The following is a 114783-nucleotide window of genomic DNA, read 5'->3' on the forward strand; positions in this document are numbered from 1 at the left end:
TTCTGGAAAGAATCTTACCCTGCCTTTAAAACATGTAAAGTTTCAGAACTTAAATAATGTAAATATAATAATATAATAATAAAGGTGTAAACACTGGTCCAGAGGTACTTCAGGTTTCATTTTTATGTTTCAAATCTTACAAACATAATTACTGTAAATCTTTAAAATATTAGTTACCACTCTTACAAAATTTCCTATCAATTGACACCTTACCACTGCACATCCACAAGGTCAGGTCAAATAACCCCTTAGGCTAAGAGCTTATAGATACATCATCTCCTTATGTTAGGCCATGGGGTGTTCAAGAATCAGCCTGAACCACATATCCTTAGATGAGCCCTAAACTTAACCTCAACCTACCCATTAACCCTCCACCAATCTTGACCTCAACCCTGTATCTGTCAGCTTTAAAGCCAGGTCAAGCTGCCATCATGAGCCATGCCATAAAGGGACAATTACTGGCCAAAAGCTGCTCTGTGAAAAAGTTCATTGTGGTAGTTACTAGCAAGTTACAAACTGTTATAAATAGCACATTGGTTATTATTCAGGTTTTCTATGAAATTATTGTTGCTTCTAGGAGAAAATGTGGCTTGCATGTGCATACTCATCCCTTGATGGGGTCAGCTATGGGATAACACTGTGTGTTTTCACAAACGCTGCACTGCAGTTTATCGTTGAGCTAGGAAAGACGATCGGGCCTTAATGCAAATGCTCTGATGAGTCAGAATAAAGTCACGAAAGTACATCTCTCCCAGGTGCTGCCAGATGCTCTACATTTGCTTCTGCAAATGTCGGATGGCATTATGTACAACAGGGTTTTATGTTTCATCTCGAAGTATTGATTCACTATGTAGTCCAGTATTCTTAATACAGGAACATCTGCCTCTGACAAAAGATGTGCACAATGCACAATATATACAAAGTGATATAGGCTACTTCTAAACGTATCATTTTCACATGGCTTTTAAAAATCTCGTGCAGTACAGTGGCATACACAGAGGGTAGCCTAGATGGGATGCCTCATACTGTAAATTACAGTAGCTTGTGGTGCAGGTGGCAAATATCAACCATTAAAATCTTGACATACTGTCAGTCTTAGCTGATGACTCACCGTCGAGTAAAGGTTTTGGTTAGACCGCACGCACTTGCGGTCTAAGTATGGATCAGATATTTGTGGCTGACATTTACTGACCTTCACTGTAAACTCGAGAGGAGTTTGAAAACATCCTTGTAACATTTCAATGTCATTTTTTTGTTGACATACAATATTAGTGCAGGCACTATTAGGTAGGCTATTGATAATAATTCTACCTGGGAGCTTGGAATCTGTAGGTAAAATTCTGTAACTAAATATTTTCCGAAACTGTATTTAGATCGTCTTAGTAACAGCCTTTGAAATGAGCAGTTTAACTAGATTCCAGAGGTGTCTATTTCAAAGAACTGCATATTCTTTGTCAATGACCTGAAAAACTTTCCTTCATTTTAGCAAAAAAATCTTTCTCTTGTTTCATTCAAAGCAAAGCTAAAACGAAAGCCCCTGGGGATGACCATTTGAGCTGTTAGTTTTAGGGGATCTCCTTTGTTCCTAGACACAAATAAGAGTGGTGTTTCTATCATCTTCTGAGTCAGTTGGTATGTGCATTCCAACATTTAACACACACGCACGCACACGCACAGACATAAACTTGCAAATATATTCTTTATATTTATCCTTCACATACTGTAGACACTAACTGTGTAAAATGAAACTGCTAGTATCCATTGTTCAAAGTTAGAGTAATCTCTATGAACAATAAATAACTGTTCACGATTGAATACTGTGGAGATGTTCTGTTCCAGATCTCAGTGAATTACGTAATATGTGATGCTAATTTTTGGTTTGGACAAAAACCATGTTGACTTGGAATAAGAAAAGCTATTTCACACTATGAGTTGGTTTTTCTTCTCAAATGTCTCACTTTCCGTACAAGTTACATCAGCTACGTTCAGTAGTCTTTCAAAATGTTTGAAATTTTGATGTCTGGGTAGGGTACATTCAATTTCTTGCTCTCCTTGTATAATGTTTCTAAAATCTTGAAGGAGCATTGCAGCATCTGTCAGCATAACACGAATGCTTCACTATTCAAGGTCCATTCCAGGGGACCTTGAACCAACTCTTCAAATCTATCAAAATAAGAATAAGAATAGGACCAGAGATACATGCAATGAATGAAATGTGCTCACAAATGTGCTAAGTAATGAAGTGCCCTTTGTTGACCCAAAGGTATCACACACCACCCATTTGCAATGCTGTGGGTGCAGACTTTGGCCATAGGCAGAACTTGTCAAAGGAGCTTTTTGCTCAAGCTGCCATCCAGGCATCTGTTGCACTTAATGAAATTAAATCTTTGTTAATAAGAGCAAAGGCCTTCTTTTTAACTAAGCAGGAGCCTGTCTGAGCCATAAGGTCCTTGTAGTTAGACAACAAGGCCAACACATCTACTCCCTGTTTCAATCCTCTCTCTGTTTCAACACACAGCACCCCCCACCCAGACCCTTCTTTCATTAGAGCAGTGTGTCAGTGTCACTGGAAATAGTGAAAATGATTAATCTGATCACTGAGACCTCTCTTTTACTTACTCAAGACATATTGGAAACATATAGGGAGGGACTGGGCTAGTTGTCACGTTGTGCAAATGTCAGCAAGACTTCTATCTATCAATGAATAAGCACCTAATAAACACTGATATACATCAAGGAAGAGCTCTGCATGTAAATAACAACACAATGCTTAGCATAAATTAAAAAATATTTAAATTAAAAAATGCAAAACAAAATGCAAAAATAAATAAATAATCATTTTTATGACATAAATCTAAATGTTCATGCATTAAACTAATAAATGTATATCATTTATGAATAATAACATTTGTTTTTCAAAACCATGCCTTGATATTTCCTTAAATATTTTTGTTACTTCAAATGTTTTAGCACTTCAACTGCAATTTAACAGCAATAAAAGTGGTTTGAATTTTATGCAGCTGCTCCACGTGATTTGAATTATTGTGGAAAATGTGTCTATGTGCAGAAGTAGCCTTCGCCAGATGCTTTATAATTGACTTGCACTACACAAATAACATGACCACACTGTAAAAAAATCTTGTAAATAGAACCAAATTACCGGTACATTTTCCTTTATTTTATGGACATTTCGGTTAATGCTAAAATATAATGTAATACAGTGCAAAATGTAAAATACTGGTAAAACAACTGTGAAAAATGTATACGGAAAACTCCTTCAAATTTATACAGTATGTTGTGCCCTATTTTTGCAGTCTCCCTGGAGGAACATGTAAGTGCTCGGTGACATATAACCTGCTACACTGCCTTTGTATTAGCAGCCTAGATCTTATACCGTTACGTTACCCTGTCCTCAGCCTGACCTGTGGCACGTCCTGCCAAGATGGCAGATTCTTTCCTTTGTTTTTCCTGATCTGTGCATTTTACTGCTGAGCACTGTGCTGTTAGTCATATGAACAGCAACATATCAGTGTTTTATATCAGCGGTTTGTGCTCATGCATTGAAAGTAGTTCAGCTGACATTTGTGTATGTCAGCATCAAGGTTGTGAAATGAGACAGCTTCAGATGAGTGGCGACTGAACTTCGAATCACGGGCTTCCCCTCCAAGGCCATATAAACCACAGCACCGCCCCAGCACATCTGAATCTACACCATGCAGAACTTCCTCTCAAATGAGAAAAGTGCAGACAGCACTGCAAAACTAACAGGCAATGGGAATATTCTTACTCTTGCTACTGCATAGTAAGGTTAATTTTAACAGACGATCTTAAAATGAAGATGTGTAAAAGTTAAACCCTCAACACAGGAAGTGTGTAAGTAATGTGTTTCTTTCTCCTAGAAGCAGAGGAAACATTTTCCTGAGGGCGGCTTATGAACACCGTCCATATGGTTGCTTCTCACTTTCATGCTAAAATAAACAACCTGGTGTGTATACTTGGGAGGTGAACAAATATTTCAGGCTGGAACGTTACTGCATTTGGAAAGTGAATGAACTAAAGATAGAAATCTCAGCCAACAACTTTCTAAAAATAGTCCACTTTGTTCCTTAAACAGATATAATGATACTTAAATAGACTTTTATCTCATTACACTTAACCTGGTAGTTACCCAGCGTACTGAGAACATTCCTTTAATCCTCATGTGCCTTTTAACTGGGCCATTCTTAAAGAACACTAGAAACATTATCAGATCAAAATTTCCAATTTTTTTAACCGGTACTTTCTTTTTTTAGAGCGGAGAATTCATTTTCAGTTAAAAATGTATTAAAGCGGATGCAACACACACAGTTTCTTCCAAATTCATATTAATTTTGAGTACCTATAGAGTAGTATTGCATACTTCGTAACTTCAGAGAGTTTTTAGTTTGATCTCATTTATTAAAGACGGATACATACAGCTCTATGATTATTTCCGAAAACATTTGTCCTCCTGAACGCTTATACCTGCATAACTTTTGATTCCCTATAGGTTCATGTGTTGTACCTTATGCACGTACGCACCGATTGCCAACAAAGCACAGACATTTGACTCAGTTTCACTTACCTGGTGCGGTTCATGTGGCATCTTTTACCACTCTATCTAACAGTTTCAAACGATGTGCAAATCCAGCGTTATATCCACCATTTATATAGCATTCCACACTCAAATGCAGTGAACAAAGAAAACACAGCTGAACTTTGCGAACGAAGGAACACATTGATGGGCTTGATCTTTCTCCATGGTTGAGGCGTGGGCATGCTTTTCATCTCGCTCTCCCGGCGTGATGCGTGGGTATGCTTTTCCGGGAGAATTGTCAAAAATTGTTACGAAACCCAATATAATGCTCGAAAAAAAGTTTCCGAAACATAAACGAGTAATACTACACAAAAATACTACATCATGCGTCCAACTTGTTTTTTGACAAGTTGACCATGTCATGCGAGAAGACAGCACATTAAACATTGTGAAGAAGTCAGAATGCATGAAACAATGTGGCAACCCCCCTTTAAGGGATAGTTTTCCTTATTCACTCACCCTTATGCACCCCAGATATTTTGAGAAATAGGGACAAATGTTGTTTGGTTACTAACATTCATTTTTGTTGTGAACTGTGTCTTTTTGTGCCTGTGGGGATCAGAGAAAATACAATGCTAACATTTTTTAAATTACATTCTGCTTGGCCTAGTTCTAGATTTTTAGTTTGTAGTCCTGTTTTGTTCCTGTTATGTTCTTTTTTTAACTTGAATGTGTTTTTTAATTTGCCTATTCTGGGCTTTTTGTCATTAGACCTGCATTGATGAGTAAAAGACTCCCAAAATGTTTATTTCGGATAAACTATACTTTTAATATGTACAGATGATTTTTCTTACATGTTAAAGTTCTACCCTAAGTTCATTGCTTGACAAATTGCAAAAACGCAAGCTTGTGTTCGACTGTAGCACATCCATTGATGAATTACACCAAATGTTTTGCTTACAAGTCCTCCAACCAATGAGAAGTCATAAACCACCAAGCATTCCAAGTATTTGTGGAACGTTTTAAACTGCGTGCAGCATCTGCACAGCTGTGCTGAAAAAATAATGGCGTTCACAAATGTCTTCCACTGATTTTATCAGGAGAGGACAGAGACAGCTGTGTTCATTAAAGAGTCATCTTTAGAATAATGCCCCAGAATTCCCCTTGTGTGAGTAAGTGTGCCTTCTGAGCACTTTAATCCTTTGAAATCGTAGAGGTTTGATTTCATCATCTTGACAGGCAGCAGAAGTGTGTTTCTGTGGTCTGGGCAGTTGCTGGAGTGAGCGGAGATGAGGCCTACACCTGTTTCCCTGAAAGACTCTCTAGAGGAACTGAGCTTACGTTAGCCAATGCTCCTTCATGCCTGTTGAAACTAACATTAGTTAGTACTGCAACCGTACTGCAGACATCAACCCCCCTTGAAAAGAAAGATTCATGAGGTGACTTTTTTTGTACAGATGAGGCAAAACCATGGAGAATAGAACGGCGATTTCATGCACTAACCTCACTGTACTCTAATGTAAGAGTCATCTCTATACACACTGACAGGCTGAAGTGGGTGTTATGTCCTCAGGGATCAATAAGTTATTGCGGCTCTATTGTATTTATTTGTGAGAATGAATTCAGGTTTAAAGGTGGGACGTTCCAAAAATCTAGTTGCTTGTTATTTGTAACCTGCTATTTTTATTATTAAGAATTTAGTTTGAACCATTCGTCTTTTTTTACAATTAAAGATTTCTAGCTCGCTCTTTATCAGAATCGACCTAGCGCTAGTTCACCCAAACATATTAATTTGGTCATCAGTTTACTCACCATTTTATCATTTCAAAACTGTGTGACTTTATTTCTTCTGCAGAACACACAAAAAAACATATTTATTTCGTATAACGTATAAAAGTTTTTGTTTACATAATACATGTATACTGTGTATAATAATTATGTATATATAAATACACAAATGCATGTATATTTAAGAAATATTTACATGTGTAACATGTTTATATATAAATTGTATTATATATAAATAGGCTATAAATATTATTTTACTTGTTTTATCCTGCAAACGATTAGTCAAGAACAATCGTGAGGCAGTCCTGTTTTGAAGAACGTTGGTAACTGTACAACGGCAGTAACCATTCACTTCTATTGGATAGGCACAAAACCAATTACATGGTTGCTTAATGCAAATACTTGTCTTTCTCATTACCAAAACTGAACAGCAAAAATTTGAAAGCAAATGCGGCCAGCAGAGATGTTACATTGGATGCTTGACCAAACGCACCCGTCAATGTGCAAATAGTTGAAGTTTGTGTGCTTATTTAAACCTGGAGGATGTGAACGCGAAATTCATATCCTGTGTGTCACATCCTTCTCTTTTCTGTTAATCTTAATTCTTCCTTGGTTTTCGCAACATGTGACAGTCACAATCAAGTATCATTTAAACTAGGTCACGTCTTACACAGCATAACGTTAAAGGAGGTCACTCTGGTACCAGGTTATGCACTGCGAGTGCTATGTATTGACCCACTTACACATAACCTTCATGCATTTTTTTGTCCTCTCAGGGGACACAACAAAAATGGGAGCATCTATTCATCGACATGGGCTGTCGCTTTTTCTTTCAGTTTACTTTGATGAGTAAAGCCCTGTTTTAACAATACAATCCCTAACCTGAAATCAGGATGGATAAGGTTACGCTGAGCTTTTTCTACCTGTTTTTTGTGTCAGGTAACATACATTTTTTGAATTCATGTTATGCATTTGTGTTGGTAAGGGGAAATACAGACTACATCTTATATGTATATTTGCAGGAATTTATAGCAAATGCGGTGAAATTAGTGCCCTTAAATCCAGAATCGTTCTGCAAGCTGCATTTGACCTGCTATAAACTTTTCAACTGCGTTACACTGAAGTACTTGTCTGTAGCGATCCTGTGCTGCCAGACTAAAGGAAAGTTCAACCGTCTGTGATATGGCTTTTGTGGTCTCCGGCTCTGAGATGTGTTTGAAAAAAGAGCACAAAGAAATCTGATGTCAGTGTGTGAGTGATTAGCCAATGGATAGATAGAGCACTAAGTTACAACACTGTTCTGAACATCTTTTTTGAGAACAAGATTTACAAATCCATGGTCAGATGCTTTCAGTAATAGCTAAACCAGTTTAATCTCTACTGTGTATTTAGAGAGAGAGAGAGTTAATGTTGAAATATGTTCATGGGCTTTCCAAATCCATTTGCAAGAAACTTTCACCCATTTCGAGTAATGCATTTACAAAGCTGCTCAATTATTCAAAGTCTGACTACATGAACACTCATCAAGCTGCAAATGAGAGACTTGATATTCGTGGTGAGATACTAGTTGGTAATTACTGCAAAATTATTTAAATACAGTTGTATGACTGATAGTCTGACCCCTGATGATGTAAGTGCATGATTCAAATCAAAGACTTTACAAACCATCTATGTAAAGGAAAACAGCTGTCAAGATGTGCTATTCTCTACCAGCATTTCCTTAAATTGGAAATTTTCCATAAGACATAAATTGTTTTTTTCAAGAATTCTATGTGGCAATGTATTTAATATCTGCTGTGTTATGCCACCAAATAAAAAAATATGAGGATCAAAATCACCATGTGTCTTTTTAACGTTTTTAGTAAAGACGCAGTTCCATAAAGACTTTAAACCGATACCGAGTTCTGATTCTTGCCATCGCATTGGCCAATACGGATCCCGATTACGATGCTTCAAGCTTTATGTAACTGATATGTAAGCTCTAAGATCACCGATAGTGTATTTAAAGATAAAGTAATACCATATAGATGTTGCCTTTGTTATATTTTTGTTGTTGTTCTTCAGTAATTGATCTTGAATTTGATTTCTGGAACATATAGGGAAATTTTTCATTGTTTCTCGAATTGTCATAGTAATTCCACACTGGTGATGACATGACTGCAGCACCAAATAATTTACGTCCTCACGCATCATGTATGTCTTCACGTGTTGATGTCATCAAATTGCAATCAGTTTGTGAGATCAACCAAGTTTAGTGAGTACCGATCAAGTCATAAAATGTGGTTTATTAGCCAATACCGATCCGTTGCAAATCGATCGGACCATCCCTAATAAATATCCATTTAACATGTTTATATCAGTAATTCCAATTTTGAACAATATTAATGCTGCACTGTATAACACCATAATAATAAAAAAATTCCCTCTTTGTTGAGACAGTTTTGGAAAGGCCTTTTTTGTTCTGCATTGATTGTGCCCCAGTGGGTATGGGTGATGAGTTTTTGGCACAAAGGTGTTCAGCTGGGTTCAGATCTGTGCTTTATGCATACCGGTCCAGTTTGTTCCACACTGACTGAATTGGTCATTGTCATGTTGGAATAAAAAAGGGCCCTGCCCAAACTCTTGCTATAAAATTCGAAGCAGACAATTCTATAGAATAACACTAAATGCTGTACCATTAAGGTTTGTGCTCATAAACTACTATCGTAGTAAAACTTATTGATGGCAGAGTTCTAATATGTTTGTTTCGTAAAATATTTGTAAACATTTATTTCTTTCCCAGCTATTATGTTTACTTTATACAATACTTATTTGTTTTATAAATAACCTAGCTGCTGCTTCTCATAAACCCTGATGATGTTAAACAACCCATGAAGGAAAGTATTTATTTCATGTTTCACAACAGATTAAAATTCATTCACACCCCACACTTTGAGTTTGAGAAGATTAAAATCTAAATGTAGAAACTTCCCTTTTAAGGCAATGCTGACGTCACCAGTGGATTTGCCACAAAACGCAATGTTTTGGCACAATTTGACTGTGTCAGGGGCATGTGATGCTCAGATGGCTATTTAAAAATAAAACAGAGCAGGCCAAAATAGCCTCTCTGTATAAATACTCAGTCACCTACATTTGCCTGCCTTGGATAATGCAGCTTACATGACAAATTCCCCATTCGTCATCGTGAACGTGCAGATAGCAGCTTGGACTCCCTGGGCTGAAATCCTCACCAAACAATAAACATTCAAACTTTAAGACAATCACAGATTATTTCTCAAATCTTGTCTTTATTTTGGCATTGAAGGCTTCTACTAATTGTTTTTGTTGCTATCAAAATGCTTATCCAGCTACAAGAGCTACAGTACTACTTTCGGGTACTAATGTGTTTTTGGTGTCTATATGCCTAGAGCTCCATTGCAATACTTTACATATTAAATATGTGTTTAATAATTGCTATTTGCGGATGGTGCATGCACCTATTTTCTGTGCATTTCATGCTTTGCAAAGCCCCTCCAGTATGTGACGACTTACTGCAGGACTAACATTTGTAGAAGGTGGGGTTCTTGGTACCAACCATTTACCGTAAAAGCCATTAACCCATTTCTCCGTCTGTGTCTAGGTGGGACTTGTTTGTCTAGATGAGCTTCTCAGTAACTTGTATGCAGCTAGTTCTCTAAATGACAATAAATTAATTCTGGGGCTCATCAGTTAAAATTGCATTGACTTCGCTTAACCTGCACAACATAAGTAGGATGGACATGATTCCATTCTTTTTGTGGTAGTCTGACATGGAACAAGAATCCTCCTCCCTAGATAGTGCATTGACTATCTGTGGCTGTGCTCTCTTCTGTCTTTGGTGGTCTAGTCAAAACCTTAAAGAAATATTGTTCTTTGGTCTATTTAACCACATCAATCAGACCAGGTGATACACACTGTCTGTGTTCAGTCCTTGCAGTTAAATGCATTAACCCCCACATCTACCCTTTCACATATCCTCCCACCCTGTCTCCCATATGGAGCTGAATGGCCCCGAGGCCCCTACACACTGCTTACACAGCAAACACACATCAGACAACAAAGATCCTCCATACAGAAGAGGTCCGGGCTGGATACTGTAGTGGGGTGTGAGATAGAAGGTAGCCAGACAGCTGTATATCAAAGAAAGAGAGAGTGAACAAACCTGCTCGGCTTTTCACAATGTGTTTCCACAGAAGGACATTAAAATCATGATCTTTGCATTTTGTTAACTTATGTGTCTACAGTTTTTTTGGAAATCACAGGTCTCCATAAAGTTTAGATTCTCATTTATTATTTCAGCACCAATTTTGTCTGTTTTATTATTTTGCTTTACATATTGCAGCTTGAAGTACTGAGACAACCAGGTTGACCAAATAATCGTGTGGCAGTTCACAACTATTTTACGAAGAGGCTAATTTGTATGAATTTGCATGATCTCATTTAAAGAGTCTTTCAAACCAGTGACATCAGTTTAAGGAATGGGATTTCCACCTGCTCATAATTATTAATAATTGCATGTTTTTGTATGCTTCATATCACGTTTGAAGTTTATTTGTCATGTGCACAGATGTGGGAGACAATATGTACATTGAAATGCTTGTTGTGAGAGTCTAAAATAAGATAAAAATTAAAATAAAATACAGAGCAAGTAAAAAATAAGACAAAAGAATAAAGAGAAAGAGAGGTGTGCAGTGCAGGTGTTTTTTCAGACTTTTACATCGTACACATTCATACAAGATACTTGTAAAATATTTACAATTTCCTTTGAGATGTGGTTGTGTTGACCATAAGTAATCAAAGAAAGACCATATTTTATTGAAAAAGTCATAATTTTATACACTTATTCTTGCTGTAAGCAACTTTAAGATCTGTTGGAATCATCATAGATTGTTTCATCGTCAACAATGTAAACAAACAATATTTTGCCCAAACTTAACTTCCAGCAGACCTCAGCAAACAACCTATAACTGTTGAGTAGTTTAAATTAAAGTTAATGCCATTAATACACAATTAAATACCAATATAAATTAATATTACTAAAATAAACCTAAAATAAGTTGTTTATACTGTAAAATAAATAAATAAAATCGCTTTGTAAATGATTAAATACTGTGTTGTCAAAGTTGACAAGCACTTTTTAATACTTTTTATTCATTAGATATTTGCAAAACCCAGAGACATAAAGGCTAACTAAAAACAATGATTTCTTGCAAAAAATACATAATTTTGTACATTGAGAAACAATAACGCTACATATTGTTGCACCAAAAGATTTCAGCATATATATTTGCGTTATGCCACTCACGCTTTAAATTAACATATGTAGATAAATTGCTCCAAATATATACTTCTTTGTCAAAATGTAATATTTGGTCCCATACTGAAAGTAGGTCAGTGTGCCACAATAGAGACCACCGGAGTGGCCTTCTGTTCAAAGCTTTACAGATCACCTTATCCGTACAACAGGTGAAAGCACAGCTGCACTCTGCATTTATCCCACTGTATGAGTGCGTGTGTGTGTCTGTGTACGTGTCCTGTAATCACTTATATGTGCTGTGTCTGTAAAATGAGCATGGCTTTTATGGCTCATAACAAAGGGACCATACGCTTGCAAATGTGAGCGTCATAAAACAAATTTCAGCTTGATGTGGACACTGTGTATTCATTCGCTTACTGAAACATTCATTTTGTTTAGAAAGCTTAAACCGTGATAAGAGCCACTACTGTTGCAAGTATTTTTGCTTGCTATTTGTTGTCAAGATTAGCAAACGTGGCTTTATCTGTTTTTGATGTGGTTAACGATGATAATCCCTTGACAATTGTATTTTAGAACAGGATTAAGAACCATATTTAAAACCTCTGTTTCATTTTTTATGTGTGTTGTGTTTAGGTCCACCTGATATGCAAATCCCTTGTAAAGAGGTGGAATTAGTGTTGGGCCAATACCCTTGGAAAAGGAGTTAAGAAGAAATAAATACAGTTACAGTTAACTACTTAGTTCCCTTTCTGTCGGTCTCTCGACGTTGTGTCGAGAACGACAGATGGGGTTCGCCCTTGAGAACCAATCAACTCTGACTACTATAGAAAAGGCCAATGAAATTTGGCGAATGCAATTTGCATGCCGGGCTCCGCCCCCGGAAATCCGGTATAAAAGGAGGCCGGCGTGCAGCATTCACTTACCTTTTGTTCTTCAGAGCCATCGCTCATGAGTACAACTCAGGATTCAATCCTCTACAACTACACGCTGGTGCTACGACGTGTTACAGCGGATCGTCCCTTCCTGCAGCGACCTTCCCCTGGGCGTCTCGGCGGTTCCGGAGGTGTTAGAGATTTTTTCTAAAAGTCCTTTTCAGGACTGACTGAGCATTCTCCAGCGCGGCATGTCCCGCTGTTCTCTTGGGTGCGGCACCCTCATCGAGGAGGGGGATGGACACGATCGCTGCATTAGGTGTCTGGGCGTCCAGCACACTGAAGCAGCGTTCGTTGACACATCTGCCTGCACTGCGGGCAGATTGTCATTCAGAAGTTGCGGTCACGGGTGGCTGTCTTCCTACGGGAACCAGCCACCATTTCGTCTGCTACCCGGGCTGTGACATCTGTGGCTACGGCCCCGATGACCACCCACGTTAGCAGCGTTAGTGATACGGGGAACTCTGCGAACGTAAACCCGCCAGCCAAGTGCTCACGGGCCGATCGCACCCCGATTCGCTCTTCTGAACGTTCCCCAACCGGCGGTGGCATACCGTCCGGATCCTCACGCACACACTCGGAAACGATGTGTGACGTAGATGAGATGTCGCTCGCAGCATCGGAGGGAGACTGGCATCCGACTCTGCCGAATCCAAACTCCACCCCCAGCGGTCGAGTTCAGGAGGAAGCAGAAGTGATGTCATCCGTGCTAACCCGGGGATGCGTGGTTCCCGAGGTCGGTGCGCGGTGCAAACCGCGCCCACCCCGGGTGCCATGTTTTTCCCGGAGGTGCATGAGGAGCTGTGTAAAACTTGGAACGCTCCACTCACGGACCGTTCCAGTGAAACCAGCTCCGGCTCCCTTACTTCCCTCGATGGTGAGGCAGCCAAGGACTGCGTCGAGATCCCCCGGGTGGAACGTCCGCCTGCGGTGCACCTGTGCCGCGGACGGCTACCACCTGGGGGGGGATCGACCACTCCTACCGTCCAAAACACGTAAGACTTCGGCATCACTGGTGTCGAAAGCTTGCGATGTTGCGGGCCAGGCTGCCTCCTCTCTCTATGCCTTGGCCATCCTGCAGGTCCGCCAGGCCAGGGCGTTGAGAGGGCTCCACGAGGGTAAGGCCGACCCGGGTATAATGCAGGATCTCCGTGCCACCGCTGACAGCGCTCTACGGGCGACTAAGGCGGCGGCACGGGCCCTGGGTCGGACGATGTCCACGGTAGTGGTCCAGGAGAGACACCCCCGGCTATACCTTGTGCAGAAGAGTGACAGCAAGGAAGTCCGCTTTCTTGATGCACTCATCTCGCAGGGTGGGTTGTTGGTAACACCGTCGAGGACTGCGCTCAGCAGTTTTTTGACGGCGAAGCAGACAGTGGCAATTAACCACATTTTTTTCACGCCGCGACTCGGCCGCCTACAGGCCTCCGAGATCTCACGTGACGTCTGCTTCCCTGCAACCCAGGACCCTTTCGGCATCGGCTCCGGTTCCTGTGCCCCCACAGGCGGCACCCCGGAAGCAGAGGTCGAGGGGGAAACCTACACCCCGTCAGCAACCTCCTCGCGAGAAGGGACACTGACGGGAAGACCCCAGGGAGAACAACATCGGGCCCGAACCTTCACAGCCACGGCTCTGATCGGTCGGTACGGGACGACTCCTGCCTCGTCACCAAAGCCGGGCCCTTGTTAGGGCTTGGCGCCCACTTACTCACTGAGTTTTCTGTTCTCCCCGGGTTTACTTGCAGCCGATCGCACACTCCACTGGACTGTGCTCGGCGAACCGACCTCACACCCTGGCGAGGCGTGAGGTCGTACACATACGACAGCCGTCACCACTCTCAAACCGACAGTGCGTGCCGTTGTCCCGCCAGGCAGGTAAGCAGGCGGAGCAAAAACCTTCCCTCCGGGGACTCCCCGCGACATGGTTAGCTCCGCCAGCCGACGAACCACCCCCCGTGGGAATGATGAAGCAGACCGTCCCCTTGGTCACCCTGTCACAGTCCCTGGGAGCTCGAGAGCTGCCCACACTGTCTCGCTGGCTAATGAGGGCGGTCCGTCTTGGTTACTCGATCCAGTTCGCCAGAGACTCACCCAAGTTTCGGGGCATCATCTCTCCCTCTGTCAGAGGCAGGGACGCCTCCGTACTTCGGGTAGAGGTCACCACCCTTCTGGCAAAACAGGCATCGAGTTCGTCCCTCAAAACCAAGATGTTCAGTGGGTCACCACCCGCACTTCATCGTTCCCAAGAAAGACGGCGGGTTGCCCCCAAAGGCTGCGTACCCTGAACAGAGCACCTTCACAAGCTGCCATTCAGGGTGCTCACACAGAGGCGCGTCCTGACATCTATGAGGTGTCAGGATTGGTTCGTGGCAATCGACCTGAAGGACGCTTACTTTCATGTCTCGATCCTCCTCGACACCGGCCGTTCCCACGGTTCGCGTGCGAGAGGCGGGCATATCAGTACAGAGTCCTCCCTTTCGGTCTGTCCCTGACCGCCCTTTCTCCCTGAGAGGAGGAAGGCGAGCGGGTACTAAACTATCTCAGCGACTGGCCTATCTTGGCACACTCGCGAGATCTGTTATGTACACAAAGGGACCTGGTGCTCCGGCACCTAGGTCGATTGGGACTCCAGGTCAACCAAGAGAGGGGCAAGCTCTCCCCAGTGCAGAGCGTCCTCTTTCTCGGTATGGAACTCAACTCTGTCACCATGTCGGCACACCTGTCCGCAGTTGTGCCCAACCAGTGTTGAACTGTCTGAAATGAACATTTTAGGCAGACAGCGGTCCCCCTGAAACAATTCAGAGGCTCCTGGGACACATGGCGTCCTCGCGGGCTAATACCCCTCGAGTTGATGCACATGACACCGCTCCAACACTGGTTTCAGAGTCGAGTTCCGAGGAGAGCGTGGCACACCGGCAGCAGGCGCATGGTGATGCCGCCCTGCTGCCGACGCACCATAACCCCTAGTCTTTATGACTTTTTCGACGGACTCAGGTCCCTCTGAGCAGGTTATGAGGCAGGTCGTGGTGACGACTGAAGTCTCCCTGCAGGGGTGCGGTGTAGTGTGCAACGGGCACGCAGGTGGGGTGTTGGACGAACCCCCGCCTGCGCTGGCATATCAATTGCCAAGAGTTGTGGGCTATGCTACTTGCACTGAGCAGGCTACGGCCTCTCGTGCGAGACATACACGTGCTGTTCCGAGGACAGCACTATAGCTGTAGCGAATACAGATCGTCAGGGTGGCGTTCGCACACAGCAGCTAAACACAACTTGCTCGACGCCTCCTCCGGTGGAGTCAACAGGTGACTCGTTCCCTGCAGGCCACACACCCCGGGCAAACTGAACTAGACAGCCGACGTGCTTTCTCGCCAGTTTATGCCTCGTGGAGAGTGGCGACTCCACCCCCGTGCAGTCCAGCTCATTTGGAGGCTGTTCGGGTAGGCCCAGGTAAAACCTGTTCACCTCCCGTAACACCACCATTTGCCCGCTTGATAGTCCCTGCCCTCGGCACGGATATCCTTGCGCACAGCTGGCCGCGGGATGGGCGGAAGCACACCTTCCCCCCCCAGGAGCCTTCTTGTACAGACTCTGTGCAAGGTCAGGGAGCAGGAGCACCAAGTGTTATTGGTTACACCACACCGGTCTAACCGCACTTGGCCTCAGAGCCGATGCTCTGGATAGCGACTCCCCCTGAACCATTCCCCTGACAGAGGACCTGCTCTCTCAGGGGAAGGACACGTTCTGGCATCCCAGATCAGACCTCTGGAACACCCATGTCTGGTCTCTAGACGGGACGAGAAGATCCTAAGATGGCTACTCCCCCTATACGGCTGAGACCATCACCCAGGCTAGGGCCCCATCTACTAGGCGGTTACACGCCTCTAGACGGTGCCTCTTCTCGTCCTGGTGTCTTTCTCAACGAGAAAGACCCACTGAGGTGCTTGATCAGGATTGTGTTCCCCTCCTCACGAGACTGGAGACTAACATCTCCCTTCCACACTGAAAGTGTATGTAGTCGCTATTGCCACTCATCACGACTCAGTCGGTGGAAAGTTTCTAGGGCAACACGACCTGGTCACCAGGTTCCTAAGCAGCGAGAGGGCGGAATCCGCCTCATCTCCGCTCCATACCCTCTTGGGACCCTAAGTGGTCCTGGGGAGCCTCAGGGCCCCCCAAAGAGCCCCTCGGAGGTTCCGATCTTCCTCATAGAGTAAGACGGCCCTCCTGACGGCGCTCACTTCCTTCAAGAGGGTAGGGGACCACCGAGCATCCTCCGTGTCCCTGGATTGCCTTAAACTCGGCCCTGGAAACTCTCACGTTATCTTGAGACCCAGGCCCGGATGCGTGCCCAAGAAGTTCCCACTACTCCCTCCGGGGCCAAGTGGTGAACTTGCAGGCGCTCCCCATAGGGGAGGAAGACCCAACCCGATTAGTGTTGTGTCCAGTACGTACTGGACCGCACGCAGAGCTCTGAAGCTCTGACCAGCTCCGTGTCTGTTGGAGGACAGCAGAAGGGGAAGGCTGTCTCCAAACAGAGGCTGGCGCACTGGGTCGTGGACGCCGTTACGACGGCATTCCGATCTCAGAATCTCCCATGCCCATTGGCAGTGAGGGCTCACTCCACACGGAGTTTAGCCACCTCCTGGACACTGGCAGAAGCGCCTCTCTAGCAGACATCTGTAGAGCTGCGGGTTGGGCTATGCCCAAACACCTTCGCAAGGGTTAACAACCTTCGCGTAAACCCGGTGTCAGCCCACGTCCTGCGTGGCGACATGTAGGACTGGCATCCGGGGGGGCGTATGCCTGCGAAAGCACCTTTCCACCCTCTAACAGGTTGGGTCAGTGTGCTATTTACCTTTTCTTCTTACCCGAACACATCGCTAAGAAACTGGTACCTCACCAGCCTCCCTTCTTACCCAGACACTGGTTAAGAATAGGCATTCCATCCATCACCAAACAAGCACCCCCTGGGGGCTGGCTGGGCAGAGCAGCCTTCCCCCTTAGGCCGGGATACCATGTGAGCTATCACAGATAGCTCTAACCGGACCTAGTGCTACCGGACGTCTGTAACACCCCCTCCGTGGGCTGTTCCGTCTGATGTATCCTCATGAGAATGGTTCCCACTCCTGGTAACCCATGAGCTTCCCCAGGTGGGCCTCCACCTCGCGGTTAACTACTCAGTCCGCACGTTCCATGCGTTCTCCTCCAAGGACGAGACCATACCTATATCCACCATATTCCTCCCCACGGGTAGGAGGTGGCCTCTGTAGCGCTTCTCTGATTAAGAGTCGCGCTTACCCGGTGTAAACTGATCTGGACGGCCTCTCGCCTATAGAGAGCTAAGGCCCCGTCCGTGAAAGTTACCGGTCAGGGCTGTACCCATCTTTCTCCAAGAAAGCTCTGGAACCCCCCGACCACCACACTGGAAGGTTACAGTCTCACGAAAGCTTCGAGATGACACGCCCAGGCTTGTTACCGTCGCTTCGCTAGAGATTGTGACGCGATACAGCGTTGTGGCGTTTTCCATAGGCAACCCCATCTGTCGTTCTCGACACAACGTCGAGAGACCGACAGAAAGGGAACGTCTTGGTTACGTATGTAACCTCAGTTCCCTGATGGAGGGAACGAGACGTTGTGTCCCTTATGCCACGAACACGTATCGTATTCTGCTGCAGTTTGAGAGGTCTCAGGCTCTTCAGAACAAAGGTAAGTGAATGCTGCACGCCGGCCTCCTTTTATACCGGATTTCCGGGGGCGGAGCCCGGCATGCAAATTGCATTCGCCAAATTTCATTGGCCTTTTCTATAGTAGTCAGAGTTGATTGGTTCTCAAGGGCGAACCCCATCTGTCGTTCTCGACACAACGTCTCGTTCCCTCCATCAGGGAACTGAGGTTACATACGTAACCAAGACGTTTTTAGTCCATCCGTACTTTGCAAACAGCCCTTTGCAAGCCATGGAATTATGTGTCATAAATTGAATTGTAAATAAAATCTGTTAATTATTAAAAATGTATAAATTCCAGTTCTCAGCTTGGCAAATGAAGCCTAGGTCTAGTCTCCATATGACACAGGAGATAGCAATAATGCCAATGATGTTGATCATTCTGACAACTGCATGCTAGAATGCAAGTAGGACGAAAGCCCCCGGCTCAGACATCATAGAGCATTCTTCTCATGCCTTCCGTCCGAGCAACACTGAGGCTGGAACTGACCAGGCCAGGGGAATCCCTGTGGGCTTTACCCACCTCTCTCCTGTCACAAACATATACCTTAACCCGTACATAACAAACACAAAAAAGAAACAATAAATGAACTCCACAATCCTTTTTAAAAGCAGAAATCCAATTATTTAATAATTTTATGGTACACTTTAATTTGTTTAGTTCAAGGTATATCCTGCAAACAGAGGCATTTACGTTAGAATTGGGGGCATCATCTTCTGGGGGTGGGGGGATTTACTGCTGCTTTGTTTTGAACACAGGGTTAAAAACATATTCTGAACAGCCTTTGTCCTAACATAAACAGATCTTCTTTGTTCTTGACCTTGAACTTTCAATCGGACTAAGGCTTTTCATGTATGTGGCGTTAACTCTTACTGTTAGATGCAGAATCTATTTTACAAGGAGGGGTTATTGTACAATATTTGTTTTGTTTTGTACATATCTTTCGCCCATGTGATGGTTTGATATATGGAATGGGTACATTCTTGCTTTTATTTAACAGTTGTATGATACACAATTATACATTGTACAATTCTAATCATGCAAATTGTAAATCCCCATCTTGTAAAAAACTTTTCCATGCAATCAGGTGGAATGCAGTGAAACAACAGCTAAACATTAAGTTATTATTTCAATAAAAATTAATCTATAAAATTGGTTGATTTTAATAGTTTAAAAAATAAAGCATGGCATGTCAAAAAATCGTTCTTGATGTAAACTGAATGTCTCATACTGCTTCACCTCAATCTTCATTCAATGTTTTTTGAAGCACCATTAATGTTTTAAAAGATTACTTTTCCTCCATTTTTATTGTCTGGTGTGACAATAAACATGATCTGCATCTAATAAAAGTCATCAAGCATCACTGTGGACCGAACACAGTTTTTCTGAAGGTGAGGTAACGTATTATTATATCACTTAATTACATATTATGTATGAAATTAAAAATTCATTTAGCAACAGATGTTATGTCGGAAACACAAGTTCAAAAGCTAAATTAATGGTCCAGTTAAAACAGCTAAAATAAAAAATAAAAACAGCTGTAAGGACTAGACCTAAATGCTTTTACTTGTTTGTCATACTCTTCCACACAGAATCTAGAAATTAGACATTGTTTTATATAATTTATTCTTTAACAAACGACCATTAATCTCGTTTACATTTTCAATAATGATAATATAGTATTTTGAAATAAAAGTTATTTGTATACAGATGTACGGAAACAATGGAATTTGAATTTGTTTTCTAATTGATTTGCTGGACTGGGAGGGGCAAAAGGAAGGTTTTGACTTTTGTTTTGTTTTGTGCTTGTTTACCTTTATAGATTATAACTCATAATCCGGATGAGAGATAACTGTTGTTGATGCCGTGGTCCGAGTACTAATCTCCACAGCTGGATGCTAATATCTACCTGGATGGGGTGAAGGGGGGTCAAGCTGTTCAAAGAGACAGAGAATCAACAAAGGCAAGTCCTACTTATGTCATTTAATTTATGGCAGCTTGTGATTGCTGGGTTTATAGATAGCTGTCGCTAGGGAGGATAGCATGGGATTATGACAGATTCTCCTCGGCAACAACATTACGGGGTTGCTTTCTATGAATAATCCACATGGAATCCCTGAAGAAGCCGGAGGCCCTCTTATTTATACATAGAGAACTGTCAGAGCAACTGGATGTAAACATGAGGATGTTTCAATGTTTATGTTATATGTGCTATATTTGTTATGCATTGCATGGTGATGGTATGTTGCACAGTGAATAAAATAATTTGTTTTATCTACACTGTTGGCGAAAAATTGGTAGAGCGACAGAAATAAACTGTAAAATATTTTTTTTGTAAATTAAAATGACATGTTTTTCCTGTTATTTTGTAAATTGGCAGTCTATTACTGTATTTTTCATCATATGTCAAAAATACGTGAAAATTTTATAAAACAGTACCATTTTACAATTTACTTATTTGTGATAGGGGGTTCCCAGCTGACCATTGTACGTTTTACTGAAAGGTGGGACTTTATTCGCTAGAGCGACCATATTGAGCGGTGCATTCCCCCCTATTCATTGTAATGTCAATGGTCCATCTTGTTAATATATTATCTTTGGTTAAGTTACTCTTTAGGCTAATCATAAAAAAATGACTATATACAGTAAGAAGTCTGATTAAAAATTGTTATCAAGAATAGCAGCCTATGTGCTTATTTAGATAGCTTAGCGAACATGCGTGTCCGTCCACATGTGTGTAAAGAAAATGTGTATCTGAGAATCAGTAGTTGCCGATGTGAAAATAGTAAAAAGCAGCAACAATACCTGTTGTGCACATTATTGTGTGATTCCCACACAGTGCAACTCGCATAGAGAAAGCAAGTCATTGTGGACTGGTAAACAGTACAGTCAAACAGCTGACGGGTTCCCCTCTCTACATGTGTATGTGTGTAAGCGTGTGTGGGCACATCTCCGTCACTGTTGTCTCTTTTGCGTACATGAGAATGAGGTTATCCAAAAAGCCTCTCATCTCCACGCATAACCAAAATTGCACCCCCTGAATGCGTCCACAGAAGAATACCCAGTGGCGATGAAAAGGTCCACTCAGTGCCCACTCTGCTTCATAAATACTGGCTTTTTTACGTCAAGAAAGCCTGCAGTGCAAACAGTGAGGACTCTGTTTAGACTTCTCAATGAATGAGATACAAGTTTGAAAACTGAAGAAAATTTCTCCAGATTCTTTTCTCTGACATAGATGAGTGTAAATGCATTTTAATACACGCACACAAACACACACACACACACACACACAGGGCCCAAAACTATTTTTTGAGCCTCCTCTCACCCCTTTTTTGCATAATTTTTTATAATTTACTCCTCTGTTTAAATCCCACTGATCCCACAAAGTGCATATAGATCAGCTACAGTACATGAATGTATGTTTTTCTTGTCTTGTCTTCAAATATCGTTGAAGTGATCATAAGCGATGATATCTGATCTCTTTGCTCAGACTGTAGTTAGTAACTGGTGTATCCACAGTGTTACTACAATAAGGATGTAAGTGTCAGGAATGAGCCAGGAGAGGAAAGAAATGTTGAATGTGGGCCTACTCATGCGTAGCATGACCCTCTACAAGATCCATAAGAGAATATAACAAATGCATTACTGTTCTTTAGCACTTTATGCTTTATAATGTGTCTGAAACAGATCAGTTGTTCAATCATTCAATATGTACAACACATATAGTTTGTTATATATAGTGGTTTTAAAAATTGTATTTAAGTTAGCTAAGCAGCTTTATGAGTTAGATATTACAAAAAGCAGACTTTCGCTGTCTGTTCAATCCACTTCTCACATAAAGAAACCACAGTGTCCCTTTTCTGCTGTTGATAGAACATTAAATCGTTACTCAAATGAGAAGTAAATTGGATATTTAAATAAAATCTTGAAAACTCATTTTCCAAGTGTAAATTAAAGGACATTTTGTTTTCTGCACTTACTGCCACCATCATTATGTTTCTCATCAACAAGTTCTGCAGAATAATGAGAGGACAAACCATGAATTTATTCAAATCTTGAAATACACTCTGCAAAAAAGGTGCTTAAAAGGTTCTTCGCAGCAATAACATTGAAGAACCATATCCACAAAGAACCATCTCTTTCTTAAGTTTTTATAACCTAAAGAAATTTTATTCAGATTATTCAGATGTTAAAAGTTCTGTATGGAACCATTTGATTAAAAAAGGTTCTTCTATGGCATCGAACAACCTTTCGAAGCACCTTTATTTTCAAGACTGTAGTTTTCTTCCCACAGCTGTCTTCAGCAATGCTCTTATTTGAATTCCTCATTCTGTTTACTTGTATTGAAACATGACTATAGAAGGGCCAAGGCGATTGAAGAGGAGTTATCAAATGATTCTGGTTTCTCAAACACTACAATTGGTCAACCAAACAGTACAAAAGTGTTAAAGTAAAAGTAAGCACATGCACGTATGCAACCCAGAAAATACAGAGAATATGGAAAATCACAGATGATGCAATATTGTTTGTGTGCTGTATTGGCGTGGGATTGTTTACTCCAATTGATACTCCAAATAAGTTGGTTTGTCATTGATGACTAATGCTGCATTAACACCGTCAGTGACTTTATCGCTGTGTGTCGCCTGCCCTTGCTATGAGGTTTTTAAAAGGGGCTAAACAAAGGAGTACCATCCTCTGCTGTCCACTTTTTGTCCCAAACGCAGGGTTGAAAATAATCCAGCATTTTCAATTGGTAAGAGTAGCCTGTTTTACATCACTACTGTGTCTCATATAAAGAAGACCACTTTATGACCAAAAGTGTAGACACCCAAACTTCATGACTTTTTGGGCATGTAGTGTATATACATGTGGTTATGTTGGATTCATCTTGAATTACATCCTCACTTTCTCCCTTCATCTTTCTCCCTTAAACATACTTGGGACTATTGTCACCATTGTACTCCAGTGTACACAACATGTGATAGATTGATTTACCTGCTTTGCGACAGAGGACACGTTTAGGCACAGGTGCCTGCACCAATTTTATAACCCTGACACAATCCGACCCAGCACAGATTTCATGACATACAAGATGCTATGGGTGGGCTGAAAGGAAAAAAGTCTTTAGGAAACGGTTACATGGTTTCTTTCAACCTATAGTGATATGCTTTGATGTATTGCAACCACTTAGCGAATTATGCGGAGCGTATCCCTTATCTCCATTCAAAAAGCATAACCTAAAATTTCGACCTCCATGCACGTCATCTCAGACTTACATGTTTTATGATCTAGTGTTAGGCCTCTTTCTAGGGAAACACGCAGACCAACCACACACATAACCCTTCAGGTTATGACAGAGTACTGTATATATGAGCAATGAGCTCATGTCGGTTAAATCTTGGTTTATGTGTAAAGTTCAGTGTTCGGCTGCACTGTTAGTAACACCGCTCTTTATGCATTATCTGCACTCCTCTGGCTCTGCCGGTGGTATTGTTTGCTTGGAATGAATAAACCACTGTTTAAAAATTCCTTCTTTTTCCATGTTGCATCTGATAAGATAAGCATCATAACCTTCAACAAATCCATAACAACTGTCAGAGGGGAAAAATCTTTGTCTATTGTTGTTGTGTGTTGCTCCTCTAAATTGAACTGAAACATTTATTTTACACTAGAAATTGTTTTGTCCAATCCCAGCATGCAGCAGTGGCGCTAGGCATTTTAATTGTCTTTCTTAAATGCCCAGAAGAGGGGCGAGTGTGGAGGCCAGCACGTTCATAAACGGCGATAAACCGCATGAAACCAGAGCGCTTTTACAGCAGCTGTCGCGTGCAGCTGGTAACAGGAGAGACCCAAACATGTGGCGCTACCTGTCCAATTCAAATTTCATGCACACAAGGCAGCTGCCAGGGCTCTTAAAACAAAACAAAACAAAAAATACGAGGAAGGGCAGACTGTAAGACTGTAATGATCACCCGCTTTACTAACGGTCCGCTGGGGTGGTTAGCATGTGTCTTATCACGTAAGGCATGCTGAGGACGGACTGAAGAGCTCACACTTACTGTGGCGCTCATTGGTTTGGTAACATGCCATTTTTTTCTTAGTTGCTGGTCAAAACAGTAGAAACACTTTAGTGAATATCATTGTCAAACTTTTTTTTGTTATTTTTAAATCCATATAGTTTATTTGATAGTCAACTGTGGTCATGTGTGATTTTTTTATGGCACGTTTCTGATGATTTATAAAAAAGCTATAGTGTGAAAACATGTAAGACACCCTTACAAAAATGTTTATTAAAGTGTGCTATTTTTAACTAAAAATAAGAAAGCATACTTCCAGTCTCCCTTTTGTGTATTCTTAGAAATCTACTTAAAATTAAACTTAAGAAGGGTATGGACGTGTCGTCACTTTACCAGGTGTACACCACGTGAGCAAGACGGAGCGCTATCCCGTGGGTGGCAAAACACTCAGCAAAATGGCTGTTTAAAATATCAGGAAACGCAATATCCGCACAACATTTCATTGTCCAGGAATACCCTGTAGCTGTAAGGATTCCCGTCAAGTCCAGCTGCTTGTAAATTCAGCAAATAATTGCGTGTCTTAGTCCCGGTTTCTTTGTTTCTCCCATTCTCCTTAGCCATGTTCCTGGGTGTTTTGCCATCCAGGGGAGCGTGTCACAGGGCGTGTCCCGACTTGTTCACGTGGGAAAGTGACGTCAATGCATACCCTCTATACTTGACTTCATAGTATATATGACCTGCACTTGTTTCCAATCTTTAGTAAAGATATAAAGTATATTTGTTTACTCTGTACGCCTAGTAAATGGCAATAAATGTAAAAACTACTAAAATAGTAGCTAGTAGTATACTCCAAAGTGTACTTTCATGCACAATCAAATGTGCTATAAGTATTGAACTAGTAAAATAATCAGTATACCTATAAGTTCACTTGTATTAAAGATGCAGTACAAACGTACATGAAAAACGTAGTTGTAAACTAGTTTAGATGGGGTTAACTTTACTACAGTATAAACTAAAACGTACACCATTTCAAGTAAAATTGAAATAGAACACCACATGGGTACTAGTACATTGATATTAGTATACTTACTAAATAATTTTTACTTAAAATACGCTTGAACTTTATTTAAGGATCGGGTAACACATGCAGTTTCTGCCAATCTCCTTTTAATCTTGAGTACCTATACAGTGGTACTGAATACGTTGTATGTTCGAAGATTTAGCTTGAACAAATTTATAAAAGAGAGAAACAGCTGTACGATTGTTTCCGTTTAAAGACAAGCTGATGGAGGCAGGCAGGGGGACAGAACTTCAGCACGAGTGCACAATACATCATCGCATTAATCCCTTCATGTTTTTTACTTTATGCACGTATGCGACATTTGACTTAGTTTGACTTACTGCGTGCAGTTCATATCCGACATCTTTCACCGATGGGACCGCGCTATCTATCAGTTTCAAATGATCTCCAAATCCAGCGTTACATCCACCGTTTACCGTGAACAAACAAACACACCTCAACTTCTCTCACTATCGAAAGACTAACGAGCTCCAGGCCCACGGCGCAGCCAATCTTGGTAAGTGGGTCTTCCTATCGCTCGTTGGTTGGCGCGCGGGCGGCCTATTTCTATCGCCTTGCCGTTGGTGTGATTTTACGGAAGAATTGCCCAATAAAAGGAATAGGATCCCTGTTAGGAAACAGGGATCCAGACTAATAAAAACTTTCCGAAACAAGTTGGAGTCATGGGGGAGTGTATCAAGCACAGAAAAACTACGTCCAACCATGTTAAGCCAGCACATTTAACAGTGTGAAAAAGTCAGAATGCACGAAATAGTATGTTACCAGATCTTTAAGTATACTTGTCGAAGGTCAGTCTTGACTATTTATAATTCATATTTTCCTGCATATATTTGTGTTATTTCATAATTTTGTTCATTTTCTATAATTTGCAATCATTTCAGGTATATGAAGAAAAAAGTAGTCATATAATGTTTCCAAAAATGTTACCGGAATTTTTTCTGTCTACGCTGATTCATATGTATTAAAAATCCACACCAAAGGGAAAGCTGAAGGGCAAAGGGGAGACGAGTCGGACAACTTCACTTTCATGTGGTATCTGACAAATAATCAGGTAATATGTAAGGTTTATGTGTTTTTCAGAGCATGCATGATCTTCACATGAGTCAAAACTTTGTATTGAGTCATATTACTACCACAGCATTGATCTGTCACTCATGCTCTTGTGAGTTTCAAATGTCCCAAGAGCTTTTTAACAAAGCCCTTGCCATTGACAAGAATTACATTGGATCAGCCATCCCAGCACCTCAATCGTCCCCCTCAAAAGTTTTTCAAAAGTGTGATCAAAGAGATTTCTTTGGATCTCAGCTTTGTCTTTTCTTCTCTGCTAACTTCAAAGTCTGGCATCTTACAACAGTTATGTCTCAAATAAAGGAATGAAGTACACACATTCAGCACTGTGGACAAACACTATAAAGCCTCATTGAAGCTTGATTTCTACTCTTTTTTTAATGCTTTATTATTTACAACCCACTATTTTTCTTTTTTCTTTCTCTCCTTTCATCTCTCCCTTTCTGTTTTTGTGTTATGTTATTACAGTATGTTGAGTCAGCTAGCTTAAAGAGCGTTGGACTTTCCTCGCACTGCAGATACTAGCAGCGCTTCCCGTCAGCCGCCCGTGGTGCATTAACCCTCACCTGCCGTTCACATACGCCGGCAAACTTCCCCCCCCCCCTACTTGGCTCTGCTTCGCAGCTCTGTATGAATTCAGCTCATGCCATGCTGACAGAGAGGTGTGTGGGTTATCAGCTCACCGAGAGGTTATGCCAAACCGTCTTTCACGTGCACTTGTGGAAATAAGGTTGAAGTGCTTCTAAAAATGTTGCATATTCAGGAATGACTTGCTTTGGATTTTTTCACCTGGGAGACTATCTGGATGAGCTAATAAGTGCGTGAGAAAAGTCGAAATTGCTCGAAAGATTAATCACAGGTATACCAAGGAACAAATAGACCATAAATAAAAAATGAGCTCAGAGGCTTTTACAGTAAAATAATTCTTTACCCAAAAATGAAAATTCCTTGCTCACCCTCCTGTCATTTCAAACCTGTATGACTGCAGCATACAAAAGAAGATATTTAGAAAAATGTTGGTAACCAAACAACGGCAATACCCATTTACTTGGCATTGGTTTTGTCCATACGATAGGATTGAACGGGTACCTGTTCGCTTACCAATATTCTTCAAAATATCTTCTTTTGTGTTCTGCGGAAGAAAGTCATAAAGGTTTGAAATGACAAGAGGGTGAGTAAATAAGGACAGAATTTTTATTTTAGTTGAATATTTTATTTTATCCATCTAATTTTGTTACAAACACCATGTTTGAAGTCTATATGATTTTTTATCTAGCAAAATATCTATGAAAAACTACGTTTAGACTTTAAAGGTGACTAACGTTTTCCGTAAAAGTGATCCAAACTAAAGAGCAAATGGAGCAATACAACTGCTTTTTGTGATGAACTGATCAAAATTGAAACCATTATTTATTATAAATCCTGGATTCTTTCCAAAAAAATTGCAGTGGGTTTATTGAACATATTTAGATCAGCAGACTTTATTTTCAGAAATTTCCTTGTATTTGCACTCTTGCATTAAGATTCACATGCAAATCTTCTTGCTGTATTGACTGGAAATAAGTTGTGGAAAGCAACACAATCCACCCTCTTCTGATGTTTATGACACACTTCTAATTCTTCAAGAATGTCTTCCTGATTGCCATCTGAAACAGAAATCCGTTTGGACTGGGTTTTAAGTCAGGGTCGGTACGTGTCGTTCAGTGTATGCACACACAGCACCACATTGTGCTTTCACTGCACTGAATGAAAGCTGTGTAGCCCTGGCGACTTCATCAGATACTACAGGCAGGCAGATACTCGCTCTGATCTCTATCAATCACAGACTCCTGTGTGCTGTTATGAGCGTAAACAGAGCAGATTCGGTGGCCAGACAATAAACACTCGTCTCAACAAATTGTCTTTGTTTGGGATGGCAGAAGTGTGCCCTTTATCCCCAGCATAATGCATCTGCCGTGGGGGGGGGGTGATAAGAATCTACAGCATGTGTCACAGGTAAACAGCAGGTTGCTGCACATGGAGAGCAATGAAACCCCCTCGTGTTTTTGTGACAGGTCACAGTCCAGCTGTAGTTTTACAAAGCTGCCAGCTGCTTGAGGACAAACTGTGCTAATGGAGAATGACTAAGAAAATCCCTGCTTGATAAGACCTGTATATGTCATGCTTTGGATTCTATTAACCAGTACAACTTCCTTGCTTAACCAGTTTGATAAGAAAGACAGCGCTGGTAGACCAACATTTTTTTTGGTATAAATTACATTGGCTATAATGTGAAAAGCAGTATCTACTGTATGGTAAGTTAAAGACCTTTTCCCACATTCCCAAACTATCCTATAAGGAATGATGTAATCATTCACGTTCAGTCTCTCACTCAATGATAAGTAGAAACAGGACCCGCTTATCTTTGACTTGATAGCAGAAAATCCCCAATCATAGTATTTACCAAACAACCGCGATGTTTTACTGCCGTAGCTTGCAAAAAAATTCAAGACCTCAGCGCTTTACACTCAGTTCAGAACTGTTTCCACAGGTGTAGAATGCACATGACTTTTTCTGTTGAAACTTGGCAGTGAAGTCCCTCTTACAGTGCATAACCACAGGCAGCCTGAGCTCTGTGCAACCCCGTGCAGGTGTCTGGGCAAGAAGAAAACACGCTTTCTCTGAAAAACAAGGAAGGAAACTACCTCTTATGTTATTTGATGGCAATCCAAAAACTTGATTAATTCTTACATCAAACGCTATTTAAAAACTCAAAAATGCCTTATCCGTGCTTTGATTTCCTTGCTATGGAACTTGGGAGAGTTCTGCTTATTGACAGTTTGAGGTCATGTCAACATACAGAATTGCTTTTTCAGGGTTTAAGTTTGTATCCGATCTTATCATATCATTCAACTTTTTTATTATAAATCAATTATATAGTAAAGAATAATGTACAGTGAATAGGGGCACACATCTAATATACTGTATATCTATGACTGTCTAAAAAAATGCATAAAAATATATTTAACCTATGTTTCACATCGCAGCAACCTCTCGAACTTGCAGGTATGTGCTCTGCAACATCAGGAAATTCTGGCCATTGCTTTTGGAACATGCCTCTCAGCTGCTTGTCCAAGCTCTGGTCATATCAAGACTGAACTGCTGCAATTCTCTACTGGCCGGCCATCCAACCAATGCAGTCAAGCCCTTGGAAATGATCCAGTATGCAGCTGCACGTGTAGTTTTCAATCTGCCTAAAAGAATCCATGTAACACCTCTCCTGATTTCACTTCACTGGCTGCCAGTTGCCGCCCGCATCAAGTTTAAATCTCTGACACTAGCGTTCAGAACGATAACGGCAAATTTGCCCATCTGCCTTAACTCAGTGCTCCAGGTCTACATCCCCTCCTGTCATCTTAAGTCTGAAGATGAGCGACGCCTGGTTGTTCCATAACACCGGGGCACCAATTCGCTTGCAAAAACCTTCGCTTATTCGGCTTTGGTGGAAAGAACTACCAGCTTCCATCCGAACTGCAGCAACCTTCACAAGTTTAAAAAAACTGCTCAAAACATACCTGTTTCTCATTTATTTGACCAACCAGTAACAAAAAAGATATATTGTTCATTCTCTCTTTTGCTATTCCAGCTTTTATCCTCCTAGAAGCATGGCCTTATAAACTTATGGTACTGTTCAGCGAGTTGAAAAAATGTTAATATGCTCTCCTACTTGTCGCTTTGTATAAAAGCGCCTGCCAAATGAATAATTGTAAATGCACTATAACAAAGTGAAAATTTGACCAGAGTACAGTATTCTTATAAGAGTAAGAGATTCATAAATATTGGTTTTAAAACAGCACAGCATCTAAAGCAAGAACCATCAAAACTTAGAAATTCAACTAATACACTGTTTATCTTCTTTGTTTCTTTACATTTTGTAAGAAACTTTTTCAGTCCAGACTTAACTGTCATTTGAGTTACTGGAGCCTTTTACTGTGGCAGTGACTCATTAATTGTAATGTGGCAGACGGACAGATTGTGTCACTGTGGGTTACAAAGTGATCTAATGATGACTGTGCTTACACCAAGATTTTGCCCTGAAATATCTCAAGAACTTGCTTGATGTTATTCAAGCAAAAAAAACAAGTATTAAATGTTTGTTTGGCATAGGAAATAATGAGAAAAAAAGCTTAAAGAACATGCTCAAAACTACGATGCATATATTTCCATTCAAAACGCCCTGCTTAGTAGTTTTGCCATACACACTTCACTCAGTCTGTTAAGTCACCCATTGAAAACGGCAACACTTTTCATACAAAAGAGTTTATAATACACAACATTTTGCAAGATAAGTGTTCGTTTTCATCCAAATGAATCTATTGTTGAGATGACGGCTGACCCAGTAAAGTGAACAAAGGCTCTATCATTCTGGGTCATGCAAAGCCATCTGCCCCAGCACACGCCCCCACAAAGTGTGTGATTGTAATTTAATCACTGCACGGTCTGACAATGTAAACTCGCCTAATTACTACACAAAGCAGAAAGCAATTGAATGAGTGCTGCCGGGCTGTGTGATGTGTCCGTTAAAGAAGAAATGATGACATTGAATGGATTGTCTTGACTTTATGATGAGTCAGAGCATATTTTGGGGTTGTGTATATACTCTTAAAAATAAAGGTCCTTAAGGGTCTTCACAGCGATACCATAGCATAGATTAACAATTTCTGGTTCCCCATACAACCATTCACTTCTTTAAAAAAACATCTTTTTCTTTCTTTCTTTCTTTGTTAAATCAGAAGAACCTTTTTTCAACTTTTTTTAAATGGAACGGTTCTTGAGATGTTAAAGGTTCTTTATAGAACCAAAAGGTTCTTCCATGGCATTGAAGAAACTTTTGAAACACCTTTTTTTAAAGTGTATACAGTTAATGCATACTGGACACAGTAATTATTTATAGAGACAGGAAAAATTCACATTATAGAACATTTACATATTTTTTTATATACAAACATGCACTAAAATAAAAATCTGGGGTTAGTGTTTCACATATATAATGAAATCCCAATTTGTTTTAAGTAAATTATCCCACATAAATGATGGAGTATATTATACCAAAACACCAAAATAACTACAGTATATGGGCAATATAATAATATATTCATATAAATGGCAATCTAATAATAATTTAGAGCCATAATTGATTTGTTACAGTAAATCAGAACAGCCACATATAAGTCACCCCTTTGTGTAGCGTCAATGGAGCTAAATGTCACATGATTGTTTTTTCCTCAATGGGGGTGAAAGTGTGTCTCGCTCTGTGTTCCAGCTCGTTCTTTTCATTTGCAAAGCAGCTATTTGGGTCAAAGCGTGCCTTTTCTTCTCAGTCAAACCCACGCACGCTTCTCTCCCCATCCCGGACCACTGTATCCACTCGATTCATTTGGCCGGACGTGTGTCTGTGAAAGTAACCAGAGTCAGATTTCCTGCACAGGGACGGCAGCTGCTACTGTGGCACACACCAGAGCTTTCAGCACACTACAGAGGGCTTGAGTCAGAGGATCAGACTGTCTCTCTCTTTGGTCTGCCTGACTGCTGCTGCAGCCTTTTGTCTTTTGCATGATGTATCTCTGGTTGGGTTTCTAGAGCCTACACTGTAAAAATGTTTAGATTTAAGTTCCATTCAATTCTGCATCTTAAAACAAATATTTATGTTTTTATGTTTTTTTGAAAATATAGATGTTATCAAAATCTAATAATCCAATTTTAATTGAATATAATTATTATGATATCATTAAATAACAAAAATTACATAAAATAAATGTTCGTATTTGGGGGGAAATGTTTTGCCTAAGTCGTCATATGCCAACATTATTTTTTTATGCCAGGCCACCTCTCTTTGTTGCAGGACAGAAAAAAGAGCAAGAAAGAGAGAGGAAGAGACGAGATGGAGCTGGGAGGTGCGGATAGTGAAGGGGTCTATGTATTGTTTTTGCTTGGAGCCAATGCACACGTGCTAACATCTCTCTAATCTTTCTGAGCCAAGCCACCAAGGCCTGAGGCAAGGGCAGCTGTCGAGGAAAAGGAGAGGAGAGAGAATAAGAGAGAGAAAAAGAGAGAGAGAGATGGAGAGAAACAAGAGAGAGAGAGAGAGAGCACAGCTGTCAGTTCTCTCAATCTGCCACTCATTAGAAACAATAGAGCTGTAGGGTCAAGAGGCCCCATACTGGACCAAAATTCACTTTAATGTCGACTTTTCAGCAACAGTTTGTGACATGTACCGAACTGATACACGACACCTCTAAAACCATCCATCATGCGTTCAGTGATAGACCCAGCTCCACATACTGTTATGTTACTGTTGAGGTAAAGAACAGTGGAGGGCCTGTGGTATGGAAATTGGTGTATCCATGCTTTTTGGAGAGAAGGCTCTGTGGTGTCATTGAATGATGGATAGCCCATCTGACATACCGTTTGTGACACCAATCATAAGTGCAGAAGATCAGCTTGATACTGATGGTAGAAATACATCACAATTGCAACAATACATCAATAATGATATGTGCATTGTTTCTTTAAAATCACTGATTTGTATTGTCATTGTCTTGAATGTGTGTACTAAAAGCTTACAACACCAAAGGAAATTCCTTGTATATGCAAGAAGAAAGAAAGTAATAAAGAAAGAAAGAAAGAAAGAAAGGAAGAAGGAAAGAAAGAAAGAAAGAAAGAAAGAAAGAGACTCTACATGACTCAACTGTCAAGGAGGTAAAAGTCTTTGAAGATATCTGACTGGATGGATTTCATAGCAAGGTGAGCCAAGCCCTGACATGTGTATGCGCTCGTGTGTGTGTTTGATGACAAAATTATTTCATATCTGACCAAAGCTTCATCAAACTTCAAACAATTCATAAGTAAAGCAAATAATCTTTTTTAAAAACGAATACAGTTTTCCTCTGGGGGGAGGGTTACGTTATGGGTAAGCAGTCATTGTAACTAGCTTTAAACATTAATCTTGCACCTGATAAACCCACTGGACATGAATTTCTGCACACATTTCGAACGTGTGCATGCTTCAGAGGGTATAGACATGTTCTGCTTTGATGTGCCTTGTGCAGATCAAGAAAGCAACGTTATGCATTTCTTTTGAAGAGCCCTGTTCAGTGGGGTCTGTCGGCGGGTCTGAATGGGAGTTCTCTCCCTAGGGCTTTAGACTAACGGTAGAGGAACCGCATTCCCATCGGCTTCTCCTGGGGACCCCTAAATGTCATGAAGGGAGGGAGGGATGAAGGTGAATGAGTGCAAAGGGAGGAGAGTCCTTAAACGAGGATAATGGAGAGAGCATGTGATGCACAGTGCAGCTCATGAGATTTTGGCACAGATATATGCATTCTGAGAATACATTGAAAATCCGGGATTTATTCAATTAAACCAGGATATAAAATATGTTGTAAAATGTTATTTTTTTTACAAATGATAGCTAATTTATAAGGTTCTGCATAATATCACTAATAAGAAAATAAATACATGTTTGATGTTGGTCCTTGAAATCATCTTGAGTCTGAAATTTTCTATTAAGATTTGAATTCCCATTTTATTGATAGTAATAGGCCTACAATTGATAGTAAGCATGTTTGTATCAGCAAAGTGAAACAACTATATTGGTGAGGCTTAAGGTGAATAATGACCAAGAAGAAACAACAGCTGACAGCCTCACAAAATGATAGAGGCTTTGATCTAGACCCACTTACATAAAAAAACTTGTAGGACTGGGCAGGGTTATGTCCCATACCTGTTCCCCTGCCCCACTTTCCTGCCTCTGTTGTTCTAAGAGGAAAAAGCCAGATATTTAAAAATTAAATACAGTCCGAGATTCCGCTCAGCCCACCCCTCCATCACAGTGGCCAGGAAACTCTTTAATTTGCCAGACATTACAGCCTACCGTGGACCCTCAGGCACAAACAAAGCCTTTGTGCTCCTTCCATTAGCTCTGTAGGAAGGTCCTCAGCATCGCATAAAAAGAAGCTGACCCACCCATCTCTGCTTCTCTCCCCCCAACAACAATCTGTGCGCTGTCTTACGGCTCTTTGAGATCATGGGGGTGGATGTGGACTCAATTCTACCTGGTAACCAAAGTGGAGCTGAAACACGTGGCTGATATCTAATAACCACAGTGCAACTTCTACCCCTTTCCGCATCCTCTCATACATTTAACCTATTTCTTTAAGTCTGTATTTACTCTTTTTTTTATTATTGTGAAGTGCTATGTTGCATACTCTCACTAGTGCAGTTTTACCAGCTGCATCCTGTGTGTTAAAAGCCGGGTGCTTTAGCCAGGTTGTTGCTGTTTACACAAGCAGCATGTGTGACCACACATCCCCATTCACACACTCATAGCGGCACCTGCGCCTGCACACAACATCATGCACTAGCACAGCGGTGGAGTGTTTACAGCCCGGTTGTGCAATTTTGACAGATATTAAAAGAACACTCAATTGATTTTTGCTGCTTCTTCTTTGTTATTGTTGTTTTTGGCACTATTGTTATTGTGACAGCCTTTAGTTTACTCAATGTCATATACGTTATCTAAGTGTAAAGAAACTTTTGAATGACTTTCTGCTCATGAACTCGCGACACTTTTTTGGTATGTCTTTCATATTGCGTTTGTAAACCTGGAGAATAAAAACATGCCCTATAAAAACCTTATGAATAATGTGCAGTTCCAGTGTTGTGGATGTGACATTTTCAGCCAAAACTTGAAATATACATTGTCAGAAAATGTATTTTGTACGTGTATATTAAGTCATCTGTTTATATTTTACGAAACCCTAGATGGTAGAGTCCAGACATGACAAAATATCAAACTATGCATGGGTTTTTAATTTTAAAAGAGAGAAAAATAATTATAAAAAAGATTACCCTTCCCACATTCCAATCACTTATAAACTGCCGATCTCTGTTTTTGTTTTTTCTCATAACACTGATGATGATATGTTTACTACAGCATTGCAGGATTTCCGGAGGGCTTCAATTTTGCAACAGTCCTCAACCTCTGATTGGCTAACAGCTTACCTTGTCTCCAATGCAACAGTCTATCTCGGGGCATCCCACATTCAGCCGTTTTCAGTTTGTATTGACTTTTCATACAAAACTGTATGAAATGACCTTGAACTTAAATTGACGGTCAAAAACAAACTGTGTTGAACCCCCACAAGAACGGTTTCCCTGTGCCCCTCCCCTTAGGTGTAACGCGTTACATATTAACATAAGGTAAATATTTTTAAAGTGATTTTTTGTGGACACCTTTGAAGGCTGAAAATCAATACTGAAATCTGAACTGTGGCACACGACCCAGTTTGGCCGGGGATCAAAGAGTGTTGGTCTACTGGGGGATGTAGACCCGACCTCAGGAATGTGAAGATAAATAATAAACACATATGACATCATCAACAGGAGAGTCAACTATGTTCTTTCATTTTGAGCCAAATAAAAAACAAGCTTAATAAAAAAATCAATTTTGATAAAAACAATAATATCTCTGCTGAAAAGTGCCTTCTCTTTGAAACCAAACACGGTTGAGCAATCTTCTAACAACCAATCAGAGCTCTGTTACCACCAGCAACAACCCGTACACCAGAAAGGCAATGGATTCAGGCTTCTGATTGGTCAACATTCCACATGCACTCAACTGGCAGCCCCTCCCTCCTTTCGCTCTCATCCACACAGATTAAGCAACATCATCAAAACAAATAGAGCTTAGTTTTATTTTCCTTCAGTGGCGTGGCTTCACATAACAACAGTGGGAAGTGTTTTGCTGTTTGGTGGAAAGGGGGTCTTGTGAAGGCAACAGGAAAGAAATAGGGTGAATTCTTGTTGCCAGGGCTACAGCATGCCTTGAGGAAACAGGAATGATGATATCGGGTGAAATGTTATATGTGCTAAAGAAGGCACAGTGTTGCATCAGATATATGATTTGACCTACAAAATGAAACTTGCAGTTAACATGTACAGTGCATGTGAAAGTTGTGTGTGATAAATTGCAGCCTACAGTATATATTTGATGGTACAATATATTGAGCAAATGATTTATAACACATTATTAGAATGATCCTTATGCATCATATTTATTGTACGCAGAAACAAATGAGAAATATTTATTTTAATATATTAGGACAATTGATGCAAACAATCTATGAAATAAAGAAACAGATACAAAAAAATATTTTAAATCATTTTTTAACGGTTCTGCTAATAACCTATTTTTTATCATCTAATTGAAATGAATCAATAGTACAATGGTTAAACTAATGTACTCCATATTGCATATTGTAATGTGACACAATTGTACAATATGACTGCATATTTATGTTTATTATATGCATATTGCCTAATAAATGTTTGTATGTTCTTGTTATTCGTTGTAGATCATGTAATGTCTGTGTAATGTGACACATTTGCGGGACATGACGGTAGTCGAGGGCTATAAGCAAACAAGCCAACTGTACTTCAAGGGATGTTGTAGGAGGAACATACATAGATTCCCACTATTTGCTGTTGCATGTTTTGGCATGCCAGAGACATCAATTGGTGACCCTGACCTTTCAGTCAACAACACTTCTTACGTCCATCTTTTGCTGTGTAGCTTTGATCCAAAACATCATTTTCTTTGCACCCTATCTTTGTTTGCTTTGTATTCTGTACATCTGCGCGTGTGTAACTCACCTGTTTGTCTCCTTTTCGTTTCATCTAATCAAGTCTTTTTGTGGATCACACTGCAATGGCTCGGCTGTTAATAGGTTTTTCTGCATTTGTCTCTTTGTTGTGTAGCAAGAGTCTTTGATGACAAGCAGGTGCATTTATGAGACTTTGGAGTTTAGACCATCATGAAGAGCCATGGAGTCAGCGATGCTTCTAGACTGCTTTGATACCCTTGAGTAATCCTGTTAAACTCTAGGGCTTCTTGTACCAGGACAGTTCTTTCTTATCCTTTTGGATTAGCGAACTATCCCTAGTGAATTGGAGAGGCCCTTTAATCTGATTCCCTGGAACAGGCAGACTAGAAATCACTGATACTGTAACATTGTTTACTTCCAAATGTTTCAGGCAGGCCGGGGGCTGTTCCTATGTGTTTTTTTTTAAGCGTGCAACATTTAACGCCTGCGGTGTGCAGTGCTGTATGTTTTAAATGGAGACACTCTACTTCTATAAACTATGTAAATTCTAAGCTGTTAATAACTTGGCCAACCAATGCCATAATTTGAGTTACCATATTGGGAAAAGTGTGCACCGATGTAAAAACATTTGTAATATTGTGTCCAACAGGTCTAAAATTAAATCGACTAGCCACAACTGTATATATAAGCTCAGTGAGAAATTCATCTCATGCTTGTCATTGCAGCCATGTGCATCATCCTAAAAAATCCAGAAGACATTTTGTGCATTTTTGTATAAAAAATATTCAACGGGTTTTTCACATTAAGCTCCATATGTAGCAGGCATTTGGCAGTCATCTACCATACCTGCAGTGGCATCTGCCACAGATATGCCAGGCATGTAAAGAGGCGCATGCTGCCCTTATCAAGACATACCTCCTGCATTTCACGTCTGTGCGGACTGATCCTCCATTTATGTTATTTGTTTCTGATATTTCACAGAGGTTAAATTTGCATGTTAAAATAGCACACAAGCACGCTCACGATGACATATTTAGACTTTGACGTTGTGATCGCGCCAATACCCCGATGACAGCATTGCGCAGACATATGACTGGACTTCAAAAGATAAGTGTGGAAAAATGTGTGGAATGTTAACACTCTCTTCCACCCTGAAGTAATTCCTTAATAGTAGATCAATGGGGAGGAATGCAGAACAATCTGAGCAGCATGTGACCCATGTCAGTGCTGTACTCATTCCACAGAGCTTTGTACTGAATGTAGAGTCTGTACCCTGCCTCTTTAATACTGTTTACCTAATACAGCCTTCATAAAGAGCATGGAATGTGGGAAAAAAGGCTTATGTCTTGCATATGCAACATTTCTGACATTTCTTGGTTAAAATACAGCGTATGTTGCGTTTTTGTTGTGAACAATATTTTCCATGTTGTGCTCTAAAAATGCTGGGTAATTTTCAGAAAATGATTGGTTAAAGGTCAGAAAGGGATGAACCCAGCCGCTGGGTCAAATTAAAAATGTTTATATTTGACCCAACAATGTATTAAAACAAACCCTTCATACAGTAAGTTAAACTCCAACCCAGCATTTTTTAGATGGTGGTCGACCAACAATATCTTTTCCAGCATTCACCAGCGTGCTTGGATGGCCTCAGCAGGGTTGTGTTTGTTAATTTGTTTTATGATACTGCTTATATATTAAATATATATATATCATTTTAAAAGGGAACACTTTATTTTGCATAGCCATGCAAATTGGGCTCAAAACGTCTCCATGAGGTTACACAGTATTAGAAGCCTTTAGACCACTACACAAGATGTAAACACTGGTCTGTAGCGGTCTATAGATAAATGATAAGAACATTTGTTTAACATTTTGATTCGGTTATCATTTTTGTTGTATATTGTTCAAACGTTTGTGTAGTGTTAAAAATTATGGACGTCTTTGTGTAGTGGTCTATACTAGATATGCAAAAAGAAATGTTTAAACTGCATGGCTGTTTGACCTCCTGCACATATACACAAACAATAGCTTATGCACGACATCAGTCTTCCAAAATGAATCAGAATTCTGAATGACAAATAACGTTTGAAACAGCAATTTCTGCAAAACAAAAAGAAATCTACTTTCATATTAGCACATTGTAGTACTGTTCCTGAATCACGAGACAAGAAGAACGCTATGTCTGTGACTGGTGATCAGGTCAGGCAATAGTGCTAACAGATGCCAGTACTACTGTCTGGCTTGAGTCACCATAGCTGCAGGGCTCAGAAAGGAGGGGCACGTGCTGCACAGATAGACACATAGACAGTCAGCCAGCTGCAAAGCTGTTTTGGGGTAAAGTTTTCTTTTCCCTGTGTTTTGAAACCTTGTGCACATGTGGAACAAATAAAAAGACATGAAATGTTTGAATCAGAGGGGAGCAACAAGTCATTGCAGTTTAGACAGTGATCAGTTTCTAATGCTGAAACTTTGAAACACTGCTAACCGCTACATTGTGTGCAGGGAAGTCCGGTGGCCTGTTGACCAACGTTTCCTGAAAAGTTACACCTCACTGAAGCTTTGGTTTTCACAGAAGGTCTCTTGGCCTCTGAGAAAAACCATGTGCTTTGGGCGGAAACCCAGTGAGAAAGTTGTTTCAGATTTACAGCGTGTGAATGCCCGTGATGCGTGATGTCACATGCAGCAATCTCTCTGCTAGGCAGGTGACAAATGTATGTCAGGTCATTCTGTAAATGTGATGCCCCTGCAAGGAACAACCATCCAGACACGGTGTGACGTGAAACATGAAACATTAGGAACAAAACAACAGAAAAGCTGCATTTTCTGAGCATCTCAACACAATGGTTAACCTGATCAACTCTTAAACAGGCACATGCACATTTTCCTGTAACTTCACTTGTAGAATTGTGTTAGCAGTGCAAACGTCGTGGATTTGATTTTTCGGGGGATACAAATAGTGATTTGGACTGCACTGTAAGTCTCTTTGGATAAATATAATGCATCTTTTATATTGCTGCCTTGAGGTAGCAGTCTGATTCTGAGAAAAGTTGTGATGAAAAAGACATCCGTCCATGATCATGTGACTTGATCATTAATAAAAGTCACTCTATTTCGGTCACTGATTAGTTTATAGTTACTCTTTGGTTCATCTATTTAAAAGACAGACTCATAACTCAAAAATGTTTCATATTCCAAAAACAATGCACGTCTGCATACTCGTGCATTGTTGCTTTCTTTGAAAGGTTTGTGGGTAATTGTCACTAGAATGATCTTGCGGCAATCCCCACTATAACCTCACTGTGTAACTCATCCAGTTAATCGACTTCCATGCAATTTTGTCACAATAAATGTTAGTTGAAAGATCAAAAGATCAATTATTATTATCCGTGCGAGGGGAAGAATGTTTTGAGAAATCTCTTTGTTCACTCGCCTGCTGTTCTTTGTTATCACGAGCAGGTGTATATGGCTTTGTGTCTGCATGTGTATGCATGTGTACGCATGCGTTTTGCAGGATGGTTTAGCGCTCTCAACGGTTGACTTTAAAGAGCTCCTTACAAAGACTTTGAGCCACAACCCAAAACGCTCTTTCAAGTTCTGATGCACTTTGCTTCGGGCATTTGTCATCGGTATACAACACCTGGTGCTGATATTTGCTGCGAAATGCATGCAAAACTTCCCAGTGATGTCACTTCAGTAGTATTCTGAAGGTTGAGATCTGATTGGCCAGAGTGACTACATGCGAAAGATCAAACATACCGCATTCGAGTATCTGTCTTACGGGTAATGCGGAAACCATTCTCTGGTAAAACCACAAACTTTAGACAATGAGTTGAAATTGCTTTCATTCAGTGAGTGAGAAGTTCTTTCATTATTGTTAGTATCGAGTAATCTAGATAATAGTACACACACATCTAAATACTATGTTTTCGATATTACTGCACTCCAGATGGTGCAAAATCCAAATCATGTTGTCTTTTTGATTGTTTTGCATGAAGTTGGAATATTAACCTTCATTGCTCATCTTATTGTGTTTGGCAAGTTCAATTAGTCATGTAACAGATCTGTACCCTTCCTCTGCTCCAAATGTAATGTGCAAAACCTGCACGGATCAGAAGTCAGTCTGGATTTGCAAGGGGCCCCCTCAGTTGAGCAAGCCGTTTAAAGAGAGCAGCTGGTGCATGGGTGGTGAAAGGTCAGGCAAGAGCTGGAGACCTGCCAGCATCTCTTGCGCTATATCGCAACATCTTTCTCTCTCTAATGCACACTCGATTATTGAACTGCTGTGACCTAACTAGTCTGATGTAACAGTACCTCAATAGTGCATTTCTAACAGGGCGAAAATAAAACACATTGCATGCTAACCAGCTTTGAAAAGACACAAAGAATCAAGTATTTTTAAGGCATTTATTTAAATTCATTTGTGACTTTATGCATCTTTGCCATGATTTGACATTGTGAACGTTTGACAAAATAAAGTACAACTTTATAATAACATTAAACATGAAAACTCTATTTACATGTTAAAAGTCCAAAAGTTACATTAGCGTCCATATAATGTGGCCATTAGACCACAAACCAATATGCTTTTCAAAATGTCTTTTGTTTCCTCTTTAAAATCCATATCTTCACATTCCAAGAAAGCCGGCTCCAATTGCCTCCAGCAATCTTTATATTTTGCCGTTTCTCTCCCAATCCAAATGTCCTTTCTCTCGCGCTCTCTCTCTCTCGCGCTCTCTCTCTCTCTCGGTCAGTCCTCTAGTCCTTTTTGTCCTCTAGCCTTCATGACACCGTCAACAATAGACCTCAGTGGCACCCTCACTTTTCCATGCTCGTCCATAAAACAAACAAACAAACAAAAGGTTGTGAACCACAGTGGCCAACTTTCCAGGACCTCCAACCGTATCCTGGGACAGTCCACCTTTAACCTCCTGAGTCGCAAGGGTAATCCAGACAATATCTTCTGAACCCTTCAGGATGGACGTCTTCGACTTGTTTCCTGCTTCATACATGTAAACATGTTAAAGCGGTCTCCTCATCAGCGTTCTGGCAGGGTAATAGTAGGCACCCACTCATAGACATTGCGGCTCTCCTCGCAGAACATGCCCAGTCTCTCAAGAGCAGAACCTTTGCATGAGTCACTGTTGGGGCTCTTTGAAATAGAAAGAGAAGCCAAATGAATATCAGGTGCACAATAGATGTCTAGTGTGTAGATAAGGTGTATTGTGACAAAGTCAACTCACCGTTACAAGTATGCAGTGCGCGTCCTTAGGCTCGTCGTCTTGACCGCTGCCCACGATGTCAGCGAGACTTTCAATGTCGTTCACGCGGACGATGTTGATGTCGTTATCGAAGCAGAAGGCTTGAATGAGAGTAAAGTGGATTTGGAGTGCGATGTCACACTCGTACTCTTCATCCGTAGCCAGGACGCAGAAAGCCACACTATCCGGGTCACTGAGAGGAGAGATCGATAAGGAACCGGTTTGACGTTGCATGCGTGCATATAAACAACAAAATAGTGTCATTTGAAATACTAAATAACACTTACACATTCATAACCTGTGCGGACTCGTACACCCCGACGGTGAGACAGTCCTGTTTTTTAGCGGAGACCAGGAGCTCCTCCAGTGCTGTTCCTGCACTCTGCATTCTGAAGAGCAAAACCGGAACATTAGTCAAGGTTCACAAAATTGCATTTAATCATAACACAAAATATTAATCTTACCTATCGCCAGTGGCAGCCGCGTTGTCTTGTCCACTTAATTCTTCAAAAGTCATTGTTTAAGTCCACGTTAAGTCTCGGGATCGTACAAAGTCTTTTCGCTGTGTGAGCTTTATGTCTGTGTGGTGTGATGTGTCAGGCGCTCGCCGTCTTATATAGAGGATCAGCTGAGTTTCTCGGCAGTGGGCGGATATTCCCCTCAAGGCCCTCTCTGATTGGCTACAGGCACGGGTGTATGTAAATCGCTCTGATGAAAGCCCCTTGCCTGTAAACAGCACACGTGGGTGTTTGACTATCATCCCAACCCCATCGACACAAAGCAAAGCTCGTGCTCTTTCTTACCGCACAGCTGGCGTGCTTTTGGATACCAACAGTGTTAGTAGTTCGTTTAATTCTAGTCGTCGAGAAAATAACTTTGCGATCACGTACAAACGAAGACTGTCGAGGCACACGCCGCTGTTTTGCATTTGAATGGGAGTCATCCTAATTGACCTCTTTGTCGTGTGCCTCTTAATGGAAGCCTGCTGAGCACTAAGCACGAATAATAGCCCCGTGTCCCACCTGCCCTTTGGCTTTGTTACGCCTTGCAGAAAATGTGTATGCCAAGACGACCACAAGTCAAAACTTTTGTTCGAATTTGAATTCATTTTAGTGAGTGAGTTTAATGCGTGAATAAATGATTGAACTTTTAGCACCTTTCACATGAAAGGTCTACATAGGTAATCAGTGTTTTTCCAGTACAGTTTAATCCATGACTTAGTTGCATCTCTTATTAAAACCAGTCTAGATGCTGTCGTCATTTTGTATGGACTAAAGTGTGACTTGATCTGTTCGCAACGTTTAGACGCACTTATACTAATATGTAATCGAAACGTGTTTGTTGCGAGTGATGTTCCTGCAGAGTTTAGCTTTAGTTAATCTGAGGCGCCATCTAGCGGATGCGCATATATATTGCGCGACCTTTCATGAGCGATGCGAGGGTGTCTCGATAAATGAGGTCGAGTGAGTCACGCGATACAGGAGAACCATTTTCTCATGTACTCAAATATCAGAGAGGATTATTTGCTTATGTTAAAAAGTAGACACCAAGAATTCAGCCATCTGAAATTCAACCTGCCGGTATGTTACCACCTGTACAGTTGAAGATTGAAATAAATTATTATAAAAGTAGTTTTATTTGTCACCACTCCAACAATGCAGAAAGTTATCTGAAATCCTCTGGCGTCATCTGCTGGTCTAAGATTGAAATTAGAAAAAATCAATCTGTCCATATAAAATGCTTGTTAAAATTTTCAAATTGTAATTTTAATTAAAAAAATGTAATATTTATTTTTTCCTACTTTTTGATATAGTGCTTCGTGCAAGTGTGTCTTGTGTCGACCAAGTATACTGTTGGTAGATTTACATCTCAGCATTGTATTTTGGTCAAAACATTTGCATTAAATTCAGACAGATTAATTCTGCTTACTATGGGTTTCATGCAATTTGTATTGATTTGCATTTCTTTTTAGCAGTCTAGAGAGGACCTGTTGTACATGCTTGGACAAGTAGAATAAATAAACTTGTCCCAGTCTTTTTAGAGCTTCACTGAATAATCTTGTATGCATTTTTTTAAGTAGAGCTGTTATAAGTCTTATCATATTTAAAACCATTAATCGTTAGGTAAAATGCATTTATCCTGAGATATAAAGCAAAGAAAACAAAGATTTATGCCATGTTTCATTTTGCATTCTGCTATGTATTTGTACAATAAATTCAGCATGATGAATGTAAAAAAAAAACAATTGTCTTGAAGGAAACTGATACATTTTAATCAATTTGTCCAATAACATGATCAGGACAGAAAAAAACGTAAATAAAAATGTAATTTGTAGACACATCAGTGCATCATATGTTCACAGACCGACACAAATCAACAGGTAAATAAAAAAGACAATAAAACATTGAAAGACTTTTTAGGTAGATATATACAGACATTAACACTTTCTTTTTTTGTGTGGATATGTGCAACACAAAACCCATCTAGAAAAATTACAATTTAAGCCAAAATGTACAGCAGTGTAATAAAAGGGGTTTTAAGCCACAAACAATGCACAATGAGAGCAGAAAACAAACCTTTACAAAAACCAAGCTTATCCCTTTTCTAGACAGAGCCCTGATCACTGATCTATATTCAGTCGTGGAATCTCTTTAAGCATTTTCCTCCCTAACTACGAGGGGAAATTATATTCTACACAATACCCATTTGCTTATAATGGCTTAGTCATATTTACACATGAATACATTTCCTGAATGTACTACTCAATGTGGACGCAATGCAGAGTTCAAGTCAATCAGACTCCTTCACGTTTCCACTGAAAGAGAGTCATAATGTGTGCAGACGGATCAAATCAACACCATTCTTACAAATGGTTGGGTGTGAAGAAAGTGCTGCAAAAGCATATCAGTAGATTGTTAAACGGAAGAGAAATGCTTCCGCTGCAGGATCTATACAAATGTATAGTGCAATGCAATGTAAGTCGCTTCGGATGAAAGCGTCTGCCAAATGTATAAATGTAAATCTATTCTAAAACAAAAAAGTGTTTTAGATAAATCGCTCCGTTGAGCTCCTACATTTCATCCGAGCGATGTTGCTGTATTATAACTGAAGTGGGTTTATGCTCTATCCAGGGCTCCTTGGTTTTACTCTGGCTTTCGTAGATAACCGAGGATGCTGCCGAGTTCCTGTGGGATTCTGAGAGCACTCCGTCTGATTTGAGATCTGATTGGCCTAGGGTGGGAAAGTCGGCAGATGAGTTGCTGTTGACACCAGTCTCTGAATCGGACTCCTCAACCCGCTGGTAATCGGGTGTGTGGTTCTGATTTCCTGACAGGAGGACCTGGTTGCTCTCTACGGTACCCACTAGAAGGAGCTCCTGATCTGGCACTTCTTTGGCAGGTGTGGATACAACGTCCTCTTTCAGGATGGCTGGATAAGAGCGCAGGGCTCGTGACATCCCTGGATGAGAGCAAAACTATATTAATACTGCGGGTTTCATAATAAAAACATTCATAAATGTTACTGTATTGACCACTGTAGATAGACATTATAAACCGCTTTGAATCATTAGATAAATCATCAAGCATTAGTATCGACCACTAACATTTAGGTTGCGTAACAACTATATTTATCATACAGCACAACAATACATGTTAGCGCAACCAGAAGCACAACATTCTATAACAAAAATGAACAATGACAAGCTGTGTGCTCACCTGTAGATGACGTATATAGATCTTTCTGTCCACTGCTGCTGAAAGGATTGACTGAAGGAAAAATAATCAGACAGAAAGAAAGCAGGAAAACCTAGAAAAGTGAAAATAGATCAGGTCAGAACATGACACATCTTGCATTCCATTAAGAATACTCAGAAAGTTTATCGAAGACTGTATGTACAAGTGAAACACAAATGCATTTATGACCAGTAACAAAATAAAGACCGTAGCAAATGCTCACCATAATGCAAGTGCTGGTTGTGGTGTTTTTCATTGTGGACATTTTCACAATGCTCTGCAGTTTTCTTAGCTGTTCAATAAGGGACCTAAGAACACATCAAATTAACTTATATTATAATAAGTTAATTCTTAAGAAAATGATTAGGTTGTTTTCACTAGATTTTTGAACGTGGCACAACAACATGATCTGAGTAAACGTACAAAATGAAAACTTACATGTTTTGCTTATGTAGCATCTCGACTTTCTTTTGTAATACCTGGTTTTGAGCAGTGCAGACCGCCACCCTACAGAACAAACAATGTTTAAATAAGTACTAAGTCACTGAAGACAATGAAATACAGATCACAGCACCACTAGTCTGAATACCCAGAAGAACTGGGCTAATATAACAGATCTACAGTTTTAAATACAAAGATACATTGCAATATCTGTGATTTTATTAACTGAATTATTCCATTCCTAAATATAAGTGTGTATTGTGAGATAAGAATGAAATGTTATAATTAGATGATTGGTGAGGTGTCAGTTTTCCTTCAGTCTAACCTGCTCTCCAGGCCGTCAACATAAACTTTCTTCTTCTTGCGACTCTCTTGAGCAGACTGCTTGTTTCTGATTTTCCTCCTCACCCTTTTTAGGGTTCGTTCCTCTGCCTAAAGAAATTTTATAAATTTAGCAAGCATATATTTTGTAACAAATACACAACCTTTGAAATAAACAGAACCTCTGCATTTGAGATCGAAGAGAATGCAACGGTGTTTACCTTTGTAAGAGGCATATGAGCTGGAATGGTAGCACCTTCTTTGGCCAGAAGTCTTTTCTCTTCATCGGTCAAAACAATATCTTTAAACTGGAACTGGAGACAGAATATATCACGTTATGTCTCAGACAGATATCACAATAAAAACAAGCTTCATTTAACCTGAATAGTTGTGTCATTACCTGGTTGTCTGTTTTGCTGCTCTGTGTGTAATCTTCGATTGTGAATGAGCAGGGGAGCTCATCTGAGAAATCATCTGTCATGTGAACATCCAAATCATCTGACGGGGGAAATTTAACTTCGATGAAACTTGAATCTACTTGCTTTATTATGCACCCACATTCCTAGAAAACAGTAAAAACCATAATACTCTTCTTACCAACATCAATTAAGACATCTGAGTCCGGATTCTCTGATCGGACGCTCAGCAGGGTCTCTGTGTCCTGTGGTAGGGTGTAGCAGTGGTCTGTCTGCACCACCTGTGCCTCATAGCTCTCTGTCACAAACTCGGGATAAGACAGGGGATCAAAACCTGGACTGGGTGCAGTATCTGTCTCACTGCCGTCATTTGGACTTTGACAGTGTGGGGGAGTGGTGTCCTCTGAAATCCCACTGTCACTGCCAATAGGAGAGTGAGACAGGCAGTTAAGACCATCATCTTCTTCACCCAGCAGAGTGCTCAGAAAGTCCTCTGTATCCATTCCATTCAGCATCTAAAACAATAAAAGCATTTTAAAATTAGCACAAATTATAAATGTCTGTGGGCTTTTTTAATATAGATTATTTTTATTAATATCATCCCCCAAAATAAAGAATAGCGTATGCCGACCTCTTATAAATGGTCCTAATGTTTTTCCTTTTCAAAGTTTTAACATTTTTGTAATTTAGTAATTTGTCAAAGAACAAACATTTAATTTGATGTCCCCTTTTTAATATTAGCAAATTAAAGCAAAATGCATGAAACAGTAAATACAGTTTTTATTGGAGTCATCAATAAATTATTAAAACGTGCTTTTAGTTTTCAGATCACGTGAGGGATACATACGTCTTGCTCTGAAAGCAAATCGTCCAGCAGGCTGTTCGCTTCTGCAAGAAACAGGTCGCTGGACCCCCGTTCTTCATCTCGGAAGATTAATTCAAGCAGGTCTGTATTATCCATATCGTCACTAACCGACATCTGAAAGGAATTTAGATATTTAATTACACACCAAAGGAGTGAACACAACACCCTACAGCCGCAGTGATACTGCGCACTGACAGCTCGAGCTAAAACAGACTCCGCCCACTTATCACGTGACTGGAGTGGGGATTTTCTTAATGCAACAACGGAAAAAACACAATTTCACCACTTTCAAGGACTGACAGTCCATCGTTTATCATACCACATATTCACAATAAAACAACACTGTGTGGGGTATGTTTTTTAAATGAATATTTAATATTAAATTTAACATTACGAGCTCGATCTCATTACGAGCTGTTAGTAACAGCAACAGCATTGTTGCTACATTGCGAATGCAAATTTTTATAATTAAGTATCCTGCTTCATGTTCAACACAGTCGACAAAACTCGTAACACGTACTCTTACTGTTATAATAATCATAATCATAATAATGAATAAATAACAACATTTACAATGGTGGAAGGCTTGAATCAATTTATTATAAACACCACGTTAAAAATATTTACAGTAAAGCATTCGGAAGGCTTTCTGACATTTGACAGCATTCTATAAATGCCTTCTATAAGAAAGCGTGTAAATGTTTAGATTAAGGCAAGAAATCAACCTTGAATAAACATCAGGAAAGGCTGTAAAATAAGCGCTTACCTTTCTTGAACCTATAGTCAAACAAGATACGTGTACATCTACAATCAGAAGGAAGACTCTTCGCTTTGTCTTGAACCTGTCCTGATGAAATCACCCTCCAACGAGGCAAAAATTGCGTCATCACGCAATGCGAGTCAGCAAGGTCACGTCGTCCTCGCAACGCTCATAGGGAGTTGTAGTGAAATATCTCTCCTCGATCAATGTAATATTACAAGTCCGTATAATTTTATAACTTTTTATAAATTCTTAACTTTAATATATTAGAAAGTAAATGCATATTATTAAAATATTATTTTTTAAATAATACGCTAATAGATTCTGAAGGTACTCGACCACTAGGCTAATTCAATTGGCAATAAATCCTTATCTTTACAGAATGTCTTAAGCTTTATCAGTCTTACGACTTCATAAGTAAATTCATGATAACTTGTATAAAATAAAGTGTATTATATTATTAAATGCTAAAATAACATTGTCTGACTGCTCCTCTCTGTTTGCATTGACATAATTTTTCAGGATCAGGAGTTTCCCAATATTTTATAGTGTCCAATAACTAAAGGATCTTTTAGAATATATACTTTGAATCAACCTAATAAGTTAGTATAACCATTTGGCACACAAATAACAAATTTCATAGAGTGTGGTTAATTATGCTTTATTTTATTTTACACATTAAAAGTAAAATATATGTTGAAAACTATTTATGTTTAAAGTTATATATGCCTATATGTGTGTATACTGTACAGCTGCGGAAATAATTAATAGCATTATTTCAGTTTTTCTGAATTTACTGTTTATAGGTAGATGTTTTGATAAAATTATCGTTCTTGTTTAATTCCGTGAACTACTAACAATATTTTTTACAAAATTTAAAAAACGAATATTGTTTCTATTTGCATTATTTGCAGAAAATGAGACCTGGAGAAACATTTTAAAATAACAGACAAGATGCTTTGTATTTTATCAGACATCAAATACTGCAAAGAAACCAAGTTCATTTTCACTTTTAAGCCATATGTAGCTGTACGTAGGTTTATATCGATATATACGTATGTGCATGTATTTGTTTTTCCTTACCATCTCTATTTCATATTACTTTTAAGGTTTTATCTTATTCTGCGTGTGTTCAACATATTTAGTTTGATGCTTTTTTTGTAGCTTATTTCTTAGATTTGATGCATTACAAATTGTAAAAAGCGCAATAAAAAAATACATTTGACTTTGACTTGATTAAAAGGGTAAAATTCCAAACAATGGAGTCAAAAGTACTTTATTAAATATCTGAAATACAACTTTCATGACATCAGGACAAAAGTCTTGCTTCGCTCAAAAACATTCAGGCCAGCTGCTGTCCCACATTCCATTTAAGGCTGAATTCATTTTCAATGAAAAAGATAACAAAAGAGGTATATCAAACATAACTACTAAGTTACCCATCCTTTATACATAATCAAAGGTTTCCATTCTTTTAGCATCATAAAATGATGCAGAGTTTGGACGTATGTCTAAGGCTCCGGTATGCTTTCAGACGGTCCTTTTTAACTTCAGTTGCATTTACTACATGGGTAACTACTGGCATACTCTCCACTGCTTGTCGTTTATGTGCCCGGTGTAATAAAATCCTATACACTCCTGTAATGGAGCTCCTACAGTCTTTGCCCTGGTTGTTACGAATGTGGTCTGCAGTAATACCAAGGTTCTCCAGCGCGTTCTTAATTTCAATCTCATGCTCCTCCAGCTCCCTCGGACCGGACTCAGCCAAGTACAATGGGTCTAGTCTAAATGGCTCCATGGCTTTGGGAAACTCTATCGGCAAAAGCCACTCACAGCCCATCATCTGTTCTACACTGTAGCGGTCAGACGGTTGCGGTTGGAGGATTCCTCTAATCAGCTTCTGACACGGTTCGGGTACCCATGATGGCACCGTGTACGTCCCATCCAGGATACAACGTTTCAGCTTGGCCACCGTTTCGGCACGGAAGGGCATGGTGCCTGTCACCATGAAATACAGCAGGACCCCCAAAGCCCAGATGTCTACGCAAACACCGATGTAATTTTCATCTCTGAAGAGCTCAGGGGCGGCGTAAGGGGGAGAGCCACAGAAGGTGTTGAGGGTTTCATCGCGACGGCTGACGGTGCTGAAGCCAAAATCGCCTACTTTAACACAGGTGCTACAGGTGTAAAACACGTTCTCTGCTTTCAGGTCTCTGTGAATGATGTTGTTGTCATGCTGGACAAGAGAAAGATCAACAATTATTTTATAGTTATTTTCAAACATTATGTTAATAAAGTAACATTTTGAGTTTATTTAATGCATTCACAGGGCTGAAATGTACTTTTATGATGTTATGGCATGGTATTAAGAGTGTTTCATAAAAAAATTGACCACAATGAAATCTAGGATCATGACGATAATTTCCTTGAAATATCAAATAATGTAAAATATTTGTATTTGTACTACTGGCCTTTATTTAAGTTGGACTGAAAACAAGGCAAATGTACCGTGATGACTTTGAAAATCAAATCAGTTTTCATTTGTGCAAATAGTTTAACAGTTTAACAGTTAAGATACATATTTTTGAGCACACTTCTCACAAATCTTCAAAATATAATAATATAGATATCAGATCTAATATAGATATCAGATCAGAAGAAATATTTGCTCCTATCTTGATACTGTATCCTCATCCATTTAACATTAAATTATGATTCTTTTAACAGACATCTTAGGGCAATGTTCAACATTTTTTATTCAACATCTTCTTAAAAACAAAAGGCACTCAAATGAACATGTCCGCGATAATTTTTTTCATAACCCACCATATGTTTCACAGCTGAAAGAACCTGAGAGAAGACAATCTTGCTGTCGATGTCAGAGAGCTTCCCCTCTGTGCTGATCTTTGTGTAGAGTTCCCCTCCGCTTGCGTACTCCATGACCAGGTGCAGACGGGTCAGCGTCTCCACCACCTCATACAGGCGGATGATATTCGGATGGTGCAGCTTTTCCATGCTAGATATCTCACGTGAGAGAAGCCTCTGGGTCTTCTGATCGAGTTTGGTCTTATCCAAGATCTTGATGGCCACTTTGTCTGTTGATGACAGTTTCTTAGAAATTAACATGTATTGTTTTGTACTGTTTATGAATATACAAATCATTCAGTCAAGACATAAACAATAATGCACTGTAATCAAAGAAGGCCTTGGGATAAGATATTGGGTGCCATGCCATATGGATTTCATTCTAAACCCTAACAATCTGTACAAAATGCTCGGTACATGTACTTCATATCGCTTTGTAATGGCACACCACAGGAACCTATCACGCACGCTGATCTTTGATGAGACCTGTATCAAATCCAAAGGTCTCACCTGAAATACAACACTTCAAAACAATCTGATGTCTGGTTTATAGATTTGGGCTCAGCTTGACCTTGACCAAATTCAAAATATTCCAATTTGGGCAATGTAATTGTCATAAAAACAACTTAACACTACAAAACACTGTAACGTTTCAAATAACAGATTTTGTTTATTGTTCAATCTGAGAAAAATAATTTGCTTCTCTAGAGATTTACAAAGTCGCTCTTACGAAAAGGTAAAATAACACATTATTCATCACTCACCTTTCATCAGAGCGTGGATGCCTAGTTTGACGTGGGAGAAGTTTCCGCAGCCGATCTCACCGCGTATCTTATAGAAGCCGATGCGTCGGCCCACAGTGAGCTCTCTTACCATCTTCTCATCTTGGCACATGTCCAGATTGAGTTTTTCCAGTGGGCTGAGGCGACGTAGCTGGGGTCCTTCATCATCCGTGCAGATGTCAGAACTGTCCTGTCGGCTCCATCGTGCATAATGCTGGGGGACCGTGGCCACGGCGGAGACCCCGACGGAGCCCCCCCCAGCCGGGTAGACAGCAGTCATCCTGCCACAGGCCACTGGGGGGCTTAGCTCATGGCAGGAGACCTAACCCTACCACCTGAAGGTGTAACGATACACAATCAAGAGAAAATGTAGAATCATACCATGCCAACTAATTTACAAACAATTGTTAAAAAAGTAAAAAATATGTATTATTTTTATATGAAAAATGTCAATGATACAATGACCCCATGTATTTTGACACTTGTTGATATTTAAATCATACTTAAAATCAACTTTACCCTATCTTGTCTCAAGGTAAAAAAGTACATTTGTGCTTTATTTTAATTAAAAATGAATTTCATTTGGAGTCATTGTATATGAGAAAAAATATAAATTGCTTAAATAAACTAAATCCACCACTTATTCAAATAGATTGGTGCAATTTTTAGATACAACCTTGCTTACCTTCACATGTTGTTTTGTGTGCCTGTGTCAATTTGCAAAATTAGCTTTTCACCGCCTCATCTCGACTCAAAGTGACACGCATATCCAAGCGCAAATGAGCAGATGTTTACAGTCGTCTGTTTCTTCAGCCGAGCGGCCAGGTGCACAGCGACAGCTTTTCCTGCCCCTCAATCCCACATCTCCCCGGCCCTTATCAGATGTTCCTGATGTAATTGGTGCGGTTTCTTAACCAACGATAAAAATAGACAGAAGAGGGCTGTGATTGTTGCCTAGGTGCTATAATGAGGCTCCGTGCTGCTCTCTTTGGTCCTTGTTTCTCGTACGCCGCTTCCTCTCATTCAACATCTTTGGCTGTTTGGTTATTCAAAAATGGGGGCCTCACACGGAAAACAGCCACTCCCTCTCATTTGTTCATCTCTGTGTGCTTTTTCTCTGCTTCCCAAGTGCGTCTTCTTCTCTGGGATTAGTGTGTACATAGATCCTAATCCCTGTCTTTTTTAGTCACACACTTGTAACTGAAGGACGCCTAGACTGAGGACTTTTTACCTGGACATAGAGAGGGATAAGTAGTAAATATGGACCATGATCTTTACCCTGTACTTTCCTCAACTTAATTTAAGGTAAAGGTGGTAAAACATGTGAATGCCTGCGTACTGTGGATCCGTTTATATACATAAACAATCATCTGAAATGAAAACTAATTATTTGAAAAATGTAATTACACATTTAAAATATCTATGAAATATATTGTTGCCCTTCTTCTGAAACCCAAGATGTCTGTACTTTTTATATGACTAAATGATTAAAAATGTTTTGTCAAGGTTGACAAGCACTTTAAGTGGTTAGATATTTCCAAAACCCAGTGACAAACATAATGGATGACTAATAACAACAATGATTTAGGACAAACAATAAAAATCACTGAATATGGAGGAACAAGGTTTCAGAAGGACACCGGTGATATCCTACAAATATAAAAACAATAGATAGACAGATAGATAAATGTGTTTGTTTGTTTGTTTGTGTGTGTGTGTGTGTGTGTGTGTGTGTGTGAGTGAGTGAGTGTGTTTTCAGGATGTAATTTGTGAGTTTGCTGATGGAGGTTCCGTAACAATGTCCCTATAGTGCTGAATGTATGAACACAGAGTGTTCTCACCTTACTCTCTAGAGCCACTCAGCCCCAACACTGAACATGCAATACACACGCATGATGCATGAAGCAAAATCAATTGAATAAAAAAATGAATATTTCATTTTTACGAATTTAAAAAAAAATCTCATCACAAAATGTACAAATCTAGTTGATGACATAAAACATTCAGTCCACAAACGGCTACCAAAGAACCCATACAGAAAACAAAAAACTTGTTAGAAAAACAACACCAACAGTGTTGAACTGCAGAAGTTTCGTCTTGCACCTTCATCACCACTATTAGGTGTAACAATGTGTCTCTTGATGCATGAGATCATAGGTGATGCTGACAGAAGCTGCTGAGCTTAGTTTTGCGACAGGATTAATTGATACAATACAAACAAACTGTTTATTCTTGATGCAAAAACTCCCCAAGTATCAACACAAAACAACCCTAATGTCACAAAAACGTATAAGTCTGTGTGTGTGTGTGTGTGTGTGTTTGTGTGCGAGTGCAGTTCATGTTTGTGTAATTGCCAAAACTGATCAGTGACTGGACAATCTAATAAAAAACCACAGCATGAAACGGCAGGATCTCTTAATCCCTCCTCATTCATTCACTGAGAGTAAGTGTTTAATTCTAAATCGGGAAACCACCGAAGGCCATATAAGCAAGACCTTTCCTATGAAAATATAGAGGTTCTATGCCGAAATGAAGATTATTTGAGGTAGATATTTGACCCATATTAAATATTATTATATTTTATATTTTATTTCCCTATAATTCACAAACTCTATTGAGTACACAAAATCAAAGTGATGCTTCTCATGAATACTCAAGGTCCTCTGGCTTCAAACGTCTTTCTGTATATGTGTGTGCACCACTGCTGAAGATTCAGATGCAAGCAAGAGTCCTAAAACGACCCTTTCAAGTGCATAGATGTACCTGCATAATGATCCTTCTCATTCCCCAGTGCAAGTGAATATAATCCCCAGCCAATTGCATATAAAACCAATTTGTACTTTTTCACAAAAATGATCACGTCTGGTTCATTGAACTCTATTCTGAAAGGTAAGCAAACTGCAGATGAGGCTTAAAACAAGAATTGTGTATTCACTAATTTAGTTTCTATGATTAGATATCAAGCCACACATCTTTATAAATTACTTCAAAGTAGAACAATCAAAAACATTATTATCATGAGCCTCCAGAGTAGTATTTAAGATGTGGTACTTCAACTGAGAATCCCTTCATGCCCCACAGGACCTGAAGCGCTGACTATGTGTGACGCACCATCCGCAGGGGCCTATCTACTGATTTGCCCGTGATCTAAACACTTTTCACAAGGGATGTGAGTGGCCCTAGGGTAAGAAAAAGCCCTGTTTTTATTAAAGGGTTTAACCAGAATCTTCTGAGAAGATTGTTGAGGTAAATGCAGGCGCAGAACAAAAATCATTTTTACTGCTTCTTTATTCAATCACTTTCTTCGCTGTTTCTTCAATTTTCTCACCATGTTCTCACTTCTCAGAACGATTCTTTTTTCCTCCTTCGCTCCCACAATATGTCTCTGTGTACACTCAAACCCATAGCTGACTGCACAAAGCTCTCCTGTGTGTGTTTTGATTGAGACACATGGCCCGGAGGACAAAAAGAACTCAGTGAAAAGACAAGAACAATAGAGTGTCAGTAGCCGGGGCCGTAGGAGCCGATCTTGAATCTTCAAGTGCAAATGTAACTTTGCCTCGGTCCGAACGCAGCTGCCTTGTCGGTCAATGGCCTCAAAGACATTTTATGCTTAAAGGTGCGTCATAAGTAAACTAGTTTGAGCCTATCTTTAAATGTACCATAATGTCTATTGACATTAAATACACTGAAAAAATTGGTATTGTACTTTTACAGTTAAGATTAATAGTCCACAACCACCAAACTCAAATGTTTGCACAAAACTTAATGTTACTATATTCAGTCTTCAAAAATCAACCAGAGGAAACAAAATCAGAAGACAATGAAAATGTTTAATTTGGACAAAACCTACCACAGCATTTTAGCCTTGATACATGTATATATGTAGTTTTTATGGTGCTTGGAATATGTGAATTCAAACTTAAATAATGATAAAAAATAAAATCCTAGTGCTTTTAGCTAATTATTTGGATTAATCTCCTAGTGCAATTGTCTCCAAAACCACTAATCTCCCTGACCAAGATTTAAAGAAAAAGATTAGGATTAACTATGCATATGTGAAATTAACTGTATGCTTTCTATTCAAAATAATATTAATTCTTAGTAATGGCAGTATTAAAATATTGCATAAAACCACAAGCTTCATGCTTTGGAACATATTCAGATTTTGATACATACCATATTAATGAGTCTTTACATAAGGATTATAATTAAGGAGCTCAATTGATGTTTGGACCTTTGAGGAAAAAACATGCAGATTATGTGTCGAAACCACAAAAAGGCAGTTTCCGTTGCATTATTCCCTGGTAATGTATTCGCAACCCATCAAAGCAGCTTTAATCTCAATCCTAAAACCAAAGGCTAAATGTTTCATGTCATCCAACTGAGTCTTCAAAGGAGCCTAAACAAAAGTTGACATCAATCTGTTAGAAACTAGAAAGGATCATTCAATATCATAAATTACAATATTCACACTGAATTAATATTCCTATTCATTGGGCATTTGGGATCAGCTATTCATTCAAAGAACCACACACCTGCACCTTTGTCCAAAGTGATGTGGCCTTACAATATAGACATGAGACTCTTTAGCAAATTCCAATCAACTCATTTAATTAATTTGCTTATTACTGGCATTTGGGTATTTAAACCAGTGTTGAGATGTAAGGATCAATAAAACTAACAAAAATAAACTCTCCCCATTTAGTAGTTTATGTTCTCAAAACAAGCACAAGCGATAACAGACGAGTTGGGATCATGTTTCTGGAGTCTATTATAAGTACAGTATATTATGTTTGTTCAACATAACCATAAAACACGTCTTATAATAACACAGCCTTGTGAAATAATGACGCTCTCATCTACGCCAATGATGAGTTAGTTTTAGGCGTCCATAACAACCATTGATGGGCAAAGTGAGTAAATGAATAGCAATATTTGGTCATTTTAATCCTAACAATTATGATATTTATTTGGATGTTAACGTACGAGAAAGCATGAATAGATTCTGCTATTACGAATTCCTTGCCAATGATCCTGTTATATCAACGGGACCCGGTGTAACCCAACACTCCCAAAATAACACGCTAAATACCTCTTACCTTTCTTAAGGCTCTTCATCTCATTTTAGAGACAATTTGATGTGTTTTTAATCGGTACGTCTCGTCGGCTTCCTCTTTACAGATAATGCGGCTTGATGCGTGAGGACTTCAGGCACAGTCACAACAGGGATGTCAATTGATTGACGTACATTTTAGCCAATCAAAATTGTTTGGGGGTTAAGCTAACGGTAGTCTGAAACCAATCGACTATCTGCATATATATTAAAACATATTTTTAATTACACTAAACTAAATAATAAATATACACATATTTTTGGCGAATGAACAATGTGGTATGAAATAAAAACAACATTACAAAGAACAATTTCTTTAGAAAGCAAACAAGTAACTGTTCGTGTAACTTGGAACTATCCAGGGTCCTGATAGTTTGTGACTGTTTTCCCTTCCTAGAAAAACAACTTTAATACTGCAATGACATTTGGGAGGTGATACTGTAGTCAATTTACACCAGTGTGTATAGTGACATCCATCAAGTACCACCGACATTTTACCACCAATACAATTGTGTAAATTCAGATTCACATTAAACGGCACTACTGAAAAGTCTCAACATGCCTCAACATGATATGTGGGGAGAAACATTTCGTACATGGTTTTATTGCTCTGTACAGCCCAAAAACAAACTCGATTAAAAAAATTAAGTTGTGGACATTTAGTTTTTGCTTATCTGAATGAAAATGTAAAGCTGGCAATTGTAATTTAGCACTAAGAAAAGTTAAAGACAAGCCATAATTGCATTTATAGCATTTCTGAACCAGTTGCGGGCAATCCGTTAATTCTTTTAAGAAAATACGTTTCTTACACACAAACAAACATAACTTAAAAACCACCCGAAACAGTCCTGGCGACATGCATTATTTCTGAAACAAATTGCACTTCTTACAATCGTTCCTATCCACAACATGTTGAAAGCATTACAATCCTTTGATCAAACTCAACGATCATATCAAAAACACAGTTTTCCTGGTGAGCCCTATGAGAAGAGCAATCGCGAAAAATCAGGTTTTTTTCTGTATGACATCACACTTTCCAAGTGCCTTTGCACATTTATTATGACATTAAGGGTGGAAAAAACAGATCTGGTTGAAGCATCAAGGCCTCTCATACATTCACAATCTCAATATTTTCTTTCAAACTGTCCACAGCCTCTTGTTGAATTTCAGAGTCTGCCGTCTCAGCTACAGTCACCTGTTCTATGTGGATTTCCACTGGCTGTTCTCTTAGTCTCTCATCCTCTACTTGTAAAACCACTGCCTCTTCCACCCCTCCCACAGACGGAGAAGCCTGTAGCGTTGTCTCCTCCTCAACCACAAGAGTCTCCTCGACAGCAACAACATCCATCGGTTCCACGGTAATATGTTCCACCCTCATACCATCCTCAGAATAACCCTCCTCCACCTCTGCCATGCTTAAGACTGTTGTTGGGTCTGAAATCATTACTTCCTCCGTGACAATGACCTTTTGCTGTAAGCCGTGGAATTCTAGTAGATGTGTTTGGAGGTCTCGGGGTTGCGTGAACCACTGATCGCAGATTGTGCAGTGGTTGGGTTTATCACCTGTGTGAGTGACCAGATGGTCTTTGAACTGATCCCAACTATTAAAAACACTGCTGCACACCTGAAGAACAAAACAGAAAAACAAATGATGTGGGCTGATTCATAATAAAAGTCCTCTTTGCACACCGGAAGGCTGTCTTTCTAATTAAATATGCTTTTTTATTGGTACATAACACATTCATAGTTGAAAGGTGACCAACCTGACATTCATATAATTTTTTTCGGCCTTTTTTGGCACCAGAGCCATTTTGACAGGCTGACATATGGCACTTCAGTGTACTGTTCCTGGCAAAACGTTCATGGCATTCTGGACACTCGAAGGGTTTCTCACCTAATACATGAGAAAAACATTACCTTAACTCTCGACATAAAAAGTAAACTTCTTTGTAAAAATAAACAGTCACACATACCAGTGTGCTTCCTTAAATGCTCTTTGAAGTGTCCAAAATGGTCAAATTGCTTTTCGCAATATTCACAAACATGCACTTTCTTTTTCTGCCGTCGGGACTGTTCCTCTGCCTCGTAATGGTAATTATTTAGGTGCTGCTTAAGGGCTCCTTCACGGGCGTACGCTTTTCCACAGTGCCTGCAAACAAAGCCCCTTTCCGGGGCAGCTGTGTGACTCTTCATGTGCTGTTTGAGATGGTAATACAGCTTGAAGCAGCGATCGCACTTGTCGCAACGGAAAAGATTGTCCAGCTGAGAAATCTGGACCTCCACCACTTCGATATTCTCAAGCGTCTTGGAGGCAATCACAGTCTCTTCCTGCACGACCACCGAATCATCTTCTTTTTTAACCACGTGGAGCGTCTGCTCTTCTTGCTGGTACTTGCTGGTGATGTCAGCCAACAAGGCCAAAGCAGAGTCATCTGAGGAGGGTTCGGCTGTAGTCCTGGCAGCATCCACCACTTCCACCAAACCACTTTCCTCCACCTCGATATGGTCCTCGCCAACTTCTACCTCGATTTCAACCGATTCAGACTCTACTGAAGGGAGGGTCTCTGTGATCACATTGAAGGTCTCCGTAATCTTCCTTTTCTTAGCTTTGCTCTTTCCACCTAGGCCTTGTGGCGAGTTTGATGAGGTGGTACCATTCCTTCTGGGTAGAAAAAATAAACATTTACTGAAAAATTGTCTTACTTAAAGGTGGAAGAGGCAAAATTTTCCCAAACTACTATGGTGTGTAACCTGTTGTCTAAAGCTTTGATAGCCTCCTGCATTTGAAGATATTCTGCAGCTCTCCAGACATCATTCACTTCTGCCTCACCATTAACAGCTAATGTAGCAGTGTATGTGAACTCCATCAGATGGCGGAAAGCGGTGTTGCCTACCCCTGTTAAATACAAAAATAATAAACTATATTGTGTATTTCTCATAGCATCAACATGTAAACTTGGTTGACATTGTACTTTAATTGAATGGGACCAATATCTCTCGAAGCATAATTCCTTGTTTCACAGACACTTTTCACAAAAGTGTATGTCTGTTTACATACCCTCAATCTCCACTAGAGGCTCTTGAGTGAAGTCTTGAAAGAATTTGTGGAAGAACTGACTGCAGGCAGCTAGCACAGCTTTGTGAGCTCTGAACTGATGTCCTGTCCAAATAAAGTCCGTTATCAGCAACACCAAATATTTACCCTTACAACATTTTGCAGGAAGTCATAGAAGCGACATATGTACTGCCAGGCAATCTTACCATCCACAATGAGAGTGATATCTGTGAACTGATCCAGCTGACGCTGCTCATTCAGTTTGTCAAGCATCACTTTGTAATGGGCTGGAAACTCGTGCCCACAGTCATCGACATCTCCATCAACAGACATGATTCAGCCCTTTCCCTGGTCATGCAAGTCCTAGCAATGACAAAATGTAATTTGACATAAAATATACGCAATGACTTGTAATATGCTGGCATTATAGATAGGAAGAAAATGCATGCAAAATAAATACGCAAACATATATTGACATCACTTAAAACATAAACTGAACACAATTCCATAATCCATTAAACCATATAACAGTGGGTTGCAAATATTAATCTGACTGATTATTTTGAATGGAAGTTTCTCACATACATTGTAATGGCCCATATACCAGCAGATCCACAGAGTAGCGATCATATTTGAGCCCCATGCAAAAAAAGCGCGCATTTCTAACGTTACACAGAAACTCCACACGCAGGATGAGCGACTTTAACTGCTGCAAAAGCCACACAAGTCAACACACCCACTATACCGTATAAACATTCAAGCAGAAAAATAACACAAGCAATAGCGTTCCCCAGCCCACTTCATGTAACTTCCACACAGGGCCTATGACTAGTAACGCAATCGCCATTTGTCTTTTGGACCTTTGTGGCTACGTCATCAAATCGCGCATTAAAATGCACTTTTAATCAGACATATTCCAATTCAGCTGAACAATAGGTGACACAGATCGCATAACAATTCGGAGTACTTACCCCAGATGACCCTTTGATGCTCAATGCAGCTGTTTATATGCGTCGCAGGCCTGAAGCGATCAATGTGCTGCTTTTCCTACGCTCGTCGGAAAAGGGCGGTCGCTCGCGCTCTGGCCTCAAGTTCCCAGAAATCACCGCGAAAAGACTATCGCGCGAGGCTGACGGCTCACGGTTGCTTGGACAACGAAACTGTGCAATTTTTAACTACACTGATTAAAAAAATGCTTCATGTTTTATTTTTGTTGGTTATAAAGCTGTTTAGGATCAAAATGATTATACAATACTTTATAAATCTATATCGTGACAAATATAATTGGCATTACCCTCGCATACACACATGATAAATGCCAAAAACACTTGTGTTAGCATTTCAGCTTCTGTTTGGCATCTATTAATATAAATGTTTTCATCATCGAGTTTGAAAAGGCGCTATACTGCCATCCCGAGGTGATACTGAGATTGCACATCATGCCAGTACCAGAGGGTTTTAGATCCTAGCAAGCCCACTTAACTTAACTTACTTATGCTAAATGTATCAGTGCATATAGACTGTTTGAGTGCATGCAAGATAAGATTAAAAAAGAAGGACACAAAATTGTATATTACATAAGACTGATACCTTTAAGCACAATGTTTAGATATTAGATTAGATTAGATTCAACTTTATTGTCGTTACACATGTACATGTACAGGTACAAATGTAGTTTTGTCTAACAATAAGTGCAATAGCAGCAAGTGCAGGATGTGCAGGATATGCAGTACTTGTATACAGTATTTCTAGCAAAAACTAAGATTTGGTTGCTGAAAAAAAGTTTTACATTTGTATTTATTTTATTTACAGAGAGGATAAATATGACAAAACCATTGCCAGTTTGGCCAGTTAAACATTAGACCAATTTACAAATTATTTTCCTAGAATGAAAAACATTAACAGTATCAGACAGATGGGGATTCTCAAATGGAGGGCTGCGTCCTAGTAAAGCTGAACATCTCGGCTAGCACATCATCAGGCGCCATCAAAGACCATTTCTTTAAAAAGATTCCCAAAACACTGTAATACGAGCTGACTTTGAACTTGCCTAATTTCATTAAGAAATTAATTATCTGTTAAAAACAAACAAAAAATTTGTTAAAAAATTAAACATAATTCTAAACTGTTCATGTTCTCAAGCCGGACATCCTTCCATTTGAGAAGCACCTGCTGCAGAATATCAAGAGTGATGTTTTTGTGCACCAAGTTTTGGCGGTGACTGCAGGACATGAAGGGGACACTTCATGCATCCTTCGACAGCGCATGATAACGTGCCAATGAAGATATTCTTTAAAATATGTTATTTTGTGTTCTGCTGAAGAAAGTCAAATCCATTTAATAATATAACATTTTGATCTGTCCAATGATTATTTTCATCATTTTCTCTTTCCATTGTATTAGTTACAGTTTTCTCAAGTTAACCAATATCTATAGCCACACACTTTAGATCCTATGTGTGTTAACATTATCTATATTGCATCACGCTGAGGTCAATGTGTCCTTTTAATGCTCACTAAACAGATCATGAGACCTGATTTTGAAGAATAACTGTGTTATAAATTGTTCAAGGACACACATAGTGGTTGTCTAAATATCAGAAAGAACTTTGAATGCTTATGCAAGTATTAAGCGCCATCTTCCATAAGAAAACTCTTTTTAAATCATTGTTTGTTCAGTTTTGGCAGAATCAGGTTGTTTACCAAAGTTCAGCGATGAGACAGGAAGCTCTCAAAGTTTTATCTCAGCAAGAAAAGTGCTGACACTAACTCAGCTGTGCACTGCTGCACAAACAGGGTCAGAAATCATGTGAAGATTAACACACAAAAGCAGTCTACACTAAGAATGTAGAAACATGTTAATACATGGATCAAAGACAAATAAATAGATCTCTATGAATGATTTTCGTTAATACGGTTTGGATAAATAACTAGACTACATGTGGTTACTTGTCAATGTTACATGCACCCCTCCCCCGCTCTTTAGCAAAATAGTCTGGAATGCAGTGTACATTAACCATTTATTTTCTGGATAATATTTAGTAAAGTGAAAAAATAATTTTGGTATTAGAATTTGTTTTTTGATTGCCTAAACATTATGCACTGATAAAATAATACAGACTTATGCAAAGACACAAAAACATTTATAGCACAGTTGATTGTTTTTGAGCTAAATGTTTTGGTTCATCCACTCGAACGCATTTTGGAGGTTACAGATATTAATTGTTAGTCCCTCAGTTTCCTGGAGTGAATGCATGAGCTATTACAGTTTTTTAAAACAGGAACACAGAGAACTTTGCCCTGCTTTGAGTCAGGAAAAACAAGAGGAGTATAAATAGGAGGAGCTGTGCCAGAGTGAGTTGTTTTCGTCTAAAGGCAGCTCAGTAAGGATCACTGCTGAAGGCTTTCAAGTGAACACGTAAGTGCACTCAAGAATTATGTGACAATAATATTTTGTCCTTTTAATTATTTTGTAAAAAAAGAAATCTTTGCATATAATGTCTATTACGGTTGTCTTTGATAAATGGGTGTTACTTTTATAACATTTAATAACTTACCATTTTGTGCACATTAAATGTATCAATGCCAACAGCAAAAAGTTAAATAGTATCAGGATGAACTATGGAATTTGTTCAGATACTCAATAAACTTTCAGTAAATGCTGGTGACTGCAGGTTAAGGTAATTGCTGGACAGCCAGCATAGCATGTCAATGTCTTCTGACCAAGAAAGGCTGGAAAGGAGTTTATTTACTTTATACTAACTCTGCAAAGCTGCATGGAACTAGTCAGAAAAATGCTATGGAAATAAAATTAAATAAAACAAAATTTTGGAACAAAGTCAAATTTAAAATGGCAAAAAACATTTCTTACATTATGATTATCAATAAATAAAATTAAAATAATGTGATAAAATATATAAAAGGCAAGTATATAAATATAAAAGTAAATAATATAATAAAATAAACATATATTACCCTTACTTTGGTTGTAATTGTATTAAACATTTCAAGTCTACCAATACAAGGCATCCATTGTAGTCTCTGCTTGCAGTCTCACTGCTCATCATCTTTGTCTTTAGGTCAGTGGGTCTGTTGGTTGGAGGCATGTGGAAGACACTTAGCCTTACTCTCGCTCTCTGCCTGCTAGCGGGCTGCAGCGCAGAGAGCGAAGGAGACGGGGCCCGCTGTAAACTTCCCCCCATGTGGAACATAGGAGAGGCAGAGCCCATGAAGGAAGCTCTCGGACAGGTGACAGTGGTTGCTTACCTCCAGGCCAGCTGATTATTCTGCTTAGAGCAAGCATCAAAGTGAGTCGCTGAATATTAAAGCAATGCAAACCCACTTATAATTATAAAAAAGTCCTATAACCACTTATTAAATGACTTTAGGTACAGACATGACCTTGTTTTTCAAAGCCTTATCAGGTCACATTTTGATGTGTTCTCTCTGTACTGTTTACACACGGCTTATTTTTCTTATCCAACTTGTTGAATGTTCTTTCAGGCTGAACGGCTTGCTCTTGAAGTTGGAGAACCAAGGCTATGTAAACATAACTTACATGGTTGTAAACAACCAAGAGGAAAGGTCCCAACGGCTCCATCACTTGCTCAAGGAAAGGTTGCCTGAGAGTATCACGCTGTACGGCCAAGACACCAACCAGCCTGACATCTGGCAGGCAGTAAACGCTAAGAAAGATGACATTTTGATCTATGACAGGTTTGGAACATCTTCCAGTTTTTTTAACCTGATAAACCCACAATACAATAATTTTATTAAATATAAAAATATTATCAATATCTGACAGGTGTGGCAGACTCACTTACCATCTATCTCTTCCTTACACCATCCTGAGTTACCCATACGTGGAAGAGTCTATAAGAAGTACTTATTGTAAACGTATTTGTGGAGAGTGCGACATGGAGGTAAACACTTTTTTATTTTAGGCCACACCCATAGGCTACACCCACCCAATTTGCTATTGGATAGACAAAAAATCACCACCCCAAACTCAAGCCACTGGTGGACCCAAAGAATCTGATCAAACTGACAAAGCTTTTACACTTAAGTTAGTATTTCAACACAAAAAGGACTTCGCTAAAACTGTTTTTTTACACATTTTCATGTGTTTTTGAAATACGGTAAAAAAACTGTTGAAGTTTTACAGCAAAAACTGTTATTTTGCTGTTTATTTCTGGCGTCCCAGCTGCTGGAAAATGTTCATTATCACTGGATTTTTTACAGTGTTGGAAATAAGTGAAAACTTTAATTCATTTCAGGCTTCATCTGAACTCGAGGAGTGCAACAAAACAGCAGATGACAAACCTGAGGAGACTCGTGCAACAGCAGAAGAAGAACGTACCAATGGAGAGCCCGATCGTCACCATCATGGTCATCATGGTCACCATGGCCATCATGGACATCATGGTCACCACCACCACCATCATGGGCATCACCAAGACACCCTGGAGGGGCAACCCCAACAGCATCGTCATGAGGGTCACCAACACGGCCAACAACAGGTTGATGTGGGTCAAGTCCACCTCGGCCAGGTAGACTTCGGTCAGGTTGCCCTCAATGAGCCACCAGTCATGAAAAAGCCTTGATCTAAGCACTCGAGGTGAAAAGTTCAGTACAGCTGACAGCAGGGGGCAGACTCTCCCTCGGTCAGCTGATGCTGACACTGACGACAGCTGTTTTCTGAGGAGGGCAAAGAGCACTCAGCAGGTGTCTGACAGTGTAAGGAGGCTCTCCCCGCCTCCTGACACTGTCAGGGCCTGAGGGAGGAGGAAAATCAGATAAGAGAGACCTGACAGTGACGTCCCGCCCCCCCAGCTGAATGACAGCTGTCGCAGCCGATCTGAGTCTGACCAGCAGGTACCACGAGTTGAGTGTGACAGGAGAAGTAAACTGCTGGTCAGAGCTTTGGATTGTGTTTACCAACTAGTATTTTCACCTCAGAGTGTGGCGGCACTGGATCTTGAAATTCGATTTACAAATTGGTTCTTAAACATTATGATATCAGTCAACTAAGAAACATCTGAAAAGAATAAGGTTGACATTTTGTTATTTGGCAACAAACTAGTCCAGTGTCTGATTCCTCCTGAGAGTGTGTCCGGTGCAGTCATATGATGGGTTTTCACCTCTATAAGCTTTATGTGTCTTTTATGAAGGCAGGTGCAGAAACTACGTCCTAGTGGCGCCTGTCAGATGTTAGTCCACATAGAGCGGAGGGCAAAGCCCATGTAACATACTGCCCACTTTGTTAAACCCAAAAGAGGTTACTATGCAAACATATTGGTTAATATAAGAAGTGTTTTAATCTGGTATTCAAAAATCATGCTATTCTGTAGCAAGGTTGTATGAAAGGTTATTTGGAAGTAGGCAGAGAAATTCTGATCAAACTAGAACCAAACACTGTTTGAATACATCATTTAAGAGAAATCTCTGGAATTGTTTTTTTATTTTTAATCTTGTTACCAACACTGATATAACATACTTTATATTACAGTTAATGGATCATAAAGAAATGCAGAAAACATATGCTACACATTTATTAATAGTTATTTGTATTGGTAAAGGTTAGGTCACGGTTGTCTTGAGGAGAATTGTTTGGAATGTTTTACATACTTAATGAAAGTTTTCTGGGAAATGTTTTATCACCTGGAAGACCTGAAAAAACTGTATGGAAAATGTATGGTGTGTCAAAGAAGGTATGTGGGAAGTGTGTGACATAAAAGTATGTAACTTTAAGAAAAAATCAAATAAAGTTTTGACTTACATGAATGTGCATTCGATCATTCACTTTTTTATTGTATCATAATTTATTTACTTATATTTATTTATTCAGTGTATTCACAAGTATACAATTTTAAAATAACAAAGTTCTAGTTTTTATAAGCCAGTATAGTCTCGTATGCTGTCATACTGAAAACCACCAACAGATGGCGAGCGTGCATCTATTATTCTAGTCCACTTTGCTCTCCCATTTTGAGCCTCCCTACATTTTTCTCCCAGGCCAGAACTGGATGTAGGAGCTGTCTGCGGCGTTTCCTTTAGAATATCCGTATTGACCAACGTGTGCCTCTTTCAGGGTCTCTCTTCATGTACAACTTTATTACTCCACGCATGCAAAACAGAAAGACCTTTACCTTAAATTGCTCGCAAAACACATTACGGGTAACATTAAATATTATGTGCAGATCAAAAATTGTAGCAGTTTGAGATGTTTCTGCACACAAGCACACATGTTGGGTTTCTAGGTTTTATGGGGACTTTCCATAGACGTAATGAATTTTATCCTACAAACTGTATATTCTATCGCCTAACCTCTAAACCTAACCATCCGACAAACCTTTCTGTGTTTTCACATGTTCAAATAAGCGTTACTTAGTTAGATTTTTAAGCTGTGTTCCTCATTGGGACAAAAAATGTCCCGACCAGGTCAAAAGTTACTGATAAAATGACTTTCTATCTTTACAGTTTTTCTCGATTGCTTAAACACATTTCTTGAAATTATGCCTCGTGTTCTCAAAACAGTAAACACAAATCCATAACATCTCACCCAATTCCCCAAACATCCTATTTTCAGGTCAAAATGAAGCTCTCTTCTCAAAGCCCTTCAACCTTGCTGAAAAACCAAACATTTTCGCACAGACATGACACACAAGCTCCTCAAAAACACTCTCACTACAACATAGTCTTAGACACTGGTGGGATCAATTCAAACACTGTTACAAAAACCTCTTTGTGGGATTCAAGAATAATTTGCCAGCTTAGTGTTTACAGTTTTTGCCGTTGCTTGAACACATTTTGCAAAACTTCGCTCATTTTGCCAAAACTCTAAACATGACACAACACTGGGAAATATAGCATTCACATCTGTGTCAAATTGAAACTCTACTATCAAAACCTAACATTTCTTTGTCAAAATGTAACTCTGATGACAAAATGACACATACTTGCATCATATGCATACACTTTCAGATCAGGGGGAACACACTAGTCTACTTTATATGAAACACTGCAGTCTTTGATTTTCACTGTTTATTCAGAAGGCATATTTTCAGGAGGCACATTTTCAAACAGCCAAAAAAGGAAATAGACCTAGTCAATATTGTACATTGCAGTAACATGAATCCAGATAAAGCAAAAAATAATAATAGAAAAAACACTATACTGTAAACACAGAAAATCATGGCAATTGTGCATACGTGGGCTCATGAATCCCGCCATGGTCTGGCCACAGGATCTCATCGACATTACAAGCAATGTCTTCTCGCGCTAGGCCCCGGGGAAAATATCCCCTTGCATGTCGAAAACATCCATGGATTGCTATCACCTGAATGTCGCCCCAGGCCTGTTCCATTGCCTGCAGAAGAGGCATGCGGGCATGTGGTTGGCGGTCATATACACGCCATCTCCAAGTCAAAAATGGCGAGTAAGGGGGCAAGTATACCACTTCAAATTGATTGTGATTGGTGAACCAGGCCTGGACCAGAGCAGCCCGATGGAAACTGACACTATCCCATACCACCACAAACCTGGGCTGATCTGGTCTGTTCTGTACAACTATATTATGGAGAGCATCAAGAAAAGTTCCAGTAAGTAGTATAACGCCAAGTATATGATTCTAGGATGCACAGTTACCTGAGCTCCTATTGATATTATCCTGAGATTCTGAGTGGTGTGTCATCAGGTTTGCCACAAAATGTTTACTGATGGATAAATGTGTTTAAAATGAGTTTACATCTTGACACATCAGCTCATTATATTGTGTGTTGTGTTTTCTTTATGAGAACATGGTGAAACCTTTGCAAATTTAGGAGGTTTGAGTGTAGGGTTTGTACAAGTTGGTGTATAATTCTGAGAATGTGTTTATAGTTGTCAGAAAATGATGATTTGTGTCATGAATTGTGAGTTACCAATCGAGAAAAACTGTAATACCTGTTTTCACTTCTTTAAATGAATCAGTTCATAAAGAAACACATTCTTATGCATGCTGAAAAAGAGATATAAAGGTTATAATAATAATGGAAGTGGTTTAAATGGAATTCTCCACTGATCTCTGTGGATCTGTGGTATAATGTGTTGGTAATGTATACTACTATACTGGAGTATGGATGGTTTCAGCAGCAACAACATAAACAAATGTTATGTATCCCAAACTCAACTTCAGGTAGACCCCAGCAAACTGTTGAGCAGTTTTTTATTTAATACAATTAATATACAATAAAATGTTAATAAAATAAATTCTTATATTATTACCCAATACCGTAAATCCGGGTCAGGTGCGTATGCTCAATTATAAAACAGTCAGTTCTGGTCCTTGATTCTGGTTGGCTGAGCGGAGTTTCAACGGCTGACCGCACCACATAGCCTCAATATCATTTTATTTAATTTATTTTATGAAACCTTGCTACGCATATGGAATAACCGTTTATAAAAGCAATAAGCCCCGCGAAGCAGTGGGATCATTGCCTTATTAAACCACATAAGCCCCAAAACACACTACATTAAAGAAATGGTTAATGGTAAATAGTTGTTGGGTTATAAGGGTTTTTGTAATTTTAAACATTGGAACTTAGTTTTGTCAGCAGGGATATCATAAAAAAACTCAAACCTTATAGGGTTGTGCCATGACTGAATAGAAAATCAGCAAGGTAGGTCTGGATGGCATAGCATAGATAAGCAACAATTTTACCCTCAAACTGTAGTAATATCAAGAATCAAGCCGCATCCTCTTCAAAAACCCTTGAGAAACCAGGTAAACAGCACTTCCTTTAAACAAATCGTAACATCCCATTCACAGCCCACAATGATAAAGGTCAACAAGCACACAGAGGCAATCAATGGCGAGGGCGGTCAGTTTGATAGGTATAATTGGCTTGAAGATACAATACAGGGCTGCAGGGACTCATGGGCAATTACTTACAATGTCCTGAAAAGCGGGTAGTGAGAGTGGGCGACACAGATTCAATCAGCATCACGCAGTGTTGCTAAGTACGCAGAACTCGCCAAATTGCCTGATCTGCTTTCCCCATCATCCAGTTCCTATCTTCTGTATCCACTTAGCAGAAAGCTCCCATTCGGGGCTTGCTGGACGTCTACTCTTCCCCTGTTTCTCGTACATTAAGGCTTCAACGGTGTTGACCCGGCCTTCATAATGCATCGAGTTCTCTCAACAGCATGGCTCTGAATGATGTAGTTAAGCATGTCCGTCATACACATCAGACAACACCAAACTAATGGACCCCTTGTGCTGTGGGTTCCAGTTTGTTCCAGTTTTCCATTACTATGTGAAACGAGGAGGATGAGGAAAAATGTTTTTATGAATGATGACTGTGTCAAGGATTGAATACTGTCTAATAAATATTTAGACGGACAGTTTTTTCTTATTAAGAATATAATTTTACAAATTCACATGAATTAGCCTCTTTGGAAAAAAGTTGTTAATTCCTATGTGATTCCTGCGTGAACATATTACTATTTCAGATATATGAAAATTGTATTAATTACTATTTAAAAATAAAAATTCGGGCAAAAAATAACCTAGTTTTAGGCTATTTAAACAAAAAAACATCCTGCAATATTCCTGGAACGTTATTTACTGGATGCTAATTAATATCCAAAAAAGAACCATTAAGTTGACACGTGGGCAGCCAATTTCTTTTGCCTTGCTGTGGGCGTGCTTTCTCTGGGAGTGTTCGTGTTGGAAAAAAACTTTCAGAAACCTAAACGAACACTTGGTAAAGAACTCAGAATGCATGAAACCGCGTTAAATCCCGCCTTTAAAACACTCTGCAACGTTCCAGGAACTTTTTTTTCTGGTTACAAAATGTAACCTAAAAAGAACCATTTTATGGTCAAAATAATAACCCAAAAATAACTGTAATGGAACGCTCTGTATAAGCTATTTTTATAAAAAAAAATACAAAAACGTAAGAGGAACGTTCTGTGTTTTTCCTGCTGGGTTTGACCAATTTCTTCTGTAACATTATGGGCAGTATGTTTAAATACAGACGTAGACCTGTTTCTCTTTAAATAAATAAATTGTGAACATAGCAGGCTTCTCTGTTGTTGTCTCTATAAAACTCAAAATCAGGTCCATTTCTATTCGTTCTCCACAGTCTGCACTCACCTTTCAACAAAACTGATGCTTGAAAACCCCCAGAATATCTCACAATATTCTCAACAGTTGTACAGACACATACACACATGCACATTTTATTCTCTACCATTATTTAATTGGTATAAAAAAAGCCAATCCAACTGTTTGAAGCCATCTTTATTAAGATGAAGAAAACAAAGCAAATACTGAAAATTGTTCATTTGAGGTATAATAAATTCAGCAAACCATACAAATGTTCCAATAACAAACCTGAATTAAGATCTTTCAAACGGTCTCGAATGCTTAGCTGTGTGTACATCCATGTTAGGCAAACACATCATTTGATAAAAAATTGGCACAAAACCTACATAGTCACAAACATGACAAACAACGAAGAGGATTAAATGTACTAGTATGTCAATATATCATGTGCATTTGTCATCTCGGACGTGCACACATATCTTTGCCAAGTTGGGTTTGCATTCAAGAACGTAAGAAGCAAAATTGAGAGATGCTACATAAGGAGGAAAAGTAGAGAGGAAATTTACAGAAAGAGCAGCATCAAAACATACAGCACAAGCTAATATGCATGTAGTACACAGCTTAAGACATTTCCATTTAAACACAAACATGCTGATTTCCCAGCGATGCCAGCAGCAGAAGAGGCGTGTAATACTATATTCCTTAGTAAGGCAATATCTCTACATATAAAAGAATGGCACGTCGCTTAGCACAGTGTAAGGATAGAATGCATTACATATATGTCCACTATTTATCATATATACACAAATATACGTGTGCAGGACTTTCCAAGTGAAACCGTTAAACATTACAGTAATGTTAAATAATTACCCCATCTATGATTTACCACTAGCTTATTTGTTTATTCTGTAATATACGTGTGGGCTGTGGGGTCTAAGTGGTTTACCTTATTTTTTTATCTGAACCTATTTGTAAAATGCATAACAAAATATGTTAGTATCTTAAAAATGTCAAAAATATGTGATACTTTTTCTAGCTCACGTTCACAATAACAAAGGCTTTTTCTGCCATTGTCTGGACACAAAACCACAAAGTCATTTCTCAAAATATCTTGTTTATCTTACCACAGATTGCAAAACACAAATCTTGTGGTCTACATAGGAAAGTCAACCACAAGGCAAAGAACAAAAAAATATGGGATTTCAATTTGGCAATCTGTCCCCTTAAAGTAGGGCTGTCAAACGATTAATCACGATTCATCGCATCCAGAATTAAAGTTTGTGTTTACATAACATACGGTGCATATTAATTTTGTATTTATAAATACAAACACATACACATGTATACATATTTAGGAAATATTTACATGTATTTGTTAATATTTACCAATAATTGAAATTATATATAATATACATTTTTCCCCCTAAATATGTGCATGAATGTGTGTGTTAATAAATACAAAAGTATTATGCACAATACACAGATATATCTTATCTAAACACAAACTTCTATTCTGGATGCGATTAATCGCGATTAATCGTTTGACAGCCCTACTTTAAAGTGTTTTGAAAGGCAATGTTGAAAAATGTACAAGAGACACCTAAAACAAGGTAGGATCCAGGAATTCAAGCATCATTTGCACAGTCAGGACCAATTTAGCTTATAGTCCCCATGACTGCCATTTCACCATCTTACATCCATGGTTTTTCTCTAAAAACAGAGAACATGTACGAGTCACAAAAGTGCTCAAAGTAAGCTCATCTATAAAACAACCAGCACTTTTTCTATACAAACACACAGCATAGAACTACATTTGTGAGAAATCCGCGGGCTATGCTTCTACTGTGTAACTTAAAAAGTAAACCATTCTATAATTTTGAATAAAAATATTTTTTGACTCTCCAGTTATTATTCATTATATATTATAATTCATGAATTTATAAAATAACTAGTCAAAAGCAGCTTTTTGCCACGTTGAAGGCTGTGGTGCATTAATTGATGCTATATACATGATGTTGAATTTGAGACCCTAAAGTCCATTAAAACCGGTACAAAAATTTGGCACTTCTATCCCATCTTGTTGGCAATGTAACTCCCATTGTAAATGTAGAAAACTGCTACATGTCCAAAGGTAACATTCGAAAATCATTCGGTTTGCATTGCCCAGCAAACAAAGGCTACACCCTACAAGCACTTAGTGTTGTCAACATATCCCCGGACACATTAATACAAATAAAGAGTGTTAGTTGCTTGCATCTGAACAAGCAAAACCCGCAAGACAAACAGCAGAAAGGTCAACTAGGTAATGACACGTTCAGTGGGCTTATATCATCACAAGTTCACAATATTTCCGAAGGATCGCAGAATATCACAGCCATGTACAGTGATGTTTAAGAAAAGTATCGAACTCCACCGTTGAGACATCTGAACGTTGTAGTTACATGAGCTGATTAAAATGAGCAAGATTGTTCAAGCTCTCAAAATGGCTTCCATAAATCTGACAATGCTGGTTCTCGTAACAACATCAAGGCTGTTCAGAAATTTCAGTCTGAAAAAATATTGCGTCGTCCAAAGGATGACTCATCTTCTGTCAGGGCATAATTTGCTCACTTTGCCAGACCAAAAAAATTTAGCAACCCTGAAATAATGCGATATATTTTTCCAAATGCAATATTCCATATACAGCTAGGATACTAAATCAAAATGAAATAAAAGTAAATTTACCTCTGTGTAAACAGTTTTATCTAAAGATATGTCTGCTTTTATCTACATCTGTTTAAATCTATGTTATCTCAATGCCACAGTATCTCTAGATCTCTGTCATTGTATTACAACAAAAGCATCTTAAAAATTGTTCTGATAAAGTAAGCCAGCATATTCTGTAGTGACTTGTTTTTTCTGTGCAACGTCATTGATTTTACATTGATAATATGTTTAAACTCTCCCGGCAAGCTAGCTTCAGGCACTACTATGCTTCAAAACAGCCAACAGTGAAGAAACGCTTTCGGTTTCATCGTCTTAACAGCCTACAGCAGAGAAAAGCCTTTGAAACATTAGCAGAATCCCGCAGCAAGCGCGATGGAATTTCTGTACCATCATTGATGCAACTTTGGCTTCCAGCAGTGAGAAGGTAGAAAATCATCGAGCGATAACTTGTGTGACTTCACGGGGTCAGGGTCCCCAGGAGGTCGGGCGTGAGATACCCCATTGGCATGTTTGGCATGGCGGGGAGCTGTTTGTTTGGGCTGTACGTGCACACCGATGTCTGTGGGGTAGACGGGTTAGGGAGGAGGCTGCGCTGGCCGTCTACCTCTTGCAATACTGTATAGTCTGACACCGGTGGCAGTATTGAGGCTGGCGGAGCTACAGGCAGAAGGTAGGGCGTCTGGGAGTTGTCCACAGGAGCCAGGTACTCATCGTTCCAGCCGTGGTTCCCTTCAACACCCTGAGGTGGGAATGTTTGGTACCCCCGATCGGGTCCGGGATTGGACGGCACATTGGCGGCAAGCTGCCTTGCGGTTGTCTCTGAGGTATAAGCTCCGTCAGAAAAAAGCTGGAATTGTATTTTCACGTCGTCTTTGATTTTCTTGTCGTCCTCTTTCGTTTTCTCCGGAAGGCTGTTTAGTTGCCCCGGTGAGAGTACCACCTCTCCCGCAGGTGTGAAATCGCTTACTTGGGCATAGAAGTCCATGTTCGACCAGGTTGGTGTAGTGGGTTGAATAGGTGTCTCCGCCCCCTCAGATGTTTGAAGAGCAGTAAGGCTCGGATTAGATGAGCTGCTCCTAGAAACCAGAGGGTGCTGGTCTCCCCGACCGAAATGCCCAGGCTGAAGGGAAGCGGTAGGCATGTCTTCCAGGATCTCCGGGTCGTAGCAGCTGGCACGGCCAGAATCATCGTCGCTTTTGAAATGGATGACATGACAAGAACCTGAGCGGGACAGGCCCAGAAGATGCTGTGTGTCTGAACTCTCATTCTTCTCCGTGGGGTCGTCCAGGTCCAGTTGGATGAACTCCACCCATGGGTCCTCGTGGTACGAGCCAGGCTTGTACATATCCTGACTGCTCAGCAAGGAATTAAGCTGGTCTAACTTTCCCTTCTGTCAGACAAGGAGAAAATATGAAGAATTACTATGCAGTGGGATATTGTATTACAAAAGTAATTATTCTGTTGAGATTGACTTTGAGTTGAGTGTTTATGTGTGTAATACATGTAATAAACAGTACATTTAGGGTCTCTTTTTTATTTATATTTATTTTCCACATATAAAATAGAGATTAATTGATACTGAATTTCTCCCTGATAGCCGATTATTCAGTGTGATATCTGCCGATAGCGATTCTTTAGATTCAATTAATATTTCTTAACCTTCTGAATGTTACAAACTCATATAGACGGTATCAAAGCAACAACATAAACAAACGTTACTGCGAATGTGCACGTTCGTTGAGTGCCCGTAGCTTCCGGTACACATTCACAAATAATAATGTAAATTGTAAAATATAGCTGCAAGCACTAATTACCGGGATATGAGCAGTTTAAAGCCTCTTAGGCACCTTTGCCGTCGCTGACTAGGCTCTGGGCTCGCACCCTAACGCGTCCACAATGTATAATAGTCCTCCACATGCCAAATAATGGCAGGGATTGTCAGTAACACTTAATAGACACAACGCATGCATACATAATTATGCACATATATGAGTGACTGCAGTGCAGCAGACAGTAAACACCGAACACAGCCGAGAAGATCATCCCTGTCCATTGATTCTAGTTTTTTTTTTTATTTTGCTATGAGCGGGACTTGGCACCTGTCAATTGATAATTTACTAAGCCACGAGGAAAACAATGGAATGAGTGTGGAATGAGTTTTTTGGCTTAGTAAAGAAAAAAGAAATAATGAATAAAACAACCCAAGAATGAACATTCTATCATCATTTACTCACCCTCTTGACATTTCAAACCTGTATGGCTTTCTGTCTTCTGCAGAACATAAAAGAAGATATTTTGAAGAATGTTCTTCACCAAAAGCATTTGTACCCATTGACTTGCATTGGTTTTGTGTTCATACAATATACATTCTTCAAAATAGCCTTTTTTGTGTTTTCCAGAATTAATATTGAATAAAAAAATGTAGGACCACCTCAAATGGATAGTTCACACAAGAATGAACATCCTATCATCATTTACTCACTCTCTTGACATTTCAAACCTGTATGGCTTTCTGTCTTCTACAGAACACAAAATAAGTTATTTTAAAGAATGTTGGTCACCAAAAGCATTTGTTCCAATTGACTTGCATACGCTTTTGTGTTCATACGATGCACATTGTTCAAAATAGCCTCTTTTGTGTTCTGCAGAAGAATAAAATTGAATTGAAATAAAAAAAATCTCGGACCACCTCTAATGGATAGTTCATGAATTACAAAAATGAGAAGAACCGTTACTTGGCTAAAATTGCCTCTCCAATACTTTGAATATAGACTGCTATTGTAAGCTCAACCACTAGATGTCATTGTCCCATATGTTTTCTAAATGTGACAAAAATACAACACACATTCAAAGAAAAAAATCTATAAAATGAACAATGAAATTCAACAAATCGTTTATTTGATAAAATAATATATAAATTAATATTTAAATAAATAAAATATAACTACTTATATTATTACACTAGAGCCTGATTAACAAACACAGACTGGAAGTTAACTGCGGGCCAGATGAAACGGTACATGATGACTATTAATATTCAACATCAAACTGGTGATGTTTCTTAACATATTCTAAATACAGAGCCCAAATTCATTGCATTTTCGTGTCCTCTTGGGATTGACAGGATATATCGACCCTGATCAACGGCTGTTTTAATCGGCCAATAGCCAATTGCTTGTATTTACGGATTATTGGCCAATACATCAGTGCATCTGTAATTTACAGTAGTAGCTTACTCATCAAAACTATAAAATGACACAAATACGGGTTTTATAAAAGACAATGTAATATATTAGCATCTTCACTGTAGTCACCCTTTGTCTAAAAATGTTGAAATGTTGTCTTGTCATTTTATTAATGTATTTCGGTCTTAATTCTTATATGCTTTATAAACAGTATTTAGGGAGTTCTCTTCCTCATTTTCTTCAAGTCTTTCAGGTAACCTTGAAAAATATTTTTTATGATAATTTTGCTTTATAATAAAAAATGTATATGCAGAACTTAAGATCAAAACCAAGAGAAACATTTATTGAAATGACCCTAGACTTTTGAATGGTAGTGTATATGCAGATATATGTAATATATAATATGTATTACAATATTTTCTATTATAAAGTGGCAACATTTAAAAGATCGTTCTCAGAAGGCATAGTTGTGTTTGTTCTGTGTGTTTATCGCTTATGCTACCCTCCTAAAAATGGAATATGGGGGTTGTTTAATTAACAATTCCCAATGCTTTCAGGAGGCAGAAAATTACAGGAGAACACCCACAATATGTCAACAGCTATGACCTTTTTAAAACCACGTCGCTCTGCTATAATACATGCCACACTGCAGATAGACTTCTAATTTCAACTCTATTATGATCGAAAAAATGCTTGTGTAAGATTTTGCATAATGTACCAATTCATTGAAGCATCCCCCATTGTTTTACTAACAATTTTGGTTTTAGCCCTAACGCCTTTTTCATTCACACAAAAAGAATGAAGTGCACTATTGTAACAAGCAAGGCGGGACCAGAGCCGTAAGGGAACGATGCGAGGCCGGTGACGTGATAATGAGTGTCAGCTGTGCGTTGCACTGGTCTCGCATCTCTCACGGAGGAGATCGGAAGCATAAAAGGACGAGCGACAAGAGTGTTACACGAGAGAGGACCAGGCCTGGATTTTACGTTAGGTTTTATTATGTTTGTGTGGCCGACAGTTGACCGCGAGGGAACTTCCGGCATTTTACGTTAGTTCATTAAATGTTGTGAAATGTTCGCCGGTTCCCGCCTATTCCTTGTTAGTTGTTACAACTATAGTTCTAAACAAAAGGTCATTGTACATTACATTTGTCATGCTAAACACGGTACATGTTTAACATTACCTTCAGCAATTCTGGGTCAATGCCTTTGATTTTTGGTGCTGGAATAGGTGGTAAAAAGATCACCATCAACCTGTGTAAAACAGGAAAATTTGGTTAATTTATGCCTTTTTTTACATTGAAAAATAATCTGTAATTTTAGAGTATAAAACAGATGTATTAGCATTATGACATTTTCATAAACATAATGCAAATTCCCTAGAAATACAGTAAATAAAAATAAAGTATATCAGTTTATTCAAAGCTGTAGATTTGTTTGAATTAGGTTCTTCACACTTGTAGGTTCTAAAAAAGTCGCTATTTCTCCTGAACCTCCCTCACCTCTGCTGCTGTGAGAAGATGAGAAGGACGAGAAGAATCACCACACCTACCACTCCAAAAACCAACACCAACGTAGTGGGGAATGTTGATTCTGTGTGAAGATAGAAACTTTTAACTCTCGCTCTGATGATTCATCACGTTTCAGTCAACCATGATTTCACTTTGTGCAAACAACAGTCCAGTTTCTTGGCATCATCTTACCTTTGCTCGGTATTTGTGCCACATGCACGATGATGCGGTCGCTGAACTCGCCAAAGTTGTCGAAGGCTGACATCTTGCAGCGTACCCGCACTTCGTACTCTTTGTCAGTGTGTAATCCGTAGATGGACTGCTGCGTGCCACTCTCCAGCTCCAGCTGCAAAGTAAACAGAAAAGGGAATTTGTGGGTAGGCCAAAATGTACAAAGATCTACTCATTTCATTCAAAAACCCAGCTTTGCATGATTGCATTTTTGTACTAGGACAGATTTAGAAAGGCAACTGTCCCTTAAATAAACGTTGAAGTTTAAAACTTGGAAAACACCAAACAGCTATTGTACTAGTGCAGTGGTCGGGAACCTGTGGCTCTTTTCCGAATTCATGTGGCTCGCCAAGGTATCTTACCCTTCACCAACATTTGATCGTTAAAAACATCATAATATATATGATTATTTCAGGTTGTCCTGGCCAATACACGCATGTAGTGATGCCCAAGCTGCGTCATGACACTTATCAACGACTAACAAGTTTTATAACCTCTCCGCCGGCAGCCCAGCTTCATATCGAAAGCCAACAGGCTCCCAATTCGCAAGCTTTTTACCCAGAGCGTGAGGTCTTTTAGAAGAGCGAGTGTCATGCTTTTATTGAAAGCTCTGGCTTATGATACAGAACTTGTTCCCCACGCTACGTTCTGTAATTATGTGTAAAAAGTTAAAAAAAAAAAAACATGGAAGCAGACGGAAGCAAACTGCGACTGTGCGCTGTGTTGAGCTCCACATGTCCGTGTGAGCAGTCTTTCTCGCATATGAAGTCCATACAGCTGATGAGTTGTAATGCCGGTATGTAAGTGTCTTGACCACGTAAGAACCGAAGTACAAAGCTATTAGCAAGGCGCTATTTATGTTCGCTTTTATGAGGTTTTGCGCAGGTTGCGCGTACCGATCAGCGTTTGACATTCGCCGATCATTCAGCATTTCAAGAAGTCGAACTTTGAAATGCAAAGTCAGAAGACACATATGCAGTATTTTGTTAGTATCTGTACTATGAATGTGCACTTTCTAAAATTGTTATATGCTAGATAAAATGAACTTTAATTGAATAGAGGCCTAATGTGAACCTGTAAATTGTATAAAAATCACAGAAATATTTTTTTAGAGGCCCAGATGTATGCACTGTTTCACTGTTTTTGCCTTGTCTGTGGACATGTTCTCTTATCAAAGATCCCCACAGGGACCATAAGTGAGACTGTGGACATTTATAAACTTATTTGTATTGAAGACATTGAAAGATGTTATAGTTTTTGCAATGGCTCTTTGGTTAAAAAAGGTTCCCGACCGCTGTACTATTGTGTGATGTCTGCAGAATGGTTCCCCTCTCATGTGTTCAGGCCTGCCAGCATACGGCAGTGATTTACCATGTGGCTCAGTGTGGTTTCCCTGTGTCTCCTCAGTCCGGGCAGGCCGGGGAATGAGTCTGTCGGTGTGTAATCTGAGATGCCTCCTCAGGGTTTTGCCAGATGAAAAACTCCCACAGCAACAGGCCTGAATTACATAGCACATCTGCGCTTTGGAGCAGCCTAAACCATTAAAAATGGCTAGATAGTACCATTATATAATTTATCATTTAAATCATTTATATTTTTGAAAATGTTTTCATGTAGTTTTTGTACAGTGACAGAATAGAGTAATGCAGAGATTATGTATTTCTATACGCAAACTCTGGAAGCAAGTTACCATTGTATCACTTCCATTGCCACAAACCACCGTATATGGAAGGTCATAGACTGTTTACGGGTCCAAACGCTCAATAAGATGCTATTGGCAAACATCCAAAAAGGCTAATATATGCTCATGGCGAGTAAAACTGTAAAAAATCGGAAAAACATGATCCTACCTTTTATCTTCCTAACAAAATCCCACATGGCCAGTCAGTTATACATTTTTCAGAATTTATTCAAATATTGATGTCAGAGTTTTTGTAAGCATTGAGACTGTAGTGTATACTGTGAGTTAATAACTGCTCCACTTAAATATGCGATGTGAGTAAATAGTGCTCATGAACAGCTGTTTAAGACGTATCCTGCATGAATAGATGATTGGACCCGGAAACGGTATTCCGTACGGCACCACTTATCAAAAAAATGTTTTTGGTTAGTTACCTGAAATCAGTTCGGTGGTAGCAAAACATCTAATATTTTCATGATTTAATCTGTTTTGTTAACATACTCCGTTAAAACGTACTCGTAATGATTTTAAGCTTAATCATATCTTAAAAATGCCGGTTGCTAACAAGTTGTTAAAAGCAGCTTCATCCTTCGGCAGGGACGGTACACATCATCGTGCATATAAATCTCACAAATAATGCAACATGGACACAAATCTCTCGATTGAATACTTCTTCAAACTGAAAGTCTTTGGCCGCTCTCTCTGGTCAAAGCTTGCCCAGGAGACCATGTGACTGACAGGTCAATGAACCAATCATGTTTCAATTTGTGCCGCGTCATGTTTAGAGGCGTTGAAATGTCCCCGCAGTAACAGACCGGTGTACATTTACGAAATGGTCAGAAGTTAACATCAACAACTTTTATGCCGTGATCTTTGCATACTTAATTATAAAGAATTATATATAATAAAGAATTAAGTGTTTAGTCGATTGTGATAAATTATTTTGTGCAAACAATGTGAAAACGGCAGTTTCTTCAAACATATGGCATTGTGTTGTTTCCAGGCGGACTGTTAAAGGCGCAGTTTTTGATTTACAGCGGCCACAAGCATTGTATTATAGATTTGTAACAAATCGCTCAGTCCAAACACGACAGTGGCCACTATAGAACAAAAAGATGTCGTTCTCATGTTGACGCAGGGAAGAGATCATGCGGGCATTAGAAAGACTGTAGAAAGAGCGCTGTCTTATTTATTACATAAAATAAAAGTTACAGTAAAAAAAGAAGGACAAAGGTCAGGGAGGAGCTAGGGCCTGCTCTAATATTATAAAGTCTTTCCAGCAGAGACGCGATAGGACCTGTGGTATTAAGGCTTTTAGCAGAGATACTCATAGATATCTATGGAGATACTTTTTATCAGAGAGTCGTTGGAGAGAATGATCATCCTAAAGCGGCCCTAACACACGGGGTTTCTGCCAATCTCATATTAATCTGGAGTTCCTATAGAGTAGTATTGCATACGTTGTATCTTCGAAGAGTATTTTGTTTGACATTTATAAAAGAGAGATACAGCTGTACAATTACTTCCGAAATCGCGTGCAGGGGGAGGGGTAGGCTGAACTAAAGCACATTGTCAACAAAACACAGACATCAGTTTCACTCACCACACACAGTTTATGTCCGGCATCTTTTAGCACTGGGACGGCTCCATATATCATTTTCAAACGATCTCCAAATCCGGCGCTATATCCACCGTTTATATAACATTCATCACCCAAATGCAGTGAACAAACAAACACCTGAACTTTGCGAACATATGCTTTCTCTAAGAAAATTTTATTACAAAACAGTTTTATATTTTCGAAAAAAACTTTCCGAAACCTTTACGATAGTTGCGGAGTGTATCGAGCACAGAAATGAAAGGTAATACACCCAACTCGTTTTTTGACAAGTTTACCATGTTAAGCATGAGAAGACGGCATGTTTAACATTGTAAAGAAGCCAGAATGCATGATACATCGTTGCGGCACCCCTTTAAAATCACCCCTGAGGAGGTTGCTTTGATTCGCATCAGTATGTGACTAACTTTGTTTTTTTGTGTTCGTTACAACCAAGGTAAGTTGACGGAGCAGTTTAGAGCATCATTGTTTAACTGGAACTGCTTTAATATTGTACTCATCCATATACTGAAGAGAGAAAGAGAGCGAGTTGGTGCTAAAACTGTAGAGAGAGCGCGTTTTACTCTCTTACTCAATGCTGAATAAACGTATATTTAATCTGCGGGTCACATCCGTTCCGAACCGTAGAGTATTATCCGTATGGATCACAGATACCACAGGGGAGAGGAGCGCGAGTTGTGGAGATGTTTGTCTGTTTAGGGCTCCAGTACAACACATGGCGGCAAATTCAATGTATGTTGGACCGCTCTGTATGTAGATATAAACAGCTTATTCTAAGGTATTAGAAACATAATGGTTCATTACGTAAGGTCTTTATACACCTCTGAAGAAATACTTTTTTATATTATTTTGCATTTCTGTCTATAGATCCTCCTTAAAACTCTGTATTGTTCCTTTAAAGAATGCAACACACAGGTCTCCTGGAAATCTAGTAAAATTCAACCAATCAGATGATGACTTTGAACGTGCTGAAGTGTTTCCTGAAAAGTGTGCCTTATGCATCAGACATTAAGCCAACGTCCGTGGGCGTGACGTTTGAAACAACATAAATCATTACCTAATAAACATCAATGGATTAGAGTCATTTTCATTGTAATTTCATTAAGGGTTCATTAGTTTTTTGTAGTTTCGGTTTAGTTGTCAATATGATGAACTTCAGCTTTTATTTCAGCTACCCAAATATAAGTCGGTTCTTAATTTTCCATGAACATAGATAACAACCTTGTTCGGAATACAATACACATGTTAATGAAGTACGTCCATTTCATTTAAACTGCAGAGGAAACCACTATTCAAGTTGTATAATCACCTAGAACACTGTACTCTTATTTTTCCACATGTATTCTAAACACATTCATCTTATGCTCATAAATGACAATGAATGCTGATTGCTAATTGCAATCTGCACAAAACAAGTACAAGTTTGAAGTTCTTATTAAAGTTTGTTGAACAAAGTGTCATGACTCATCAATTCCTTCTTCAATGAATGCTGATAAAGACGTACCGACTCCCAGTGGGAGGTGTTCCTGACCCGGTACTGAACCTGGTACACCAGACTCATCCAGCCTGTCTGAACATCCGCTGATGGAGGGGCGGCCCAGCGCGCAAGGATGTCAAAGTGAAGCCCTGAGCGGCTGACGTTCAGGAGGGTCCAGTTGAGTCCAATTGGTGGGTCAGGATGCACTGGAGGAGTTGCCGGAAAGTATTAACGTTAAATGGAGTGAGCCAAATTATAACTGAATCAAAGTATAATACATGCAACAACAGCTGAATTACCAGCAAAATTGCTGTCTGTAAGCCAATTTCACAGACATTAAAAGAACAGCCCAGCCATTTATAGAGGGTGAACAAACTGAACAGATTGACAGAGACATCTTTGTGCCTACTTACCTATGTTTTCCACTGTAAAGCAGTGTTCATCATAGGTTATGTTTTGGGGAACTGAGCGTAGCTGCATGCAGTAAGAGGTCCAGATGTGTGTGAAGGTCTTGTTGAAATAACATTCGTTCTCCACAGTGGGTGTGTAGTCTGGACACTCCTGCCATTCAAGGGTGCTAGATACCAATGCATAACAAAATAAATAACAGACATATACAAACGTTGTTTGATAGTTTAATAACATCTTTGTGAACTACACTGCATAGATGCATAACCAGATTAGCATTTGCAAAAACAGATTCAAATGCTTATATAAACTCACAAGATATAACATATTCAAAAGGAATTTGATTGTTCATAACAACATATATCATTGGCTTACTTTGGAGCCATATAGTCCAACAGTTTTAGTGAACCATTGCTAAAAATATATATATATATTTAAAGGGGTCATATGAAGCGGCTAAAACAAATAATTATATAAATGTGTAAACACGATTTAAGGTGTATTTTCCACATACCGTGAATGTTTGTATCTTCTCTTTGCCCTGCCTCTCTGAAACGCACAGATTGTTTTCAAAGCTCTTCGCTATGAAAAGCGAGGTGTGCTATGATTGGCCAGTTAACCAGTGCAAAGTGATTTGTCGAATACTGCAAGCGTGTGACGGAAATGTAACGCCTCTTACCATATTTGGAAAATCGGGTTCCAAAGCAATTGTATGACAGGTACGCGCACTTTACTTGCGTATACATTTGGGCGGTTTTAGTCAAATTATACCACGAACTGACGTAGATTTGGGGGTGTGTGGTTACACGATAAGTTTCATGCGGGTCTGGGTGAGCATTCGCATTTAAATAGAAGGCATATTTTGTTCCGAGACTTACATTTTTGCAATTTTACGTGTCTAAAAAATGCATGGGCACAAAAGACTCTGAAAAACACGTATTTGCTCCATATGACCCCTTATATATCCTTATATACCCCTTAATATAGCATTGTTTTGTGTACACCTGTATGAAGTCGACCCTATACATCTGGAATGACCTTTGGGTAAAAGTTTTTCTATTTTTATCTTCGATTAAACTATTCCGATTATAACATATATATTATGTGTATTCCATGGTTGGAAGTTTGTGTCTTTCTCATACTTTTTTGTCTGGTAGAATACTCTGAGGGCTCCAGGCTGAGTGAGATTCTGGAAGATGCCAGTGCTCCACCAGCATCTGAAGGTCTCCTGCTCCCTAGAGCGGCAACCAGTGAAATGAGGTCCTCTGGATGGATCTGAAGCAGAAGGAAAAATTAAAAATACATGTTACATGCATTATATTGTAGAAAGTGAGGAAAACTCGATTTTTTGGAAGAAACTGTAAATGGGAGATGAGGCAAGCATAATGTCAAAGGCGGGTCACATGAACGTTCTGTTGAAGTATGACATATTTGGTCGGTGGATTGCGAGACGTCTAATTTTGGTTACAGCCTTTAAACTGTAAACACAAGCCGCAAAACGACAGCGGTACCCATTCACTTCTATTGTATGGACACAAAACCAATGCCAAACCAAAGTAAATGGGTACCGGCATTCTCCAACGTTATTCAAAATATCATCTTTTTTATTCTGCAGCTGAAAAAAATCATACAGGCTTGAAATGCCAAAAGGGTGAGAAAATGATGACAAAATTTTCATTTTTGGGTGAACTACTCCTTTAATAAGCCTTGCGTGATTTAGGCTATGAATCACTCTTGGTTGCACCCTCAGTATGGGATGAATTAGACGCTGAAGTTTAATAACTAACTAATATGGGTTTGTTTAAATCGCTACATCTTTGAGAAATATATATCATTATAATACACAATATTATATACATGTGCTCATATATGCATATAAAACATATTTCAGCATACTCTTAGCTCAGTCCTCTGCAGTCGAGCTCCTCTGGTTGCCAAGTTCTTGATTTTGCGCAGCCATAAATAAGACTTGCAGGGTGCAATTGATTTCTCGCCCTCTATTTCTCCGCTCCTTCACTAACTGCAGTATAAATCAGCCTGACTCACATGTGGTAGCAAATCAGCTGGGTATCAAGATTTTCTATGACCCCGTGTAGAGATTACGCTTTTATTTGATGCCCTTCTAAACTGCACCTGCTGAAGAACATCTAGCTCAAGTTAATGCAGACTTTGGGGATTGGGAGGGCTGTTAAAACATCTAATTTACTCTAAAGCAATTTTCCTGCCAAGGAACCTCCACACATATTTTCTTCTTTCAATTTCTTTCATCTAGTCCTCTACAGTGACAACAAGATGTATTTCCCTTCTGTGCTGCAGATGCCGAGCAGTACAAAACTGCACAGAGATGTCTGGTTTGTCAGTGTATGAATATACAAATACACATCTGGGGACAAGCACATACACAGGGAGGCAAACCTAAGTTTTGCTTGTGAAGGTTTGGGGATTACACTTAAACACGGCTCGTTGGAATACTGGATTCTGATTGGTCAGTCTCGACATTTGCAGGTTCATTATTCCCAGATAACAACCTCTCTAGACTAGTAACACACTAACCCGGATGCAGCAAATAATTTGACAGTTTTTTTTGTGACAAATTAAATTTGAATATGTATTTTAATAACATTTATAACATTATTTTTACAAATGATTAAACCAAATTGCCTATTCATGACATTTGAACGTCATTTCTTACCTTAAAAGTGAAAGTAAATGGCTTTCCTTGCGGAAGGTCTGCGTTGGTAATAATGAGTGATAAAAGAAAATATAAAAAATATTAAATTCACATCTCATGTGCAGTTTTTTCACATGTGAAAAGTAGATGTGTAATAAGCGGGATAATGTACAAGCAGCCGGCTTTTATCGAGAAATAAGCCCTTTCGGTGAGATTCCATCTCCTGATCACACTGTCGGAGCTTATTTCTGCAATAACAACCTGCTGCTTGTACAATATCCCCTACGTAAAGATCTGTTCGCTGAATATTGGCAGACGGGAGGAGCGTCACTGAACTGTTTGGTTACCCTAGTGGGGTAAAAATGACACACTTCAGATATGTACAATATTTCCCTTTATCTTACAAACATCTTCTTAAAAGCTTTAAAAGCTTTAAAACTCCTGACATGGAACTGATTGAGTCTGAGATGAACAGCTGATTTGGGGAGCGCTGAAAAGAAGACAACAGATAAGGATATTATCACTACTAAATTGTTCCTGGTCAATATTTGCTTTTGTGTTGAAAAGGGGGCAAACAGCATGACGGTGTCGAGTGCAAAACTTGCAAAAGCAGCTGTAAAAAGGGTCAAATTTCAACACTGGGAACAGATACAACTGTGTCAGATGTCATTTTATATGTCATTGATACATTTGTTTCACAGTGCCAGAAATATTAATATAATTTTGTAATTAATTCTATGGGACACATTATGTTGACTCTAAACTAAATACAAATTTAGTTATTAATATTTGATTGTATTTTTTTATGAAAGTAACTATTTTAACTTGTTATTTTTGTTTGTAAAAGGGGATCGTTCACAATTCTTTTATCATTTACTAACCCTCATATCCTATCATTTCTTCTGCAAAAACAGAAGATATTATGATGAGCGTTTGTATCCAACAACATGGCTCTCATAGACTTCCTTCTTTGGTGTTCTATGAAGACCTTCACATTTTGAAACACATAAGAGTGAATTAATGCTGATATAATTATTATTTTTGGGTGAACTATTCATAGAAAAGCATGAAATTTTCATTGTTTTCTATAATGTGATGGGCACATTCACATTGCAAATGGTATGTCTCCTGTGGTATTTGTGGTTATCTTTTCTAAAATTATACAAATTGTTTTGCTTCATGCTGTTGTAACTGTAAGCTGTGAATGCTCAGCAGTTGGAGCCTTAGAGCCAAAGAACTTGTGCCAAAAGGTAATCTATCACTCCGATGTTTGGCAGTGTTGATGAATGTTTATCTGTTTGCGTGCTTGTGCAGATGTGAAAATTCTGGATCCGTACTGAGCTGTGATTCCTTGCAACTCAAGAGACGTCACAAATCATCCTGTACCGGGATGTTGACTGAAGAAATGAAATCAAAAGATCTTAATGGACCGCGATATGCCCATAAACAACAATTACAAAGCATGAAATCAATTTCTTTTCACTTAAGCCAAAATATTTTTTTCTTTATAAATTAACATACAGTTGCTCAGACACACATCTCCTGCTTGATAACACAAAGCAACGGCTCGTATTGGTGAAGGTTTCCCGCGAATGATAAACATGATGTTTACTCCGCTCCCTGTGAAGCCAGACCACCGGTAACCAGGATACCAGCCGAGACAGACAGTCAGGACTAATGTTTTTCACTTCGGCAAGCAACAAACTTCTGAATAAATGGCCCCTTTAGGCAATTAAAGCATCTTGATGGATCGCAATAAGTCCTTTAAAAAAGCACCTTTATCTGTGACCGTCAAGTAATTGTCTCGACTGGCTCAGAGTTTATGAGTTGCTGAACAATCTTTTCCACCTCATTTGATAAAAGGACAGCATTAGTGAAGTTTAATAGCAGAATCAGAGAGTGCTTATCGTACTGACACTAAGAGACGAAGAGCATCGTCTGGTAAGTGGCTTCACGTCACTTAGCCTATGTAAGTGCTTTTGAGTTTAAGTCTACAGCTGTGCGTCACCCAAAAAACATGATTAACAGTGCGGACAAAAAAAAGAAACCTTTTGTTGCATTCGGGTCTGCAGGAGCTGTTTCCAATGTTCATAAAAATATGTAATTAGTAGGGATTTTTTACCTTGTCCATGTTTTTTATGCACATATATACTTGTTCAGTACGTTTTCTTACAAAAAGAATAGTAGCTTGGTTTGAGGTAAATTTCAAATTTAAAAGGGATAGCAGGGCTGTACAGCGGCCGGTGCTACGAATGCATTTTTACACTCTGTAGCACTGGTACTATGTACAAAAAAGTTAGCTTTCAGCCCTGGATAGTTCAATTCTGTCATCAATACTAGTCAAAATGTGCTAGTATTGATGTATCCAGACTGTCCCCACAACACGTTAACGTGTTATTTTATTAAATAAAAACTAGCCAAGCGTTGGAGTGAGATAGGCCTGCTATTTTTATTTGATGAAAAAACCCTCTGACGGAAATAAAATTTCCGGGTGTTTTCGTTTGGTCATAATTTGGTAAATATTAAAGTTATTTTCTTGCCTATTTATTTTATGCTTTGGATTAATTATTATTTATATTATTGTCCAAAACGCTGCAGGTTCGTTAAAATGTGATAATATGTGAATGCAGGTGCTGTCGTTGATCTTTCGTTATGCTGCTGGTTGCATGTTAAAATTTGAATTTTGAACATGTCATAGACCCTCGTCAACTGTAGCTGTGTCTTAATTAATATTTGCACCTGTTGTTCTGCATTTAATCATAAAAATATAAAGTGTTCAGATGCAAAACCATTTAAAAGCCACTGCAGTCAAAAAATATTTCACGATTTTGATGGAACGCTCCCCACACACTTATGTAATTCAAATAATTTTGCTTCGAAAACCGCTAAATACCACACTGAAATATCTGATAATAATGACGGATTCAGAGGGTTTTGCATCTTAACTCCTCATATACAGTATATTTCGCATTATTATTTTAAACATAAAATAACCACAAAAAGGTTACTTACTTATTTTATTATTTTAGCTTATCTTTGACCTTTGGCAGCATTTCTCTCATTGTTTCTGCCTGTATACCGTCTCCAGTGCAGCTGTGATGTCATTGATTGCAGCAGACAGTCGTAAATATTAAACACATTTAATAAAACCTTTAGTGAGGTTGACTTGCACGGACTGGCTCATAAATTCTAAGACTAGAATCATAAGACACCACACACTGAATGATTTTATCTGAGATTCTAAACAACGACTGAGCACAACTGGAATAGGCACGATAATTGGTAATCAAATTTCATTCATAATTTTAGTAAAATCGTGTTTGTTCCCAGCTTTAGGAATTTATTTTCCAACAAGATGACTAGTTTTTTTAATTCTTAAGGAATAATTAAAAGTCAATGTTTTCGGTTGCTGCTGTTGTCATAAACACTTTACAAAACATGTTTTTTCCCCCGCAGATTATACTGACCTCAGAATCAATGAGGTCATCAGGATTTCATTTGCACTGTTCATAAACAACACCAGTAATAGGCGCATTATGACAGCCGCGATTATAGAATTTTCCTTCTCTCTGTCCTTTAAAAATAATTACCAATTACACACATACAAACAGCACTTAATGAGCGCATATCTGAAAAGCCCCTGACCTCAGCGCATAACCGCAACTAAAGTGGTTCAATATTTACTGAGAAATAAAATTGAAATAATCAATTAAGTTTCAGGAAAGCACGAAGTGCAGCTCCAACAAATCAACCCTGATACACGATTACTTTTGCAGTGTTATTACACCGCATCCTGACCAAACACGTTGCGATGAGATTCCTACAATAAGCGATTTGTTTGTCCATACCGAACGCGAAAAAGGGGCGGGACGCGACAATCAATCACAAAACACAGCCAACCAGAGCCGTTTTTCTCCACGCAGCCTTGTACGCTGCAGCTGAAGAGTGCAACAAAAGAGAGATGCGTCTTGTTCTCACGACTTCAGTTATGCTATGCTTCAATTTCCGAATCTAAATGTATGTAATCAAATGTATATAGCCTGTCTTCATCCATGTTTGGCGATTAATATTCATGAGGTGCAGAAATTACATAGAATGAGATCGTTGTGTGGGCAGAGCTGTTAGGACAAAACCTCTGATTAACATGGAAAAGATACATTTTATCACGTGTCGCATTTGGTAAGGACACATGAACAAGAACATGCTACCTAAAAACATGTGCAGAAATTTAACTACAAATTCAGATGAAGTAACTATTTAAACAATTCAAAACTGAGAATGCACAAGTGCAAGTTTTTGACATGTCAAAAGAATTTTTAAAAACCAACAAAATCAAACCTTACCTTTAATAAAACAGTCTGACTAATACCCTAAAGATGCTTCCATTTTAGTCTGTCTTTAGTTTGTCCTACAATGTGTTTTTGTAAAGCCGCTTTGTCACAATAAAAATAGAGAAAAGCTCTATATGAGATAAACACAAATTGAACTGAATAAAACAACAAGTCATAAAAATGATCACTGAAAATACAAATTTCTAGCACTGGATTAATATTACTGGAATAATACTGGAACGACATATTGTAGGGTGTAGCTATATGCACACGATGCACACAGAATCATTTTAAACAAACACACAATTGTATGTATTGGCCCTGAAACGTACATGCAAACATATAACAAGGCAAACACTCATGTAAAGGTATCACATGAAGACACGGTATGCTTGAAATTAGACTACAAACTGTTTAAATGAAGAAAAACTAGATGTGGACCGATACTACATTTTTTCTTAACCTTCTGAATGTTATTATTTCATATAATGACTATTAATATTGATCATCAAACTTTTCTTAACATTTCTGAATACAGAGCCTATTAAATATTGCAGAGCCTATTGCCGATAGTTTGCAAAAAAATATTTTTATTGTCCAGTATATCTGTGCATCTCTAATAAAAGCTTAAAACATGGTCATATGATCAAACACACCTGTTGTTATTCTATTCTACCTGTGTGAACTTGAAATGAACGGGATTTCATCACTTGATCTTTTAAATCTAAATACAGTACAATGACATTCAGACATGTTCAGAGCGGCTTGTTGGGTCACTGCATATTGTTTTACATCTCTCGGCTCACTGCAGGGAGAAAACTAAAACGGTCTTATTTTTGTGACAGGACAGAGGAGCAGTAAGTGTTGCCAGCACAAGAATCTGTGTCAGTGCAGAGGAAGGGACAAACTGCCATCAGTCCAGCACATAAAAATACACATGCTGCCATGACAGCTTGGCTATGTATCACCTGTTATGCTTTGTCTTTGAAAACAGCCCAATGGTGAAATGGGGGCAAACCTGAGGCGAGGGAAAGACAAAATAGCCTACACTTCTGACAATGTCCTGGCCCACAAGTTGTCGCTTCATTGTTGATCTTCATAGAAAGCAATATATTGATCATCATCCTACATATGTGAAATATCAACGTTTCATACATTTTATAGGATTTCAATCGTTCTATTTACAAGGTTTTGATTCTAAACAGTTCAATATGAGTGTTCAGAGTATGGTGAGCAAAGTTCTCATGATGTGAACACCCGTGAGACAAAACTCACCGTAAAATGTCACACATAGACTTTAGAAGAACATGTACATGAAACAAGTCAATCTAATAATTGAACGATCATTTAAAGTTGAGGAACATATGTTTTCCAATGACTAAACATGACAACGAAGCAAACTGTCAAGCAATGCAACCATTTTATTATTATTATTATTAACCATTTAAAAGGATTAAAAGTGGACTTTTGTTAAATAAATCATGCACCTGTGTTATTTCATAACCGTTAATAAAATGCATTCTTTAAATTTAACGATTATTTAAAATTATTTAGATCTTCGAGTCATTTGTGTAGAATATCAAAAAGTTGAATTGCTCATTATATTGTTATAATCTACCAGCATTTGTCTCTGTTGATTTTCAGTTTGGTGTGTTGATTACAATTAACACCAATTTATTTGCAATTAATTTCTTCGGGTGAGGTGGGGGATTAGGCTACATAGATGCAGAGGTTTGAAGAGCAAGTGAAAAAGAGGGTGGTAGAGTGAAAAAGTGTCTTGAACAAAAACGAAAGGTCAAATGAACCCAAGGATACTTACAGCAGAATGTAAACTGGTGTTATAAATAACTGGTGAGAACACACACACATTCTACACTCGGTAACCTTGCAAGTGTTCACTTAATGCAAACACAAAATGTAGAGAGGAAGACCATTATAAATCAATTCCATTCCTCTAATTTGATAAGCAAAAGCAGCAATCCAAGAGTGCTCATATGTGTAACAACACTGGAAGGCTTTACTGTTTGTATGCTTTTGCTTGTCTCAAAAAGTGGCTTTCCAAGATCAGTTTTTGTTTACAAAATACACTGGACTAACATTGTGGGATGAGAAAGTAAAGTATTGTTATTTTTACCATGGCACATTTTTTTGTCTGTTTAGTCAGGATGTCAGATTATGCGCTTGGGCTCCGAAATTCTTGTTGTGTCGTGGACAAGAAACATCGTCACATTATGTGCCCCAAACTTAAGTACTGGTACATCTTCACATAGAATTAATAAATGTAGTTTTAATATAATTGAATATAATTAATGAAATATATTAATAAAATATTAACATAAATGAATTGAATATAAATTAAATAGTAAATAAACGGTTATATCATAACCATCACAGGCCACAAGTTAACTTCGGGTTAGGCGTCCGAGTCAGATGAAACAGCATTAAGTACGATACTGCCGATCATGTCCTCGAGAAAGGCAGAACTAGTGTGTACCTTCCACAAATAAGACAGTAAACAAACAGTGGCTATTGATGCAAGTCTGTTTTGTACTGGTCGTAAACCATGACAAACTATATTGTAAGAAACTATCGAATCTTGCGTCTGGACACCCCACGTTATGTACGGATCACTAAGACGCCCTGAGACACAAATCATGTCAAAATTACATTTGCCTGTAATATTCAGTACACAGCTTTCTATGGTCTTGTGATATTCTCACTCATCTATATCTATTACTGAAAAGCCACTGTCTGCAGAGAGCTGTGAAATACATCCATTATAAATGTAACTTAATATACAGATCTAGACCTACAGAGAGAAGTGCAGCAGATTTGTGTGGAGTAGAATGCATGAATCTACAAAAATGACTATAAACCTTCCTAATTCCATAACAGCAAGACTTAACTTCACCTGACATTACTTGAGATAATCTACTAAATCATTTCTCCCACGCCATTTTACAAAATAACTTTCTGAGCCTGAGATGCTCCTGTAAATAGCTTGCAGTTCTAATTTTTTATTACCACAGATTAAAACCTTCACAGTGCCATCCCTCAAAATCCATCCACAAAACCTTCAAAATTTTCCCCTCATATTTCCTCAAACCAATATGCTGAATCGGCAATAGCGTTCACCGCAGTTCTAACCGCATGTTTTAAATATGTAATAGGAATGGTTTTATTTGCACGCTCCTTGTGGTGAAGTAGAAAAAGTATGCGTGTAACAGCCCTGCAGTCCCCACTGCTTTCTATTTGGCAACTGGACTCAATTTTATAAGACCACTTACATAACGCTAGGCTCTCCGCTGCCCTCCGCTGTTCAACTTTCTCCCCAGGTCTCAAAGACAGCGGCCTCAGACTCCTCCCGATTCCTCCCTGCTGCCTAACGTAAATAAACTAAAGTCCACAAGAAAGCGACCCCGCCTGCGTGTTCAACTCCCTTAGTCACAGGTGCAGGCTCTCGTGTTCTTCTCCGCCCACCGCAGACTGCGTCACTCGAGGGTTTCAGTAGCGAAAATTATGGAATTGGCACAGCATCATTACATAACTCTCAGGCCATTAAAACAACACGCTCTGTGGAGAACATCTTCTAAGAGGTGCAGTGGCTTGCGGCTCATTGAATGTATTGTTAGTGGAGGGAAAACAGGCAGTCTTCCAAGAATCTCTTAATATTTCCTTTGTACACACACGTTGCTGTGAAGTCCTCGGTACTGCTGTTTGTTTATGTTTGTTTATTAATTTATTTAAAGAACAGTCCCCTTGAAGCAACTTGGATAAAGCAAAGGATTTTTGAAGCAAAAAGGATACAATGGTAACACATCAGGATTGTGTTATCAAAAGCAGTCTTTGGGACTGCAGCGGATATATTCATGTATTTGGAAGATTACCTTGTGAAAATTAACCATGGTTGTGTTATAGTAAAAGTATAGTAACCATGTATTTTTTGGCAGAAAAGCGATTTCACATTTAACTCATTTTATTACCAGCTGTTTATTACATGTTTATTATGTGACTTTCTTTCTTCTGCAGAAAACAAAAGAAGATATTTGAAGAACGTCGGTAGCCTCATAACATTGTCCCCCATTGACTTCCATTGTAAGGACACAAAACCACCGAGACATTCCTCAAAAGATCTTCTTTTGTGGTTCACAGAAGAAATAGTCATATACAGGTTTTGAATGACATTAGGGTAATATATGATGTCAAAAAAATCTATTTTTAGGTGAACTGTTTCTTAAATCTACCTTGCAAAGCACAAAATCTAAAACATAATCAGCATCCCTCTCTCATTACAGTCATTACAGTATTGCGTGAACATGATTTTTTCACCAAGCAGAGGAACAGCATTCACAACACTGCCTTGTGTCTATAATCTTATTGTAGATGTTAATTAGCATGCACATATGATCTTGACAGCAAAAGCATGCCACAGCTGGTTTAGCCACCGCCAGCTCATTCTCTCCTCCATAAGGCATCCTCCTGTCTTTGAAATTCCGGCCAAAATCGGAGAGTCATGTTAGCCAGACCTCTCTTGGAAAAAAGTCCACAAACATGGCCCCTGTCTGAAAGAATAACTCAAGCTGCATAGCTGCTGTTGTCAATAAAAGCGCACTCTGTCCTCAGAAAACCTTTGAGATGTGTTCATGTGGCATTGCATTTCCTTAACAAGTGAGGTGGGGGTTTATTAAGCAAACTAATGCGCATTATGATGATGATCTCATAGGGTGCTGAAAACTCTGGGCATCACCTCCTGCACCTACAGGCCTGATATAATTGGACAACATGTTGAAAGCTTGAAATAAATATATTAGACTGGAAACATCTAAATGGTACAGATGATTTGCACAAAGCCTGGCGACAGTATATAAGCCATTTACGGGAAAGATTTTCTTTTTTAAGAACATTGTGGCATGATGAAACTCACAATAGCTGTTTCCATCCACCTGTTTGTATGCACATTTGGGATATTGCATATTAAGCTTGATAAAGATTCTAAAAATATGTAATAAAAAAGTATATGCTTACATTTTTGGGAAAAAAATTATCCGATAAGACAAAACAAAAAGCTATTTTGTTCCAGTAAAGTCCACGTTGTGCACAAAAAAATGTGATGTGTCTTCAATGGACAGTATAACTGGATTAACCAGCATCCGATCTTGTTTTTTTATTTTATTTTTTTGTGAGTGTTTCTGCGATATTCCAACTTTGCAAACTTTGAATGGCAACATAGCTGATGAATTGGACAAATGAACTGGATAAAATGTTAATGCAGTAGTGGGACTGTAATATTAAGAAAGACACTTGAATTCCCCCCTTACGCTGCACCAATGGCACTGCTTAACAGACCTCAAGTTCCAAGTAAAAATATTTTATTCAGCGGTAGTTAAATACTAACTGAATCTATATTGAAGCAGTCTAATTTCAAACATAAAACACTACGATGAGCTTTAATCAATGTGCTAAAGTCTGTGCTCCAATTTATGAGCACCTACTGGGTCATTATTTCCAGAAACCTCACTACACCCCTGAAAGTCTATTATACCACGTGTAAGGTATTAATGTCACTACAAAGAAGTATCAATATTTCATTTTTAATCTTTTCACTTTTTCTGTATTTCATAAATAATTGGCTACGTGCGGTGATGCCATCTGCATTGGCTGATCGTCACTCGTAAGCACCACTGTATCCTGTCCCTGGACTTTGGATGACCACAGTCAATGTGTTTACTTTAAAACAAAACTATTTATTGAAGGATTGTTTGACTAGACCAAAGTAAAATGTTCTGTGTGCTCAAAGGTGAATAATCTTGACACAAGCCCAATGATTTTGCGATAATGATCTGGCATATAGATTTACGATTTTATTCTATGATTGATAAAAGGCATCTTTGCAAATGTATGCATTAATAACAAATGAAAATTCTGATTACTCAATAAATTCATTTCTTGCTAAAAAAAATGTTTAAGTGGACCATGCTATGGTGAATGAAATGACGACAGATAGCAAAGGTGAGCAACATTAAGCCTGTCTGCGATGTGAAATGTTGTGCTGAATATGGTACCTGGTGCAAACAGTTCGGACCCTCCTGTAGACACGTTCCCACACAGCAAGCCAAGGTACAGCAGACTGAGAGAGAGAGAGTGAGCCATAGCCTCTGCCATCTCCCTGTGCCGCAAAAGAAAACAGAAAAATAATCTCATGACACTTCTCTTCAAATTACCAAACTGAAATCCACAGACCCCAGGGCCATCTCAGCCAATTTATCTCGTCTATTTCACTCCTCAATGCCAAACGGATTGGCTGTCACCGACATTAATTTTTAGTTGGTCTATGTGAAACCCTATACCGACACCAGACAATTAACATCCAGACACAACCCCAGTATTGCTCATTACTTTCAGACACAAGATGGTTTGTCATTATCCGTAGGTTCATTTTAAGAATGCTGTCATGAAGAATCTTCAGTTTGTGTCTGAGAACATTTTGAGAACATTTTTCTTTTGAGGCTCAAATGTAAATCAATATTGAACAAACATCAAAAAGCCTATATATAGAAGATCTTTGTGATATCATAAAACATTTTTTTAACCAAATTTAATATTTGGTTAGGTTTTTTCAACAACCTGACACTTGTTTGTTTAATAAATGCCATTGCAAGTGGCATCTACAAACTTTATGAATAATTGGAGTATAAGTTTCGAGGTCTCTCTGCAAAGCTTGATGACACGATATAAAGTGATGCTGAGTGCTAATTGTAGTCACGTTTAGCAACTTGTTAGCAAGTTGGAACCGGAAGTCTTAAAATGCTTACTCGCTTCCGGGGTTTGCATAAAAAAATGTAATCTCATCTCTGCGGCACTCTATTGCACGCACACTCTTATTCTTCACTGGCATTCAGGCAGTGATTAAAACCTGACCTGTCTATTGCAAAAAATACAAAAACATAATTTACATTATATGCACCTGTGCATTTTAATACCTTTTTATATTTATCTTTCCCTAAAAAAAACACTAGATTTATCACTCCATTTGTTATGCTCACTTGGAAACGACTCAGACTCTTTCTGTTCCTCTGAAGATCTGCACTGCTCCAGGCTTTTCTGCCAAACTAATATTTCCATTATAAAATTTCATTAGACTGCCTGAATTCAGCTTCACATACAAAATGTCAAACGCTTGTACTGTTTTAATGAGACATCAACTCAAGCAGAATGAAGAATTTAAACTGGATAAATAGAATTTAAATGATTGCAAGATGTGTTACAGAAACACTGTTGACAGGGTGCCATGCATAAACCACCATTAACTTTATTCTGCTGGATGCTTTTTTTGCTTTGTCAGCTTTAGTGCGTTCCCTATGTAGTTTCATTTAAACATATAAAAACAAATGATTTGTCTGAAATGACATTGTGATAAACTACTTTCAAAACCAAGTGGAATAAACAGGTTTATTGAAGCTCTCAAAGAGCTGAGCTAAAAATAATCAGCTCATTCTATTTCTGCTTTGTCACACCGTAAATCATTTAGCTATGAGACAGGTGACCGGTGTATCAGGTCTGCCGATTTCAATTTCATACATAGATTTATGTAGACCGTCAAATAGACATCTTATAAAGGAAAAAAAAACACTAGAGATATAGTATAAAAGTGCACCATATTAACCTCACACTTGAAGTAATTTAAAAAAATATATCTGGAATGGGCTGTGTTGTGCATTTATGGATTCAGTTTGATTAATGATGAGGTCTAGACTATTCTTTGGTTTCAAAGTTGTTCTTCTTTGCACTTGAGACGTATTTAAAAAAAATCAAGCCACGATTTCCAAATGTGGCAAAATACATATTAAGCAAAAACGTGGTTTTGTCATGCTCGACCTGTGACTTCAAGCGTAAAATAACACTTTCCATCCCTTCTCCCTGCCGTCGTCAAGAACTCTAGAGTCAAGTAGTATTCTGCCCTTGGATGCTGCTACCCCTTCACAAAACAAACCCAGACTCACAGCTTGTCCAAACATTGCTATCTGTTCTGTTGTCAGTAGTAATGAGCGAGTATTTTGTAGCTTCGGGCTGGGAAAGTAACATATGGCTACTGTGCATTCACAGCCCCAGACCCTGTGAAAATAGATACAGTGACTTAGTGAATGATGTAGGCTATACCGTACATAGTGAATCAAAACCGAGTGGTCACAGATTTACTATGACAAATTCCAATGATGATCTCTCCTGACAATTTGTGATTGGATTTCTCGAGATGAATGTTGTAGTAACACTATAATGTCATGTGCAGTTAATCCTGTTAACATTAACTGACACAAGCCACGTGATGTGATTTTAGATATTATCAGAATAATTATAAGTTATTCACACTTATAAGTATATATATATATATATATATATATATATATATATATATATATATATGCAGTTCTGTTTAACTCTTGTTTTTAATGTGGCATGTACAAACTGAGCTTCTCTGCTATAGTATATGGGAAGGCCTTGACTGTAAGAAGGTTCCCACCCCACGAGGGATTTCGAGGGGCCAGTTTTTCAACACAGAAGGCCTGATTGTGCAGATAGCTGTGAGAAGGAGTGGAAATTCCTTGACTCTCATTGGCTGAAAGAATTTCCCGCTCCTTTAGAGCATATGCAGCATTGCTACAGCAGTGCATGCTGTTTGTTTGCCAATGTAAAGAAAATGTTAAACAGCTCCTCTCCTTTAAAGGACCCATTGCATGAAGGTTAAATTTGTTCTCTATTTAAGTGCTATAATCGGGTCCCTAGTGCATCTAGCAAACCAGAAAACGTGAAAAACAACTTTGTTTTGGTATGCCTTTCTCTGCAAGCATGTGAGAAATCGAGCCATTCAGATTTCGCTCCTGATGTAATGTAGACGCCGGCTCTTATTAATGTTTATAATTATATTACCGCTGATGTATCTACACAATTAAACACGTGCTCTTTTCAAGTGCAACATCGATGAACGTGACGCCAAAGTTTGTGGACAGCAATGTAGTCGTTGCACAGAGTCCTAACCTCGGAAGAGACAGGAGTGGATTTATTTTATTTTTTGTGGAAATCCCTCAGAAACCATAATTAAAAACCTGCTTGTTTAAGCGATTCACTTCAAGCCAGAGTGCTTTTTCAACCTGGGACAGCACAAGCAGGATTAGCTTCAAAGTTGTTCCTCAAAAGATCGAGACCGACTGAACAAGAAAAAACTGCAGATGTAAGTAATTTTTATAAACAGTCTAAATTGACATTCATGTACTGTATATAAAGGAGGATAACATTAGCATACGATAGCGAAGGAAGCTAAGTCAGTCACGGGCTAAATAGATCCTTCAAAGCCAGTGTTAAACTTACATATTTATATGTTATTTGGCAATTGGGCACTTGCCGTTTAGCTGTATGAATGTTAATACATTATGTGCGTTAATATGTTCAGCTGCGGCAAGCTGTTTTGATTCCTTATTGATCAGGGTCCAAAACTGCGGTTAGTTTTGTTATAAACATCTCACATCATTCGTCCTTAGGCTGAGAAATCTGTCAGACCACACTAGTTATGCTCTTACATTGAGTGTGTAATGTTAAAACTTGTCAACAACAACTGTTAAAATCCACATAATTCCACTGAGATCTGCAGGTGCGCATTCCGTGGATTTTATGCAAGCATACATGCACAACGTGAGCGCTGTTTTCTGTTATGGATTTAGTCTCCGAACTAATAATTTGAGACGTTTAAAATTAAACTAACCACAGAGGAGTTAAGGAAACATAATTTAGCTAAACCATTGCCAAGGAAGTACTACACGCGTGTTGTGTTGACATGGTGGACGGAAGGGGGCTGGGGTGCGCTGTGACTCATTATTATTAAAAGAGACAAGAACCAAAACGGGTTGCTGTGAGCATAGCTGTTTTTGACAAGGCAAAAAGGGTTTTGTTTACACAGCCGTTGAGTGTTTTTAAGCAAAATATAATTCATGAAGACCATAATAAATCATACCAACCTGTTATAAGTCCTCATTTAATGAGTCCTTTAACCTCTAAAATATGCTTTCTGTTGACATCCCGGCGCATCAATATAGAACAATATTTAAGATTTATGCATTCAAGGATGTATTTTAGAAACGTGTTACAGTAACATGTCACTCTTAAAATTTTTAGGGACAGTTACCTTTTTTCTAAATAGTGTTTAGGGCCGTAGTTCTCAATTCTGGCCTGCGTGTTCCATTTTCCAATTGAGTTTAGCCCAAGCTCTGATACAACTCACCTGAACAAGCTAATCTACCGTCTCCAGGAATAGGCACCTTCAAGGCAGCGCGGCGCAGATTGTGTATCTAACTAAAGAACAGCTAGACCGATTCAAAAGCAGAGCCTTCAGCACTTGAATTGACTTGAATTAACTCCTAGCAAGGCAAATGACAGCTTTATAAAAAATTGACATTGACTAGCAGCCGCTAACAAATTAAACATGGATTAGCCTACCTCCTCCATTGAAGGCAAAATCCACACTGACACTCGTAATGATAATTTATAATTGCGTTGATATTCGTGGATTCGGACATCTTTCCGGAGATAATCTAATTGTAGAGACAAGGGTTACTCCCTCAAAAAAATTCTGGCTCTGTTAAAGTAATTGTTATGCGCAATTAGCTAACAATAGCTGCGCCTACTCAGCAAAGTGACAACTCGACCTGCACCAGGCATCAAATGAAGTAGCTGTCAGTAGCTTTCTTCTCGTTTAATGACAAATACCTACTCAGGAGCATTGTCGCCACCTACTCCAGGCTACTGGATGTCAAATTAAACATACATAGGCGATTTTTTAAATCAATGCGATCCATAATTTGCAAACCATGTTAGATCACATGATTGAGACCGAACAAATCAGCCTTAATTGCCAACTCAATAAAACGCAAGATGCAACCGCTTTTATGATTATAGATATCATTAATAGAGAAATTATTTGTTGAATTAGTGTCCTGTCATATTTGTTCAATAATAATTATCTGCTTTTCAACTGTCAGAGTGCATCTTGCCAATTCGTTTTTTGGATTTCACAGATTGCTATGAATCAGAATGAGAAAAACTTTGTGGTTAAAGGAGCATTGCGAGAAGATGACTCTTAATCTTGAAGCTCCCTTTTGAGCAATTTTAACATTCCCAACGAGCAACCATCAATAAAATGATTAAGGTTATTTAAAACAATAAACATGTAGGAAGAAACACAAGAAAAAAGCTGGATGAACACATTTAGTTTGTAGATACTGCACATTTCTTTTGCAATAATGTTTTAGTTGTGTAGGCAGAGTGCAGTATCTGCATTTTGGTGGTCAAAGGTCACATCACTGGTCGTGTTTTCTATCTATAAAAAAAATATTCCTAATGGATAACATAAATGCATTACCACTTTTCTACCAAAAAAAATGGTAGAAAAGTTTGACTGGCTGGTGAAAAAACTTTAAAGGCATTTTTTTCAGTTTTAGCGTTTGCGTAGTTACTGCACTTTGCATATGTAGGGGAGTATATTGAAAATTAGTTCCTCTGTGAAATATTATATGAAATATTCTGTAAAATGTTTGTAGCAGTCAGCATTTAAATGATAAACTGATGCAACCATGAGAGATGTGCTTGAAGGGATCTGGTTTTGCTACCTTCTATGTAATCTTGGTCACAAAATTACAATCAAAACAACTTCTAAATTCTAAATGACTGCTTGTAGGCATTAGTAAAGGCACTACTATGTTAACAAGTGTGGCTAACAAGTGTGAGGGTAAAGTATCATTCACATTGGGCTAACATCCAAAACTGAATTGATAACATCCAGATTTATCAGTGACTAATCCTTGTATCACAGTTTATAATTTCAACCTCGCTGGTCTCTAAACCAATAAATTAAGTCACGCTCAACTATGTACGTGGTATAAGAATAAATCTTTAAAGGTATATTTCACCCCAAAAATTCTAATTCTGTCATGATTTATTTACCCTTAGTTCTTCCAACACTGTATAAAATTATTTGTTCTGTTGAACACAAAAGAAGATATCTTGAAAAATGTAGGAAACTAAATAGTTCTGGGGCACCATTGACTACCATAGGAGTTTTTTCCCTTCTGTGATAGGCAGTGGTAACCCAGAACTGTTTGCCTACAAACATACTTCAAAATATATTTCTTTTTAATTGGGACAACAACGAAATGTATAGTTTTTTGAGCGCAATCTTCCTCACTTCTGTGATGCGAAACATGCATGAGCATCACTTACACAGAAACGGTTGTGTTGCAAATTTAACAAGAAAGCTATAAGAGATTTGATCAAATGTAACATTGATACAATGCTACATTGTTTCCAGTGATTTCGAATAGTTTAGACCAATACTGTCTTAAAAATGTAAGCTCACGTCTCAATGTAGAAATTTGTTTAGCTGCGGTGTAAGTCCAGTCAGCCAAAGTCAACGGTTCTCTGGGGTGAGTTTGGTTTGGCAAAGATTAACGGACATAATGTACATTCAGCCCCACTCTGGTCAAATTCTAAATTTTGTGATTCCTATGTAAATAAACTAATACCACATTAAAAAACATTGCACAGCAAAACGCACACAATAAAATAGACTATTATAGACTATTTCGACTCATTGCATGTTGGCTGCACCGAGGGGGAAACACTCGTCCACAGTAAAAAAAAATAGCCAATCTCAATGTCTGCAAGATAAACATTGACCTTACATTGAGTGTGTAATGCAAAAATAATTTAATTTGTTCAAAATGTAAAACAAATATTGTAGGACATTAAGAATAGGTTTAACTTATTTTGAGTGCTTTTTAAAACAGCAGCAAGATGTCAAAACATACAGATAACCATTGGGTTATTCCTAACCTGACAGGGCATCTAATGAGTACTAAATGGTCAATCAGTCCATATTTTTTAAACATAAAATCTTATTCATGAAAGCATCTCATAATTGGCAGGTCCGGGTAACGCCAGCATAATTCAGCTTGTAATAAGTGCATTGCCACAGAAAGCTGTGGATCGTTTGCAGACAAAAAGGATACGAGACAGGATCCAACCTTTCCTATCACGATCGATTCAGTCTGCAGAGGAAGCTGATATGCAAGGTTCAAAGTTGACATTCAACAACGGCAGTTGCACAAGCAAGTCAATAATCTGTTATGTTGAAACAAGTGCAAACCCTTGTGTAAGATATTATACATCAGTGACTCGATGTGCTAAAAAAATCCATAAAATTTGAACGTCCATTACACAGATGGGCCAAAGGTGTGGTCATTCTGGTGAAACAGGGTTAGAGCTATTCTCTTGGCTGAATGAGGATTTTAAATCCTTGATGTATGAACTGCCCTGATTAAACACAGGGCTTCTGCCAGCAACAGGGTTTCTGCGTGCTTCCTTATGGCATTCAAGTTCTGGTTGGTGAGGCCCGATCATCTTCCCAGCTCCTATTTCACGAGGGCAGTGGAAAATTCTGGGTCAGCAGAGCATGCTGCTGGAGCGTGAGCGTTTGTGGGCTGGTAGGAATGATTTTACGATACTAACCCTTAACAAGAAGGAGAGAGAGAGGATGGGAGGACGAGAGAGGAATCTCTCTTGCTGTACTTGTAGTAAACCTAGGTCATGCAAGTTCATGGAGAAAGTCCTGCAAACCTGTCTGTGTTTTAAAGGTCGTCAAATGTCTAGACATTTTCCATTCCAAGCCATATGGTTTGCATAAAATAACATTTAAATATTCCTGAAGCCATCTTGCCAAACCCCGTTCTGAAATTCCCAATATTCTAATTTCCATTTGTGTACATTCAATGCTTGACAAGAAGCAATTACCCTCAAACCAGACCATATTTAATTCCAGACAAATATTGAACTGGAGGAAATATATCAATCTGCTGATGGTAATAATGTTTGTGAAACATAATGAATAATGAATTGAAAAGATGAATGAATGAACATCAGGGCCAGTAATGGAGAAATATATTTTTAAATCAGCAGGTTTAAAACCTCTACTAAGTGTTCTGGACTACTGAAACGTGCCTATATTTTGCAAAAAAATACTAACTAATGTAAGTAAACATAAGTTGCTGTGCCTTGAGAGGAAAAACTGTACAACATGCACACAAGGACAAACCTTGTCATTGGGAATCTCTTCAAGTTGGCAAATAGGCTGTAGTGGTCGACCTAAATGGGTTTTTTAATGGCCGATGCACTGTGCACTGTGGCCGATATACACTGCCCGTTCAAAAAGTCACACACCCTTATATTTCATTGGAACGCTTTTAGCTTTGATTGTGGCACGCTTTCACAATGGTATCGTTTTGATAAGCTTCTGCAATGTCACAACATTTATTGCGGTTCAGATTTGCATTCATTTTTTCAGGAAGCTGTGCAAAGTCTTCTCCAACACATCCCAAAAATCCTCAACGGGGTTAAGGTCTGGACTCTGTGGTGGCCAATCAATGTGTGAAAATGATGTCTCCTCGAACCACTCTTTCACAATTTGAGCCCGATGAATCCTGGCATTGTCATCTTGGTATATGCCTTTGCCCTCAGGGAAGAAAAAATCAATTCATGGAATAACCCGGTCATTCAGTATACTCCGGTAGTCAGTTTACATCATTCTTTGGGCACATAACCTTTCTGAACCTAGACCTGACCAACAGCAGCAACCCCAGATCATAGTACTGCCCAGGTGGTGACTTTTTTTTGGACAGGGAATGTAACACAAATGCAATGAGGGTAAATGAGAGACATACAGAAAATTGGTGAAACTAAATTAACAATTATTGTGTATTAAGTGCCTATTTATTAACAGATTAGAACACAAAAGGTCCACACGTGACATTATTGGTTCCAACCAGAAAAATATCACCCATTTGTAAAAAATGGTCCATTTGTCAATGCAATATATCAGTCTATCACTCATAGGCTGTAACAAAAATGAAAAGGAGATCTATAAACTTCAGATAAAGACATATCTTTAAATATGTTTAAGGAACTTCAACAAATCTGTCCCACTGTTGTTTCTTTGTCATTCAAAGACTTTTGAAATAAGATGCAAGACCTGTTGAAGCTTCTCTTAAAGAAAAGGTGTGGCAACAAAACATGTCTAAATGAGATATTGTGTTTGCGATCCATTTGTACCTCTTTGTTCAATATGAATCGCACAGGTAATGACAACTATGTTTCATGGATTGCCAGCTTCATTCAATGAAGCATCTCAGTCTGAAAAAGCACTTGTATAGGCAAGTTACCTCATTATTCAACTGTACTGTAGATGAACCAACAGTTAGGATGTAAACAGCCTACTTTTAATGGTAATTAAAATGATTGTAAAGTGTTTTCAAAACGTGTTATCATATTTTCTATCACATCATGTGGCTGCACCATAGTACAATGACTCATACAATGTCTTCTGTATAATTAAAAAGAAGCTTGAACTATCAAAACAAGTGTTAAATAAAGAATTCATGTGATTACTCTAAATTAATAAAAGATGTTAGCTTCTCCAGCTTGTAAACATCTAAAGTGTGCTTTAAATACACCTGAAGCACCCTTACAAAGCATTAAACCTTCATTAGACATCTGCAATACTGGCGCCACGTGAATGAATCCAACTTAGCATTATATCAGGGTTAACAGTAAATGTATACCTTCATTTCCATTCTGTTATTCTAGTCTTGGTTTAAACAAACCTATAAAGTGTTTTCCCACCTAATAAACCCATAAACGAGCCCGTGTGAGGCCCCTTTAAAACATATTGAGAAATAAAGTGCGCTACATTTGCTCCACTTTATTTCTGCCTCAGTTACACTTGACTGCGGACCAAAGTTGAACAGCACTACAGGAACATGAGTCGAACATAAAACGATTATCTTTTATCAAACTTTCTAAACAAAACACACAAAGTGTTTGCGTTACTGTTTGTCCGTCCAGTGCTACAGGCAACGTCTAGTCCATCTACAACACTCAAAATCATCATTTTAAAAGAACACCATGCATGAGATGTTAAGAAGAAATCAGCGAAACTCACTGATTCTGACTCACAGAAGTTGTCCGCGGCACAAATCTGGTGCGAGTTTACTTTACAAGAGTTTGTTCATCCGGATCAACAGACGATTGGGTCTCTCGTTATTCTCCCCCGTTAAAAACGATGCAAAAACGTGGCAGGACGACCCTCAAAAACCACGCGGACATTGTTTCGGAAATACCGCTCAATGCTTGAAGTGTTGCGGGTTTTTCAGATATAACGCGCTGGGAAGTGTTGACTGGATTTGGAGGGGGTTGGGGGTACAGCGCTGATCCTGAAGGGTCTCACGTTGACTGCGCAGTAGTGCATGTCTCCAGATTCACGTTCACTGGACTCAGTGTCATGGGCTCGCGCCCCCTGCCGACAGATATTCAGTACCTGGCGCGAGCTGCGAGGTGAAGAGTGCACATCCGAAACATTCGTGAACCTTATGATTAGAACTTCTTTGTTAATTTTGGATAGTTTGTTATTTGTTTAAGACGAGACACATTTTCTCATGTGTCATTTAAAAAGTGATGTTGCCTTTGAGTAGACATGATTCTAATAAATGAATTAATTAAAATATCAATTGCTTTAAAGATCGTATATCATGCTTTTTCATGCATTCTGACTTCTTTACACTGTTAAACATGCTGTCTTATCATGCTTAACATGGTCAATTTGTTGAAAAACGAGTTGAATTAGTATTTCTGTACTTGATACACTCCCCAAGCACTGCAACTTGTTTCGGAAGGTTATTTTATAATTCTGGATCCCTGTGGGGTCACAAGGAACCTATTCCTTTTATCGGCCATCCTCCCGGAAAAGCACAGCAAGGCGAAAGAAAGAGCCCGCCCACGAGCGAGCGAGACCCGCTTAGCAACAAGATTATTTGCGCAGCCGCCAACCATTATCTTGTTTTTTTAGATCCCCATTAGCTTCCACAGAGTGGTCTTCCTGTGGTCCACAACCATACAGAAATAGACATTTATAATATAGAAAAAACACAATAAAAAATCAAGTAGAAAAAAAAAACTACACTTAAAGAAAACAAAAATTCAATATGCTTAAACATATCAGAACACGTAAAATATGGACCTACGTATTAATAAGAATATCTAAACACTTCCTTCTGAAAACATATGGCTACACGTTTTTTTACTAATATTTATAGGGACACTATTCCATGCAACAGAACCACGATGCAATACACTCTTTTTCGGCCAGTTAGTTTGTGGGCACGGTAACACAAGTTGGTCCTTACTCACTTGCCGTGTCAAATAATCATGAGTCCCACATGACCAAGAAGAAACAAGGAATGTGATGCTTTAATACCTAATGAAAATAAACCAACAGTCTTAAGTGTAGTTTAACCTTAACCGGCACGCACATTAACTTTTTATGCATGTTACTAACATTAGTCTAGAAAGGACGATGAAGAACAAACCTAGCTGCTCTGTTCTGAGCCATCTGAAGTTTTTTTGTTGTTTCTATGATGAGCTTGACCATAACAGAGAGCAGTACTCAAGATACGATAAAACTGACTGTACCACATTTTTTAAAAGTGAATAAGGAATAAATGCAGAACATTTTCTGGCCACAGCTATGCCTTTCCCCGTTGTATTTACTATTTGATCTATATGTTTGGACCCGAACAAAGTATTGTCCAGCATCACACCAAGCAACTTAACATTTGACACTTGTTCAATTGGCACCTCACTGATGAATAAATTCAAATCAAAAGTCTTGGACATACTATTCTTGTTACTGAAAACAATACATTTGGTTTTATCTAAATTCAAAACCAGTTTGTTTTTTCGAACCCATTGCGTGATTGTTAACAACTCATCACTTAAGTTATCTTGTAGCTCATTTAGTGTATGTTCAACAGAGAACAATGTAGAATCATCAGCATACATGACTACATTTGCTTTTTCAACGACAGATAATAAAACATTTATAAAAATAGAAAACAACAATAGACCTTGACAACTACCTTGAGGCACACCACAACAGGTGTTTTATACCTCCGAAAAAGAACCATTGAAAAACACTCTCTGTTTTCTGTTGGTAAGATAACTTCCAATCCAGTCAAGAGTCGTGAGTGGCATTTTAGTTTGGCAATAAGAATGTCATGATCAATCATATCAAAAGCTGCTGTATCACATAGTCTATTAAGAGAGCCTCATCCAGTTTCTTATCATCTAGACATGTTAACCATTCGTCTTTTATTTGTACAAGAGCAGTGCTTGTGGAGTGTCCTGGTCTGTAAGCATGTTGAGCAATAGTAAGTAATCCATTAATTGTAAAATATTGTAAAATTAGTTTAAAAAGGATTTTCTTGCTTGCTCAGAATAGGAAGAAGTATAGGCCTGCAATTAGATATGAAGAAGTATAAAAATGATATTTGTTCTAGCAGTTAATTTTGTTATTAATCTGATGCAACTTTTGTACACCTGTACTGGTTTTATCCTAAAAAGCTATGGCAAGATTTTCTAGATTTATTTTACTGAAATTTACAATGAATGTTCACTGTCTTGAAAAGAGGATCTAGGTTTTGTAGAGAATGATGGATCCAAAAAGAGATTTTTTGTAATGAACTTAATCTTGTTGCTTGCCAAATTCCATATACAGTACATAATTCCAAAAATTCTAACTCCAGACCCTTATTTTTAAATTTCTTGAAAGAACTCGAACAATATATCTTAATAATTTCATCTTCCATAAACAAAAAAGCTCTAAAAACAGAATCTATTCTCACTTCCTTTCCTTATTTCTATGGTTTATAAATCTCATAATAAAAATAATTTGAATGTAATTGTATATAAATGTTTATGTTTTTTTTTTTTTTAATTAACTCGATATTAATTGATATTAATTTATTGTTAAAGCTATTGTCAATTTCGTATATAACAGTATTTTGTATACACCTTAGACAACAGTTTATTGTTAACATGTTGTTTTTGTATTGTTCCACTAGCATTAATAAATAAAAAAGATTATCTGCGCTGTGTCAAGATGGGCTGCGATGCACCTTGTTACTTTTACGACATTGAAGTTTAGGTGTGTTTGTTTGTTCACGGCATTTCAGTGATGGATGTTATGTAAACGGTGGATTTGATAGATAGTGCAGTCCCATTGCTAAAACATCCCTGACATGAACTGCAAACTAGGTCATACTAAGTCAAACTAGGTCATATTTCTGTGCTTTGTTGGCAATTGGCGTGTACGTGCATGAACAAAACAGGAAGGGATAAATGTAATGATGTGTTGCTAGCTCATGCTGTAGTTCTGTCCCACTCTCCCCACTAGTATCACCTCTAGCAGCTCGTGTTTTTCCAGAAATAAACGTACAGCTGTATCTCTCTTTTATAATTTTGATCAAACAAAATACTTTATAATTGCTTCTGTCTTCAACTTAAGCTGAATTTGGCTCACATGACATAAAAGTTGACCTGTTTCTCAGACATTGAAAGAACACACTCAAGTTGGGTATCATTAAATCAGATGTCCCTGAGAAACTTCCACATTTGACTTAATTATGTTTCGAAATGGTTGTGAAATATTGCAGAATTTAAGTAATAAATTAAAGCAAGCATCTTTTATTACTGACTCATGTCAGTACATGAATCAGTCTCAACATTGTGTTTTGACACAGTGCTGAGTGGCTATTTTTGAAACTCCTCATGCCTGCTCTGGAGGAACAATAGAAATTCATGGTTTTTAAAGTAGCTTTTGGGAGAAAAGACAAACAATTTAATCAAAGAACACTCAAGTGTGGTACTGTTGTGAATTTTGATCAGATCGTAGAGGGTTGGTCCAATGAAAGAGGCCACAACAGAGAACAACACATTGAAAGCTCCCTATAGTGCCGAAGTGAATGAAAGTGGAAAAACAGTAACTTCACACTAAGTGAATGTGGCATGTGAACAAAACACTTGGATAAGACGCCAAGTAGCCACAACGCCTCTCCTATAGTAAACTTTTAATAAGGAAACTGTGTTGTCATTGCCTTCATTGTTTATCTCAACAATGTGCATCACATGTTTGGCCAACACATTTGTTGTTGTTAATTGATTTTTAGTCAGGGTCACATCCTTAACGTTTTGAACCCTTAAATAAAACAAACATGCACATATACAGTTCATTTCTTAACCAAGTTCATGTTATCATTTCAGCGACAACTTTTTCTTGCATATAAAAAACCTTGGATGTAACCTTCACTGTAAAAAACTGAGCTGCTAAAATGTGAAAAAATAAAAAAAGGGAAATGAACTGAAAATTCTTTATAAATGGGAATACATACAAAGTTTCAGCTCTTTCTTTAAAAAATAAAAGTGGCCTTTTCTGTCTACAAATAAACCGTAATTCACTTTGTTGGTGTCACACCAACCAAGCTTCAATTGGATTAGGAAGACTGTTGTGCACAGGATGTCGACTGGTTGGACAGAGCTCCAGATTTAAGTCCCCTGAGGCATTAAGATAACAGCGTTTGTATAAACTGATGCGTAATTGAAACGACAGTAAGGTGTAAAGAGAAATGGTAAATGTCAGCTTATTGGACAGGAATAGAGACAGAATGTTTGTTCCATCCACATTCAACAGATCGAATTGCTGTTTATGAAAAAATACATGATTCGCAATTGAACTTTTTGGGATGTAAATGTAATGTAATCTGCTCCTAGAAATGATAACCGCAGTGTACAAGTAAACCAAGACAACCACAGTCAAAATATAGAAGTGAAACAGTAATTTGATGTTTTTAGTTAAAGGAACAGTTCACCCAAAAATGAAAATTCTATCATAAAATACTCGCCCTATAAGCTTCTTTATTTGGTCGAAAATAAAGAAAAATATCTGGAAGAATGTCAGCAACTTAGATTTCTGGGGCACCAATGGCTACTGTAGTAAAAATAATTACTGTAGTCTGTATTTTTTGTCTGTTGAACACAAAAGAAAATATTTTAAAGAATTTAGAAAAACAAACAGTTCAAGGGCACGTTTGACAACCAATGGTAGTCAATGGTGCCCCAGAAATCTCAGTTCTAACTGACTGACATTCTAACAAACATCTTTAACAGAACAAAGACATTTATACAGGTTTGGAACAATCTGAGGTTGAGTAATTCATGACAGAATTTTCAATTTTGGGTGAACTGTCCCTTTAAGATGAGAATTTTCAATATAACCTGTAAGCAGTTGTCACAACAGCAGCCACACTCTCCATAGATGGCAATGCAAACGACATTTATAACTTATAACTGAAATATGGATAATTATATGAGCCTAGGTTTTAAATCACCTCGCTGTACATGTACATCAGCAAATGGCCCTTGTGAACTCAAAAGAGATTTTTGTATCCACCTGCTGACAGTTGCAGTGGGCGAGTAAAAAACAAAGCAATTAGCATCTCTGTCTTCGTCACTATTTTAATACAGTGTGCAAATTACATGTTTTCCTCATATTTCCGAGCGCATGGGTGATCTTAATGGAGGCTAACGACAATGAATACAAATAAGATGTTTAGTTTTAATTGGAAAAGAATTGCAAAGTGTGGGGAAGGTGGAAGAAACAAATATATTAATCAGATTGTGTCCATAATTCATGATATGTAACAGGTATGAGACATCTGGCAGCTGAAATTCAGGCCTGTGGGTGAATGCTTTATCTTTGTTTGGAGGAAATGATTCAGTGAATATGTTAGTTTATGTATATAAATACAAAAAACAAGCTGTTACAGAAAAGCAGCTATTTACACTTGGTATAACAATGTGTGACAGATTATTGGCACATTATCAAGAAATGTTTTAAAAAACCGAGCCGGTATGATCTGACCCCCTATGTCACTGTGGAAAATCTGAGTAAACAACAAACACTAACACAAGAACTGATATGTCAGTCATGCTATGTCTATGACCTGCCTCTTTATTTCTGCACCTCTGTCTGAAATGCATTAAATCTATGCTGAACTGCATCGAAAATGATATAGACCTACATCAAATAGAAGGACACACAAATGTAATTTGTTTGTTTGTTTTTCCTAAACGCCCAGTCTGTGTAATCCTGTATTTCACCATGCGATATAAAAACCTTCTAGAAAGTACGCCATGGACATTTTCTTCTACTACATCCATTACCCAAATGAAATAGAGTGCACCATTTTATATCCACATGCAACATCTTTCACTGAGGTCATTTTTATGATTGAACATGTTTGATTATGTTTTTCTTAACCACCTCTGATGAAATATTTGTCTGAGAAGGTGTATTTCCAAGCCGCACCTTAGCACACAATGCTTATACAAACTGTTTTGACATAAGAAAATCATTTAATCAAAGAACACTCTGAGGATAAAAATACATTTAAAATTTATCTGAGCGGTAATCTGCAAGAGATGGGATATCACCGTTGTTCAATTCTGGGTTTGGTAAATAAAATGAAAAAAAAGTATGTTTTATGATGCAGAATAATATGTCCACGCTAAAATATATATTTTTATAAAATAACATAGATTCTGTAAATGTATGCTTCAATTCATATTGCAATAAATTAAAACCTACTAGGTTAGGAGATTTACGTACATTATTAAGTCAGTGTTTCCCTGAAATCATTCTATTTGCGAATAATCAATACAAACCAAGAAAATCAGCAGAAATCAAATCCAAATTCCATTCTTGTCATTCTTCAAGCTGGTTAAAGACAATGCACAGTTTGTCTCAATACACAAAACCATTGCACGATTAGAGAGACGAGAGAAAGGCATGTTGAGGAAAACAAGAGCTGAAAGAGAATTTTTTTAAAGTGAGGAGAGGTCACCACTTTCCCCATTTTGTCAAATTTTACCACAGAGCAGACAGTCATTTCTACCTTTCAGATAAGACTTAATGCATCCAAATTACAGCAATTACGATTTCATTTTAAAACAGTGTTTTTTCAAACAAAGCTTTTCGCTTTAGTCATTTTGGGTTAAGAATAATGAAAGAGAGTGGAAGAGGAACAACACGCATGTTCCACCAGGGAAATACAAATTATAACAAACTTTTCATTAAATGGGTCTTAGACCAATAAAACCATAGTGCCAGACATGACTTGCAATTAAAAAAAAAAAACATCTTATGAAACTAATTTCTTCAGCTCCAAGAGCGGCAGAATCATATACCTTTATCAA

At 38.7% G+C, this 114783-nt stretch overlaps 6 protein-coding genes across 12 annotated transcripts; 1 reads left to right on the plus strand and 5 right to left on the minus strand.

Annotated features, from left to right (window-relative positions):
* Positions 1 to 41473: 41473 nt before the first annotated feature.
* gadd45ga (growth arrest and DNA-damage-inducible, gamma a) lies at positions 41474 to 42918 on the minus strand. Its single transcript, XM_056773222.1, has 4 exons — positions 42806 to 42918; positions 42629 to 42730; positions 42324 to 42534; positions 41474 to 42232 (listed from the first exon to the last, which is right to left on the minus strand). Exons 1-4 carry the CDS (start codon positions 42856 to 42858, stop codon positions 42119 to 42121), a joined length of 480 nt encoding a protein of 159 aa, XP_056629200.1. The 5' UTR covers positions 42859 to 42918; the 3' UTR covers positions 41474 to 42118.
* A 1679-nt stretch (positions 42919 to 44597) lies between these two features.
* Positions 44598 to 49000, minus strand: creb3l3l (cAMP responsive element binding protein 3-like 3 like). 2 transcript variants are annotated; one of them, XM_056729673.1, is made up of 10 exons: positions 48885 to 49000; positions 48101 to 48232; positions 47435 to 47768; positions 47238 to 47335; positions 47059 to 47151; positions 46842 to 46948; positions 46514 to 46582; positions 46299 to 46383; positions 46058 to 46148; positions 44598 to 45800 (listed from the first exon to the last, which is right to left on the minus strand). In XM_056729673.1, the coding sequence occupies exons 2-10, from the start codon at positions 48230 to 48232 to the stop codon at positions 45412 to 45414; spliced, it is 1398 nt and encodes a 465-aa protein (XP_056585651.1). In that variant the 5' UTR covers positions 48885 to 49000; the 3' UTR covers positions 44598 to 45411. The 2 variants fall into 2 exon arrangements, with proteins under 2 accessions (XP_056585651.1, XP_056585650.1); XM_056729672.1 differs by having other exon boundaries at positions 47238 to 47353.
* A 1138-nt stretch (positions 49001 to 50138) lies between these two features.
* Positions 50139 to 57739, minus strand: nim1ka (NIM1 serine/threonine protein kinase a). 3 transcript variants are annotated; one of them, XM_056729676.1, is made up of 4 exons: positions 57628 to 57739; positions 52508 to 53756; positions 51705 to 51973; positions 50139 to 51114 (listed from the first exon to the last, which is right to left on the minus strand). In XM_056729676.1, the coding sequence occupies exons 2-4, from the start codon at positions 52803 to 52805 to the stop codon at positions 50359 to 50361; spliced, it is 1323 nt and encodes a 440-aa protein (XP_056585654.1). In that variant the 5' UTR covers positions 52806 to 53756; positions 57628 to 57739; the 3' UTR covers positions 50139 to 50358. The 3 variants fall into 3 exon arrangements, with proteins under 3 accessions (XP_056585654.1, XP_056585653.1, XP_056585652.1); XM_056729675.1 differs by having other exon boundaries at positions 52508 to 52860; positions 53211 to 57739; XM_056729674.1 differs by having other exon boundaries at positions 52508 to 57739.
* A 272-nt stretch (positions 57740 to 58011) lies between these two features.
* On the minus strand, positions 58012 to 61965 carry znf131 (zinc finger protein 131). 3 transcript variants are annotated; one of them, XM_056773066.1, is made up of 7 exons: positions 61668 to 61965; positions 60903 to 61059; positions 60700 to 60801; positions 60393 to 60537; positions 59615 to 60300; positions 59405 to 59535; positions 58012 to 59265 (listed from the first exon to the last, which is right to left on the minus strand). In XM_056773066.1, the coding sequence occupies exons 2-7, from the start codon at positions 61027 to 61029 to the stop codon at positions 58750 to 58752; spliced, it is 1707 nt and encodes a 568-aa protein (XP_056629044.1). In that variant the 5' UTR covers positions 61030 to 61059; positions 61668 to 61965; the 3' UTR covers positions 58012 to 58749. The 3 variants fall into 3 exon arrangements, with proteins under 3 accessions (XP_056629044.1, XP_056629042.1, XP_056629043.1); XM_056773064.1 differs by having other exon boundaries at positions 59615 to 60303; positions 61668 to 61961; XM_056773065.1 differs by lacking the exon at positions 61668 to 61965 and adding an exon at positions 61282 to 61586 and having other exon boundaries at positions 59615 to 60303.
* A 2011-nt stretch (positions 61966 to 63976) lies between these two features.
* On the plus strand, positions 63977 to 67478 carry selenop (selenoprotein P). The gene is made up of 5 exons (XM_056730014.1): positions 63977 to 64113; positions 64775 to 65002; positions 65199 to 65411; positions 65500 to 65617; positions 65972 to 67478. Exons 2-5 carry the CDS (start codon positions 64800 to 64802, stop codon positions 66581 to 66583), a joined length of 1146 nt encoding a protein of 381 aa, XP_056585992.1. The 5' UTR covers positions 63977 to 64113; positions 64775 to 64799; the 3' UTR covers positions 66584 to 67478.
* Positions 67479 to 71961: 4483 nt separating this feature from the next.
* Positions 71962 to 107958, minus strand: ghra (growth hormone receptor a). Of its 2 annotated transcripts, none has more exons than XM_056772589.1 (9): positions 107653 to 107958; positions 97665 to 97768; positions 85743 to 85875; positions 84606 to 84769; positions 84220 to 84398; positions 79378 to 79531; positions 79177 to 79267; positions 78859 to 78928; positions 71962 to 75880 (listed from the first exon to the last, which is right to left on the minus strand). In XM_056772589.1, the coding sequence occupies exons 2-9, from the start codon at positions 97762 to 97764 to the stop codon at positions 74948 to 74950; spliced, it is 1824 nt and encodes a 607-aa protein (XP_056628567.1). In that variant the 5' UTR covers positions 97765 to 97768; positions 107653 to 107958; the 3' UTR covers positions 71962 to 74947. The 2 variants fall into 2 exon arrangements, with proteins under 2 accessions (XP_056628567.1, XP_056628566.1); XM_056772588.1 differs by having other exon boundaries at positions 107639 to 107958.
* Between the last annotated feature and the right edge of the window lie 6825 nt (positions 107959 to 114783).

Source organism: Triplophysa dalaica, chromosome 18 (genome assembly GCF_015846415.1).
Source record: "Triplophysa dalaica isolate WHDGS20190420 chromosome 18, ASM1584641v1, whole genome shotgun sequence".
NCBI classification, from domain to species: Eukaryota; Metazoa; Chordata; class Actinopteri; order Cypriniformes; family Nemacheilidae; genus Triplophysa; species Triplophysa dalaica.

Bases quoted from the DNA above. Each gene is read 5' to 3' on its own strand.
- gadd45ga (XM_056773222.1), bottom strand. From the start codon at position 42,858: ATGACTTTTGAAGAATTAAGTGGACAAGACAACGCGGCTGCCACTGGC. The intron at 42,731-42,805 runs GTAAGATTAATA...TTTGCTCTTCAG, and splicing joins GCGGCTGCCACTGGCGATAG to AATGCAGAGTGCAGGAACAG. The intron at 42,535-42,628 runs GTAAGTGTTATT...CTCTCCTCTCAG, and splicing joins TCCGCACAGGTTATGAATGT to TGACCCGGATAGTGTGGCTT.
- nim1ka (XM_056729676.1), bottom strand. From the start codon at position 52,805: ATGACTGCTGTCTACCCGGCTGGGGGGGGCTCCGTCGGGGTCTCCGCC. The intron at 51,974-52,507 runs GTGAGTGATGAA...TGTCATCAACAG, and splicing joins CATCCACGCTCTGATGAAAG to ACAAAGTGGCCATCAAGATC. The intron at 51,115-51,704 runs GTGGGTTATGAA...TCTCTTGTCCAG, and splicing joins TTTCAGCTGTGAAACATATG to CATGACAACAACATCATTCA.
- ghra (XM_056772589.1), bottom strand. From the start codon at position 97,764: ATGGCAGAGGCTATGGCTCACTCTCTCTCTCTCAGTCTGCTGTACCTT. The intron at 84,770-85,742 runs GTATGAGAAAGA...ATTGGTATCTAG, and splicing joins GTATTCTACCAGACAAAAAA to CACCCTTGAATGGCAGGAGT. The intron at 78,929-79,176 runs GTGAGGGAGGTT...TGTTTTACACAG, and splicing joins ATCTTCTCACAGCAGCAGAG to GTTGATGGTGATCTTTTTAC.
- znf131 (XM_056773064.1), bottom strand. From the start codon at position 61,029: ATGTCTGTTGATGGAGATGTCGATGACTGTGGGCACGAGTTTCCAGCC. The intron at 60,538-60,699 runs GTATGTAAACAG...TGTATTTAACAG, and splicing joins GCCTCTAGTGGAGATTGAGG to GGGTAGGCAACACCGCTTTC. The intron at 60,304-60,392 runs GTTACACACCAT...TTTTCTACCCAG, and splicing joins ATCAAAGCTTTAGACAACAG to AAGGAATGGTACCACCTCAT.
- creb3l3l (XM_056729672.1), bottom strand. From the start codon at position 48,232: ATGTCGGTTAGTGACGATATGGATAATACAGACCTGCTTGAATTAATC. The intron at 47,354-47,434 runs GTAAGAAGAGTA...GTTTCATCGAAG, and splicing joins AGATGTCTTAATTGATGTTG to TTAAATTTCCCCCGTCAGAT. The intron at 46,583-46,841 runs GTTAGACTGAAG...TTTGTTCTGTAG, and splicing joins GTTGACGGCCTGGAGAGCAG to GGTGGCGGTCTGCACTGCTC.